The 120043-nt window shown below is 48.0% G+C and overlaps 5 protein-coding genes across 8 annotated transcripts; all 5 read left to right on the top strand.

The window, feature by feature from the left end:
• Nucleotides 1–429: 429 nt before the first annotated feature.
• On the top strand, nt 430–14229 carry LOC133349393 (ras-related protein Rab-7L1-like). The gene is made up of 5 exons (XM_061562781.1): nt 430–1015; nt 6616–6687; nt 7841–8022; nt 9451–9572; nt 10883–14229. Exons 1-5 carry the CDS (start codon nt 901–903, stop codon nt 10992–10994), a joined length of 603 nt encoding a protein of 200 aa, XP_061418765.1. The 5' UTR covers nt 430–900; the 3' UTR covers nt 10995–14229.
• Nucleotides 14230–17146: 2917 nt separating this feature from the next.
• Nucleotides 17147–24925, top strand: NFYB (nuclear transcription factor Y subunit beta). Of its 3 annotated transcripts, none has more exons than XM_061562780.1 (7): nt 17147–17282; nt 21378–21481; nt 21931–22070; nt 22450–22647; nt 23239–23323; nt 23784–23863; nt 23991–24925. In XM_061562780.1, exons 2-7 carry the CDS (start codon nt 21388–21390, stop codon nt 24021–24023), a joined length of 630 nt encoding a protein of 209 aa, XP_061418764.1. In that variant the 5' UTR covers nt 17147–17282; nt 21378–21387; the 3' UTR covers nt 24024–24925. The 3 variants fall into 3 exon arrangements, with proteins under 3 accessions (XP_061418764.1, XP_061418763.1, XP_061418762.1); XM_061562779.1 differs by having other exon boundaries at nt 22450–22650; XM_061562778.1 differs by lacking the exon at nt 17147–17282 and adding an exon at nt 17783–18383 and having other exon boundaries at nt 22450–22650.
• A 4790-nt stretch (nt 24926–29715) lies between these two features.
• On the top strand, nt 29716–52149 carry LOC133349390 (WD repeat domain phosphoinositide-interacting protein 4-like). Its single transcript, XM_061562777.1, has 11 exons — nt 29716–30056; nt 35998–36072; nt 36377–36481; nt 37216–37321; nt 38313–38407; nt 38997–39076; nt 40288–40410; nt 42040–42125; nt 43564–43665; nt 44620–44765; nt 45536–52149. The coding sequence occupies exons 1-11, from the start codon at nt 30011–30013 to the stop codon at nt 45643–45645; spliced, it is 1074 nt and encodes a 357-aa protein (XP_061418761.1). The 5' UTR covers nt 29716–30010; the 3' UTR covers nt 45646–52149.
• A 2216-nt stretch (nt 52150–54365) lies between these two features.
• Nucleotides 54366–67651, top strand: LOC133349389 (ankyrin repeat domain-containing protein 16-like). Of its 2 annotated transcripts, XM_061562775.1 has the most exons (7): nt 54366–54950; nt 56968–57191; nt 59550–59592; nt 60473–60581; nt 61408–61569; nt 62759–62837; nt 64235–67651. In XM_061562775.1, exons 1-7 carry the CDS (start codon nt 54505–54507, stop codon nt 64384–64386), a joined length of 1215 nt encoding a protein of 404 aa, XP_061418759.1. In that variant the 5' UTR covers nt 54366–54504; the 3' UTR covers nt 64387–67651. The 2 variants fall into 2 exon arrangements, with proteins under 2 accessions (XP_061418759.1, XP_061418760.1); XM_061562776.1 differs by lacking the exon at nt 61408–61569.
• A 1578-nt stretch (nt 67652–69229) lies between these two features.
• Nucleotides 69230–83620, top strand: LOC133349388 (rab GDP dissociation inhibitor alpha). Its single transcript, XM_061562774.1, has 11 exons — nt 69230–69446; nt 71893–72000; nt 73227–73326; nt 73843–73977; nt 74770–74968; nt 75634–75765; nt 76703–76802; nt 77351–77522; nt 80475–80619; nt 82141–82195; nt 82557–83620. Exons 1-11 carry the CDS (start codon nt 69402–69404, stop codon nt 82707–82709), a joined length of 1344 nt encoding a protein of 447 aa, XP_061418758.1. The 5' UTR covers nt 69230–69401; the 3' UTR covers nt 82710–83620.
• Nucleotides 83621–120043: the final 36423 nt, after the last annotated feature.

Below are 120043 nucleotides of genomic sequence, written 5' to 3'. Positions count from 1 at the left end.
GGGCTAATTTGAATGAGTGCGTGTATGAGTGTAAGTATATACTGCATGTGTATGTATGTATTGGGGAGCGCTAGTGCAGTGGTTAGCGCGCTGCATTTACGAACCTTGCGATCTGATTTCGATTCCCGCTCATTACCAACATCAGTGACGATTATCCGAACCGGTCCTGAGCCTTCGCCAGGTCCACTCCGCCTTAAATGAGTATACCTGGTGCGGTATGTTAACATCAGCGCTGGGGAGATAAAGGCGGCCGGGTGTGGTGCTGGCCACACCACCCTCTTGCGCATCGTGCTGTATTTCACAGGGTTCTTATGAACAACACTTGCCCCACAGCAGTCCGCTAAGGCAATACTGGGTGGATCTTTGTCTCTGTATTAATATATAAACCGAGGTGAACTTGAACACGTGATAGCCAGGTGGGCGCGTGCAGGTGAGCCCCAGTGCACTGTAGACAATGACCTGGCAAGCGATGCGCACTCGAGTCTGATCATCATCAGCAGGCTCGAACACACTGCCTGTGTGTGTGTGTGCGCGTCTTACATCCATTTGTAATTACTGTTGTTCTGTGTTAATTGTTGATCGTTGAGATAGACTGGAGGAGAATACGTCAGCTCATTCGCTTTCACTCGGGATAATAGGTGCACATTTTTTTTTTTTGGTGCGGGTGGCTGAAGAGCTGTAGGCTACCGCTAGCTGCTCCCGACGACCAATTAAGACAATTAAAGCAATTAAGACTGTCATTCTGGATGAGGAGTTGCCCATGCTGTGCGGGTCGTGGGGGTTATTATTATTCGACCATTCTTCATCACGGCTGGTCGGCTCCAGTTGGTGAAGTTGGTAGCAGGCGGGCAATACAGAGACGTGGGAGCATAGGCGGTGCAGTACAACCGCGTTGTGGTCATGGAGGAGCTCTTCAAGGTGGTGGTGGTGGGAGAGGTACAGGTGGGGAAGACCTCGTTTGTGCAGAGGTACAGCCGCAACGCCTTCACGGAGAATTACCGCATGACCATGGGAGGTGAGTGGAGCATCATCATCATCAGCATCGTCATCGTAGACATCATCATCGTCGACAGCATCATCAGCAGCAATATAGTCATCATCGTAGACATCATAATCGACATCATTAGCAGCAGCATCGTCATCACCATAGACATCATCATAATCCCTTTTCCGTCACATCAGCAGCAACATCATCATCAGCAATAGCATCATCATCAGCATTAGCATCGTCATCAGCAGCATCGCCATCGTAGACATCATCATCATCCCTTTTATATCACATCATCATCATCATCATCCCTTTTATATCACATCACCATCATCATCATCACGGTGTTCATATTGACATCCGCTCCTGTCCTGCATCACAATCAGCATCTCTTTCTCATCATCTCTTCTTATTCTCATCATCACCATCACCAGCTTCTAATTATCTTTAGTAGTATTGTTAATTATTATGTATGCTGTTTGATGATTGCGTGTAGACATTGCTTACAGTAGGATGTATCATTAATTAAACATGACAGACCCCCACGTGAGTGCGGAACGTTCCAGGAATAACAATACATTTGTTATTATTCAGTCCTTTTGTCAATGCACTCACTGCTGGATGAAGCCCCCCCCCCCCTCCCCACGCTCCGTCGGTCATGGAGGTTGTTTGACCATACTTCACCACGCTGGTCAGTAGGGCTCCTTGCTGACTTGGCGGCGCCGTGGTCGGGAATCGAGTTGAGTTGGCCGGATTCTGAACGCAACGCGCGAACCACTGCGCCACCGCTCTGTTCTACAGACCAGCGGCGGCTTATCGTAGGAGCAAAAGTAGCTACATATGTAGTAGTAGCTACTACATGTGTAGTAGCTACTACTACATATGTAGTAGCTACGGGCCCCGCAGTTTCAAGGGCCCCGCGCTAAATACTTTCAAGCATTATCAATTCCGGTGCAGTGATTCTGCACTTGCTCTATTACTATAGTACTATACTGCCTTCAACTTTTATGAACGACTGGGTGTTTAAGGTTAGCGATTTGTAGTATAATCTGGCCGTATAGCAAGTGAAAAAATAACATTACTTTACTGTGCAAGTTAAAACTTAGTGTTTAATATGTATGTGTTTTTTTTTTATTTAGGGCCCCTTTATAACATGTGCTACAGGCCCCGCATTAGCTAAATCCGTCACTGTTACAGACGAGTACATGTACGGCACTTCCTTTATCGCTCCCACTGCCAGACGAAGGCTACTTAACCTGTAAATAGATCATTATTTACTGTAGGACCCTCCTGATTATGTTTCTTGAGACTCTGTGAGACTTTTCTATTAATTTTAGCCGAGTATGTCCCTTCTGGTCAGAAAGCCGGAACATATTTCCACACCCGGCACACCACGTCCAGTATTGCTCTCACGTTGGCTAAGCTGCACGGCACCTGCTTACTCCAATCTACCAACGACCCGGAACATATACATTGAGAAATGAAGCTCTGTAAAATATTACGATTATCATCATTCATATTTGCGGGCTATTACCTATTCTACTGATTATCGGATTATTTCCTTCCCCTAGTGGGAAGTGGGAGGGGTGTGCGTCTTATCATCCGGTAGGTGTACGTGTGCCACCAGATTGGTATACCTTCATTGACACCGGGCACGAGTTCGGGGTGCGTCGGAGCGATGGGAGAAATAAAACGTGCACGCATTTGCCCAGTGGGTTAGTGGTGCGTGCATTATCCACAGTGACGTCTGCGTGGTGTTCATTGTGCCCTGTTCATCTCAATTAAAACGCAGACACTCGGGCTCCGTGTAGACGAGCAGATGGCCTCACGCGAGGGTCAGTGGAGCAGAGCGCTGAGTGATCGTGCGTGGCTTTGCTCGATTCAGACCGAAACGCAGCGACAGCTCACCGACCTGGTGATAATCATCGGTGTATTTTGGTATTCGCCTTCTTGCTGTCGCCCAAGGCTACAACGAGGGTGCAACGTGTTAGTCACATACGGTTAAAGTTTAATGTTGCTTTGTGCTTTTACCCAATTAGAATTTAGACCGTACATTCGTTGACTGAACAGAAGAGCCACCCAGCTAACCAGCTACCCTTTAAACTAGTCAATAAGCCACTGAGCTACCCAACTAACTAGCCGCACAGCTACCCTTTAAACTAGTAAATACGCCACTGAGCTACCCAACTAACCAGCCATCCAGCTACCCTTTAAACTAGTAAATACGCCACTGAGCTACCCAACTAACCAGCCATTCAGCTACCCTTTCAACTTGTCAATACGCCACTGAGCTACCCAACTAACCAGCCGCACAGCTACCCTTTCAACTAGCCAATACGCCATTGAGCTACCCAACTAACCAGCCACCCAGCTACCCTTACAACTAGCCAATACGCCACTGAGCTACCCAACTAACCAGCCATCCAGCTACCCTTTCAACTAGTCAATACGCCACTAAGCTACCCAACTAACCAGCCGCACAGCTACCCTTTCAACTAGCCAATAAGCCACTGAGCTACCCAACTAACCAGCCGCACAGCTACCCTTACAAATAGCCAATACGCCACTGAGCTACCCAACTAACCAGCCGCACAGCTACCCTTACAAATAGCCAATAAGCCACTGAGCTACCCAACTAACCAGCCACCCAGCTACCCTTACAACTAATCAATACGCCACTGAGCTACCCAACTAACCAGCCGCACAGCTACCCTTACAAATAGCCAATACGCCACTGAGCTACCCAACTAACCAGCCGCACAGCTACCCTTACAACTAGTCAATACGCCACTGAGCTACCCAACTAACCAGCCGCACAGCTACCCTTTCAACTAGCCAATACGCCACTGAGCTACCCAACTAACTAGCCGCACAGCTACCCTTACAACTAGCCAATACGCCACTGAGCTACCCAACTAACCAACCACCCAGCTACCCTTTCAACTAGCCAATACGCCACTGAGCTACCCAACTAACCAGCCACCCAGCTACCCTTACAACTAGCCAATACGCCACTGAGCTACCCAACTAACTAGCCGCACAGCTACCCTTTCAACTAGCCAATACGCCACTGAGCTACCCAACTAACCAGCCACCCAGCTACCCTTTCAACTAGCCAATACGCCACTGAGCTACCCAACTAACCAGCCATCCAGCTACCCTTTCAACTAGTCAATACGCCACTGAGCTACCCATCGAAACAGTCACCTCGGCACTCAGCTACCGAGGCATCGAGCCAAAGAGCCACCCAGCTTTTCAGCCATCCATGTCTCTATATATTGTATTTTAACGACTGAATACCGCATATAACCTCGTTTCGCAGTGCTGCATCATCGCATATCTCCTACCCGCCGACTATGAATCCTAGCTACGCTCTTGGCTATGTACGTGATGTATGTGTGTGTGGTTTATTTACATTTTATAGTGGGGAGCGGGTAGCGCCACTGCGCTAGGAACTCGGCGACTCGAGTTCGATTCTCGCTCACGGCCAACACCGGTGACGATGATCTGAATTGGTCCTGGGCGTGCCCTAGGCCGGCTCAGCCTCTAATGAGTACTTGCTGGTGTGTGAACATCGCTACTAGGGATACGAATGCGGCCCGGCGTGGTGCTGGCCATCCACCCCCTCGTGTGCCGTGCCGGCCTCCATAGGTGCTCGCTAACAGCACTTGCCACAACAGTCTGTTACAAGGCTATATGGGGGATCTTTGTGTTTTTCCCTTTTTATTCCAGGTTTTGAAGTATTTTGCTGATATAAATGCTCAAGTGAAAAAACCACTTCAATGGGCTCTCATTCGTGGCCGAGGTCGCTTCTGAAAAATAGCTCTACATCTCAGTGAGCCTTACCTGGTAGAGTACAGAAGAGTTTAGTTTCCGACTTAAACAGACAAACAAAAAACATAACGACGACTCAACCCTAGCTGGAGAGGCGAGATAATGTTACAGTCTGACGTCTCGAGTTTCCAGCCAGCCACGTGGGCCTGCCCGTCTGTCAATCATTCGTGTCGCACGTGCGCGCACGAGGCCAACGCGGCCACCCACGTGGCCACCACCCGGGCCGGCCGGCCGAGCGGGCGGTGATGGCGTGTTTAATAGAGCAGAGCGGTGGCCTCTCTCTCTCTCTCTCAAGGCCATTTGAACCCCAAAAACCCGCATCCCTCCCCCGGCCTCGCTTCCTCTCATTTCACAAGAGCCATGACTCGCACCTGCAAATTCCCCGTTCCGCTATCGTCGTGTGTATGGTGTGTACGCATGCTGAGATTCGTGCGCATCGTACGTGGCCAACCGTGCTAATCGGAGGTACGGGAGGGAAAGACACCAAACTACTAAGGGGCCGTCCATAAATGACGTCACGCACCTAGGGGGGGGGGGGTCAGACATTTGTGACGATGTGTGACGAGGGGGGGGTGAGAAATGTGACGTCACATCAAAATGCGCAACTTTAAATAAATATAGACAACACGTTCTACTTAATTAAATATACTTTTTAATAAATGTTTTCTCCTACAACATCAGAGTGCAGCGCCACATTAAGCACGCACTACAATGACAATAGTTTAAAGCGATTTGAATCGCGTTTTTTTTGGGGGGGGCAGAGCTTTGTGACGTCATATTTAAGTTATTAAAGTATGTATGTGTGTGTTCTAATAACCTAAAACAGTGGTTAATCATGCATTTGGAATCAATTCGGATATATTCGATTGAAAGAAAATCGATAATTTTGCAGCTTCCCATTGGCCGCTTCTAACTCCGCCCACAGAGACACCATAGGGAGAGGCGTGGTCTCGGGGCGATCTCAGGGACGCCTCAACCAATCACAAGCCGTTGTTCCCGGGTCATTTGCATTTTGCCCTCCCGATCCAAATGGCATCGACAGGTCCTCATCCAGCAGTGGATTAACAGAAAAGGGCTGTACATGTGCTTATGTGTGTCTATGTTGGTGTGTCTGTATATTGATTGCATCTGCCAGTCATCTCAGTCAACACATGGCACCCGGGTATATTCCGTGCCCTCCTGCCAGCAGCGAACCTTCAGCACTTCACGTTGCCTCAAAGTGCACATAGCCTGGCACAAGCGCCGTGGTGACGTCACCGCCACTTAGTGGCGAATGGCGGTTGTTGTTGTAAATACTGCCCTCACCTGTGCACCCTGCTGGCTTGACAGCAATTGCCCCAACAGCCTCGGTGGTGAGATGTTATCGATCTCGCCTGGCATACAGGAGGCCGTGGGTTCGATCCCAAGCCTGACGCCTGCTGCTGTATATTTGGATCCATACTCTAGATTATATATTTGGAGTTTGCGTGTTCTGCCCGTGGTCGCGTGGACGTATTTTTCTCCGGGTCCACTGGTTTTCCCCTCCACATTTTGAAACATGCATTTAGATAATTTGGCTGCAATACGTTTCCACGTGAAAGCCACTTCGTCGAGCCATCATTTGTGGCCAATTCGCTTCTGAAAAAGAGCTACATAGCTCAGTTAGACCATACCTGGTAAAAATGTAAACATCTACTGCCCACACCTCTGCACTCTGCTCGCCTTACAGAAATTGCCCCAAGAGCATGTGTCGGCTGCACGGGGTATCATTTGTGGTTGCGTCTGTCTGTCTTGTCCGTCTGTGTGCCTCGCAGTGGACTTCGCCTACAAAGTCCTCAAGTGGACAGACACGCAGACGATTAAACTGCACCTCTGGGACGTGGCAGGTAGCGCTCCGTGTGGATGCCGAGCTACCGTTGTGCACAACCACATGCGTTTGTCAGCTGTGATTGCATGCGTGTATCATTTTAAGATTAGCATCATGGGCGAACTATTTTGTTATTTTATTTATACAGTGTTTTACAATTAAGATAATACTCTTTGGTTCTTTCGGTTAAGTCACGTAGTTAGAAATAAAGTAAAACAAATGACGACGTTTCGATCGCACCACCGCTTTACCGAAATAACCAAAGAGTATGGATTCCTGCAGTCACGAAAACTTCAAATCAAAATTAAGATAATATACTAATTAATTATATGCATCCGCGATTTCTAATGTGATGGACAAAATTAACCCCTGCCCCCCCCCCCCCAAATATAGAGGTCAAACTCCGCCTGTGATTAGAATGGTATGGCGTGTTTGGGAATTTCAAGCCAGCTGGAACACAAACGGCAACGCTATCGAGTGAGTGTTTGAGTGGATGAGAGGTTAGGTAGCTGTCAGAGTAGACAGGTGAGAAGCCGAGCGAGCGAGTGAGTGCCCGACGGAGCGTGAGTAGATGGCTGAGTGAGTGAGTGAGCGAGCGTGCGAGCAAGTTATTGAAGTGAGCCCGAGTGATCGAGTGGATGAGTGAGAGTCTATTTGAGCGAGTCGATGAGTGAATCAGTGGGTCTATGAGTGAATGAGTGAGCGAGTGGGCGAGTAAGGAAATTATTGAATGGATGAGTGGATAAGTGAGACACTTGGCGTGTTAGTGTGTGAGCGAGTGAATGGGCGAGCAGCGAGTGGATGAATGTAGAGGCTGGGTGAATGAGTGGATGGCTGATTGGTGAAGTGAGTGAGTGAGCAAGCAAGCGAGTGACCGAATGGACGAGTGGATAAGTGAGACACTTGGCATGTGAGAGCGTGAGCGAGCGAGTGGGCAAGCAAGAAAATGAGTGAGTTGATGAACGTAGAGGCTGGGTGAATGAGTGGCTGGATGAGTGAGTGAGCACTCGAGTGGATGAGTGAGCGAGCGAGCGATGGTCGTATGAGCTATCGTCCGCCTGCTCGCCAATCGCCTGGACCTGTCGTGCCGCACGAACGAGAGAGCGACAGAGAGACGCAGCTACCAGGCCCCATACCTCACACCGTGCCCCCCCCCCCCCTTCGCACGGCAGGCCAGGAACGATACATGAGCGCCACGAAGCAGTTCTACCGCGGGGCCTCGGGCTGCGTGGTCATCTACGACCTCACGTCGCGTCATTCGTTCAACAGGGCGCTCCTCTGGAAGGAGAGCATCGACGCGCACGCCAGCCTGCCCGACGGCAGCCCCGTGCCGTGCCTGCTCCTGGCGAACAAGGTAACGGCGCGCACGCCGCCACCACGTCGAGGCAGCCCGCTGTGCCGACGCACGCGGAGCTCGCGAAACGAACGGCTACCATCGCTCAGAGCCCAATCCCTCCCAATAGGTGGGCTCACTTCGTTTGGCCGTACACAGAAAACTTGAGGCGTTGTGCGATTTAACCACGTGTGCACCTCGGCCGGCGTTTTGTGCTGTGATCCGCGTGTTTTTTTTTTCTCGGTGTAATTTCCAGCATGCATTTCTCTGTGATTTGTGTATTTTTGTGTGAGCTTTTCAGCTTTTGTTCCATTGTATTTGTCAGCGTTACTTGTGGGCAAATAGTTACATGGTTTTTCTTAAGATAAAATCCAACTTTCTGAAAGTAGGTTAGTCAGAAATCCATAAAGCCTGCATTATGGATTTCTGAAAGTACTCTGACTGCCCTTTTGTCAATCCACTGCTGGATGAAGGCCTCGCCAAGCCGTGTCGGTCGCGACACAGGTTGCTAAAGGAAAGGGGCCCAGGACCGGCTCAAATATCGCTGGACACCGATGTTAGCCGTGTCCGGGAATCGAACTCAACTTGCCGTGTTTAGCGCAATCCTCCACGCACCGCTCCACCAATCCATCCCAACGAGACCTTTTCCTTCAGCAAATCTGAGAGGGAGAATGTAATCTCCAGTTGTGACCTAATGCCTGTATTTCTGCAGTCGTCCATCTCATTTTGCCTATTCCTCTTCCGATTGGTACGCTTCTTGATGTAAAACCTCAGCGTTGATGTTCCGTCTTTATTAATGGGTTTGATAACTTCCATACATCTTTTAAGAAGCCCTTGGGCCACAAGGGCGGGAATTACTTTATTTTCAGCCTCCAATGAATCAAACGCCTTTTCATAACCTACAAAGGCCAGGCATAGCGGTATTTGATATTGATTTGTAGTTTCAAGAATCTGATTGATAGTGTGTATGTGGTCATTCGTAGGCCACGATTGTAATTTATTATACATCACTTTAAACGCATTTTTTCAAAACCCCAATTCTTTTATTCATATATTACATTTTCTTTCATGATATATCACGAAGTTATCAAGCATTGCTCATCCTAAGCTTAGTTGCTTTGTAATGTTTACAATGCATACGCAGTATATCATACATTATGCAGCTCTTTCTATTGCCAGACGACTCGAATCCTCGCAATTTAATTCCTCACCTTGTTTCAAATTGACTGTTGCCCTATTATTCAGCCTCAAATGAGTACCTGGTGCAGTGTGTGGTAAACATCGCCACTTGGCAGACAAAGGCGGCCGGGCGTGGTTCTGGCCACGCACCCCCCTCATGTCCCGTTTCGGCCTTCATAGGTGCTCGCTTACAGCGTTTCCCTCATCAGTCTGTTAAGGTTCCACGTTGTGTGGGGGGGGGGGGGGGTTACCTTTGTGTCCGACGATCAGAGTGACCTGTCGGAGCGGGAGGTGAGCGCCGCGGACATGGAGCGTGCGTGCCGTGAACACAAGTTCCTCGCGTGCAAGGAGATCTCCGTGAAGAAGAACAAGAACATTGGTGACGCAATGAGGTGCGAACACGTGCCCCCCCCCCGTACCCTCTGGGAAACGTCTTAGGCAGACAATGCTGGCTGCGAACCTCACTCTCACTTTGTCGCTAAGATACAAATTTAATATTTTACTGGGTAAGGCTCACTGAGCTATGCAGCTCTTTTTCAAAAGCGACCTGGCGAGCACAAATTGTAGCTCAACGAAGTGGGATTACTTGGAAATTCATAGCAGCCAAATACTCTAAACGGATGTTTCTAAATGCGGAGGGAAAAACCGGAGGATCTGGAGAAAAATCCACGCGACCACGGGGAGAACATGCAAACTCCAAACATGCAGGCCTCAGAGTCGGAATCGAACCCACGACCTCTTGTCTACCAGGCGAGGTAGTGAACATCTCGCCACCGTGGCGCCCGACAACTTTGCCGCCGCTATTGTCACATAACGCTTTCCAACTCGGATCGAAAGCGTTAAAAGCCACTTAACTTCTGGCTGGTGTTTTGACTGTGGGAAGTTGCGTGCAAATCGTATTCGCTAAATAAATAACAAAAATGTATAAAGTTATGATGCTGTTAGGGGCCAATGCCATTAAAAACTGGCCATATTGATTACCGTTGGTGGAAGTCTGCAGGAAAAGTATTGAATATAATAGGCTGTTTTTGGGCAATTGCCCTTCATGATAGCATATACACAGTGATTTAAAATGTTTAGGTGCAATACTGGCCCCATAGAGACCAAGCTTCACTGCAGGCGGGTGAATGGAGCTGCGTGGAATTCCCGATGCATTGTGTTTGGTTTGTCATCCTTCCCCCGAACCTCCGATTAGAACAGTTGGCTGGCTACGTACGGTGCGAAAGAAGTCGAACATCCCTCCATACAATCTCTTGAGTTTTGGTTTATTTGTACTTTTTGCACCAATGGCAACAAAGCAGCGCCGGCAAATAATTAGAGCAACGAGGGCTCGTAATTTTTTTTTTTTAAACGTTGTACTCAGATTGTAAATGTTGTGCATTTGCGCTCCAACACAACGGTGTGCTGTACTAGTAACCAATTAGCATGTTCTATTCATGTGACAAACCTTACTAATTAGCTGTGTTAGGTGGTGGGTTTAACGACACATATTAACGCGATCTAACCCAAAAAAAACTGTATTATGGATACAAAGGCATGTTTCCCTGACAGCGACCTGTCGGATTGTATACTATACCAATTGAATACTCATCTAAAGACAAATGCATGATTGCAAGCGTGACACAATGCACGCGTATGCATGATTTCTTTTTATTACTGCCTGGTTATTACAATGCCCATCCACCGTCTCTGTTGCCGGCAGGTGTCTGGTGGAGGCGATGATGGGATGGGTGGCCAAGAACTCCTCGCAGAGCTTGGAGCAGGACAATGTTCAGCTTAACGACGAGAAGGCCTCTTGGTCGTGCTGCAGATGAATGCACCGCGACGTCCTCGAACTTCTGGGTCCTAACTCAAACACTCACGCCATTGGCTGGCTCCCCGCTCCCTCCTGAGGACTTGCGCTCATCTCTTGTGTGCGTCACACCGGCTGCTGCTGTTGCTGCTGCCTGGTGCTGCACAACACCACTGCACACACACACACGACTCGCGAGTGAGAGCAAGTTCTAAGATGAGAGGGGGGCAGGCAGGTCGGAGGACTGGACGCTGGGATTTAAGAGGCGCACCGAGCGAGGAGCGTAACTGCTTTTTGTGTTTAGTTTGTTGTCCTTCCCCCGCACCTCCGATTAGCACGGTTGGCTACTTACGGTTCGAAAGAAGTTCAACACACACACGTGGTTGTCATTGAGCCCTGGTGCGAGGAATGAAACGGGGCCACCCCCTGTACGATCCAACCCCTTCCCCCATTCGCCCCTCATTATCGGCTCGGAAGGGAAGATCGTTGGAGATAGGGTGGTAGGGAACATCCAAGGACAAAGTCCATGTTGAATGTACTAAACCTTCTTTAACACTGCTCGAGCATTGGAACATGAGTGAAATAGATGTAACCAACGATGTAGATAATTAAGGCATTTGGCCACGCTTTACCATGGCTTGCTTTGGCTAGTGACAAAAACCAAACCGAATGTTCCTGCCTCTCTGCCTTACGTAACTTACACAATGTGTGAATCAGAACCAGGGGCAGACTTCTCGTTCTTGGCTACCAACACCAATACCCGCCATTCGCCACGAAGGCCCGGTGGACTTTGAGGCCACGTGAAGTGTCGAAGGCTCGCTGACAGGAGGTCACGGGTCAGAGCCGGGCACACACCAAGGGCGGCCGAATGAGGAACAGGAGGAGCCTGTGCTCCGCGATGACGTCATTGCGTCTGAACCGCGTAAATATAAATGTGTCACGTAAACAAAACACGCCAATTCGTTACTAGTTTAATGACAGAAGCCAATATGTAGCCTAAGGGCTATTTAAAAAAAAACAAAGGTCTGCGACTGGTAGAAAGGGGCCTCCACGGTGATTGGTCGGGAGGCAGACTTTGAAAGGGATTGGAGGAATAAGATTTGAACGGGAAACAGAGAAGATCCATTATAGGGGAAGGATAGGGATTGGCTAAGAAAAAACAAGATCAAGAAGGTTCTAGAAAGGGGGCCCCGAGGAGTACAAAGGGGAGAAAGCACGAGGAGTTGGGATGTTCGAAGGAAGTTACGAGCTGAAGACAAAACGAAGCCTCGGGCCCCATTTTGTGGCTGTGTTCCAACAAAGTCGCTCTCATTACATCGTCGTCAGAGTCGCTACACTCGTACAGCACACCGGTGTGTTAGAGAGTATACCCACAACATTTCCAATTTGAGTAAGACGTTTGGCCAGTAACTACAGCTAGCATCATCAGGCGACAGCCACATTTTGCTGTCGCCTGATGATGCTAGTTGTAATTACTGGCGAAAAGGCACGGTACTCGAATTGTAAATGATGTGGGTTTACTCTCCAACACACCGGTGTAGTGTACTAGTAACGAATTGGTATGTTTGTATTACGTGACAAATCTTACTAATTTGCTATGTCAGGTGGTGGCGGATTTAGCGACACATTTACGCGATCTAACCCCCACCCCAAAAAACACCTCTATTATGGATAATATTGGTCGCGAAAGCCCACGGCGCTTTAAACCGAAAAGCCTTTTCGGCCAACGTGATGACGTCACGCACCATGCAGACGCCTTTAACGATGGCGTCTTCTTGAGCGTGACTTCATGCCCAGGTGCAGGACCCATATCAGTCTCGGTTCGCCCCCGTACTCGGAGGACGCCGTTAAAATTAATTGCTTGCAAGGTTATGGGGAGAAAATACGAGTTTTTTAACGAAGTTGAGTTGTGCGACATTTGCCGAAATAAACAGCTTAGCTGATTGTGGTATGAGATATGCTTGGGATGTAGCCATCAGACTGTAATGTGTTTGTATAGCCAGTGGAAAAACGTGTTTGAAGTGGCCTGATTTATGTTTTAGTGTCCCGATGTGCAGTCTTCAGAATTTAAATATAATGATTGAGCAGCACGTTTAACATGAAGATGATAAGAGAATCATTGAACGTATTTAAATATAATTGCGTTATCATTTTGACGAACAAAAGATAAATGGTCGCCTCCTGTCGCGTGCGATAATTGTTAGAACATCAAACGACTCGATTCTAAGTCACGACTTCTTGCGTCTGAAAGCACTTCACAATTAATTTTAAAGAACATTTCTCAATAAGGTTCAGGTGCCAATAGCCATGCACGCTCGCTGCGGTGGTGAGATGTTATCTCCCTCGCCTGGCATGCAGGAGGTCATGGGTTCATCCCGACCCTGGCTGGCGCCTGCTGTATACTTGGAGTTTGCGTCTCTCTCTCTCCCCGTGGTCGCGTGGATTTTTCTCGGGGTCCTTCGGTTTTTCCCTCCGCATTTAGAATCAACATCACGCGTTCAGAGTATTTGGTTGCTATTAATGGCCACATAAGCCACTTTCGATTTAAAGCTTTCGTGACTGCAGGGATTCATCTTCTTGGTTCTTTCGGTAAAGTCACGTAGAAGGGAAATAATAAAATAATAAAAATAAAACATAATAAAATAATTCTCACGACAGTTTCGGCCACAACGCAAGCAGCCGTCCGGCTTATGTGTCATTTTTATTATTTTATTATTTCTCTTCTACGTGACTTTACCGAAAGAACCACGGAGATAAGCCACTTTGTTGAGCTCTCATCTGTGGTCAAGTCGCTTCTGAAAAAGAGCTACACAACTGAGTGGGCATTACCTGGTAAAATAAAAACAAATAATTGTTGTAATAGTTTCGTTCATAAATGGGGCCCCCTGATCAATTATCTCCCCTCTTCAAAGCCCAGCACCCGCGCCCCTCTGGTCTGTGTGCCCCGGTGCAGTTTCACCGCCGGCGCACGAATCGAGAGCTCCACCACCGCTCTCAGGGCTGGAGTCCCTCTCCCGATCACAACTGGGTTGTCCACATTCGTGCGCAGTGAAGGATGTAGCCAAGTGTTTGATTTTCCATAGGATGTGCTGATGTGGCGCGTTTAATTTTACCCGTCCAGCTGTTCTTTGTGCCTGTTAATAAACACGCTGGGTTAAAAAAAAGTCAACAGGGGTGTCCACATCCTTTATTACAGAATTAGAATAAGACAGCCGTTTGAACTGCTGACATGTTAACATATTCCTTTAATTCTTAGGGTTTTTATGAACACCAAAAATCTTCAGTGATCTGTAACAACACTAACGGAAGTATTCGAAACAATCGCAGCCAATATGCTGGCAAACACCTGGCACTCTGTCGAACCTCAACGGGACGTGTGACGCCATCGCCACGACCGACTCACGGAGGGTCAGGAGAGATGAGACTCATGCGATGAAATCATCTCACAACCAAAAGTATGTGTGTGTGTGTCCGTCATTTCATTCGTCGAATATGGATGGTTGCCCTCGTCTAAACACATTAAAACCTTTCCGATGTGTGTTTGGGTTCTACCGCACATCGTTTGGCATGTCTGACGTTTCGCTCCACGTGATGGGTACTTGTTCGGAGACTGAATAATTCCTTGAGAAGCTAAAACAATCATCATGGGACCTCATTTGCCAGTACCAAAATATAAGAATAGGTTTTTCCCCTTTTTTCTGGCAACAAAATTGAAACCTTTTTACAAGGAATCATGTCTGCATTAACCGCAATACGTGTGGTCAGAATGCAAACAAAAACACACTGATAATATATGCATTGTCTCTGGTGTGGACCAATCAGTTTCATGGACATTGCATATATTATCAGAGTATTTTTTGTTTACATTCTGACCACAAGTATTGTGGTTAATGCAGACATGGTTCCTTGTAAAAAGGTTTCAGTTTTGTTGCCAGAAAAAAAGGGGAAAAACGCATTATAAAGCTAAACCTATTCAATTCCTAAAGCTCCCCGGACCTGGAGCAAAACGTCGGACAGCATGCAGTACTACCCGAAAATACATCGCAGAGTTAAACAGCACAACTTCGAAATCTGCGGAGGAGTCGTCTGTACAAGCCGTAGGTAGACCAGTTGATTGATGATAACACACGGCGATTTGTGGACAACAAATCCTTGACAGGAAGGCTATTTCGAATGTATAATTAATGGACAAAGTTCAGATACAAGGCTGGAACTGGATCTCTACTGTTTTATCAGTGGCCAGTGATTTTGGAAGGGGAAAAAAAACAATTCCCTGAAGCAACAACATCGTGTTTGGGCTGAAGAAAGTGGCATTTCGCTTGGCATCTCTCCTCTCTGCAGAGTGCAAACAGCCCAAGGCAAACTCGACTCGAGTCAATTACTTCCGCTACATTGGGGCGCTGTCAAAGCATTGGGTGCTCGGGGCATTGCTGCAGGTATGTGGATGGGTTTCGGTTATCGGATTTCCAGTCCATGCTGGAAAATCACCCGGCGAGGTCCCGGCTATGATTACAATAAACATATCTGCCGCTGTGCCAGCTGGATAATGAACATACAGATGGTTCTAAACCAACTAAAACGAAACTTTGTATTTTACTAGGTAAGGCCCACTGAGCTGTATAGCTCTTTTTCAGAAGCGATCTGGCCACAAATGATAGCTCAACGAAGTGGCTTATCAAGTGGAAGTTTAAATTAGCCAAATGCTCTAAAAGCACGTTGATTTTAATTGTGAAGGGAAAAATCGGCGTCAGGGTTCGGGATTGAGCCCACAGCTCCTGCAAACCGGTCGTTAACATCTCACCACCGTGGCTACCCCTCAAGGTTGGCGTTAACCTTAAATTAAATCTCTTGCCACTACAGGCGGAAGGGCCTTCACGAGACGGAGCTCAAGAAAACCCCTCCGGAGGGTGCTTTGATCTACTCTTCCACGATGGCCACACTGATGTCTTCCAAGAGGAGGGGGGTAGAGGTGTGTGTGGCCACACGCGACCCACTGATCGACCGGTGTGGTGGTGTGATTTGAGCGTGTGGGAGATAACCCCTGGGCGGTGGGGAGCCAGAGGGCATTGGCACGGGGGGGAGGGGGGGGCAATCACTCGATCGGCGGCCGAAGAGGACGGGGGGAGTGGAGGGGGTGGAGGTCGGCCCCCACAATAAACTTGCCCATTCTATCTTCCGGTGACCCCCTGTATTGCAAGCCCAATGTGCTATTACACCATGGACACATGCTTTAGGACGGTGAGAGCATTCAATTATCTTAATTGGGAGTGGCTGTTATGGGGGAGAACGGAATATTTATGCAGGGGGTTTGTTTTTAGCAATGACATGATCCATAATTTCCCTTTTGAAGCGTACACTATATCCCATGAGTGGAAAACACATATCTCTCTAAGCTTTTAAATGTAGTTTCTGTCTGTGCGTATTTTATGCAGTTTTTTCCACATTTTTTGGTTTGCAATTTTCTGAATCTCTTTATTTCAAATGCACCTTGTGTCTGGCACCTCGAGATGTACTGCGTGGGGTATAAACAATACGTCGTGACAATAACGATCTTCCCGATTACAGCAACCTTAAAGCGCCTTCGTATCAAAAACTCCACAGCGTAAACACGTGTAGTCTCCAACTCTTATTACCCACTCTCTCTACTGGCCTATTTAAGTGACAAGTAGGGCCATTGCCCGAAACGTCGTCTGTTATATTTACTTTCAAGGCCACACACACAAACACGCGCGCGGCGTTGATGTTGCAGCTGCATCCCAAGCGCGAGGGGAGCGTGGAAGACCCCAGCCGGAAGTTGTCGGCTGAGCGGAAGTTGTGGGGGTGGGGAGTGAGTGAGGCGGGGGGGATGGCGGGGGAGGGGGGATGGGTTGGGGGTGGGGGGGAGGTGGGATGACAGGGAGGGGGGATGGGTTGGGGTGGGGGTAAGGTGGGATGACGGGGGAGGGGGGTTGGGTTGGGGTGAGGGTGGGGGGGATGGTGGCGGTGGGGGGTGGTGAGAGTGGGGAGGCAGAGGGGGATGGGAGGGGCATAGGGCGGTGGAGGCGGGGTAGGGAGCAGAGGGGGAAGGGAGGGGGTAGAGGAGGTGGCGGGGGAGGGGGCGGAGGGGAGGAGGGTGGAGGGGTGGGGGGCAGAGGAGGAAGAGGGTGGGGGCAGATCGGTTTGGGGGGGGAGGAGCCTCGCGTTCCGGATGTGACACCGCGCCGGACGTGACGTACGCGGGGCTCGCGCCGACTGGCTCGCCTCGCAGCCATCTTCACCAACCAGAGGCCATCTTGAGGCAGCCAACCGCCGGCCGCTGCCGCCGAATAAGGTTTGTCGCCTCTTGACCAATGATTGTCACCGCCCGCTGCCGCCCGAGATGCTGCTGCTGTTGCTGCTGTTGCCTCTGCCGGAGCTCGGCCTCGGAGGTGGAGGCGGCAGCAGCGGCGGTGGCAAGGGCCGCGATGCTTTGTGCGGGCGCGCTCCCCGCGTGTGCTGCCAGCAGAGACAAGGGGGGGGCAAGAGCTGAGCGAGGGGCTGGCGCTGTGGCCTTAGCGGCGGTGGTGGATGTGGTGGTGGTGATGGCAGTGTCTGTTGTTGTTATTGATGGTGGTGTGGATGTGGTGATGATTGTGGTGGTGGATGTGTTGATGGTGGTGGCGTTGGCGGGAGTGATGGTGGAGGTGATGGCACTGTTGGCTGTATTTTTGGTGCTGTTTGTGATTGATGGTGGAGGTGATGGCACTGTTGCCTGTATTTTTGGTGCTGTTTGTGATTGATGGTGGAGGTGATGGCAGTGTTGCCTGTATTTTTGGTGCTGTTTGTGATTGATGGTGGAGGTGATGGCAGTGTTGCCTGTATTTTTGGTGCTGTTTGTGATTGATGGTGGAGGTGATGGCAGTGTTGCCTGTATTTTTGGTGCTGTTTGTGATTGATGGTGGAGGTGATGGCAGTGTTGGCTGTATTTTTGGTGCCTTTGTGGTGGATGGTGGTGACGGCGGTAGCGATGATGGTTGTAGTGAGTTGGTGCAAGTTGTGGATGTTAGTCGTGGTTGGTGGTGGTAACGGTGATGTTTGCACGTGGTGGTGGTGATGATGAGAACAATGAAGCCACGGTGGTTATGGAGGAGTTGATGAGTGTTGGCGAAGGCGATGCATGTGGTGGTGGCTGTAGTGATTGGCGGTGATGATTGGTGAATGTGATGCAGACGATGGGGCTCGTCTGTCGTGGCAGTGATAATGGTTAAGAGATGGTGAATTGTTGTGTAGGTGACAAGTGATAATAGGGCTGGCAATTGCAATAATGATTAATGTGGTTGTGATAGTGTTGAAGCTCATTCAGACTACGTCTTTATGCCTGACTACTGAGACGAATTCACACTGAGAAGAGCTCTTTAGTGATGGTGATGGATGCACCTTGGCGATGATTACGGTAACAGGTCTCCCTGTACTTTTATATTCAATCGTGTCTTCCCTGTGCCAAACTTAAAGACGCAGACAAAACATTGGCCGATGTAAATGATCGGACTGATTTGAGCCTGGTTATACAACGTCTATAGCTCTAAATAATATCACTGTAGAGACTTAAGAATTGCGGGATTGAAGTAGCAGTATTGTCACTGGGGAGAGTGATCGATTTGATGTTTTCCCGCCACAAAGGAATTTCAAACTCGTGTATTTGCCAGCGTATACCCGTCCCCCCCTATCCCTTAAATTCCTCCCACATGCAATTATCCAAACACCCCAATGCAGCACTCTCCTGGGACTCGGCGATATTTATTTGGGTAAAACAAAGCATTTATATTCTTGATTCTTTCGGTAAAGTCACGTAGAAGGGAAATGATAAAATAATAAAATATAAAACAATAAAAATTGCCACGACGTTTCGACTGCACAGGAAGAAAAAATTCTTGTGTGGATTTCACACCTGATGATTATTGTGTTGCAGTCGAAACGTGAGAATTTTTATTTTATTATTTCCCTTTTACGATGACTTTACCGAAAGAACCACGAATATGAATCCCTGCAGTCACGAAAGCTTTAAATCAAAATTCAAAAGGGCATTGTTCACTGAATTAGAGCCCCCTTTGGTCTTGATGGTCGCTGAGGCTTGGCACATCGGACACAGATTGACTTGAGTATTTTGCATGTTCAAATTTTTTGTTGCTGACACGATTAGAACTATTAGTTTTATGAGTTACCTTCAGTAACAATGATCACGAATGCGTAATCCCCAACACTGGCTCATGGATGTAAACTTAACTATGTGTTACTTCCCACCCTCCTTTCAAAGTAAAAGGGGGGCTTGATAACGTGAAAGTAAGACTTGCCGTCTGCCCATAGACCTTGTGCAGCACTCGGTCAATACCTTCCAGATCAAGGCCTTTGGGGCCATCCATTTAGTACGTACGCATGGAGGGGGGAGGGTTAACCCCAATGCGTACGCTTGCGTATGGGGCGTCTACTGACAATGTACGTACGCATAGGAAACGGGTGGAGGGAGCCTCGATAATAATTATAATTTGTCTAAATTGGCCTTGAAATGAGCCACAGTTCAGTGTCTCCAGCTGTCAGACAACAAGTACTAACTAGCGGGAGAAGTAGGCCTGTGGGAGAGGTGTGTCACTTGTATGCCACCGTACCCCTTGACTGCAGCTATCACGCAGCTCGGCAAAATAAGTGGCCAATGTACGCAACTTCATTCTTTAATGCAGCCGGCGGTGGACTATCTGTTTGCTTAAACACGTTAATATTATTAATCCTTGATCGTTTCTGCGTAGATTAAATATCGTCAAACGTATGCACGCAGGTGGGGGGGGGGGGGAGTCAAGTTTTGACAGATTTTTGCGTACGTACTAAATGGATAGCCCCTTTCCACGTACATGTAGTTTTAGTTTCCTTACGTAGTTCACAATCATGCTGGACCTTGACTTGTGATAATAAAATTAAACATTTTGATAGCAGTGATATCCACTAGTTCCTATCTCAATAGGTTATTTTCCCTAAGTGAGGTCACCATAAAAGACCAGTTTCAAAATGTATGTAAATTGATTACATACTACTGTAATATGGTGAACCAGGTCTCTCCTGTATTTGAAAATAATGGCATTACAGTCCCACGTGATTGTGTAATTGACTCGCAATCCATTAATGATCAGAGCACTTTTTAAGATAACATCTGTGTATGAATTGTGTTTGTGTTATGGCCTTGGGTCGTGAACACGGTGCAACGATTCGAAGGGCTACAATTCGCACCCACGATCTTAACGCGCACAACAAAGCCAGTGACAACTGTTTAGGTGATTTGTTCCAGACACAAGTGGGACACCTGGCACTCTTGAGAGTGAGCCGACTTACTGTTGTGTGTGGGTCTGTGTTGTGAGCAATGGGGCTTGCCAGCCAGAGAACATGTCGCGTTTCTTCACGCAAGGCGCACACAGGACAAATCCCGATTATTAAAAGTTTAAACGTCTTGACGAGATATTCACCATATCTTCCAAGGGTAATTTAGCATGGTGCGCTATCCTGTTGCTGTTCAAGATTAGCACATGGGGGGTGGGGGATTTAAAATAGCCCTACTGACATTCATTTTGACTCGTATTACTGTCTTATTAACAGAACACTGACTGCCCCTTGCGTATAGAATAGTGAGCGAATGGTGGTGCAGTAGTTAAGACGCTGTATTGTGAAGCCAGCTATGCTTGCTGGCCATGAAAGATATCAGTGGTGAGGGATATCTGAACCTGTTGTGGGACTCCCATTCACTGATCAGCGTGATAAAGTATCGTCAAAATATCCACCACGACCAAAACGATGTCGGGAGGCCTCTTGAATTGACAACGTGAATCATACCTAATATTACACGACAACACAATTTTGCTTGCTGGCTCCTGTCTGGATTCCCGACTGGTGTGCAAGTGTGTGTGCAACACGCACAAACCCAGCTCATCCCATGCAGTTGAGTCGGGTTCGTGCATGCCAACGTCACGCCTCCGCCACCAATCCTGCACCCCGACCATGGATCTCGCGCAAATGTGCGGGATATGCTAGCATACTATCATAATATGCTTGATTAGAAAAATAGGTTGGCTGGCTGGAGGGATGGACTGTCATGTTCGAAGGACGTGCGAGCTGCAAGTTTAATGAGTAAAGAATGCGCTCCCCACGCCATGTGGGTCATGGCTTTTTATCATACTTCACGCTGATTAATGCGGGTTGGTTAATGGGGGACGACAGTATTGGTTCCGATGTCACTTGTCACTGATGTTAACCATGGTAGGAATTTTTGATAACTAAATTATTATATAACCAGCTATTAAATCTAACCCATTGATTACGTTATGAAACGGAGCATTGTTGTATTACTATTGAAATGATTTGTTCCGAGATAATATAAAAAGACGATTGAACTTTGTACTCTTTGTAGTTGTTTAGGGATGGATGCAGATGGCTCCACCACAGATGCTTCCCAGCTGGGGATCACGGGGGATTACATCGGAGGAGGACACTACGTGCTCCAGTCCAGCGATGGTGAATATGCCTGTGTCCTATTAACACTAAGTGGTTTGTGTGGAAACCACTGACAAATGGACCATGATGACCAACAATTCCTTTCGGGCAACAATGTAATGATTCAAATTAAATTGACTGCACTTTGCTTTATAGAAAGAAACAATGTTGTCATAAGCTTTTTATACTGTAATGCCTGCATTTAGAGTTGTCAGGATGCTGATATAAGTTAACGTACATTGATAATACGTGAGCCCTGATGGGAGATAAGTTTCCACTTGGCAAACAACACAGCTAAGCAATTGCCACATAATATGTCATTGCTATTGCAACGATCTATAAAGACGGTATAAAAAGGGATACATCTACTTTGAGATCAATTAAAGTGGTATTTTTAAAGGGAGGGAATTGTATAATACAGGGCAGAGAGAATATTAATTGCTTATTTTGGTGGTATTTTAATTAAAAAGGTGACGCTGAGGGTAGCCTGGCGAGTGGCGATCACGATGAGAGCTGTGGATCGAAAGACCCGTATCGCGAGCAGGACATCTACCTGCCGATAGCTAACGTGGCCCGGATCATGAAGACCTCCATCCCATCCTCTGGGAAGGTTTGTGCATATTTCCTAGATTCTACGTAACAACGACCACATAAATACACGTTTATTAACCAACTGACCAACGCATGAGCATTTTCCACAGTTACGCAGTGAAAGCATCACTCGTCTTTTCCACGTTATGAGGAATGTATTTATTAAGTCAAATTGTGATGCCATGAATTGTCATGATTGCGAGTCATTATTTGAAATTAGTTTTTTTCTCTTATTTGGCCTTGCTTCTTCGATGGTGTAAAAGTTGTATTTACATGCAATTATCACGAATGATCAAAATCTATACTTGCATGCATGGTTTGTTGCATGTTGTCATTATTGCTAAGAATCCGTTCTACTTGATAATTTGTCTCCTGACGGGGACTGCGTTTGGCTTCAGATTGCAAAGGACGCCAAGGAATGTGTGCAGGAGTGTGTGAGCGAGTTCATCAGCTTCATCACGTCGGAAGCGAGTGAACGCTGCCACCAGGAGAAACGCAAGACGATTAATGGGGAGGACATCCTCTTCGCCATGTCCACCCTCGGCTTCGATAGCTACGTCGAGCCGCTCAAGCAGTATCTTCAAAAGTACCGTGAGGTAGTGCTCTGGCAACTGTTACCTCAATATACACCCACAAGCATGCACATTTGCAATCATTCCTGGACTTTTGCATGCCATAGAAACGTTTGCACAAGTAATATAACTTTGTCCCGTATAATTTTATACTGGTGGAATGATGATATTACACTGAGATGGACAATGTTAGTCTCTTGTTTGCACATTTGTAGATGTTTGCAGCACACACATGATGACGTAGTAGTATGAACACATGCAACTCTTCAAGAACAGAATCATAGGCTTATTAAACGTTTTATGAAAATGCCTAAATATGCTACCAGAGGGAGGTGAAAAAGTAAGTGATATTTTGACGGCATTACATAATGATTTCATGTACTGCCTTTTGGTCAGTTTACTGCTTGATGTGAGCCATCTCACACCATGTGTGTCATTGGGGTTGTTTCACCATGCTGGTCAATGCGGGTTGGTGAAAATGTAAATGCAGTATGTAGAATGAATCGGGTTTTTTTCTCATGGACGATTTAAAATTCAAGGTGTTAAACGGACTCCAGACGAGTGCTAATTGTCTCTGTTAAATAACGCCTGGTATTGTCATGTGATTGTGTGCAGTCAATGAAGGGTGAGAAAGGAATCAATGCGACTGTGGTGACCACAACAGATGCCATACCCGAAGAGCTCACAGAGGAATCTTTCTGTAAGCCCAGTTCTTGTACTGAATACTGTGTGCACTGTACTAACTTTGGCCCCATTGTAAGATTTACACGACAGATTTAACGGCACATTCAAATTTTAACGGGATGTGTCGTTCTGTTCCATGAAGCCTGGCTGATTTTTTGGGGTTGGAGTTATGTAGCACATATTGGATGTCTGTTTCCTCCCAGGATATAGTAATCTTTCCCGTGTGTGTAAAATATTTGGGCATCTCTTTATCCTGAAACGTTAGAACTTTGATGTGAAAAAGTCTTGAGACATATTGTACATTCCAGATCAGCTGAATAAGATTTTAATAAAAAAAATGTATTATGGGGATTGGAATATTTGTTACAGTGATTATACATCAGCTATTGTTGACGTTTTGTGCTTAGCTTTTTCTCAGTATGTTGTTATATTCTTTTGTAATGTATGCACTTTGTAACCTGTAATTTTATTTTCAGCGGGTCCCCTTGCCACTAGCATAATTACCGCAGACGGACAGCAACAGAATGTGATGGTCTACACAACGGCGTACCAACAGGTGATGTCGAATGCGCATTTCGATACATCTTACGTCTTAAACAACCAGGTGATTACTTGCAGAAATGTTGCGAATATGGTACAACCGACTTAATAAATAATCTATGGTGCAAATGTTTTCCCAACAGATTCCGGGAGTACAGCCAATACAGTTTACTTGAGTCGGAGGCTGATGAGCCAGCACAGGGGGTGGTGTGGACCTGTGGTAGGAAATGTACCAGATGTTCTTGCTGCGTGTCCAAGAAAACTGGGCAAAATCCCATTTCAGGCTCGAATTGTACTTTTACAGCTGTTGGTATCACATTCACTGTGTTAAATTGAAACCATGTATATTTTTTTTAATGTACATTATTGATATTAACCATTCTCGTACTGCCAGTTTTTCTATGCAGAGGAAAACAATGTAAAGTTGTTGGAAAATTCAGCAGCTGTTTTATATTTTATTTACTGGAGCTGCACTGAAACCATTTCTTTTCACATCACAGTTAATGGTATCTTGATGAAAGTCACAACTTTTTGCATGAACATCACTGCTGATCGAGGTCACCATGTGTAAAAATTGTGGTTTATAATAACTTTAATATCAACCAGTTTATAATTAGTGTATTTTATCTTGTAGGTATGGGCTTCTAAAATGACATCAATTTATTATCGATGGTGCAAAACCTTTTATATACTGATACAATGAAATAATCTGTGCTCTTGGCTACAAAAGTGAAAAATAACTTTCTTAAATGTTATTGTCTGAAAAGTTTTCACACGTGCAAAAATCGAGAAAATATAAATGTAATTGAGCGTGCTGCTTTGCAACACGTGGTCATTGAAGTGTTACATCTAATTGAGTAGCTTGTTACAAGGGTACTTTTATTTGTTGCCAAGGTACCTTTTTATAGTCCTGAATTCTGCTATGCAGACCACTAGTATTTCTGAAATTATTTTTTTTAGTCATTTGTATAATTTCTCCGGTGTTAAAACCTGTAGCAAGTGTTTATATGTTTATTTTGTTCCAATCCTGGACATTCCTGTTCTATTTTTCTGTTATAATAAATGTTTGTTTACTTTGCTTGTCATATTTCAAACTTTGTATGCACTTCAACATTCTAAGTCCTTGATGTCCTAGTGTATCTGACTTGCAGTCATGACTAGCTTGTGGACTTGCCTACCTGGCAAGCCAGTCGTGTTTTGAAACGATACGTGAATAATTCGACCAAAATTCCTGTTGAAATGGAACTGGATTCATTAGGGGCACACTAGCTTATGGCCATTGGGGTCGAGTCTGTATGGTCGTTCTTGGATGTATGACAACCACGCAGGTTAGAAACTGCGCAACGCCGTGGGCAGCAGAGGGCAGAGCATACACATCCATTATACTGTACTTGATGGTCCTTGCCATTGACCTGCCTTCCCTGGCCAGATTTAAGTATGACCAAATGGCCCTTGTGGCCAACACGGACGGTGTGGGGAGGCTCTCGTCCAGTAGTGGATTGACCAAGGGCTGTCCACGTCGACTTAACCGTGCACTTGAAAAACAGGATTAGAACATGACAAACCCTCCTGCCATGGAACTTAATTCGTCTAGATTTAACAGATGAACTCGGAATCAGTCGTGTTGACCCGAGTTAATATGGGGCCAAACTCGTTAAACTTTAGGGATAAAAAATTATAATCCACGTTATGCTAATACAACACAAAGGCAGTGCAAATTGGAAAACAAAGTACACGACAGAGAAATACGTCAATGCAGATGGGATAGCCAACAAGTCAGACTACAGACGAGCAGTACACAGTGGAATGAATGAGAGTAGAATTATACATCAGCACAATCAGGAAGGGGCACAGGACAAAATAATCGATCCTTCAGTTTTGTTCGCGACGCTTGATTAATAAAACGCTGGCGTCGAGAAGTGTAAAGGTATTAGTATATACTCTACGTGGATAATATCTGCATTGTCTTTGAAACTGATTGGCTTACATCAGAGGAGAGCCTTCAGAGCATGTGTTGTTTGCATGTTCACCACAAGCACGTGTGGTTTATGCAGACGATTCCTTGCAAGAGGTTTTTATTTATTTCCAGAAAGGATAAAACCTATTCTTGGTTTAGTTTCATACTTTGATACTGAAAAAGGGGTCACAAAGTAATGTTTTTAAAGAGCCGCATGCTGGCTCATGAGCGAGCCCCAAAGCCGCTCGTGCCCCCCCCCCCTTGCCCATATATGGCTGTAACCACGCCCCCCTTGGGGCTATAACGATCTCTGATTGGCTCCGCGGCGCCACAAGTTTTGACGACCTCGGGGCTGCGGGGTTACCACGGCAACAGCGCGCGCCAGCCAGCGGGGAGGAGAGGGAGGGGCGAGAGAATGGGGGAGAGGGGGGAGAAGAGAGGGAGTGGGGGGGAGATAGGGAGGTGGGGGGGAGAGGGAGTGGGGGGAGAGAGGGAGTGGGGGGGAGAGGGAGTGGGGGGAGAGAGGGAGTGGGGGGGAGTGGGGGGGAGTGGGGGGAGAGAGGGAGTGGGGGGGAGAGGGAGTGGGGGGAGAGAGGGAGTGGGGGGAGAGAGGGAGTGGGGGGAGAGAGGGAGTGGGGGGGAGTGGGGGGGAGTGGGGGGAGAGAGGGAGTGGGGGGAGAGAGGGAGTGGGGGGAGTTCCGCCATGCGCGGCTGACCCACGCCGTGCCGGCCTTCAAGGAGCAGTGGGCGATGGAGGAGGCCGTGTGCTCCGTGGCAGATGACAGGGAGCTCTGCATGCTGTTATGAGCTACCCGTCGGAGGCCGTCGGACTGCGAGGGGGGCGGCGTACATAGCGAGAGAGTGAGCGCGAGAAAAGGAGCGAGAGAATGAGCGAGAGAGAGAGCGAGCGAGCGAGAGAGTGAGCGAGAGAGAGAGCGAGCGAGAGAGCGAGCGAGAGAGTGAGCGAGCGAGTGAGCGAGAGAGCGAGCGAGCGAGCGCAACATAAAGCCCCGGTTTAAAAAAAAAAAGAGAGGGAGTGTGGAGGGAGGGGGAAGAAGAGAGTAGAGTGGGGGGAGGGAGTAGGGGAGAGAGAGGAGGGGAGAAAGTGGAGTTGGGAGAGAGACAGGGGAGTGGGGGAGAGACAGGGGAGTGGGAAGAAGAGAGTGGAGTGGTGGGAGAGACAGGGGAGTGGGAAGAAGAGAGTGGAGTGGGGGGAGAGACAGGGGAGTGGGAAGAAGAGAGTGGAGTGGGGGGGGAGACAGGGGAGAAGAGAGTGGAGTGGGGGGAGAGACAGGGGAGTGGGGAGAAGAGAGTGGAGTGGGGGGAGAGAGCGGGGGACGGAGGGGGGAGAGGGAGTGGGGAGAAGAGAGTGGAGTGCCGACTACACCGAGCATCTTCTTGTTTCCACTGATCGTAAAAAAAGAGTGGAGGGGGGAGAAGTGGGGGGAGAGAGAGTGGAGTGAGTCGAGAAGATGGAGGGAGGAGGGAGAGCGAGAGAGGCTTTAACATATTCTGGCCTGGACCGTCTATGAAAAAGAGCTTCATAGCTCATCGGGTTCCTCCGAAGTAAACAAACATCATCATGATTCAGAGCTCCTTGTACGGGCAAAGGGCGGGCTACCCCGAGTGGATCCCGCGCTTGTTGGGAGTGGGTGGACCCATCCAGGTGATCGATTCATCTTCTGCTGGCCTCTCACTTCCCCTGACTTGATCACACCGGGGAACACAAAAACAAAATTAAAAGTTGAACTTGACACGAACGCGAGGAACGCCGCTCGCTCACGTGGACGGCGCTCGTGGTTATGCTGTTGAACGTGGTTGTGCTGTTGAACGTGGTTGTGCTGTTGAACGTGGTTGTGTTGTTGAATGTGGTTGTGTTGTTGAACGTGGTTGTGCTGTTGAACGTGGTTGTGTTGATTAATGTGGTTGTGTTGTTGAACGTGGTTGTGTTGATTAATGTGGTTGTGCTGTTGAACGTGGTTGTGTTGTTGAACGTGGTTGTGCTGTTGAACGTGGTTGTGTTGATTAATGTGGTTGTGTTGTTGAACGTAGTTGTGCTGTTGAACGTGGTTGTGTTGATTAATGTGGTTGTGTTGTTGAACGTAGTTGTGCTGTTGAACGTGGTTGTGTTGCTGAACGTGGTTGTGTTGATTAATGTGGTTGTGTTGTTGAACGTGGTTCTGCTGTTGAACGTGGTTGTGTTGCTGAACGTGGTTGTGTTGCTGAACGTGGTTGTTTTTGTGGTTGGGGGATGGCGGCAGGACCGCGTGTGCCTGGTTGAGCCTCCCAGAAATGCGCCGTGAGCTTGAGGAGGGAGAGAAGAGGAGGAGGGGTGGGGGGGGGAAGAGGAGGAGGGGTGGGGGGGGGAAGAGGAGGAGGGGTGGGGGGGGAAGAGGAGGAGGGGTGGGGGGGGAAGGGGAGGCGGGGTGGGGGGGTGAAGAGGAGGAGGGGTGGGGGGGGGAGAGGAAGAGGGGTGGGGGGGGGAAGAGGAGGAGGGGTGGGGGGGGGAAGAGGAGGAGGGGTGGGGGGGGGAAGAGGAGGAGGGGTGGGGGGGGAAGAGGAGGAGGGGTGGGGGGGGAAGAGGAGGAGGGGTGGGGGGGAAGAGGAGGAGGGGTGGGGGGGGAGGAGGAGGAGGGTGGGGGGGGAAGAGGAGGAGGGGTGGGGGGGGAAGAGGAGGAGGGGTGGGGGGGGAAGAGGAGGAGGGGTGGGGGGGGAGGAGGAGGAGGGGTGGGGGGGGGAAGAGGAGGAGGGGTGGGGGGGGAAGAGGAGGAGGGGTGGGGGGGGAAGAGGAGGAGGGGTGGGGGGGGAAGAGGAGGGGTGGGGGGGGGAAGAGGAGGAGGGGTGGGGGGGGAAGAGGAGGAGGGGTGGGGGGGGAGGAGGAGGAGGGGTGGGGGGGGAAGAGGAGGAGGGGTGGGGGGGGAAGAGGAGGAGGGGTGGGGGGGGAAGAGGAGGAGGGGTGGGGGGGGGAAAAGGAGGAGGGGTGGGGGGGGAGGAGGAGGAGGGGTGGGGGGGGAGGAGGAGGAGGGGTGGGGGGGGGGAAGAGGAGGAGGGGTGGGGGGGGGAAGAGGAGGAGGGGTGGGGGGGGGAGAGGAGGAGGGGTGGGGGGGGAAGAGGAGGAGGGGTGGGGGGGGAAGAGGAGGAGGGGTGGGGGGGGAGGAGGAGGAGGGGTGGGGGGGGAAGAGGAGGAGGGGTGGGGGGGGAAGGGGAGGCGGGGTGGGGGGGGAAAGGGAGGCGGGGTGGGGGGGGAAAGGGGAGGCGGGGTGGGGGGGGAAGGGGAGGCGGGGTGGGGGGGGAAGGGGAGGCGGGGGTGGGGGGGGAAGGGGAGGCGGGGTGGGGGGGAAGGGGAGGCGGGGTGGGGGGGGAAGGGGAGGCGGGGTGGGGGGGAAGGGGAGGCGGGGTGGGGGGGAAGGGGAGGCGGGGTGGGGGGGAAGGGGAGGCGGGGTGGGGGGGAAGGGGAGGCGGGGTGGGGGGGAAGGGGAGGCGGGGTGGGGGGGAAGGGGAGGCGGGGTGGGGGGGAAGGGGAGGCGGGGTGGGGGGGAAGGGAGGCGGGGTGGGGGGGGAAGGGGAGGCGGGGTGGGGGGGGAAGGGAGGCGGGGTGGGGGGGAAGGGGAGGCGGAGTGGGGGGGAAGAGGAGGAGGGGTGGGGGGAAGAGGAGGAGGGGTGGGGGGGGAAGAGGAGGAGGGGTGGGGGGAAGGGGTGGGGGGGGAAGAGGAGGAGGGGTGGGGGGGAAGAGGAGGAGGGGTGGGGGGGAAGAGGAGGAGGGGTGGGGGGGAAGAGGATGAGGGGTGAGGGGGAAGAGGAGGAGGGGTGGGGGGGAAGAGGATGAGGGGTGGGGGGGAAGAGGATGCGGGGTGGGGGGGAAGAGGAGGAGGGGTGGGGGGAAGAGGAGGGGCCTCTGCAAGTCTCGCGAGAGCACGGCCGGCGCGCCGCCTCTCGGTGTTGTTGTTGTGGTGGTGGCGGTGCGAGAGGAGGCGGCGGCAGCAGCGAAGCCCACGCGGGTCCGAGGCCATGGCGCCCGGGCACCGCTACCCGCACAGTAGCCGCGACCACTACGACTTCGTCTTCAGCAGCAGCAGCAACAACAACGACGACTACTGCCAGGAGACGAAGACAAAGGAGGAGAAGTTGAAGAGTGATATTAATAAGGAGGAGCAGGAGGAGCAGTAACGTCGTGACGGCGGCAGGCCCAGCTGGCGCGCTCTGACCATGCAGCAGCGTGCCGTGAACAGCCTGCGCTTCAACCAGGAGCAGAGTGAGCTGGGGGGCCGTGAGGGGGGGGCCGTGAGGGGGGGGCCGTGAGGGGGGGGGGCGTGAGGGAGGGAGGCGTGAAGGGGGGAGCCGTGAGTGGGGGGGGGGCGCCGTGAGGGAGGGGGGGGGCCGTGAGGGAGGGGGGGGCGCCGTGAGGGGGGGTCGTGAGGGGGGGGCATCGTGAGGGGGGGGGGGCATCGTGAGGGGGGAGGGGGCGTCGTGAGGGGGGCGTCGTGAGGGGGGGGCCGTGAGGGGGGGGCGCCGTGAGGGAGGGGGGGCCGTGAGGGGGGAGGGGGGGCCGTGAGGGGGGAGGGGGGGTCGTGAGGGGGGGGGCGACGTGAGGGGGGCGCCATAAAGGGGGGGGGGGGCGAGAGGGGGGGGGGGCATCTGTGGAGGGCACGAGTCGTGTGAGTGAACGGTGCCCGTGGCTTGGGGGCAATCGGAACAAAGCGGACGCGGGGCAGGATGTGTGAGCCAGAGCCGTGGAGTGTGAGGAGGAGGAGGGGGACAAATGTGAGGGACGTGATGGCTTTTCCTGGGAATCGGAGGGAGTTTGTGAGAGCGTGAAGCGAATGGCAAAGAAACGGGGCACTTGGCAGACGAGAGAGGGCCTTGTGGTGAGAGGGCACGGCCAAATACGAGGGTATGGCCCGGAGGCAGGAGGAGTGCAAGGACCTCTGATCGGACATAAGAGGGGCCATGGTTAGAGCCTGTAGCAGCGTGACTGCTTGGGTGAGGGCAGCTCTGTGGGGAAATTCCAGGTTGAGTTCAGTGCCGGAATGGGGGGCACGGGCCAGGAGTTGGGGGGGGGGGCGAAGGGAATCGAGGAGCCATGTAGGGGCTGGCTCCCTCTCCCCTGCCCCTGGGCTCTGAGGGCAAGGATGGAGCTTGGGGCAGGGTCCCCGTGGAGTCCGTGGTGGGCCAGCCCCGTGTCTGCGTGACCGACTGAAGCCTCTGTCTATTCTGTCTCACCTGCCTTGTCTGACAAGTCTTCATCGCTGTGCGACTTGAATAACTGTGTCTTACCAGGGCCGACGACAAACTCACCCCGACATCAGCTCCAATCTTGGCAGATCTCAGAAGCTAAGCAGGGCTGAGCCTGGGGTGGGATGCTTGGGTCATCGACCACAGCAGTGCAGCCGAATCTATTGTTTCTACTCTGTTTAACACGCAGTAGCTTTCGCGACAAATATCATCCATAATAGAGGTTGTTTATGGTTAGATCGCGTCGATGTATAAATGTGTCGTTCGTTAAAACCTGCCAACACCCGGCACAGACAACTAGTAAGGGTTGTCACGTAAACAGAACGTGGCAATTCGTCACTAGTACAGCACTAGTGTGTAGTGTATAGTGTAGTATACTAGTACAGCACTAGTGTAGTGTATAGTGTAGTATACTAGTACAGCACTAGTGTATAGTGTGGTATACTAGTACAGCACTAGTGTGTAGTGTATAGTGTAGTATACTAGTACAGCACTAGTGTAGTGTATAGTGTAGTATACTAGTACAGCACTAGTGTAGTGTATAGTGTAGTATACTAGTACAGCACTAGTGTAGTGTATAGTGTAGTATACTAGTACAGCACTAGTGTGTAGTGTATAGTGTAGTATACTAGTACAGCACTAGTGTAGTGTATAGTGTAGTATACTAGTACAACACTAGTGTATAGTGTAGTATACTAGTACAGCACTAGTGTATAGTGTAGTATACTAGTACAGCACTAGTGTATAGTGTAGTATACTAGTACAGCACTAGTGTGTAGTGTATAGTGTAGTATACTAGTACAACACTAGTGTAGTGTATAGTGTAGTATACTAGTACAGCACTAGTGTATAGTGTAGTATACTAGTACAGCACTAGTGTATAGTGTAGTATACTAGTACAGCACTAGTGTGTAGTGTACAGTGTAGTATACTAGTACAACACTAGTGTAGTGTATAGTGTAGTATACTAGTACAGCACTAGTGTGTCGTGTATAGTGTAGTATACTAGTACAGCACTAGTGTGTCGTGTATAGTGTAGTATACTAGTACAGCACTAGTGTGTCGTGTATAGTGTAGTATACTAGTACAGCACTAGTGTGTCGTGTATAGTGTAGTATACTAGTACATCACTAGTGTAGTGTATAGTGTAGTATACTAGTACAGCACTAGTGTATAGTGTAGTATACTAGTACAGCACTAGTGTATAGTGTAGTATACTAGTACAGCACTAGTGTGTAGTGTATAGTGTAGTATACTAGTACAGCACTAGTGTGTAGTGTATAGTGTAGTATACTAGTACAGCACTAGTGTAGTGTATATTGTAGTATACTAGTACAGCACTAGTGTAGTGTATAGTGTAGTATACTAGTACAGCACTAGTGTGTAGTGTATAGTGTAGTATACTAGTACAGCACTAGTGTGTAGTGTATAGTGTAGTATACTAGTACAGCACTAGTGTATAGTGTAGTATACTAGTACAGCACTAGTGTATAGTGTAGTATACTTGTACAGCACTAGTGTGTAGTGTATAGTGTAGTATACTAGTACAGCACCGGTGTGTTGGAGAGCCAAGCCACAACATTTACAATCTGAGTACGACGTTTCGCCAGGAATTACAACCAGCTTCATCAGGAACAGCCTGGTGGCGGGTTTTAACGACACATTTATATATTTACGCGATCTAACCCCAATACAACCTCTATTGTGTTTCTACACCACTTGTGTATCAATGTCCTCACGTCTATGCTGCCCGAGGCCAGGCTACATTGACCAGCGTAGTGAAGTATGGGCAAAATAAACCCTCACGACCTGAATGGCCGGGTAGGCGGCCTTCACCCATCAGTGGATTGGACAGAGAGGGGCCATGGGTGCTCTGTGTGTGTGTGCGGAGTGTGTGCCGTGTGTGTGTGTGGTGTGTGCCGTGTGTGTGTGTGGTGTGTGCCGTGTGTGTGTGGGTGTGTGCCGTGTGTGTGTGGGGTGTGTGTGGTGTGTGTGTGGTGTGTGCGGTGTGTGGTGTGTGTGTGTATGGGTGTGTGTGGTGTGTGTGTGCGCGGTGGTTTGTGTGCGCTGTGTGTGTGTGCCGTGTGTGTGTCACACACACACACATCCAGACACACACACACCGCACACACACTGTGTGTGCGGTGTGTGTGTGTCAGCCGTTATCGCCATCTGCCGATAACAAGGCTGCCCTACTCTTCATAAATTATGGCTGCTTAGGGCTGATTCACCCAGCCGGTTGACTGGCCTGGCCTGCTGTCTTGTTTGCGTGCCTTTCTGAATGTCTGCTTTGAAGTAGAACCGCTGGCGATTGCAACAAGAGGCAATTCTCAAGACATCCGATATCTGATACCATCTACCGCTCGTCCACTTAACGCGCGCTATTGTTACTAATGGCCACGTACAGTAGTCGTAGTAGTAATGCGTTCAGGGCAGTCTGTGGTGTGTGTTATATTTTTTATCACAATGTCCGACTTTGTTGTTCTCCCTCGGGCTTTTGCTGTGAATGGGAGGCATGTGCGCTCGTGTGTGACGACGCGCTCTGTGTTGACGCCGATGTTTTCGTGCCCATGAAGAATCGCAAGCGCGACACGATGTTTACGTGTGACGTTGTTAACACAGCCGTATTCGTGGCCCATGCTCTATTGCGATAGATACAAAGGACAAGGGTTCACGTTTGTCCAACACCAGAAAATTCACAGCTGTCATCCCAACCCTACCACCAGCAGACACGACAGATGTCACCTGTATTATGGATGATATTGGTCGCGAAAGTTTCCGTGTTAACCGAGGGATGTCGCATTGATGTTTCTGTGTCCGCGGTCTATATCAGTTTTGGTAAGCAGTACGGTAATATCATATTGTCAGGTCACTTCGCATCCTTTCAAGCCATTGACTCGCCTTGATGTGCAGCACTCATGTTGTGAAAGTGCCACGTGTTCTATTTAATTCCACGGGTGTAAGGTCTACGTTCGTAATACATACGCAGCAGTTTTCTTGCAATTTGTTCAGTGAACTTTTAATTAAGGGTTACATTCAATAGCCATGGCTGTCTTCCATACATTACTTCGTCATGGATTTGAACGAAACATTGGAATTCAGTTGGGGGGGGGGCGACTTCTGCTTTCTCCAGCTTGTAACGGAGCGTTTCAATATGAAACAACAGCTTATCAACAAGTGGGCTAACGCAGTGGTTAGCGCACTGCTCTGTGATCCCAGCTGCTTGAGGCTGTCAATGGAAAGTGTTAATCTGAACAAGTTCTGGGATCTCCATTCACCAACTCGCACTGATCAAAACAACTCCCGTGACTGACAGGGCGTGGGGAGGCCCTCATCCAGCGGTGGATTGTCAAAGGGCCTTCTTATTATTCGTTATAATTTAACTTTATTTTATTCATAATTCTGTATTAAATGTATTTTTGAAGAGCAACCTGTTAAAGACCGTTTCAGAAGAGTCACGTTTCACAACACGAGTTTGGGTAGTGGATAAAGTTTCCTGCGCTATTTGTGGACTTATTACCACACGCGAAATGGCAGCAAAATGGTCTTAATAAGCAGCCCACATGGACATTAGTCTAATCTTTTTTCAAGTTGCACCCGTAGAGGCATTCACATTTAACAAACAAAATCCAGGTCCCAACACACTCATGCCCTTTCTTTTGTCAGTCATATCTAAGGAGCTAAGTTAACTGCTGTGTAGATTTAACATGTAGGCTTTCGCGACCAGTATTATTCATAATAAAGGTTGTTGGGTTAGATCGCGTCATTTATAAATGTGTCGCAACCCTCCACCACCCGACACGGCCAATCAGTAAAAAATGTGTCACGTTGACAAAATACAAATATTTTACTACTTTAGCGCACTGGTGTATTAAAGAGTACATCTTCAAAATCTACAAGTTATCCGATTACCGAGGTTCGCAACAGAAGGTGTATATCAGATCAATTGCTTATGCGGTAAGTGTTATATTGGACAGACGGGCCGTAGCATCAGTGTAAGACTAAATGAACACCTAAGGAACATTACATTCTCCAAAACACAGCTGTCAGCAGTGGCAGAGCATGCTTGCCAACAAGGACATTCAATTCATTTTGATAACGTTGAAGTGTTATGCAGATCTAATTATTACTGGCCAAGGTTAGAGAATCAATTGAAATTGAGAAAAATTCAAATAATTTTAATCGCTGTGATAGCTTTAGACTCAGCGCAGCCTGGAAGCGTATTAAGTAATACACAACACACATTTCAATTCCTTACAGGTGAGTCACATGCTAAGTGGCTGATTACTGATCTATTACATAATTGCATCACCCCCATCTCTGCCTCTGATCTCGAATCCTGATGGGGTTCAACAATGATGATGTCCTGCTGCTTTATTTAAGACCGGAAGTAGGTGGATGGCTTCACTATTCTGGCACATCGCCCAAAGATGCTGGATGTAATTTCCAGCGAAACGTCGTACTACTCAAATTGTAAATGTTGTGGGATCCATTCTTCAACACACTGGTGCGCTAAAGTAGTGAAATATTTGTCATTAGTCAATGTGACACATTTTTTACTAATTGGCCATGTTGGGTGGTGGAGGGTTGTGACACATTTATAAATAACGCGATCTCGCCCAAAAACCTTTATTATGAATACTGTGTAGATGTTTGCGGTTGTGCTTTACAGCTTTGTGATGTGTTTCCGGGTTGTACCGTGCGCTGTTTGGCATGATACCTTTGCTCTACGTGCCGAGGGCTTCTTCAGGCACCCAAGCAGCCCTCAAAAACTGGAGCAAAACATCGGATATCACGCCGAAACAACATTTGGTACAACCCAACTGTGCCACACCGCTCTCACTCGTGGCCCATTGTCACAGCGATAGCAAGCCGACCCTTGGTCCTGTGCCATCTGCGACTTGTTAACAGATGCTTGTCTGAACACAAACGCATTTTCTTTTATATGCTGTCACTTCCAGGCTGTTTCTGCTGTGCCATGGAGAGTGGCTTGAGGATTTACAACGTGGAGCCTCTCATGGAGAAGGCTCACCTAGGTAAGGGAAGGTTTCCCCATCCCCTCACCTGACATTCAAATGTTCTCAGGTGCAGCGTTAATACAGGTAGGAACAACAGTTCCACACTGCCCACCAGGGATTATTTGTCTGGCTGTCTCGTGCATAGTCATGCCCTCGATTTGTATTTCATAGAGCGCTTCGGGCGGGCTCAGCACCATGTGACGCGACGCCCCACGCAGCTTGCACCGCGCGACACGGATCGCACGAATGCGCTATCCAACCAAGTTCCTACCTGCCCACTCCAAAGGAACGTGTTGTTTCCACCCCCCCCTCCTCTTTGCAGATGTCGATCAGGTGGGCAGTGTTGGGAGAGTGGAGATGCTGCATCGCTCCAACCTTCTCGCCTTGGTTGGTGGAGGCTCCTCGCCCAAATTTGCTGACAACTCTGGTAACAATCACTTTATTTGTTCTGGTATTTAGCCTTAGAATTCTATATTGGTAACAATTTGCATGCAGCTGAGTTGTGTATAGCCAATGGAAGGGTTCTTTAGCGGCCTCGTGGGCCACACTTGGCCTACGAACAGTTAGTCTGCTGACCTTTGGTCCACAGAGAGATATGGATCGTCACGAGATATGAAAAGATAACGATTTGCGATAAACGAGACCACAGTCAGCGAGTACGATGCAAGAAACAAGAGACTTCCAAGATAAGAGCACGATAGTGAAGGGAGAGGTGTGAGAGCTGGAGACAACGTGTGTACATACGTTTGACATCGTGGTGCCATGGCCCACTGAAAATATAGTTTAAAAACCCCAGGCTATTTGACAGAGCTTCCACGTGTTTTAAGTTATATGTTGCTTAATGGAACATATGTAAGTAAAGTCATTATGCTCAATGTATAAAATAGCTAATACATTATTTCACAAGTAAAGTGTTGTAGTATTTTTTTTTAATCAGAGCATTAATGTGACATTACACTCGTCACCAACATTGGCTTCGTTATTTTCTTTAAAACGGTCAGAACAGTGATGTATTACTGTGCGCTGGTGGAATGACTGATATACATTCACTGCCTCGGGCTAAGCTTGTATGGTAAACAGAACGGTCGCTATTATTGCTGCTGAAGCACAAGGAGGAGTGGGAGCTCTGGGTGCATGTCCATTGTCACGGTGCGCTCGCAGTTCTTGTGTGGGACGACGCGCGCGAGGGCCGGGACGCCCGGGATAAGTTGGTGTTGGACTTCACGTTCACGAGCGCCGTGCTGGCCGTCCGTATGCGCCACGACAAGTGGGTTACGCACCGGACACTCCTGCAGAAAAAGTACCGCCCCGCCCCCTGCCATCATCTACTTGACCTTTTGCGGAGCCATTTGCCCTTTTGTCCTGGAATTTGCCTTTGTTGTTTGGCCAATGTATGCTGCTACAGTGTTACATAAACGCTACGTGCAAAATGTTACTCAATACCGGCGGCGTGGCTGTCGAGTCGAGTGCATGCGGTACAACTGCTCCAGGGTCCACAGGCCTGAGGTGGCTAGGTGCCAATCTATGAAGGGGGGGGAGTAATTGGACACAGGGATCCCCATTAAATTTCTTACACGAGGGTCCATGCCAACCAAGCTAAGCTCCTGCTCAATAACCTCCTTAATGTCAATCCAGGCGTGACGCTAAACATTTTGATTTCACGAGTATGTTGTCAGTGGCGCAGGTGAAACAATCGTCAAAGGATGAAACACATCGTCAACATTCAACCGGTCTAGAGTGTAAATGGATTGTAATTGTACTGTTCTCATGTTGATAGGTTCTGTTTTAGCGAGTCAGGCTTTGCCAATGGCTACTTGAATGAACCCTGAGAAATGTGTCCTTTATAAAAAAAAAAATTTTATAACCCAGTACATGGGACCTCGCAGCATTATGATTGAGCATATTGACAGGTGAGGTCTGTAGGCGACAGTAGATGTTCTTTGACAGTTGAGGGCTGCCTCAGATGACCCATAATACATTCTGTTTGACTGTGCAGTTCATCCTCTGTGTTACTCATGGACACTGCCTTTTGAATTATATATGCCCTCTTGTCGATGTAGAGTCGCACTTGTAAATTGAAATATTGTAATATTTTGATGTTGCTGTTTAAATTAGTTTTACATCGTAATAAAATCAAATGGCATTGTATCAGATTATAGAAATACAATCCTTTTTAGGTTGTCAAGGCAGGATTTGCTCATTGCAGAGTGATCTATGTTCATGAACCATCATGAGGCATCAATGTCTCTTTCATTCAGGATCATTGTGGTTTTGCGGTACCGCATCTACGTCTTCACCTTCCCAGACAACCCACAAAAAATCTTTGAGTTCGACACACGAGACAATCCAGACGGTAAGAACGCAGGTCCCACTGGGGCCTATACTTCATAACACTGCTTTTTCTTACTGGTCACATGTTTCATTATTTTTCTTTGACTCAGGAAAGTATTTTTTTCTTTGACTAATGTGCTTCATTTAACTACTAGATTATAATTGATAATCTAGGAGTTAATAGTAATCTTTCGCAGAAAATAAAATTTGGCTTAACATTTTGCTGTTGTAACATATAATTGTTATTTTATATAAATATATTTTTCATTACAACATTAAATGAACAATACTGTCATTGGCGCGTGAACCGTGTTGCATAATTTTTTAATTGAGGTATCATACAAGTTCTATTACTATGTCCAAATTTTAGCTGGGCAATGCTAAACAAAACAACGTGGATAGAAAAGATAACTATAGGAAAGAGTCCAGCAGGCTATCATTATTATTGGAGTCCCTTTCCAACTCCACAAGATCGTGTAAATAAGAGGGGCTGTCAAGGCGTGGGCTTGAAGATCGATTCGGGTGAGGGGATGAGGCGATGGATGGGGACCAAATCTCCTAACGGTTGAGAAATCGCCTCACGTCATACCTCCTGTTGTCTTTATCTGCAGGTCTGTGCGAACTGTGCCCCAGCTTGGAAAAGCCCTTGCTCGTGTTTCCAGGTCACAAGTGTGGGAGCCTCCAGCTGGTGGTGAGGCCCTTCACTACATAGGGGACTTTGTGTAGCTACCTCCTCCAAAAGTGGGAAATCAAGGAGTCACCGAATTGTGATTGTGCGGAAGTGCAATCCATCACTCCCATCATTGTTACGTATAGTATGGGTCTCTATGAGTATGCGAGTCTCAACGTGTTTATTTTGTCTCTGTGAGGATAAGCCACCTAATTGTGACTACAGACTGCACGTGCAATCCATCTCTCATGGCACAAATCATTGCCGAATGCACACTTTTTCAGGAGTCACAAATGTAATATTTGTTATGCATCATCACAAATGAAATCTGTTTGAGAACATCCAGTTATAAGCTCATTCGGTTACTTTTCCAATGCCACACGAAAGAAAGATGGAAACAAGCAGAGATACATTTCTAGCACTGCCTCTGTCTATCTTCTTGGTTCTTTCGGTGACTTTACCGAAAGAACCAAGAAGATGAATCCCTGCAGTCACGAAAGCTTTAAATTGCCTCTGTCTAATTATTACTCTCATTCTCTTGGCAATCAGGCGTGTGTATTTTTATTTTAAACCAGGATATCCTTGCCATGACTCATCCTATCTTAGTAATGACTCGTGTCCTCCTCACAGTTTGCCGTGATTTGTTTGTTTATTTCCTGTTTGGTAGCCCGTGTCAAAAGCACCCAGCATGTACCCTATCTTGTCAAATCTCGGAAGCTTGGCAGTGTTGAGCCTGCATAGTGCTTGGATGGGCGATCGCCATGCATAACAGGTTGCTGTGGGACTACAATATCAGCAGGGGGCAGTGGCGGTAAACCCATTGTTGTACTGAACCTCCAATGGTCCAATGTCTATGTTGCTTCCCTTTACCAACCCTCACTGACCAACGTCGTGAAGTATGGTCACATAACCCTCAGTGTGGTCAGGACCGAATACAGCTGTGGCTTGAAGAGCTGCACACATATACTCAGCCTCTCTGTTCAGCTGTAGGCAATCATATCTATAATCATATCTTCATCCTGTGTCTCCACTTACAAAAATATATTTCTAGTCATCGCCCTGTTGTTTTTAACACACCAGTATTATCCAGCAGCGTTTGTGTGTGCAGATGCATAACGTAGGTCTGTTCATAAACGTTCTCACAACGCAATACTCCACGATGAAGCACGGTGAGTGCGTATACCATCTCGCCGCATGGTGATGCCCTCTGGTTTTGTCACTCGGCACGCTAGGACCTATCCAACACGAAGCCTGGCACGTCATCGGCGCCCTTCACCATTAACGCTCATCAGGGCGAGATCGCCTGCATCGCCCTCAACCAGCCAGGCAGCCTCGTGGCCTCTGCCTCCAAGAAGGTGAGGCCTCTCCCTCCATCGTCACGGCCGATCTCCAAACAACAATTTCAGTTAATTGCACTGATTGTTGAATCAGAATAACCCTGTCTTGACTGCACCCCACACCATGTGTACAGCACTGGGTATATCCACACACACTGTGTATTTACATACCCACGCATAACCTTACGTTAAATACGATAAACGATGAACACTGCATGAAAAACTTTAGTTTTGCCACTTTCGGCTAGTGTGAGATTGTATTTTGACCCCCATAGAATCCTGACCCCAAGGTCAAAATACCAAGTAAATTAAACACGTGACCTACTCCCCAGTGGCGGTTTAACCCCTGAGCGCGAGTGTTGGTCATGCTTTTTGTCTCGCAGCTGACATTGTTGGGAGTTTATTCATCTTGTGCTTTAATATATCAGTCTTGACAAAAGGCAATTTGAACAAGGTTATAAGCAACCTTGGGCAGATGCCCTGTAGTATATTCATCTCGGGGTAGTAAGGAAAGGGGCGCGAATACAAAGTCTACAAAGTCGAATACTATCTTGCACTGGTGTGGCTGGGCTCGGGCATGCGTCGGCAGCTGCAGGCACATGCTTGTCGGCGTGTCTACGGCTGTTGCAACACACGATAATTGTTTTAATGCCAGACAAGCACGCCAAAAGTAATTTAAGTAATTGCTTGCATAGTCGATTTGTTAACATACTTCGGCACACTGGGACAGTGCCGGTTGATGAAGAGGGGGGGGGGGCGGCACAGGACTGGTTCAAGCATCACTCGCTGTTGGTGTTAGTTGTGGCCAGGAATTCAACTCGGGTCACCGGGTTCATAGCGACGTGAGGTAGCTAACCTGTGGGCGTTTGTGAACTTAATTAAATTTGTATTTTTCAGAAATTATTAATTTGCTTTCAAGAACATAGTAACCTTTAGGGCTGTGTTTGTGTGCGAGCATGTGTGTGCATGTCTGTTTTGCGGAGCGGTAGTGTAGGAGTTGGCGTGCTGTGCTACGAACCCGGCGACCCGGGTTCGATTCCCACTCATGGCCAACACCAGTGACAATTATCTGAACCTGTCCTGGGCCTCCCGTAGTTCGGCTCGGCCTCAATGTAGTACTTATTGCAGTGTGAAAACATTGCCACGAGGGAGATGACAAAGGCGGCCGGGCGTGGTGCTAATTAGCACGGTTGGCTACGTATGGTGCGAAAGTAGTTCAACTTACAATACCCCCTTGTGTGCCGTGCCGGCCTTCATCGGTGCCCACGAGCAGCACTTTCTCCAAAAGTTTGTTATAGAATTTGTTGTTTGTATGTCTGTGGGGAGCTGTAGTGTAGTGGTTGGCACACTGCTGCTAGTGACCAAAGGTTGTTGCCCGTTCATATCCAACATCAGTGACGTTTATCTGATGGTGCTGGGCCTCGCCGAGGTTGATCGAGCCTCAATTGAGTGTCTGGTGCGATGTGTAAACGCTACGACTGGGGAGACGGAGGCAGCCGGGCGTGGTGCTCGCGACAACACCCTCTCGTGTTCCTTCATAGGTGCTGCTCTTTAACAGTGCCGCTTGCTCGTACAGCCTGTTGAGGCTATAACGGGGGATTTTTGTCTCATAATGTGTACACATGTGTGCGTTCATGCTCTTGGCAGGGGACTCTGATTCGCCTGTTTGACACTCAGAGCAAGGTGAAGCTCGTGGAGTTGAGGCGCGGTGCTGACCCAGCCACGCTCTACTGGTAGGTGGTATCCCGTGTGGCGCTTGTCTCGTGCTGGGCTGCCATCCCCCGTGGTACAGACCTGGCGTCAATTAACGATTGTAATTGTGTGATTCGTAATTAGTGGCAATCGCAATTTCATAGTACTTATAAATTCAGCTAACAATGCCGCTGCTGTAGCTGTAAAAAGAATTGACCCCAAGTCTTCTGCAACGCGCTGTCTGTAGTTGGATCCAATATAAGCGTATACGATAAAGTGAGATGTATTTAAAGTACTTCCTAATACAAGTAGGAATGCAACGACTAATGATTTTTACTGTTAAACCAAATGCTTTATGGTTTTTAAGCTGAACACTTTTTAAGAATAGTTTTCAACAAATAAATTGGCAAGCTTCTGTCTCAATGTCTTTATCTCCCTGTCATTGGCTTCCGCTGTCAATGAGTTTATGTGTTTGTGTTGCTCTCTGTCACTTTGTCTCTCGGTGTCTCTCTGTCCCTGTCTCCCTATGCCTGTCTGGTTGTCTCTCTCTGTAGATCTATTTTATCCCATCTTGGTGTCTGTCTTGCCTCTCGCTATCCCTGTGTCTTGCTCCCCCTTCCTGCTTTGCCGTCTCTCTCTTCTCGTGATGGGGTTGTTGTTCTTACCGCAGCTCCCTTCCCCCTCCCATGCTCACTTCGGTATCGGTGATCACGTGACTATAGCGGCCCGCAGTGCTCAAAACAACTGCTGTATTCAGTTTCATATTTTCCCCCTCCGATGCCATCAGATACATATGACCAAATTCAAAGGCGAAGTGAATGTGCAGTGTACTGGTAATAACTTTTATTATGTAGCCATTATATACTTTTCATAACAAAAATAATAAATACATTTGTAGTCATATTTATGAGTGTTACACATAGACTGTCATTGTAATCATGTTGTGTCGTGCATTAAAAGTAACAATGTACATTACGTAAAGTACTTCTGTATAGTATAGTGTTTACAGTCATTTGGCTAGGTTGATGCTGTGCCAATTTTTGAGTCTTATCAAAACCAAATCATAATTGACATGAGAATAATAATAACAACCAATTATTGCTGGAGTGCTTTTACAATGAAAGGAAAAATGGCAGACAGGTTCAGAATCATCATCAGAATCTTTATTTATCCTGGAGGAATCTTATGAGCTATGAAGTTATTTTCCCACAGATATCCTATTGGGTTGAGCGCACTCGTAGAGAGATGCTCCATTGCGAATGAATAAATAAATAAAGTTGTGCCTTGATTTTTTTCTTAATATTCCTTTTCTTTGGCCTGTGACCATGCAGATAACATTTCAAAATTGTCTGCAGTGTTGTCATTGTAGTTGGCTAGGTTTTTTTTCATGAAACTAGAGAACACGTACATTACCTCGCGCAGCGCAAGCGATGCTGCGGTGCGTTATGTTTTTTTTCTTTTCCCCTGTTCCTTTTGTAGCATCAACTTCAGCCACGATTCGTCCTTCCTGTGCGTGTCGAGCGACAAGGGCACGGTGCACGTGTTTGCTCTCAAAGACACGCACCTCAATCGCACCTCCACGTGAGTCCTTGCGTTCAAACCTTTCCGAACCCTCTTGTAAATTACGAGACTGCACAGATAAAAAATAAAATAAAAACTTGTATGCATGCAAAAGCAGCGATGGGCACGATCTTGACCATAGGATCGGTCATCTCATCATGTCTTGCTTGTCTCGTGATATGATCGTGCTCGATGTATATCACCGTTGCACAGCTTTGTGTGAGACCACCAACTCAAAAACGTGAAAATTATCACTGTATTATTTTATATAGCGACAGGACAAGGAGACCACTATATACTGATTTCATCTTTGTTAGGAATCGTCAATACAGTAAAGCCGTCAGTACCTACTGCTGCCTTGTGTCTCAGGGGCTTAATGTGGACAAGTGATCTCTGATCACTATGGAAACAATTTTAACACTGCCTAACGGTGACATTATTGTGTCTCGCTTTGTGAACACCATGTAATGATCTCAAGCATGCAGCCATCTCAGGAGGGTGGTTGCCGAGTTGGCAAGTGTTCTGTAGTGGCACGGCAGTAGTTGCACCCGCCCGTAATCCAGCACTACGGTGGTGAGGGTCGGTGGATCACACAAATGTTGTGAAACTCCGTTTCTGTGGGTGTCGAGGTGCCATGCCCTGGCTTGCCAGGAGAATGCGGTACAGCAAATACAGACTCCCCGGTTACATTTATATGGGATAAAGTGTTGCCCCCTCACACATTTGTTTTCTCCAGGTGCTCCGGTTTATTCCCACATGTGATGAACACTCATTATTCGGTCGATAACACTTGCATATCTATAGGATTGCAGAGCTTGACAGAATGTTTGACACCAGCTCACTAACTGGCTGCATGTCCCACTTGTCTGTGGTTCCTCACGCCTCTGAGTCGAGTTGGAATTTGTATAATCATTTTTTATAACCGCACCACAGCCGTGCTGTAGCTACACTGGAATGTTGTACTGTGCACCACAGTCTGGCACGAGTGGGCAAGGTGGGGCCGGTCATCGGGCAGTATGTGGACTCCCAGTGGAGCCTCGCTTCCTTCACGGTGCCGGCCGAGTGCTCCTGCGTGTGCGCGTTCGGACGCAATGCGGCCAAGAGCACCAACTCGGTGATCGGTGAGCTCCGTTATAATCCACACACACACACGCGCTTAGCCTCGATAACTGTGTTCTGTACCTATCGATGTTCCAGTTGGAGCGAGCTCTATGATTTAATCATGGTTTATAATTGTATTGTTAGCTTACTTATGACGATAGAATAATTGCTATCAGCAGGCCATCGTTAGTGCAATGAATCTAAACTTTGACAACAACCGCTATCCATAGCTGTTGTACATGCACAGCTATCTGTTAGTCTACTGCAGGAAGAGGGCTTCCCCATGCCTCTGGTTTGTGGGGTTTATTTGACCAAACTTCACCACACTGAGAATTTCAGATTTGTGAAAGTGAGGAGCATTTACATTAACAGCACAGCAATAGATGATGCTGCACTGCCTTCTGCTGTCTATGAGCGTGGATAGTGTTTTGATGGGTGACCACCATGCATAATAGTGTTGTGGGCTGTTGCAAGGCGGGGGGCTATGTCAGCTTATCGTGAGGATATAATCATTGCAATCGAGTCACTATAATTGGAGTGCTGAATCATAGCTTTGTCAACAACATCTGTCCAAAGATATTACGTAACCCGAGTGTGTATTTCACCAACGGCCGTCACCTGTTAAGATTCATCTACAAACTTCAAAATTATTCGAGGCACAAGGTTGAAAACTGTAAATAGCATTAGCATCTTGTGTTGCGAGGTTGCAGGCAGTTCTTTGTCGCATCAACGTTTGTTTCTAGTTTGCGACGTGCGTTGTGCCTTTCTCCTGCCACCCCACCACCCCCAGCTGCGTGTGTGGATGGCACGTTCCACAAGTACATGTTCACGCCGGAAGGGAGCTGCAATCGCGAAGCCTTTGACATCTACCTGGACATCGGGGACGACGATGACTTCTGAGCGTTCGGCCACCGCCGTGTCTACGAGGCCCGACTCGGCTGGGTGGGGATCGCGAGGGGCACCGGTGCCTATGCCACCAGCATCGGCCTCCCTTCTCAACGCTCCACCGCTATCATTGGGAGCTGTGTGGGGCTTGGCCAAAAATATATCTGCAACAAGAACCTTCGTCTCAGAAAATAAGATTGTCCACTGAGCTTCGGTAAAAAAATAATTTTCAAGTAGTTTTTTCTTGAGTCGAAACTAAAACATAGTCTTCCATTGAATGGTGTATTGCTCAGAGAAAGGTCTTGTTAAGTTATTAATACAGTGGATTTAATGATGCCTGGTGGTAGGTGTTTGAGAAAAGGAGGTGTAGTTGTCATTTCCATTGAGAGCCTCATTTGTCAACATGTCAGGGGAGGAACATTCACTCTTCTGCGCATAATCTGAAGCTGGTCGTGATTAGCTCGACGCATCAATAGCTGTAATATTTAGAGAAATAGCACAGTTGTGGTCTTAAATAGTTTTCTAGTTTAAAATGTCTGGAGAGTTTTAAGGGTCCGGCTTGTGTTTCATGTAGTAATATTCTGAAGATGGTCACGATTTCTTTCAACATGTAGCCTCTTGAAATCTTTATCATTTCTGTCGAGATTTACTGTTTGCATCTTTTTAAACTTAAAATTGACTAGAGCATGTGAAGTCTTGTTCACGGAGGACGTTTTAAGCCGCTCCAAAGTCTGCACCGCTGATATATTCAGGCAATATATCACTTTCTTTAATTGCCTTACGCAACAATCATTTCCAGTGCGATCAAAACTTTCATTCAGTTTCACAATGATATTTTGCATATTTTAAGGTGATAAATCATGCTAACAATGCACTACTTGTAGTCAGAACGTGCTTGAGAGCTGGGGTGAGTTGGACAGCGAAAGGGGAAGGGAGGAGAGGGTAGGCAGTCGATGAGAATTGACTGTATGAAACATTATTTTATAAGTTCATCAACGGGCTCATATGCCGGTGCAGCTCGTATAAGCTCCATTAATATCTATGCCTGACCTTGGACCTTTGAAGTTCCTGAGACCGATTCACTTTTATCTCCTCACCCGAAGAGAGGACTAGCAACGGCAGCACGATACTTGATGGCGCAGAGGTTAAAACGATCGTCGCAAGACACCGACTGCTCTCGGGCCTTTGTGGCCAGTACTCTTCCCCAGCTCATGTTGCGGTGGCCTGTTTTACACGATGTACCGTGTGGCATAGCTGAAGGACTACTGGCTGCACCGCGCCGCAGCGTCCCACGTGTTTCGCCTCACCGACGTCGTGACTTGATCCAGTACTCGCTGGCAACAATTCTGCAGCACTCTGCGGTTGCAACTGCTCGTGGAGAGATGGATTACTCGCCACTCGCGAGCCCGGTCCCGAGAGGGGGGGGGGTATCGCTTTTAGTGGCGTGGGTTGCCTGCTGCCACTTTCAGTGAAGGCCGGAGCTGTTGTCGCGTTTTATGCTTTTGCACACCGTGTGACGACGCCATTGCTAAATGTTTACAGCTGTAATGCGCGCCGACGTGACCTCCAGCGCGACTGGTGTTGACCTTGCGTTTGTACATTTCGGGCACTATGGTGACACGGCAGTGATGCTAACAAATACTACACGCTCAGTATTTTACATGTTTTTTTTTATATTAACACGTTTTACAGTAGCAGTACTGTACCGATAATATCAGTTTGAAAAGAAACGATTATTTTAAACGTGTAGGTAATGTGCAATGCTGACCTCTGTTTTGTAAGCTCACCGTGTTTAACCATGCCACGTTATTGCTAATGCCAATTGTGGGTGGTGGTCAGATGTATGCTTATCACGGTTTTTTTTTTATATTGCCTCACTACGTCTGCTTCGTTATGCGGATAACACCATTGCGTAAATCGTGTCTTCGTATAAATCATGCCGATACACTGTACGTGCTGATGTGGCGGATATTTCACGTGGCAACATCCAGGTAATGGCAGTGAAGTTACGAGCTGCATTCTCTATCTGCCTATTCTCTCAAGCGAGAAGCTGCTGTCGGAGGAAAGGCGACAGCTTCTTTTCCGACCACGACAACGGTTGAATCTGGGTTCCTTGTGTGACGGCGTAATCTATCGCAGCCGCATACACCTTTTGTGGTTGTCTTTTCTTTAAGCTTTTGGTTTTGTCTAAAACTGTCATCCCTGCTTGCACCCGAGCCCAGTCCTCGTGTCTCTCCGATGTGTTCTCACGTTGTACCGTGTGTCATTTGGCACGTGGTTCAACCCGAAAGCACATCGAAGCGATGGACAGCACAACCTCGAAAACAGTCTTTGCAGTGGTAGCACTCGCATTTTTTTGGTTTATATCCAGCGTGGTGAGCAAGTAGCAGTCTTTATAATTCCCTGTCTCATGCAGAAACAAGCTTGGATAATTAATTTTCTCAACAGCTTGATAATGTTTGCCATGCTACAGGTGGTGTACTTGTACGATCCACTTCTGGTTACGCATGGAGCCTAGCGACAGCTTGGCTTAATCGACCGATAATAACGATGGCATTACAAATTGGCACGCATTGCAAACTGTTCCGCTTGACAGCGTTGTTAGAATGAGTGTTCTATTGATGCTGCACAATTGCATAATTATTCTGGTATACTGTATGGGATTTAATGGGTTATTTATATGGTAGCTATACAAAGCAGTATTGTATGAGTTCAAAGTCGGTGTAATATCTTGATATTTTGCATGTTACAGAACATTCGTTTCAGTTTCATTTACAAGAATAACAGTGGCATAGCGAGGGTTGCGTTTGGCTCCTGGTGCAAGGAATTAATTGGGGCCCTCTTTTCAATATCGCCGCCTCTCCGTAGCTGGTGCCTCGCCCCCCCCCCCCCCCGGCCTTTGGATCCCGGTGAAGTTGCATCTCCTGCACCCTCCACAGCTGCTGTGCCACTGCGACCCGATTAAATATAGCTCAAACCTTTGGGTAGTCTTTTGAGCCCCTACAAAATTGCATTGAGGTGCACAGTTCATGATAATTAATAATTGTAATTTGCCTCTATTGGTTAATGTTTGCGTTCAGATAAAAAAGGCAGTGTGGTGAACAATCTGATTTTATATGATTTAATTCCCTGACGAAAGTATGTTAAAATGCAACTCGTCAAAATACAAAGCTGCCATTTCCGTTAGCCATTTGGAAAGAGTTCTAAATCTGCTGAACAGAGATGAGTTCCAAGGACTGGGGCCTCGAAACCAGTGTGCGTGTGCTTTGTGTGCGCTCTGTTTTTATATGCTAACGGCACGGATTATTCTGAAGCTTCACAGAAGTGCAAGACTCGACTTCACAGTTGTAGATGAAACGTATGCAGCAGCTGCACACATCTGTGGTGCATGCAGCGGCGGTGTGTAATAATCGTGTTGACTTCACGCTGCTCATGTTTACGTTTCCACGCTGAGTTAGTTTTTTTTATATTATACGTTTTTGAGTGAGTCATACTGACTGATGGAGAGTTGCTTTGTCGGACGTCAAAGCAATTTTGCACTCGAGTTCCCGGCATCTGTGCATAAATTCCGTGGGACAGCTCTCCATGCAAAAGGTGCTTATTTAGAATGGGAAGAAAGAAACTGGCGCAACCTTGTGTGTAAACGGCGAGCGGTGTTGCGAACTGATGTGTGAACAGAGTGCCGGGTTCGTTCGAGTCCTATGGTGGTGTGATTTGCCGATGACCCAATCGCCGGGAATGTGTCCAATTTCGTCAGATCTCGGAAGTTTCGCAGGGTTAAGCCTATTACCCTGTATAATGCTTGGGTGGGTGACCGCCATGCACAGATTGTCATAGGGCTTGTGAGGCTTTGTGGTGAACAGCAGAGGGCAGTGCAGGACAGCAAAATCTATCGCCCTTCGATGCGCCCCACCTTAAACCCACAAAGACCAGCAATGATGGAGTATGGTCGAATAACTCTGCAAGGCGCGCACAGGAGTGGGGGAGACCCTCCTCTCGCAGTGGATTGACAAGAAGGGGCTGTCCTCGTACCCGGCGCTGTGATGATGCGGTGGCGTTCAACGCATCGCCAGCGGTTCATCTCGACGCACTGCGCCGTCTCGAGTTTGTGCAGGATTCGTGAACATTGCACCTTCGGAGGGCTTCTCGCAAGCGACATTTCAAAGTCGCATACTGTAATACAAGAACGTGTATGGTCAGCATGAGCATTGGAGTGCGTATTTATCTTCCTCCGTTGTCAATGTTTGTTGTGTCTACAACAGCCACTGCCCGAAAACCGTTCATAAAGACTTGCAGCTAAGAACTGGACGATTATTAAAGTAGTCGATTTCTCTTCACCAGTTATCGGTGCGATTACTCTAATAATCAGATTACACGAGAATATCTTTTTGGTTCTTTTGGTAAAGTCACGTAGAAGGGAAATAATAAAATAATAAAAATAAAACAATAAAATACAATTCTCACGTCGGAAAGACCTGTTCTTCACCTGAGGACGGATGCTTGCGTTGTGGCCGAAACGTCGTGAGAATGGTATTTTATTATATTTTATTTTTATTCTTTTATTATTTCCCTTCTACATGACTTTACCGAAAGAACCAAGAAGATTAATCCCTGCAGTCACGAAAGCTTTAAATCGAAATACACGAGAATAGTTGTGGAGGGGGAAAACACGTTCCGCCTCACATTCCCACGTGTGCCGCTGGACGGGAGGTGGTGGTGGGGGGGTCGGGGCTTGGTGACACAATTGGCATCAGCCACGTCGCGCTGGCCGTGGCTTGTCAGGGGTTTCCCGGCTTCGGGGAGGCAGGGTGTAGGGACGGCTGTCATTTTTAAAGCCGACTGAGTAATCGAACACAAGTGGCTACTTTAAAAAGAAAAAGTTAATGAATCGACTTTATCCTCCCAGCTCCACATGCAACGTACAACTCTCCAGGTGTATGATACTGTATATAGCATAGTGTAGTTTAGACATTCGAAGGCTGGTCAAAACGATTTGAGAATAAAACATTTAGGTGTTGCACAGACTTCATTTTTAACGAAGGAATAACCAAACATCAATGCAAATGTTGATTACTTTCCAGGGTGTTTCAAAAAGATGGACCCAATTTCAAAGCAGTATATTTAACGATGGCAACATGTTACAATTACACACAAAGTTACAAACGGTTTAATGAGTTATCAAGTTTTACTAACCATTTTATAAATGCTCTGTGTGCCCTCCACCTGCTGTACGGACAACATCGAGACGATAGTTGAATTCGTCCCAAACGCGTCTCACGTTTTCCTCTGAGGTGCGTGGTCGCCCTGTGCTCTTCCCCTTACATCAACAGCCTGTTTCCTCAAATTGTCGGTACCAACGACGAACGCTCTTTAACATTGGCGGATCAATGCCAAAACGCCGTTGAAACGCACGCTGCACCGCAATTACGGATTCGGTATTACTGAACGGCAAAACGCAAAACGCCCATTGTGTTGTGGGGTCACCGTCTTGCGAATGACTGAGGCTAGGGGCTGTTTGTGCACTGGGAGAGGCATCTCTCGGTCATCATTTGAAACTCTATGCCCCGCCCTTTCAAGTGGTAAGAGTTTTATTCATGGGCGGTTCGTGGTTGCAGATATATAGCGATTTCAAATCGGGTCCATCACTTTGAAACACCCTGTATATAACGAGAATAAGCCTATCATTACATCATTGTATTTTTTTTGTCTTGTCAAACCTTATTGACAGCACCCTAGTCCACATGTGCAGCACTGTGTACGCGTATCCACGTGTTGTGTGTATGTATACCCACAGAAACATACATATTAAACAATAAACGGTACACACTGTGCCTTTTTGAATTTAAGTTTTGCAGGTTCAGGCTGGTGTGGGATAGTATTTGACCTCCGTAAACGTCTGACCCGTGGATCAGAGTACAAGACATTGAACTGCATCTCAACTAGTTCAAACTCCCCAGGAAGTGTTCGTCATTTGTCTTGTAAAACCTGTAATTATTTTGGGCGTCAATTCATCTTGTACCTTTAAAGCTGTATAGACACAATCTTATTTGAACAAGGCTCTCATAAACCTTGGGTCGACACCCTAACCGCTATCATAGTAATTTTTGGTTGGGACGCAAATTATTTGTGTACTACTATACAGTATAGTGATCTGACCCCAGGGGGTAATTTTTACACAAGGGAACATCTTAATATTTAATCTGTACATTGGTGTTCAAATAATTAAATAGTATTCTCATCCTGGGCTCCACATGATATGAATTTGGGTCAAAAGTCTCGCACCGGCAGTGCGGGGTTAGTTGTCGGTTCTGTGCCGCAACACGCTTTCATCTCCAGGTTACGACTGGAAACGGAGCCGGGAATCGAACTTGGCGCCTCCGGGCCTGCAGCCGTCCTGTGCGCGTATCCATTTGGTTTAATGTATGCCTCGTGTTACGGGAACGTCCGGTTGATGTGCATTTCACAGTACTTATGCAGGTCGTGCATGTGTCTTGCCCATGAATAAATGTGCATACCCTGTGTGCGGTGTCGTGGCAGTGGCGCCCTTGTAAACACATTCCTGCGGAGGGAGCTGATAGGAACGTCGGGTTGCTCGGCCAATGGCCAGGGTCAACGGCGGCGTGGTGTATTCCGCAAATATGGCCGACTGAGGGCGGGCACAAGCCGGCATGAGTAGGTTAAACGTTGAGTTTTATAAGGGCACCACGGGATGACCAGCCCCTCCCCACCCAGCCCCACCCCTCCCACCCAGCCCCTCCCTGCACGACGGACGGACGGACACAATAATCCCGTGGGCTGGTGTAATCAGGAGGTTCCTACCAGTATCATCTACAACTGGGTTCATCTGTTTCGGGCGGTACACGATCCTGGTGTGTGCTGACGGACAATGTGATGTGATATCACTATTGTTGCGTATGGCGAATCTATAAATGCCAATGTCGAGCTCTGCGAGCTTCGGGAGAGTTCGTGTGGAGGAGGAGGAGGCGCAGACGACAGTGGGTTTACTATTTGTTGGTCCGTCGTGTGTGTTGCATGGCCACAATTGCACGATGACTTGTCTTTAATGTCACTGATTTGTGTATCGTTACGTGCGGGGACACAAACAAACGCCACCAGTTAAAGAACCTTACTCTACATAATCAGCCTAGCAAAGGCGTCGGGTGCAATAAACAATTCCTCGCAGAAAAAAAATCAAACTCTCACCAAGCTAAATATAAACCACAAATATAATGTCATGTTGAGAAAGTGCTGGTGGAGTGATTGGCCCACCGCGCTCTGAATCCGGATACCAAACAAGTATAACCCGTAAAAACAAAGTTTTTCACTATAAATCCTTTATATGCGTGGCGGCTAGAGTCCTCTCGTCCTCTGGCTTGAGATGGCTGCCACCTATGGGTCAGATGATTGCATTGCACCATTAAGCAATTGGTAATTAAATATAATATTTTTGTCCTCAAAAGTGTAAAATTTTGTAAAAACATTTTCACGAACATTAATTGTCACGCACAACGAGTCTGTGTGGAAAATGTCAGCTCGATTGGATCACGGGGAGTGGGTTAAAAAACGACCGAAAGATTTGCACGGTCGTAAGCAAGCAAGCGAACTTAATATAAAGGATTTTTAAAAAATGAATTTCCAGTAACGGCTCACATCAGTGGCTTTCTGCGCCCCGAATCCCACCAACGTGCACTCATCATCGTGGTGAAGTATGGTCAACAGACCCCGATGATTGATACCGTATTGGAGGCCTCCATCTCGCGCTATGGGACCGTCCATAAATGACGTCACGCGCCTGGGGGGGGTGGGTTGAGAAATGTGACGTCACATCAAAATGCGCAACTTTAAATAAATATAGAATTGTTATAACAACACTAATTGTTATAACAACACTCCTACAACATCCGAGTGCAGCGCCACATTGAATACGCGATTAAAGCGATTTGAAGCAAGTTTCATTTTCAAAATGAAAATGTGGGTTTGGAGAGGGGGAGGGGCAGAGCTTTGTGACGTCATATTTGAGGGGGGGTCCAAAATCGCGTGACGTCATTTATGGACGGTCCCTACATTGACAAATGGAACACGTTACGTCGATGAAAATATTTCCCCCAGTCGCAGAGATCGGCGACCGAGCTGAGGCCATTATCGTTACGGTGGTGACACGGCCCAGCAGAGGTTCACAATTCGATATCCAGCGGTCGCCACGATTATTGGTACGGCGGGTGTCAATAACCATAATGCTACACACGGTGGACGTTAAAGACCCACTGATGTCATTCGCAAGGCTTGGTCATTGTGTGCCGGCGATGGGAGCCCAAATTCGGAAATTTCTCAATTTAGATTATACACACATCGGAAGACTAACCAGGGCATTTAGTTTAAACAAAATAGCCGTGAATTCGTTTAAGCACCCGGCGCCACGGAGGCGAGATGTTAACGACCTCGCCTGCTCTACAGGAGGAGGTGGGCTCGATCCCAACTCTGACGCCGATATATTTGCAGAGGTTCAAGTTTGTGGATTTACAACTGTAGTTGGAAATTTCGTGGATTTTCTCTCCCAACACACCGGTGTGCTGTAGAAGTAACGAATTGGCATGTTTTGCTTAAGTGTCAACCCTTACTAATTGGGTGTGGTGGGTTTAACGACATTTACGTTATTTAACCCCCAAAAAACGAAAACTGCGTGTTTAACCCTCTGATCTGACAACGCTGGTTGCGGAGCTGGCGATCCACGTGTTTCGTCATCACCGTGTGGACCGAGCGCAGTGGCTGTCACCAAAAACAACAACCACGGCAGCAGCCCCACACAGCACGTGTCTGTCCGTGCGTTCAGGGGCGTGAACACAACACACGCGACACACGGCAGAGGACGATCCCATGTCACCGGCAGAAGATGACGAATATTTCTTCAAACTGGCCCAAGAAAGTGACGACGCCGCAGCCGTGGCGCTGTCCATTCACCTGCAGCAGCTGCAGCAGCAGCGGCCACGAGAATTGTCCGACGGGACGCACGTGGCCACCAGCGGGGCCACCACCGTGGCCACCACCGGAGCAACGGAGGCCACCGCCACGGCCGGGCTGTCCCGGTTGGCCTCCCTGCGCAGGGGCTCTGCCCGCGACTCCCTGCTGCACTACGCGGGACGCCTGGGGCGGCCTCGCCTCCTCGCCCTGCTGCTCGCCCCGCCGCTCGGCGCCGACCCCGAGGCCGCGAACCGCGAGCACAAGAGGGCCCTGCACGAGGCCGCGGCGGGCGGGCACGGGCCCTGCGTGCGGCTGCTGCTGCGGCACGGGGCCAGGGTGGACAGCCTCAAGCGGGCGGACTGGTGGGTTGGGTTGGGGGGGTGGGGAGATGGTGGGTTGGGGGGGTGGGGAGATGGTGGATTGGGGGGGGGGATGGTGGGTTGGGGGGGTGGGGAGATGGTGGGTTGGGGGGGGAGATGGTGGGTTGGGGGGGTGGGGAGATGGTGGGTTGGGGGGGGGAGATGGTGGGTTGGGTTGGGGGGGTGGGGAGATGGTGGGTTGGGGGGGTGGGGAGATGGTGGGTTGGGTTGGGGGGTGGGGAGATGGTGGGTTGGGGGGTGGGGAGATGGTGGGTTGGGGGAGTGGGGAGATCGTGGGTTGGGGGGGGGTGGGGAGATGGTGGGTTGGGGGGGTGGGGAGATGGTGGGTTGGGTTGGGGGGGTGGGGTGGGGAGATGGTGGGTTGGGGGGGTGGGGAGATGGTGGTGGGTTGGGTTGGGGGGTGGGGAGATGGTGGGTTGGGGGGGTGGGGAGATGGTGGGTTGGGTTGGGTTGGGGGGGTGGGGAGATGGTGGGTTGGGGGAGTGGGGAGATCGTGGGTTGGGTTGGGGGGGTGGGGAGATGGTGGGTTGGTGGGGGTGGGGAGATGGTGGGTTGGGTTGGGGGGTGGGGAGATGGTGGGTTGGGGGGGTGGGGAGATGGTGGGTTGGGGGGGGTGGGGAGATGGTGGGTTGGGTTGGGTTGGGGGGTGGGGAGATGGTGGGTTGGGTTGGGGGGGTGGGGAGATGGTGGGTTGGGGGGGTGGGGAGATGGTGGGTTGGGGGGGTGGGGAGATGGTGGGTTGGGGGGGTGGGGAGATGTTGGGTTGGGGGGGTGGAGAGATGGTGGGTTGGGGGGTGGGAAGATGGTGGGTTGGGGGGTGGGGAGATGGTGGGTTAGCGGGGTGGGGAGATGTTGGGTTGGGGGGGTGGGGAGATGGTGGGTTGGGGGGGTGGGGAGATGTTGGGTTGGGGGGGTGGGGAGATGGCAGCCTCGGGTTGGAGTTCGGGATGGGGGATCTGGCAGACTTGGGGTACACACGCAGCTTGGGGGACACACGCAGGCCGTGTGGGCTCAACACGCGCCGAGATTTCACGTTACACGTGTCGTCATTGCCCCACTAGGGACGGCCACGCCAGGCCTACGCGTTGGAAAACGGCCCGCGAACGATGTGTTTATTTGCGTCATACCTCCAGTTTGGGTCGGTGATGCAAAGACGTGGGAGCATAGGAGTGCAGCACAACAACGGATTTTTACTGCAGTGCTCTCTGCAGCCCCACGACTTGACTCACGTCACATCGTCACCCTTGGCCCTCTCTGTAAACCCGAGCCGGTATCGGGCAGATGTCACAATCGTCATTTTGTATTTAGAGCGGAGAAATCCGATGAGCTGTGAAGCTCTCTTTTTTTCACAGTTGTCCAGAGGCTTCAGTTTGGTCATCGCAATTATCCAGTGGAAAATTGTGAGGACCCCTGTTGCAGGCCCGGTTCAGAGATGTACCGGTGGGAAAAGGGGTAATACAGATCCACTGAGAGCCATCTTCTAAACCAAAATTCCAATTTAATGTGTGAATACGCAGTCAAGTCAAGCCGGATTCGGATGTCACGTGAGGCTCGCGTTTAAAGGTACGGTATGGTTGGTTTCTGGCTCAGAATGGCAAATAACCAGTGGCAAAAAAACGCCCATACAGTGCTTGGATGTGCCAGTGGAAAATTATTAAACTTAATTTTTTAATTCACCAGGTAAGGCCTACTGACTTATATCGCTCATGTTTCAGAATCGACCTGGCCACAAATGATAGCTGAACTAAGTGGCTTATGTGTAAAGTTATAGCAGCCACATACTCTTAAACTCACGTTTCTAAATGTAAAGTAAAAAAAAAACAGAGGACCCGGAGGAAAAAGCCACGTGACCACGGGGAGAACATGCAAACTCAAATATACAGCAGGCATCAGGGTCCCGATCGAACGCACGACTTCCTGTATACCAGGCGAGGCAGTTAACATCTAGACACCGCGGCGAGATGTTAACTGCCTTGGCTTTTTTTGTTCCTTTCCCCAGGACGCCGCTGATGATGGCCTGCACCCGTGCCGGCTCGCTGGACGTGGTTCGCGAGCTGCTGGCGCACGGGGCCAGCCTGTCTGTGCGCAACAAGGACGGCTGGAGCGCGCTGCACGTGGCGTGCCGCACGGGCGATTCGGCGGTGGTGGGCGCTCTGCTGGACGCGTCGCCCGCAGCGTGGGACACGCGCAGCTCTGTGGGCCGCACTCCGCTCCACACCGCCGGTAGCCCGGCCTGGGCCTACACCCGATTCACCTGGCGCCGGTGGCGACGTCATGACCCATGCCCTTGTTTATCTCGGTTTAACGCGCCGCGGGCTTTCGCGACCAATATTATTCATAATAAAGGTTTTTGGGTTAGATCGCGTAAGTATGAATGTGTCGAAACCCTCCACTACCCGACACAGCCAATCAGTAAGGGATTTGTCGCGTAAACAAAACGCCAAATAGTTACTACTTCAGAGAGCGAATCCACAACATTTACAACCTAAGTACGACGTTTCGCTGGTAATTACATCCATCATCATCGGGCGATTTGCCAGAATAGTATTGATTTGCGTCATACTTCCACCACGCGGGGCAGTGTGGCAACATTGATACTTGCGCGATCTAACTCAAAACACTTTATTATGAACTTGTTTATCTCGTTACATCGTTGCCGAATTAAAGTGATGCAACTGCAGGAAATGTTGTAGGAAACTTGGTCGTGAGTAGTGTTATTTTTGTGCTTGTTTACCCAGGATAACCCTCACAAGATATTTTTTAAGGAGGGCCCTCCTCAGTTTTTCTCAGTGGGGGGGGCGGGGCGGGCGACATTGCAATGCGTAACCCCAATTGAGTAATTTGCAGATAATATTTCATCATTGGGATGTTTTGGCCAATAGCAGTTAACATTGTGTGCCAGTTTAGCTATGGGAGTAAACCCATACAGGACAGGCAAAAACACACAAACTGCACACTGAAAGGTACCCGAATCAGGAATTGAACCCAGGTCCCATTTGCTGCACGGCAGACGTGTTACCACTGTGCCACACTGCAGCCTAATTTTATAAAATAAACTGCGAACTTGGGCTCAGTATAAATTTGACAAGTTGACTCAACAAATGGCACATACCTGTCAACCCTTTAACAGTGCCTACATTAATACAGACCAATTCAGAACTTATTGGTCACCCCGTGCCCTTAGACATCTCAAAGTCCATCCTAAATAGTCCCATCACAAAGGAGAAACACAAACAAATAGACACATTTCTTTTTTACTCAATTGACCTGCACAAGAATATGGGTAAACTGCATGCGTTGACAGGTATGATATGATGAAGACATCTGTGTGAGAGACAACTGGAAAACAAGAAAGTCTGTGTACCTCGGGCAGGTTACGACGGCTGACTGAAATGAATATGTCGAAACAAAGAGACAGACATTAGTAGGTTTTGAGTGCTTTTGAAAATCTGAAATTGCCGGTATCAAAGTCTGGAAAAATAAGAATAGGTTTGAACCCTTTCTGGCAATAAAACTGTTTGCCTTTTGTGCTGTTCGCCTTTTGGCATTCTCTGGTCTGACACTGGTGAGACTAGGCCCTAAAGAAGGCTGTCTCTGGTGTAGACCAATCAGTTTCAAAGACAATGCCACACAATAATAATAATTATCAGAGCATGTTTTTGTTTGCATGTTCACCACAAGCACCGTGTGTGGTTAATGCAGTAACTTCCTTGCAAAAAAGGTTTCTATTTGGAGTTTGAACATCTTAACACACAACTCCTGTTTTATTGCCAGATAGGGTTAACACCAATTTTTATGATAATTGGTTTTTTACCCTTCTATCTGGCAACAAAACTGACACCTTTTTTTTACAAGGAGTCATGTTTGCATAGACAACAATACCTGCAGTCATAATGCAAACAAAAAACATAACTCTGATAATGTGCACTGTCCTTGAAGTTGATTGGTCCACACCCGATACAGCTTTCCTTAGAGCCTAGTCTCGGGTGTAGACCAATCAACTTCAAGGACAGTGCACATTATCAGAGTTATGTTTTTTGTTTGCATTATGACTGCAGGTATTGTGGTCTATGCAAACATGACTCCTTGTAAAAAAGGTGTCAGTTTTGTTGCCAGATAGAAGGGTAAAAAAACAATTATATTTTTTACTGGCAAATGAGGTTCCAATGGACCAATTGTTATGTTTTGTACCCCACCGTGCCCAGAGGGGGACCCCCATTCTCAATCGGTGCATTTTGCCAGTCAGAACAAATGGATTGAACGCTGACAGGCGTGGAGAGATGCACGCTTGGAATTGCACAGAACAACGGAAATATTAAGACGCACAGCGTGGAACGCATGAGAAACGCATTGTTAAGTCAGCGGGCGTGGGTAGGACACATCGCCTCTGGACGGGATAATGAGAGGTCGGATCGTGGCATCGCAGAACTGGTGGATGGCAACAGTGTGGGAAGGCCTTCATCCAGCAGTTGATAGACAATGACTGACAATGATTGTAGTGTACGGCGTACACATTCGAGAGTAAATTTGGAGGAAAAAAAGCTATTTCCACATCAATTGTTTTTCCCTCTTTGTTTGCAGCCATGCACGGCAACTTGGAAGTCACGCAGATGTTGCTGGACAGGTGAGTTGAGCCGAGCAGTCGGCTCCAGGCTGTGTGCGCCCACGCTGCACGATCCACATAGACCTGGCAGCCAGTGGAGGCATCCCAACGGTTGGGATGATGTGGCCTAATTTGACGATGCGCGCTCTTGGATGTTCAGTTGCATCATCCACGTCACTGACAGTGACACGAGTGAGATTGGTGGGGTGGGGGGGGGGCATTCCCCGCTTCTTGCACGGGTTTCCGGTCAAGGTTTGCGAGGCAGGGTAGTGCTGTGGTAACACTCCTGCCTCGGAGCCAGATGGACCTGGGTTCGATTCCTAACGCATGCGTCTCTCTGTGTGGAGCGTGCATGTTCTGTTCTCCCCCCGTTCTGCATGGGTTTCCCCAGGTTCTCTTGTTTTCTCCCATAGCTAAAAAAAACACCCCGTATTGCCCAAAACAACTCCAGTGCTGAAATATGATCTGCAAATACTCAGCTAGGATTGCAAGGTCTTGAGACTCGGTGGCTTTCCTCTGAATAAAACAAAGTCTTGGATAAGACTGCGGATGTATGGACCATACATATACAGCTTCACATTGGACGATAAACACATTCACAACAAGACTAGGCCATGTGCACCAGCGTCATCGTCCAGATTTGCAAAATTCTAAAAATTGCCAGCGAATTATTGGATTAACCAACAGCAACATCGCCCCCTCCTGACAGACTAATGCCCCCCTTTCAGGCCAGTGCTGCTTCACCTTGTGCCACACAGGGGACAGCCGCTTGGGTTCCCCTAAGCAAAAAAACCCCACCAACGCTGACCATTATAACGATTGAGACGGGAAGCAAGGTGTTTTTAGACGCTGGAGTCAAGCGACCGGCAAGTGATGTGAACCCTCGCGCGCGGGTCCGTAGGTGCGCGTTTGTGCCCGACGGCCGTGACAGCTGCGGCGTGACCCCGTTCGTGGACGCGGTGAGACATGGCCACCTGGACGTGGCTCGGCTGCTCCTGGAGAAGCACCAGGTGAGCTGATCCACCAGGTGAGCTGATCCACCAGGTGAGCTGATCCACCAGGTGAGCTGATTTGCCAGGTGAGCTCATCTACGAATCTCCGCTGTGCGTGCCAGAAACCCGCCCGTACTCTGGGTTCCGGTGTGGCTCCGCAAGGTGCTTTCTTTTTCCTAAATCGTTACGCTGTTCTCCTATAATGCGGTAGTAGTTGTGTTCCTGAAGAACAACGTGTTACGGAAAAATCACGTTTCATAATAAATAATACGGTAAAGCACAATCCGCGATAACATGTGAGATGCGTACGCAGGCTGGCACGGAAGATGCTGTAGCAGAACTACGTCTGAAGTACGTTGAAGTTCCCCATATCCACACTAGGTGGGGCACATACCCTGCGATCACAGTCCTGCAATGGGCCTAACTATTTGACTGGCAATCCGACCTGCCTCTTGCCGGATCTTGCCGAACACGGAACCCGCTTCAACGCCATTTTTTTACCCGCAACCAGACCCGCACCAGCCAACAGCAACAAAATCAATAATTTACGTACGTGTTTGGATGACGTTATAACTTTTCACGCAAAATGGAAGTGGAAAAATGCGCATTTCAAATCGTCTGAAATGTTGCTCCGCCCTGTTTACAGACACTTCTGTTGAGACAGAGTTAGAGGAGAGGTCTGGAATGAAAGAAAAGTTCACGGTCGCTTCATCGTGGGTGACCTTCCGTGACCCGCTATGAATGTGACCTGACCCAACCCACAGAGTGGGGCCTTACCTGGTAAAATAAACATAGATCTATAGACAGATTAGTGAATATTCGTTTTATCTCGTCGTTGAGGCAGTCGGCCGTGAACGCCACCGATGCCGTGGGCGCCCAGGCGCTGCACTTGGCCGCCGTCACCTGCCAACTCGACGCTCTCCGCTTCCTCGTGGAGGAGCTGGGCGTGGACGTGAACGTGCAAGACGCTCGCGCCTGCCTCAGCGCCGTGCACTATGCCGCCAAGGTGAGCGGGGAAGGTCGCTCCGTCGGCCCGGTCGCCCCATTGGCCTATGGGGCAGGGTCAGCACTCAAAATAACAGGAATCGTCATTTTTTTTCCCAATTGGACAATAAAAAACCTGAATACCTATTGTATTTATGTTGAACTTCTTTCGCACCATACGTAGCCGACTGTGGTAATCGGAGGTGCGGGCAAAGGACAACAAACTAAAGACGAAAAGCTGTTAGAAAGAAATGAGTTTTAAATCTATACGATTTAAAAGTGCATAGCTCCAATGGCTTCCTAATATCAGAAGGAAGAGCGTTCCAGACGGCTGCAGAAGCACATCTGAAAGCGCGCGATGCTGTGACTGTCTTTGTTCGATTGCTTGCCGATATCTCAAGAGCCGCAATGACACATGAATACGAGATGGCGGTCCTTAATCAATCATGTCACGAAGCGGTTCTTAAAGAGCTGCGTGGCCTAGGGTTTCTGCAATCGCAGTTTCTCGATTCACTGCGATCTTGGTTTTCACGACATTCGCACACCACCGATTAGCACGGTTGGTTACATACGGTGCGAAAGAAGTTCAACGCACATGCCGCTGACGGGGCGATGAAATCGGCTCGTGTCGCCGATTATGATGACATAGGGGAATTCTATGTGAAGTGCAAATGTCGGATGAGCACGTCTGTGAATTAAACCCTGGCCTGTCGAACGTGCTGCACAGGTGGCCAACCAACGGTAATATCTGCGTGCATACGCGTTTGGAGAGGTGGTGCAACAGTGACGTGCAACTTCCGGTCTTAAGCGTTGCAAGTAAAGCTCCTCGTTGGGGTGGGGGGGGGGTCATCCCGCGCCTTTGCCCGTCGGGGGGTAAATGAACGAGCACCGCTTGTGCGAAGGTGATGGTGGTTGAGCTATGGATAGACTACGGATAGATGGATCGACTCTCTCCCTCTGTTAAAGGAGGATATTCCTTCACTGCCTCAGAGGGGCTATAAACGGGGAGAGATGAACGCTGTACAATGTCCACCTGAGGAGCGTGACCGCTTTGGCGTGTGACCGAGTTAATTAGCGGCACGCTAAATTGCTGACGAGCGGGGGTGCAGTGTTTGCCGAAGCGGTGGAGGTGTCGTGTAATTTTCCGCGGTTGTCCCGCCCCCCCGCCCCCCGATTGTGTAACGCTCTGCGCGTCTTCTGCCGTGTTGCAGGAGGGACACGTAAGCGCCATAGAGACTCTGCGCTCCCTGGGGGCCGACCTGCACGCCACGGACGCCAAAGGCAGGACCGGTAAGCCAGCCACACAACACAGCAGCCGCTTACAAATTAACAAAGAGGAAGAAAATAAACCATACTCATGCATTGATTCCGTAACGCTTTTCCAACGTGCATTTGTCCTCGCAAGTGCGGTAATTGGTTGGCGGTAGTCAAGGTAGCGCCCGCGCCCAGGGCATAGGAAACGGTAGGCCCTGGAGAGCGAGGCTTGGCAAGTCAGGCCGGGACACCAGCGAGACAACGTGTGTGCTTTTAGCACTGATATGGGTCTAAGGGTCTTGGGCAATACCTAGAATAATATGCTTGCTTTCAAGACAGATAAGTCCCTGATAGTAAATGAAACTTTTTCCAAAAATTTTGTCCAAATTAGATCATCCCTGTGAGAGTAATCATGCGTCTTTGTTGCAGACAGACACACGGACAGAGCTAATGCATTCGTGCTTTCAAACAGTGAGTTTGAAATAATTATAAGGGGTTGCCTTGCCTTAATGATTGGTTTGTTTTTACCGCTTTCAGGTTAAGGCCCGAAAGCATGAAAGCATCAGCTCTGTCCGTTTGGCTGTCTGTTCATCTGTCCATCTGTAAAATCTGGTCACGACAGCCCTCGTAGAGATAATTCAATGGAGATTACATTTTAATTGAAAGTTGTGTTGTTATTCGAGGTTTGTCCTATTGAAAGCTGACCAGTCTAATCAAAGGATTGCTCAACACTTGGCGGCACAATTCAGAGCAAAAAGGATTGAGCGCAATTATCTAAACAACGTTTTGCCCTGACAACTTCCGTACTGCTTATGAAGTACTGCTGAGGGCAAACGCTATTTAGAAAGTGTTACAGAATCCACTCATTTGCATGATTTTTCTTGTTTAATTAATGCATGGTGCACTATATTCCGACATGAACCAGTTGGTGAGCACCTCTAAATCATACGTGCAAGAAGTCGATTAAAAAAAAATGTGTTTTTGCGAATTACAACCAGGAGAGAGGCACATAATGCAAGCAAATATCTTCAGCAAGGAAGACCTCTCTGCGCAAGGTCCGAGTGCAATGTAGAGAATGCAGTGTTCAACATGTATATATGTTTAACTTCTTTCGCACCCTACGTAGCCAACTGTACTAATTGGAGGTGCAGGGGAAGGACAACAAACTAAACACAAAATCGGAAGGAAGAGCGTTCCAGACGGCCGCAGAAGCGCATCAGAAAGCGTTTGATTCAGTAACCGTCTTTGTTTGATGGCCAGCCAAAATCCGCCGCGAGGATGACCAGAGTTTGCGTGATGGTTTATGCTCCTTGATGAGATCAGTAAAGTATTGCGGTTCATTTATGGCAAACACTTTGTGTGCAACGAGTGCGACCTCATCACGCCGCGACCTCACTGAAACTCTGCCGCCTGCCTCCCCGAATGGCGGCAAGCGCTGCACGTGGCGTGCGCGGCTCAGCGCGCGGAGTGCGTGCGCGCACTGCGCGCAGCCGGGCTGCTCAACGCGGAGGACGCGGAGGGGCGGACGCCTCTCTCCCTCGCGCAAAAACCTCCTGTCGTCAGCGCCATGGAGGAGCCCAGCTGAGGAGCGCCGCTCGCACGCCGCCAAGCAAGCGGTGTCCCCTTCTCGCTCTGCTGCGCGCGTGTACACCCGTGCGCGCGCATCGAAAGCCGCAGCGTTTTTGGGAGACTCGACGGGGGACACGCGGTGATGAACGAGACAGGACCCCCTGCGACCATCAGCGCCTCCCACTTTTACATCGCCAAGCCCGCTCGGTCACCATCCCAGTGCACACAGTGAGCCGATTGGCTCTTTCTCACGGTGGTCATAGGCCACACTCACTCCACTGACAACCTCACCCACTACTCAGATAGCCCCGCCCTTTGCCCATACCATCAGTCTCTGGATAAGACTATTATATTTTAAATCGGAACAAAATCGGCCCTCCATTTGTAGCATGTGCAGACCTTTGTCAATCCACTGCGGGTTGGGGGTCCCTCCCCACACCGTGTGGACTATACTTCACGTCGCCGGTCAGTGTGGGTTGGAGGAGGTGTGGAGCGCATACATGGGAAGCATGGTTAAGTACAACAATAGATGTTCGCAAGATAGCTCTGAAGCAGCATGTGACATGTTTTATGATTGGCGGTTGCCATTCAAGTGGTCAACCCTGCTTAGCCTCGAGATCTGATCAAATCGGATGCATTCAGAGGTGAAATGGTCATCGGTGTGGTACTAAAGTTTTTTTAGAGATTCCTTATTCATGAGATGGATGCCATTTAATTATTCTTCGTTGGGGAGAATCTATCGGTGTTAGAATTTTTTTTTTGTAAATATCAAATTTGAAATATATATTAACGTTGTATAATATAGGATAGAACAAGAATATGATTTAAGGTAGGGGAGCAGGGGTACAGTATGAGAAGTTTAAGTGGTAGACATTCGTGTCATTGTCTTGGATGTACAGGGGCAGACCTTTTATCAATGAACTGCTAGATGGACTCCGACACTGTGTAGGCCACGTGGGTTATTGGAGGCAGGGAGCATAGATGTAGGGGCATACAAGTACAATGCAACGACGGCTTTTTGAGGCACTACCTCTTGTAACAATTTCTGGATAAAATAAAGGCTGTGAGGGGAGTGCAGGCCTCAGGTGTCCATGTGAAATGGCAGGATTTAGGCTGGAAAATTACTGTGGATCACTTGTGGGGTTTTTTCGCCTGATACATCCATTTCATGCAGATGGATATTGGTTAGTAACGATTCATTCAAATGACCTGCCAATGTAACGGACAATTGGAGCAATGTATATTGTACAAGCTGGTAATTGAAAATAGTATTAGTGACGAGCGAGACGAATCGATTGTTGAAGGGAATCATTGTGACCCCGAATCGCGACGTGTCCAGTTTTAGGGGAGCTCTCGTTTACAAATTACATTTCTCTCCCATGGACTCCATAAGTGGACGCAAAAATAACACACGTGCTGCCTTTGTGTGAACACTGCTCAGTTATGTCTTGGAGTTATCACCAGTCTAAGTCTACCCGTTATTTTATCAAAGGCCTACTCAAGCCGTCTCCATCTTCCACGTTCTTGCGAGTCAACAATCTGCTTAATGTTTGTGGATGCATTTTAACAATGTAGGGTTAAGCTGTATGAACATTATCATACAATGACCTGAAGGAGATTGTAAAGATGGCTTGGTTTACTAGGGAAGCATACTGCTTCATAATATACCCGTTTCACAGTTCCCTGCTTTAAGATACAGCAATGGGAGCCGACATGCACCGTTTAATAATTAATGACCCATTCTCAATGATGTCAAAGATAATATTGTGGTGGCATTTTGGCATAAGAGGTCTCCATCCTATTTGGGTCTTAGAGTGCAAGAGCAGTTTGGCCAGATGGGCTGAAGCAGCGGGAGTGTGCGGAGGTGAAGTTGTTTATCAAGGAGATTGCTTTAATTTCAGAGGCAATTTGACCACCGCTGCTCAGACTGCTGCATAGCCAGATGTGCTCTTGAGGAGCGTGTGCTTTGAGACTGGCTGTGTCACCTTTAACAACGGCAATTTCACCACTCCCCTCGCCCACCACTAAGTGCAGCGTATTCTGCTTTCAAATGGCGAGCCCAATTAAGGCAGCCCAAAGGCCGTGCGGAGGTGCTGCACCCATTTTTAACCTTTTATCTTGTTCCACGGAACGTTTGTCCCACGAGGTGGACTCCGCTCGCCGAGTCTCTCTCCAGCCTTCGACCCATCGCCGTCCACAGTAACGCCGCCGCCGCCACCGCCGCCGCATGCTCTCACGTCCTTGTCGGTAACATTGTCGCCGCGTCTTCTTCGCCTTTTTGTCTCTTTCCCTCGACTGGCACTTTCAGAACTCTTTCCAACGTCGTCTTCCGATCAGCTGGTCACTTGTCCGAACCACCTCGGTCTATTCTCACTCAATTTCTCTCTTGGCCGTGCTCCTATCACCCAAAAAACCCCCTGCGTCTCACACGAATGTTTTCTATACTCTTTGGTTCTTTCGGTAAAATCACGTAGGTATAAAATAAATCACGACGTTTCGGGCGCAACACAAGCGTCCATCAGCAGGTGGGAAAGCATGGTCTGCTGCTGAGGCAGACTGTTTTAAAAGGTTTTATACCAAAGAGTATGGATTTCTGCAGTCACGAAAGGCAAATCACGATGTTTTCTACTTTCCTCACATATTCATCTCAGGCGTTCTCATCTCCCGTCACCCTCGTCACGTTCGCCAGCCGTTTCTTTCATGCTCAGCGGCCCGAGCCATATGAATGCTGAACTTATCACTGCCCTGTTCGCTATTCCCTGAAGGCGAATTGGCTTTGACTTCCTGCACACCACTCCACTCACTTTTCCTCCACTTTGTCCATTCTTCGTTTATTCTGCTCCTGATCTCCGTGTCGATCTCGTCATTATTTTTCCACTGTGGATCCCAAATCCATCAATTCTTTAAGGAGTGAGCAAGATCCGACACGAGGGAAGAGAATAGCGCCATAACCTTCAACAGACACACAGTAGCATGTGCAGAATGCACGCGACCTTTGTGAATTATGCAAAAAACCTGTTCGTGAAGAATTGCGCTGTGGTCATCTTAATTCAAATGTTGTGATGTAGGTGTGTGGTGTGGGTGTGTGCTGTAGTAGGTATGTGCTGTAGATATGTGCTGGCTGTCCAGTTTCATTTGCCGCTTTTCATCATTCTCATCTGAATATGCAACCAGCCCTCGGATCGAAGAAAGTTAGAAACAAACGAGGGGGTGATTGGTCATGGTTATCGCCAAACTACATCACTGTGTGAATTTCTATTGCAATAAAACCTCTGAAACATTCTCATTGCAAAACGTTTTCTTGGTGGCGGCGGGCGGGGGTTACACCCCACTCTGTTAGCTGTGTGTGTGTATTGCAAGACCAACGTTGTTGTACAATGCTGCAAAGTCACATCGCGGTTAACATGTAAGGCTGGAGTTCATGAATATCCAATACGTTAGCATCAAAGATTGTTCAGTGTTGAAAACGCTCACGACTTCAAAGTGTACATCTAATGTTGCATTTGTACCCCCTTTTACCACACCTTACTCCCAAAGAGTCAACAATGGAGAGCAAATTACCCAAAGGGCCAAATTTAGTGATATGCTTTTCGTAAAATCTGCATGGGCAAAAACAAAAATCAGCATTTGCTGAGATAGTACAGTAGTAACATTGTGGTCCTCTTTCCTATCTACACGTGTGTGTTGTTGTTTGAATGCCGTCTGTGTGCATGACTTTCACGTATGTTGGTGACCATAAAATGTAATGGGAGGAGGGGAGGGAGAGGAGGAGGGGAGGGTGAGGAGGGGAGGGTGAGGAGGGGAGGGTGAGGAGGGAGGGGAGGGAGGGGAGGGTGAGGAGGGGAGTGGAGGGAGGGGAGGGTGAGGAGGGAGGGGAGGGTGAGGAGGGAGGGGAGGGTGAGGAGGGGAGGGGAGGGTGAGGAGGGAGGGTGAGGAGGGAGGGTGAGGAGGGAGGGGAGAGAGGGGAGGGAGAGGAGGGGGGGGTGAGGAGGGGAGGGTGAGGAGGGGAGGGTGAGGAGGGGAGGGTGAGGAGGGAGGGGAGGGTGAGGAGGGGAGGGTGAGGAGGGGAGGGTGAGGAGGGAGGGGAGGGTGAGGAGGGGAGGGTGAGGAGGGGAGGGGAGGGTGAGGAGGGAGGGGAGGGGAGGGTGAGGAGGGAGGGGAGGGTGAGGAGGGAGGGTGAGGAGAGAGGGTGAGGAGAGAGGGAGGGAGAGGAGGGGGGGGGGGTGAGGAGGGGAGGGTGAGGAGGGGAGGGTGAGGAGGGGAGGGTGAGGAAGGAGGGGAGGGTGAGGAGGGAGGGGAGGGTGAGGAGGGGAGGGTGAGGAGGGAGGGGAGGGTGAGGAGGGGAGGGTGAGGAGGGGAGGGGAGGGTGAGGAGGGAGGGGAGGGTGAGGAGGGGAGGGGATGGTGAGGAGGGGAGGGGAGGGTGAGGAGGGAGGGTGAGGAGGGAGGGGAGAGAGGGGAGGGAGAGGAGGGGGGGGGGGTGAGGAGGGGAGGGTGAGGAGGGGAGGGTGAGGAAGGAGGGGAGGGTGAGGAGGGGAGGGGAGGGTGAGGAGGGAGGGGAGGGTGAGGAGGGGAGGGTGAGGAGGGAGGGGAGGGTGAGGGAGGGTGAGGAGGGAGGGGGAGGGTGAGGAGGGGAGGGGGAGGGTGAGGAGGGAGGGGGAGGGTGAGGAGGGAGGGGAGGGTGAGGAGGGGAGGGGGAGGGTGAGGAGGGAGGAGAGGGTGAGGAGGGTGAGGGGAGGGTGAGGAGGGAGGGGAGGGTGAGGAGGGGAGGGTGAGGAGGGAGGGAGAGGAGGGGGAGAAGGAGGGAGGTGAGGGGGGGGGAGAAGGAGGGAGGTGAGGGGGGGGGCGTGGAGGGTGCCCGCAGAGAGGGAGGAGCGCCAGGGAGGAGCTGGCAGGCGGCATTGCGGCTCCAGTCGGCGGCGGAGACTCGAGGCGCGGCGCTCCATCTCATCATCATCATAGTCGTCCTCCTCGTCCCGCTGCTCCCCGTTCCTCCTTCGTCGAGTCTGCTCCGATCCGCCAGTTTCGCAAAATGGATGAAGAATACGATGTGATTGTGCTTGGCACCGGCCTCACGGTAATGCTGTAGCTTATTCACGTTCAGCAAGGCTATGTACAAATTGGTTTGTAAATATAATAATTGCACATTTTGTCGAGGTAGATATTTTAGTTTTCTCTTCCGTTGATATCGAACGGCAGTGGTCGGTAGGCCGAAGGGAGACGCCGCCTGTCGGATAGATGTCCCTGCGAGGTCGCGGGCCGCGCGGCTCGGCGGGGCATTCAGGCGAGGCCGCAGGCTCCGCGGGAAGACGCACGGGCCTTCATGGCTGCCGGGCCGTTATCTTAAAGCAAAACAATAAATAACATCGCTAAATCAGCCGTGAGGGAGCTCCTTTTACGAACTAAAATGTGTAAATTTGAGCAAATTGCGTCGTGATTGTGCTGCGTTGTGGTTTGTCCGTGTGTCGAGGCGGTGACATTTGCGGTGTTGGAAGCGATGACGTGTCAGGTATTCAGAGCAGCCGAGTGACGACAACCGAAATCTTTTGCCTTCGATGTAATGTAATATTATTTAGTCTTTTAGATAAAATGTTTATCTGATGTCACAGTGCACTGTGTAGAGTGCGGATGCGTTGTCATTAATGGGTTTTTTTTTAATACCGCGTAGCAAATTTATAGGGCTACTTGATCGATTTGTGGAATTGAGTCTAGAAATCGGAGGCTTTAAGATGTAAACATTGTTCTCTGCAAAACACACAGTGGTGAAGTATCTTGTTTATTTCATTGCCAATTGCAAATGCATTCATTTGTTTATTATCTGGGCGTCACGATGTACCGTCACAAACCATAGGGGCTTAAAACATAGGGTACGTGTGACAAAATTCTGCTTTTGTTGTTTGAGGCGGCAAATCGGATGTAAATGCTGCTTTTGACACGGCGTAAATTGCCACTGGCTGTGTTGCACGCAATCGTGTTGCCCAAATCACGGGCAACATAACCCCGCCGTATCTCTAAATGTTCATGTGGAATGGTGATGGCGGATGCGAGAGACGTCGTGTGTGTTAGGTGTGGCTCCTCGTGTGCCACTTGCTGTTATTTACACAGTGGGGCTGCTGGTGAAGCAGCAGATGTTGAGGCTGCTGCGAAAATTTGGGTTGAGAATTCGCACTGGGAAAATGCACCCATCGTATTTTTTTTTAAATCACAATTTTTTGCCCTTACCTCGCCACACCCTGCCACACACATGTAACGCAGCGGGTTTTTTTTGTTATTGTTGCTTTGACTTTATTCGTTGATTTGTCTCGAATGCGGCTTCTGGAACAATGCTGAGGTGTGCGGCACTGCCTATTTGTGTTGTGCCCCCCCCTCCCTCCCTCCCAGGAGAGAGTCGCCACTGATGTCTTCTATTAGCTTGTGGGGGAAACGTCCGCATTGTACGAGCACACACCCCTGCGGACTGGGCAGCAGCTGCTGCCATTTTCATTTTTAACACTTTGAATAGTCCAGACGACAGGACACGGGATCATTATTCCGTGTTCTCCCCCACTCACCACCATTCATTTCTTGAAAAAAAATATTTGCCAAATGCGTTGGGATTTTTAAAATTTAGATTTAACACTGGTGCAAAAAGCTACCCCCTCACCATTTTTCCACCAAACGTCTGATATAATTGGTGAACTGGCAGAGAGATTGGTCATTGAGTGATACTGGAGAAGACATGCTTTCAGCAACATTTTCTTCTGGCATGCCTCCAAAATAAGCCTTTTATTATCATTTATATAGATGAAACAGATACTTTTTTTTTCCTGCAATCAATAATGGCATACAGCAGTGACAGATTAACACCATATATTGAGCCACCCCTCCAGACTGGGCTATGAAATCACGCACCGCGTGCCTCGTGCTAACTGTTTAAGGGCACAAACCCTGGAGGTTTTGGGGGATTTCCGTTGGGTGTAGCCGTAATGTACAGCACCCACCAGCTGCCGCACTTCTGTACAGTTACGTTTTGCATAATTGATATGCTTGTTTCACTTAATTTAATGCTTGCATTATTGGTGCATGAAAAGCAGATAAGGTGAAACACTGAAATGGGTGTTTTATAGCAGAAGACCCAAGTAATTTAAAAGCCAACTGAAAATGAGTTATGATGCAAGTGCAAACTGAAATAAAAACATTGCCTGTTTAATAAGGCATCCATTGTGTGCAAACTGGCAAAGCGGTTGTCCAGGTTTGGATTATTTTTGAGATACTGTAAGCCTGCAGCATTTGGTGCAGCTAATAATAGCCCAGTCAAATGTGTTAAGACATGTGTATATTATACCCAAGGAGAAGAACAATGAACAATACAGACATTCCTAGAAATGGGATTTGTTTTTAGGTGCGTGCACATGAAAATTATATTGGGTGCTTGTGTTGCCACTTCCTCCAAAGGCAACACTCAGCAGGAATATACAGAAACGCAAATTGCATTTGGATTTTTGTAGTCATGGCGATGCACTGACTGTTTCCATCATCTGCAGGAATGTATTCTGTCAGGCATCATGTCCGTCAACGGGAAGAAGGTTTTGCACATGGATCGCAATTCTTACTACGGTGGTGATAGCGCGTCCATCACGCCCTTGGAGGAGGTATGTTTGAATGTACATTTGTGAGCGGGGAATTATGCAGGCCCTGATTAGCCAGATGAATCCACTTGTACTTTGTGAAGTCAACAGTTGCTGTGTAAAAAATCTGCAGCACTGTATATGTAACAGCTGTGCTTCTGTGCATTCCCATCATCGTTATCACCATCAGCCATAATCGGTCCACTGCTGGATGTAGGTCTCCGTGAGCTATCACCACCTGCCACGGTCCTGAGTTGAAACAATTAATCTGTCCATTCTTTTAAATCTAAATGCCTCAACATAGCAAACACTGGCTTGGCTCGTTCTCTGCAGGTTGTTTTTTTTACTATCTCCCTTTGGTTTTTACGTGTGGTCCTTTGGCATTGAACCAAGGTTTGTGCTTAAATGTAGGAGATTGGCTGGCATATAAATAAGGGCTTCATGTATTTTTGTGAGGCAGAGTGAAGACACTACGGTCCCATGAACGTGTGCAAGATCACGTGCAGTCATGTTTTATGAGTGTTTATAACAATTCACAAATAATAAAATCAATTTCACACAAACAGCCCTTAGTTGCAAGCAGCCATTGGAATGCCATGAACCCAAGCACTTGAAAATAAAATGTCAAGTGGAATGTTTGGCAGTTGCAGCTCAGGCTTTGAATTCTCTGCAACACAACGCACGATGTTCACCAACTGCAGCCTTATATAACGAGTTGGAAGCTTCTGTCCATGAAAAAAAAACAAGCCAAATATTTTCTTGCCCTCACAAAAACACCGATGCTTAAGAGTATCCTTATACATCTCAGAATTAATATCTAATTTATTCAGTTTAACTTGGGAAGATGCTGAAAGCTTGAGGTTTTTTTTTACAAATCCCGAGTCTATTGTCCATGATGGCTGTGTTGGTATTTTAATTGAGTTAATGGTACTTACATTACTTGCAGAGTAGCATCCACGCCTGACTGTGGGAATCCCTTCGCTGACACCACTTAATTGGGTTGGAGATCACGTCCCATTGTCTCACTGCCACCGCTGCCATCTCTACTTTTGGGCCTGATAGCCACGAAACGCTTCGGCGATTTATAAATTACTGCGTCTTTGTGCAGCTTATGTGCTGCTCATGCTGTGTTCAAGTGGGGCCTGCTCTAGAGGAGGAGAAGCCCCTGTTTTGGTGGTGGCTGGCATATTTTAAGCATCGCTCTCTATAGAGTTGTTGCACACAGCCGGCACGCGTGCGCTCTTCCGCAGCTGTACAAGCGGTTCACCCTGCCTGCCGGACCCCCGGAGTCGATGGGCCGCGGACGTGACTGGAACGTCGACCTCATCCCAAAGTTCCTCATGGCTAATGGCACGTGCTGCAGCCATTGTGGGCACGTCACTCTGCAACCGTTGAACCCACCATCACTTCATACCACACTTGTTCGCTCGCTGAAATAGTTGGAGACGATTGCTCCGTTTACTGAATGGGGTGCAGTAAAATGGGTTTAACTACTTGTTTTTGTCAAGGTTCAAGGTGGGCATTGTCTGTTCTTTAGTTTCCCATGTTTATTCCCTGCTAGAATGTAACAAATATGCATAGGCCTTGGTTAATAATTGGCAGCATAGATAACCATTTGCTTGTAGAATATATCAGTATTGCTGTTTATCTGCCTTTCCTCCATGCGTGTAAATTTCCATTACACATTTGTCTAAATATTGATGCACACCCATTGGATATTCTTACGATCTCACACAACATATAATTTGAGACCCTCATCCAGCAGTGGATTGACAAAGAACTGTATTTGTACATGCACAACAGGAAGCTCTGTCGGGTGATTGTTGTTAACACTAGTGTGTGGTTGGATGTTCCCCTCTTCCACAGGCCAACTGGTGAAGATGCTGCTGTACACGGAGGTGACGCGCTACCTCGACTTCAAGGTGGTGGACGGAAGCTTTGTTTACAAGGGAGGCAAGATCTACAAGGTTCCATCCACAGAGACAGAGGCCCTCGCCTCCAGTGAGCAGCGTCCCCTCCTGCACTTGCACCATCATTTTATACTCTTGTTCGACTATATTAGCAAGGAAGAAGGATCATGCACGTGCATCGATTCAGTGATGCTTTCCAATAGGCGTTTGTCCTCGAAAGCATTTTTAAAAATTATGTTTATATTATGCAATCTTGTTTATGCAAATTGCATCTCACAACCTTAACGAACCACAGACAAGCGGAAAGGCAGCCAGGAAGCGAGCTGGTATCAAGAATTTCCAAAGGTCTTCATTCTTCTATATATTACCATGTTTTCAGATAATCATGAGTGTTTATACATATTGGCAATGATAACGTTACGTTTAAAGCCACGCAGCAATGATTTCACGGTGTGTGACGTGTGGCGTCACGAGATGACGTCAGTGTAATTATACCCTTTTAGCGCTGGTTTTGGCTCCAAAGTTTTGGGCACCCTTTTGATCAATTTCGCTGGTGTTTGTTTCCTATTGGATCACCTTTGAGAGTTATGCCCTCCTGTTACAGACAGCTAATGCATTAACTCTTTCAAGCTTCGTTGGAAATCATTAATAAAAATAGCTTTTGGCATGCCGTAAAGGACAGTTGTGGAATAGCATATTATCGCTTACGCGGCTGTGCTTATGTGTGTGCCCACTGGGGAGACAAAGACAGCCAGGCGTGGCGCTGGCCACCCATCCCCTCGTGCGCCGTGCTGGCCTTCATAGGTGCTAGCTAGCAGCACTTTCCCCAACAGTCTGTTAAGGCTATACTTGGGGGGTGTATTTGTCTTTATCCTGCGTGCAGACCTGATGGGCATGTTCGAGAAGCGCCGCTTCCGCAAGTTCTTGGTATTTGTGGCAGAGTTTGACGAGAAGGAGCCCAACTCCCACCAGGGCGTCGACCCGCAGACCACCACCATGCGTGATGTCTACAAGAAGTTTGACTTGGGACAAGATGTCATTGATTTCACGGGCCACGCGTTGGCACTCTACCGCACCGACGAGTGAGGGCCTCCAGTGCACGCATCAACAGCGGTTGCAGCCGAACGCATGCGATCAAGTTTTTCTTGTTGCCTATTCAGTGGTTATATAAACAGATTTTTCAGGATTGTGGCCCTTAATCAGAAATGACCTGCCACTTTTGTCCTCAACACTGCCTCATCACTGCCTTTTGGCACCTCCGATTAGCACGGCTGGCTACGTATGGCGCGAAAGAAGTTCAACATATATGCAGATAAAAATATGCCATAAAATATAAGAAACTGTAACGAGTGAAGGGCCATTGCTCAAACTATTATCCAACGATATATACAATTGAAGATTATACTGTAGTGTTTGTGAACGTGGTGAGTTTAATGCATGTTGATTTGTGGGGTACATAACTGTCCATGCAGTCTCCTATTATTTAAACTACTATGTTACATACTTTTAATAACTTTCGAATTTTAACATATCAGTTAACTACAAGCTTATTCTTTTAACACCATTTCAATGCTGTAATTGTGAAAGTACACAAACGTGCAATTACCGACACAATTTTGAGAATTCCAGTAAGGAGACGTGTGAGTGTTGCAATGACTTTTATGGTGATGAGTAAGTGCGCGGTGGCTGAACGTGCAAGTGCGAGCGGCGACAAATTTCACCGAGCAGAGTCGCCGTTGTGCCACAGTTACTTGGATCAGCCATGCTTGGAGACCATCAACCGCATCAAGCTGTACAGCGAGTCACTGGCACGCTACGGGAAGAGCCCTTACCTCTACCCTCTCTACGGTCTGGGGGAGCTTCCACAGGGCTTCGCCAGGTTTGTGTGACCCTTTGTTGCCGCACGTCGAACAACGACGATGTTCTTTTACCCAGGAAAGCCTGAGTCTCTCGAAATTCTTGCATTTGGGATGTTTGGCCAATTCCGTTTGAGTGTTAATGTTTGTGGGGGTAATTTGGAGAAAACTCGTGTATTTGAGGGATATCGCTGAAAATCAATGGAGAGAGCCAATTCATTGAATGACCTCTGCACTTGTTTTTAGAAAATTTAGTTCTGTTAAAGCTCTTTTTCTAGGTGAAAATACCTTCACAATCACAAATTTTACAACTTTTCAGAAACAACATTTAAGGAAAATTCATGGCCACACATGGGTTGTGTAGCTCTCTCCAACTTGTGTTTGTGTTTGGAAGTATTTAATTGGTAGTACGGCAGCGGGGACAGGTAACTCTCCGGGAATATTCATTTTCATATTTGCACATACTCTGATTAGAATCGTACATGTGGCCACTGCTTTGATCAGTTGGGCTTGGTTCTCCAAGGGGCAAGTCCATCATAGCAACACAACTTTATTCTATAGTTCTTTCATATTTGATAATCTTCACGAGAATTGTCACCCCCCCCACCACCGTTATGGACAGATGGACAGCTATTACATCAACGATTTCGACCTTGATTAGAAAGAATGAAAAAGTTATGCCTTTACATTTTTCGACTTGTCCTTGTAGTAGTGACCGCATTATCCGAGACTAATATGGAGTTGGCTTCGGGAAGGTTCACAAATTCAGCTGTGACGTTCCCACCTGATGACGGAGACTTGTGTTGCCTCCGAAACGTCGTGATTTATTATTTTATTTCTATTATTTTTTCTTTTTTTTCTTACGTGACTTTACCGAAAAAACCTAAGAGTATGAATCCTTGCAGTCACGAAAGCTTCAAATCTAGAATTATGGTTGTCTGAGGCTGTCCTCTGCCGCAGGCTGAGCGCCATCTACGGTGGAACGTACATGCTGAACAAGCCCGTGGAGGAGATTGTGATGGAGAATGGACGGGTGGTTGGTGTCAAGTCCGAGGGTCAGGTAAGGACCGGGCAATTTTGGTAGTTGTTCAAGTGACTCAGCATCTGAATTGTCTACACTCGGTATCATTTCCGTTGTGTTATAACGCAAACATACATCATAGGCTTGTGTTTTTGGGGGAATATAGTATTTCACGGCCATTGTTTTAAATGGCTTTTGCTAGAAACGTGAGCCTATGTTTTCTTGTTATAAGGCAGTGTTTATTGATAAAGGTGATGCGTTGTTGTATGCTTTCTATTCTATTTCGGATTTCTATAGTCCCCTTTCCAGTGTTTTGTGCCTATAAGCAATCGGAATCATTACTTGGACTGGAGGAATCCGATGAGCTCTGTAGCTCGTTTTCACATGTCCAGTATACACCACTGCCAGTTCTTCCCATTTTTTTGTTCACTTGTAATAATGTTGGTTAACCAAATCCTCGGCTGACTTTAACTGACCACAAGCCTTTGTTATCACATCGACCGCTTCTCAGCCAGGCGGTGTTAACGCCGTTTGTTCGAGGGAAACCATCGTGAGAATGATGTGTGCCGCCGCTGTGTTGTGCGCAGGTGGCGCGGTGTAAGCAGGTGATCTGCGATGCCAGCTACGCGGCCGACTACGTGAAGAAGTCGGGCCAGGTGGTGCGTGTTATTTGCATCCTGAGCCATCCCATCAAGGACACCAACGATGCAAACTCCTGCCAGATCATCATTCCTCAGACGCAGGTCAACCGCAAGTCAGGTGAGCACGCGCACGTATGTTCTCACCGAGGTGAGCGCGGAAAAAATAACAGCTGGGTAACAGAGGCGCGCACAGTCTTTCCTTTGCATCAGTTAAGTTGTTCATTTTCCAACAGCGACAAGAGTGTGTACACTCTAATTGAGTTTATAATCCACTTGTGCACAAACTGTATCCAAGAAGGTAAAGAGAGATTGCCTGATCAGTGCAAAGTGTTACCAGTCATCCCCTTGTGGTTTCTGATGTAGTTGTCTGTGCTGTTAAATTAATACAGCAAAATGAGACTATTTACTTTTTTGGTTAATGTGCAGTTGACATGATTTAGATGATTGTGTGGAAGGAGTTTGACCAGCTTCTGCAGTTAAAGCAATCGAAGGAGCGGTTAAATTAAATTGCAGAGGAGATTGCATAAGTGCTTCTGACTGGTGGCTTACTTGGGTCCCAAAGACATAATTGAAAATGGTATTATTTTAACGGTAACACTGTCTCCCGATGTGTCATCTGTTGACTGCGATCTGTTGGTTATTTGCATATGCTATATTAAGATAAGTATAGTTTACTCCTCCACTTTTACCAACCTTGTCACCCTTATCAAATCACAACAACCGGAGCGGAACCGGAGGTGGTTGGATGGGTGTCGCGCTTAGGTCGACAATCGTGCAGCAACTCGAATTAACGCAAGTTTTGTGAAATTTCACGAGCCTTCTACATTTCTATCATCCCAATCATTTTTCAGAATATCCTCAAGTTGGAACACGCAGCATTGTTTCGCAATTTTCAAATTGTTGCCGCATGCAGATAGATTACTCCTGCTTCAATCTCGCCTAAATAATTACGTATTTTTTTAAATTGTTCTTCACTCAGGGATTTGCAATTATCATGCTGTTGCAGAGTAAAGGTGCATTAAGTGAAATTGACACGATAAGATTGCTTTCTCAACAGCATTGCAGAAAGAACAAATACCCAAATAGGTTTTTAAAAGCAAAGCCCACAATTCTCGCAGTGTATTAAAATGTAATGAGGTACACCTTCACCTACACTGGAGGTGTCACTGTTCATAGACCATGGTGCCACACTGAAGATGTGTTGTGCATCCTCAAAGCATTTTAATGGAGGTGGTATGGTTTTCTTGTGCAGTTACATAAATGGCCTTGGCATTTCTTTTGGCACAAGTACAAGAGATGATGAATTTTTACAAGCCTTAGATTTTCCATCTCCATACATAAAAAAGGCAAAGTTGTGAATGTGTGTGTCTGTTCAAAATGTTTAGCGTACTTCCCAACATGCAACAAACTGGAAATTTGCCATGTGAGTACTTTCCAGACTGTACACCGTGCAAAAATTAAAAAAATACACTTTAGGGTTTTTTTGCATATATTTTTTGCACATCAATTGAGCTGTGACGTCAAATCTGTCACGTGACCCGCGCATGTGGAAGCGTACCGCATTGTAGTGTAGTGGTTAGCGCGCTGCGCTATGAACCCGGCGACCCAAGTTCGATTCCCGCTCACGGCCAACACTGGTGACGATTATTTGAACTGGTCCTGGGCCTCCCCTATGTCGACTCAGCCTCAAACGAGTAACAGGTGTGGTGTGTGAACATCGCCACTGGGGAGACAAAGGCTGCCGGGTGTGGTGAATTCAAGTCCTGGGCAAAGCCGGATTGTAAAGCTAGTCATAATCAACGTTTTTGGGTTAGATCGCGTTACTTATAAATGTGTCGTAACCCTCCACCACCCGACACGAATTGCCCAATGATGCTGGATGCAATTACCAGCGAAACGTTGTACTCAAAAATTGTAAATGTTGTGGTTTCACGCTTCAACACACCGGTGGGCTAAAGCAGTGAACTATTTGTCTTTTGTCAACGTGACACTTTTTTGCTGATCGGCCGTGTCGGATGGTGGAGGGTTACGACACATTTATAAGTAACGCGATCTAACCTAAAAACGTTGATTATGAATAATATTGGTCGCGAAAGCCTACGTGTTAAACTGTAAAGCTAGTATATTATAAAATCATTACTCGGTTTTTGCTGTAGTTGGACATGCAAATGCTTTGTACACACGTTCTTAATTTGATTTATGGACATTTAAAATAGCTGCATAGAGCCGTGCTGAGATGAAGGATGATTTCACTGAATATATTTAATTAACAAATGACAGTATTTAATTAGTGCTAATCTTCATAAAAAGTACAAGTATACAAAGTGAATGTCACTTCCAAAGAGCATTAAAAAGAAAAAGGTCTATAAAAAGTATATTAATGAATTATGCAAGCATTTGTCATCCCTCATGTATTTCGGCAAATAAACTACATAATTGAGTTCCGAGAGAAGTTGAGAAGACTAAATGGTTGTCCTTTACTATTAAGTTACTCCAAATGTACTTATTCCAGGAACCATGTTGGTAACATATAACTACAACCAATCTTTGTGCTCCAAAAACAATTTATTTACTAGATGTTACTTAATATTTATTAATCTTTTTTTTTCATGGGTTGGAGCAGTGGCCCGGTGGTGAGCACACTGCGCTATGAACCCAGGCCACCTGAGTTGGATTTCTGGCCATGACTTAACGTCGGTGGTGATACGCTTACTTGTTCTCGTCTCCCCACTTAAACTCGCACTGACCAGCTTGAAGCATGCTTAAATGACCACCATGACAGCATGGAGAGGCCTTCATCTAGCATTGTGTATTTTGTGTTTTGTCTACTTATTGGAATATCTGTTGTCTTGTACTTGTACCCATAGAAAGGGGATTTGTGGTATTAGTGAACTCTAAACTGGCAAAATCATCATCCTGTCGGTCTGAAAGTGCTTCTGCAGGTGTGCTTTAGAAATGTTTGTGGGTTTTGTCTCGCACAAGATGGTTGAACCAGTGAACGACAAATAGGATCGTCGCTGCATTAACGACGCGTTTTCTCCCCTCTGCCACCTTCCCCCCCCCCCCCCAGACATCTACGTGTGCATGATCTCGTTCGCGCACAACGTCGCGGCGCAGGGGAAGTACATCGCCATCGTCAGCACCACCGTGGAGACGGAAGACCCCGAAGCCGAGGTGTTGCCGGCCCTGCAGCTGCTAGAGCCCATCGATCAGAAGTGAGCAGCAAGCAGAGCTGCCTGGGGAGACGCAGTGCTTCAAGCGGGGTCAACTGTGGCAACCCAATCGGGTCCACCTGTTGTTTAGATTTTTTTTTTGTTTACCCCCATTTTGCTAGCAAGGTGCCATATCCCTGGCTCGCCTGGAGAAGGTAGTTCCTTTAAGTGGACTAATTGCCATCTGTTTTTCATCTGTACGGGGATGGTGTTGCCCCCTCACGCAAGGCGTGGGCTTTCTCCGGACGCTCCAGTTTCCTCCCATTTGTAAGCACGTGAATTGGCTGAAAACATCTGAAAATAAAACCCAATGCAGAGAACCCTTATGAAAACGAGCTCCGACTACTCGGTGTGGCTTTTTGGAAAAATAAAACAATATTGGTGTAATTTCATGGGACAAAGAATCCAATCGGATCTCTCACAGCGACATTGCATCCCATCATGTTAAAGTCGATGTAACGCCTGCTTCTGAGATCATTTTAAGTGAACTCTGGTCCACATAGTAGGGAGCAGCACTTCTCTTCTGCTCTGCATATGATCGTAATAATTGTCACATTTGCCATTCTCATGTTTACATTTTCAGAACTGGAATATATCCATGGTGCAAAAGCAAATTCATTAGTTTTTTAGTGTGCAGACATCGGTGATCATGCTGAGACTATAAACTCGCAACAAAACTTGCCAACCCGGCCTCATCACAGATGATTGTCTGGATCTGAACCCAGGATCTCAATACTGCCAGCTCAGCTTGCTGACCTCCGAGTCACCAGGCCACCTAGCACCTGCCCTTTTTAAAAACTCAAGTTCTGTTTCCATGGTGCCAAAAAAATCAATAGAACCCACTGTGGGTGGTGTCCGTAAGCAAAACTATGGCTTTTAAATCCTTTAAATTGACTCTCAAAGTCCAAGTGGGTACTCTTTTGACTTTGACAAGTGAACATCGATGTTTGCCAAATTGTCGCCGCAATAGAAGTGGCTCTTTAGTTCTCGTCAAGTATTCTAGTTGGGGTACTGCCACAAACCTGGAGGGCATGACTAGCTTCTCAGTCAACTTGCACTGAGTGACCACACTGCTCTTGCACTATAATTATAATTCATAAGCTTGCAAATTTGTTTAAATATAATTGTCAGACGTTTTAAAGGGGATTAATTTTGCAATGCCATTAAGTGCCAGACTAAGTGGTTTTATTCTAACACCCAAGCATGCTGGATTTGTGCAAGTAAACACCTTAATTATTATTATAATTTACTATAACCTTTACATGTCATTTTTAAAGCAATTAGTCTGGTAGCTTCATTATCAGTAGAGAACTACATTGGAATTTCTGACCACTTCTCCCTAATTTACATTGGGAGAGACACATATACGAGCAGATGGTATTCAAACTTCCGCACAGATGGGTTCATGAACCTGCCGCAGCGAAGAGGATGGGAACCACATCCATTGTTATGTTTATTCAAGTAGGTGTCCACTTTGTGCGGTTTAAGTATTAATTTAAGCTTTTTGAACCTCTCACTTTGCAGGTTTGTCACTGTTTGTGACATGTACGAACCCACCGATCTTGGACTCGAAAGCCAGGTAATGGTGCATTGCTTGTTCGTCATAGAAATGCTGCAGTCATGACTGGAAGAATGTTACTGTTGAAGCTTACATACTGTTCTACCAATCAAAACATCTCTCCAGAACATTTCATTAACTTGGCATCATTACAGCAATGTGGAATCTTCCTTTTGAGAGCAAATGTTCACTTCCTTTGCTCAAAGCCTCCTTCTGATCTTCCTGTAAAAATCTGTTTAAAAAATCTCTTCTCTTTGCTCAAAAGAAAATCATGTCTCGCCTATTTGCAACGGCGAGTTGAGAGGCAGTCGTGTCTGCACCTTGGATCAACTATTGTACAACGTAACATTTCGATTTGTAATGTCTCATTCCACTTGTTCAGATTTTCATCTCGCGTTCCTACGACGCCACCACTCACTTTGAGACTACGTGCAACGACATCAAGGACATATACAAGCGCGTGACGGGCGCGGATTTCGACTTTGAAGAAGTCAAGCGCAAGAAGAACGACATATTTGGGGAAGAGGAGCAGTAATAAACCCTATCAAGCTTCTTTCACTTTTTCCCTAAACTCTTCCCTTCCCACTCCCCTCCTTACACCCAACACTCCCACGAGTTGGGCTGTCGGTACAGCCTAGCCAATAAACCACACCAATTCACACCTCTTCACCAGTGACGTACGTAAGTCTCCATGTTGCAACTGTATGAAGTCCTGTAGGAAATTCAGCTAGAACGACGCTCGTGACATTCTTTTTTTGGGACAAGAGTTAACGGTGCAATTTGCATGTAATTATATTTGTGTTAACGTACCCTACTTGCGAATTTACAACTGCAGGTGGTCCAAGTGAATTGTACAGAACCTAATTCAAATGTTTCACTACAGCTACCCCAAGTTATAAAAGAATGGCTGATAATTGACACGCTTAGATTGGCTTCCCAGAGAAGCTGGCGGCAGCAGATGTGATTTTCCACGCAGAGGTTTGACACTGATAACGGTCCAAAACATGAAGTAACCATGAATCTGTTTGGAGTAAAACAGTACAGTATTAAGAGTAACAAATTCCTTTTGAAGTTGAGTTTTGATTGCACTTTCTAAGTTGAAAAGCACTCATTTTAACGAACATTCCTGCTAAAGTAGGCAAGTTTACATGGTGTGGAAAAAAGTGAACCACAAACGGTTGTAATTTATTCGGCAACTGCCCTGCTGCTTTAAAGAAGCGGACTGGACCACATTTTAGACTGTAGCGTGATAACTGCCTGGTGTTGTAGCCGTTGTGCAATGATATAGTAACGTAGTTAATCTTTAACGAGTTATTACAGTTATGATCCTCAAGTTGAACAATGTATCACAGTAGTATCGATAGTATGGTCATCTTTATCATGTTCTGATGAGGAATTAAACATTGGCATCATGGTTGTAAATCTAAATAAAGAACTGAAGGATGACATGTCATGAGTTTGGATTGCGTTTTATCCACACACACGTACCAACGAAAATATCTTTATTCCAACAACAAATGCAAAACATGGAAGGATTAACGTTTTAACAAAAAATTCAACTTTTCTGTAAAACTTGGTTTACATTTTATATCTGTAAAACTCTGTTGGCTTTGACAAATGGGTTTTCTTTAAATTTCGATTTAAAGCTTTCGTGACTGCAGGGATTCATCTTCTTGGTTCTTTCGGTAAAGTCACGTAGAAGGGAAGTAATAAAAGAATAAAAATAAAACATAATAAAACAATTCTCACGACGTTTCGGCCACAACGCAAGCAGCCGTCCTGAGGACGGCTGAGGACGGCTGCTTGCGTTGTGGCCGAAACGTCGTGAGAATTGTTTTATTATGTTTTATTTTTATTATTTTATTACTTCCCTTCTACGTGACTTTACCGAAAGAACCAAGAAGATGGGTTTTCTTTAATATAAATACGGTAAGCAATTTTAACATGCAGATTAATTCAAATCGATTATAAAGATTTGTATTTTGTGATTCAACGTTGCTAAGAAATGTAAAATTATGCAATTGAAAACCACGTGCTTTAAAGAGATGCCATCAAGCCCAAGAAAATAAACTAAGCTAATGTCTGGTTAACACATCACTACATGTGGAACTCTTTAACACATTGAACAGATACAACATTTCAGTCAAAGTATGTTGTAAACAGTATATTCTCTTTGAAAATAATCAAATGTTTAACTAAAAATTATCATTTGCATTGGAGAATATAACATGCAGACAAGTCTTTCATGTCTCCATGAAAATAGAATATTTATTACACAGCTCATTGGCCGCACGGCCTCTTGGGAGTGCCTAATTTTAGCAGCATTCAATAGAAGCGAAACTGGATAAATTTTGACATTCATTGCGGCTCATGAGGAGTCCTGACTTGCTTGATACAATGCTCATCTGCCAGATGTTACAGGCAAGGAACCTTGTCAAATGATGTCTGTTGTGAATATTAAATTCATGAGGTATAAATACATGCTGTTGACATAGGTGAGGTGGTGGGAGATAGATCCCACAATTCTTGCTCTAGACTTATACCACCACTGCGTGCTGAAACTGTATCTGAATATAACGAACCATTGTTATTGGATTCACCGGAGTTTGATGACCCGGATGATTCGCAATTTGGACTTGAGGTAACACGTGTGCCCTCTCTAGAGATGTTTTTATCTTGTGTCACATCGTTGACTTTATTCCTTTTTGAATATGAAACCTGGTTTGCCATAGAGAAACTGCAAGCATGTGACTTTACAACACTTTTTTGATTTGCGTGCTTAACTCTTTTTACAGGTATTTCTTTTTGTCTCCAGCTAGGGTGACCCTTTTTACTTTCACACTTTATTTCACCGACAGGATTTTTCTTTTTTAACTGTATAAGGCGAAGAGGATACCCCTCGTCATCAGAATCGTCATCCGAATTGTCTTCTAAGCACAAATGATTGATAAGTGTCCTAGTAGGTTGCGCCTGTGAACTCAATCTCTTGACAGCTCTCGGAAACACCTGTTCTTTCAGTTCCATTGTAACTTTCTCATCTGTAACTGGATCCACTTTCTCCACTTTATTACCATACACTACCTGAGGCATGCATCTGGCTGGTTGCTCGGTGGACAAAGCACGGTTGGTTTGGGCAAAGCCGTGTTGAAATGCCAAGTTTTTCTGGTTTGCTGCTACGCTTTTGATTTCCTCGTGGAGCTCACTCATGTGTGCTTCGAAGTGTGCCTGCCCACCCAGCAGACGACTCTGGAATTCGTGAAAGTTATTTTGGTGATTCTGAAAGTTTCCATTTATCATTACCTGTTGGTTTAGGACTTCTCCCAGAATCTCATTGTGCTTGACAACTTTGGTTTCAAGTCCCTGCAGCAGATTGTTCATCTGTGATATTCCGGAGTACAACAGTTCTCTCTTCTCCCGCTCTCTCGTCAGCTCAGGTTTGAAGTTCGTTTATCTGACAATCAGGAATGCAAGCAAACGAGCACTTAAATTGTGAAAATTAAACATTTGAAAAGAGTAAAGTAATTTCTGAAGATAATCACAGAAGCATATGACCGACCATCCCAAGAATTAGAAAAGCATGCGGCTTGGAAAAGTGGCAGTGATTTGGTGGCCGAGGTGTATCGTGCACTGCACAATGAATGTACAAACCTACTTTTTATTCCTAACATCAGTTTTGAGAGATATCTAACCAGCCCCTCGGTTTACCAACTTGTGATGACGATAAATATGAAGTATGATCAATCTCCACATACAGCAACTTCACAAATTTTGTCAAAAAGGTTGTAAATTATTCTTTACAAAAGCATCGTGCTGTTTAAACTCCTCAGCAAGGTGACCCTCAGGCAAATGCATGTGACATGAATTGGACACAAGGGGGTAAAAAGGGCAGTTTTTCATGTATCCTAAATTTGCACTAGCAGACCAAGATTATAGCCATTTTCGCTTTTGGGATTTCATTTTAGACATACATTTTTTTGTGTACGATCTTTATAACCTATTTTTACCAAAGCAAAATTCTTAATAAAACAATTAAGAGCTAATAATTTAAGTGAGTTTTCTGAATTCACAAATATACAAGCACATAAACTGGATGCTCAAAGCCAGGCTGGATAACAGCAGATGGCGCTGTTCTGGCATGTAACGACAAGGCTCTATAAAATAATTTATGCAGGGTTTTTTATTTGGATTATACAGTAATGTCATGAAGCTTTGCATTGTCATTATTTAATGTCTTTAAGACAATGATTCTGGCTATTAACTTTTTTTTTTACCCTCAAATGTACAATCACCTTGGTGTACAAACGCGTTCTTGAATGTTATTATTTAAAATGGCAACATTGTGACGAAATTATCCTGATGCAAATTTGGATATGGAATGCCGGTGACATTTTCAGTGGACGAAGGTCTTTCCATGTTGTTGGTCATAGGAATTTGCTTGACGAAACTTGACCACACTGGTCAGTACAAATTGGTGGAGAGGGTGCCATGACCAATACTGATATTCTTCATTGATGTTATCCATGGCTGGGAATCAAACAGATAACCAGGTTTATACTATGTTCCACTGCTCCCCCACAGTGGATATCAAGTATGAATTTTATTTTCATATAAAAACATGTATTTTTACCTTTTGTTCCATGTTGCTTATAACCAACAAAATGTGCTCCAAGTTTTCCCTAGAAGCAAAGAAGATGAGTTCAAATAAAATTTGGGAATTGTATTTGCAGTGGTGCACAAGCAGACAAAATACTCATCATTGTAATTTTCACATTACCTTATAGCAAAATACATTGCAGGCTAAGTTTTGAGGAAATGCTAATGGGTAAGTTTCTGTTCATCCAATGAGCTTTTTTCAAACAAATATTTTTGCTGCACTTATGGAAACAGGCATCTGTGAATGAGTCACACAGTAATCTTCCGAAAGTGTTCCATTAATCCTGTTAAAAGGCTATGATAAAAGGATAAAAGTTCACCCACATCCATGTGGACGAGGGAAGTTTCACTCGCATAGAATTGTGGGTGAGCTAATTTGCATACAGGAAACATTAAAAATATATTTTTAAACTCCAGAATGGCCATACTACTTTCGTGTTCAAATTAGAAACTACAAAATGTCTGCAAAATGTCAGCTGGGCTGTGAAGGCAAGTGAAACCATAAGGATTGCTCAAGGTGAGAAAATGCTTTGCATAACTTAATGGCTAAAACCCTTAAACATCACCATGGTACCAATGCCACAGGTTAATGGCATGTTGCTATATGAACACAGATCATGGCAAAAGTGCATTATTATATATACCTTACTCTTTGGTTATTTCGGTTAAGTCACGTAGAAAATAAATAAATTAAATAATATAATACGACGTTTCGAATGCAACACAAGCAATCATCATCAGGTAGAACTAAATTTGAGAGACAAAACACAGACACGGAGACAGACACAGAGAGAGAGACACAACATAGGCACATAGTGATCCAATGCCTCTGTGTCGTGGTCTTAAATAGGGAAAGAGGGGGGGGGGGCAGAGAGAGAGGTGGGTCTGCTGGAGCAGAGAAATTAGCATGTCAATGAGAGAGCTGTGTGGAAATCCACCCCGCGGTGGCAGGGGGAGAGAAAGACCCAGCAAGACTGGTAAATTCCTGCAGTCACGAAAGCTTCAAATCAAGTATATATATATATACCTTCTCTCATTTTCTTTTGAAATCATCTTTAAATACTCCAGCTGTTCAACATAGTTGGAAGATTGTTTTGGCAGCTGCCCCTGTGCCTGGTAAATGGACGCAATTTCCTTGCCTTCTGCACCGTGGAAAAGTGCAAAGGACTTGTATTTGTCATGGTACTTGAAAGGCTCTGACTGAAAAGTACAAACACAAAAGCTATTCAGACCATGTACTGCAATTCATTGTTTTTCTGCATTAGTATACACCTGCAATAATACAGATTTACCATTAAAGTCACAGCAGTTCATAGCTGCTGAGGATAATGATTTACACTAGAATTTTTTTTTTTTATCTGATAAAACCAAATAAACAAAATACACATTTGCCTTGCTATGAACAGGCGATTGGAATATTGGCAACCTTAAATTATAAGACTACCGACTTAAATGCCAAATATGGACATCTTTTACCTAGCAGAATAGAGCTTCAACTTGATACCAAAATTGACTGCTAATTGGCCTACCTGTAGTCCTGGATAAATTTATTCCCAAGGCAGCGATTGCATATTTTTAGCTCAGATCCCAGGGCCACGGGGCAAAATATGTCTATGCCACGACCTTGCAGTCAGTAACACGGGAGTTATGAACATGTTCTCAGAAAGAATGATTGATTTAAAGTGAAGAAATCTGATTACTATGTTATTTGCTATGCTGCATTTGTGGGGGAAAAATGTGCTCGGCTCTTGCCATATGAAATAATCTAATCGGTTCTGCATATTTTTTGTATATGCATAATCCTGTATAACCCCACCATTCGTGATTGACTGTCACAAAATTTGCCGGTTTAAATACAAGTCATTGCAGGAAACCATACATTTATTAATCACCATTATACATTTGTTATCACTGTCATCAAATATTACACTGCCCTGTGGTATCTTACAGAAGGCCAGTGCTTACACTGTGCATTTCCTGTGCTATTTGTTAGCATGGACATGTGTCCCCAAAGCATTAGTTGGAGCTGCCTGTTAAAGTGGCATAATCAGTCATGCGTGTAACACATTTACTAACCAATTTAATTCTGATGCACCAGAAATAATATGCACATGCATATAAACTTGATTGTGCGACAGCAACAACATCTATTGCAAAATGTGCACTTCATAATATGCAATTGTAGCACAGACTTTAATTAAACTGCCATCTGTTTACAGATGCACTTCAGTATTAAAAGGTTGTACAAAAGACAAATCTATTGACATCACCTGTGACTGTACAATGGAAGAGGCAAAAAGCCTGTGGGTAAGTAATGCAGACAAAAACAACACTATAATTGCACACTATGATTGCAAACTAGTGTCGCAAACCAAAATTACCTTCACAAAGTATATATCCTTCACTAAAAAGTCCTCTGTAGGATTAATTTAGTAAATGGATACCAAGCATATGCCACCAAGCGAGATTGTATATTGGTATATAACGGTTCAGAGATACTAATAGCCAAGTAAGCAGAGTATTCATGTTCCATTGCGACCACAAATTTTAGCAATTTTACTTCCAGGTACATCAAAATGTCATTTTTTTTGTAACAGATCATTTGCTTTCATTTTTTTTTACTTATTATGCAAATAAATTCATTTCTGGATAATTCCCATTAACATTAACTACATTACACTGCCTTTCAACAGAAATAATAATGATCACGCAGGCATATGATGCCTTAATTCCCTCGCGAGACTGCCAGAGATAAACATGAATACTTTTACAGCTTTCAGCAACCCGGAGCAATTTTAACTATTTGCTCACCTCCATCTGTGATGGCAGACAGTACATATTGCTGGCCTGAGCTTCCACCATGCTCTGGGAATTGAAGAGAAGTTGGGAGTCCCCCTGGCTCGAGTAATTGCTTGGAGGCTCATGCCTCAGGCTCAGAGCGAGTCTGCTGGAGTTGGATGAATGTGAGGGACACACATAATAGGAAACGTGAAGCCTTGTCAATTTTACTAACATCCACACCGTGATTTTATGACTTGTCAAGGTACAGGAATCACAAATTCAAGAACTGATTCTTTTTTTTCTAATTATCTGTTGTGATGTCTAATTCGTTTAGTCTGATCTGCAGTCGATCCTATTTCATGAGCCATATATTAAAACTTGCATGTGGACAAACACAATGCACTGAACAAAAACTCGGCACATTCAACAATAACATTGTCCCGAGATTTAAAAAATTGCATGTCTTGGGCAATGGATATGTAGAGAAATGCACTGTGAGATATTGAGGACTTCGTGGATTAAAACAAATACTTTTTTTAATATTATGATATTATGTACATTATAGCTTCTCAAACACAAGTTTTGATGCATGCTCATTAGTATAAAATCAATTGAATTCGAGTTAAACAGCTAAAATGAGTGATCATGACAAACACACCGTAGGTGAACTGTACTTTTGTTAAAATAACGTAACTGTAGTCAATGTATTTGATTAGATGCTGTAATGTATATACGTATATTTTTCATTTTCATGTTTTCTGTTATCGAGGAATATAAATGGCCCATTAAAGTTCTAAATGTTTCCTCCAGTTTTAACTTCTAAAGGAACTGTGTAATTGGACCATTATTGCCTGGAGTTCTGTTTCATGGTTTATTATTGCCGCAAATATTTCCAACCACATCACGTGGGTTTGAACAATATTTCAGAGGGATTTGAAGGGCCACAAATCAAAGCTTGGACTGGCAGACCTCTAAAGACTCTAGAAATAAATATGATTGTAATGCATGTTATGGCTGCTCTCGGATAATTCACAATCAATCATTTAAAATGGTAAAAATACAAGCAATTCCTTCAATCTCACCCAACCTGACAGCCCATCCAATTTCAACCCATTTGCACTAGATGTATTATTGATCATAACGGAGAAATCAATAATAAATACCTTTCAAAACTCCAGTGCAGCTGCAATTTTACACAGGGATGTTAACTTTATATTTTAGCCTGATGTCATACTGGTTTGAGCCGAGGGAGCTTATATAGCAGTTGCCATATATTAAAATATATTCGTGGAAATTATACAAAATTGCACGAATGTCTAATCAAAATCGTACTTTGTTTTTATCAACTCAGCCCTTTGATATTTCTGACATAGTAGTATGGTCTTAAAAGTATGTGTAATTGTTTTCCTTTAAACCCATACCACCATCAACAGTAAATATGGGTTTACAGTGGAGAAACATATATTGTGACCTCCGTAGAGGCTATAATAAATTAACATTCATGGGATCTATATTATTAGAGTATGTTTTTTGTTGGCATTTTGACCACAATTATTTTGATGAATACTGACATGATTCCTTGTAAAAGGTTTCAGTTTGGTGTTTTAACAACCTAACACCTGTTTTGTTGCCAGATAAAAGGGGAAAACCCTCTTCTCATATTTTGGTACTGGCAAAGGAGGTCCTATGATATATCTATGGAAACATATTTAATTTATACCTACTAAAATATATTAAGATGCCTCTTTGAACATGACATGCAGCATATATAAAGATCATAATACGCCATGGTCATTCGACTGCTAGACAAGAGCCTAACGTTTCTATATACTGTAAATCCATAACTAAAAAAACTCATTCACATTCTGATAGCAGTACTTACCACATTTGATAATTCTGTATTTGTCGACAGAGTATTTATATTTAATTGGCACTCACAATTGTGTCAGATTAGATTATGATGTACCTACATGTGTTAAAGTATACACGTTTTTTTCCAGATACTGTGCTTGAAAATGGTTTGGAGATGGTGTCCCATGTGGGGTGGAGGGGGAAAAGTCTCTCTTTCAAAGCAAATTTCACCCCCACCCTGGAAGCTCAGTCTATCATCATAGAGACTGTTTACTTAGCGACTGCATAGATCGCCACCCCTGTCCCCCTTAAAGATATACGATGGGCTCACCGCTGCCTATTTTGTCACGTCTTGAATTGTTACACAATTGTGCATGCACATATATATCTTCACACGTTTTTTTTATTTAAAAAAATATCATGGCAAAATTAATAGGTTTCCCTTGACACCATACTGTCATGGCAGGATAATGCATTACGAGGTGAAGATTCCCTCCTAGATAAAAAAAACATAGGTAGTCAGCGTGAATGATTGTTTAAAATAATCACGAAGAAATGGTCATTAGTCTTCATTTAATCAGTGAGTGAAAATAATTGGTAATTAGGAAGTGATCATTTTGGTAATGTACATGCTATACCGCGCCATAATAATGTATATTAGGTTTACGCTTACCTTGGATTAAGGCTGTATAAATCACTTGCATTGCAGGTGTGAGTGTTCATTTTGACTGGTAAGTTCCCACACCTACAGAGGTGAATGCACAATAAATACAGTATTGTATAAAAGGACAAACATGCACTCAAAAAGCAAGACTTGCAGAATAACGAATTCTTATGGACTCCATATGAATGTAGGCAACTACCCAAGCTTTTGGCAGCCAAACCGAGGCAGCCTAATAAGACGAACTGACAACCGTTCAATTCCTGAGGATGTGCGGAATGCTCCTTTAGCCTCCACTGTGAATCACCTTCACCCTTGGCCCCAAAAGTGAAAGCGCATGACTCAGTTCAGCGTCTTGGGCCAGCAGCAGATGGGGCAATGATCAATAATTCATTCGGCAGACTGGGTGGTCAGGGGTAAGAGCAATGTAGCACCTACTCGGGTGTGTGTGCCCTCTACTAATGAACAGCAGTGCCATCAGTGCCACCCCCCCCCCCCCCCCATTGAGGCTACTCTGGGTGAATGGGGGAAAACTATTGTTGAAGCTAGAGGGTCAATGTTGAATGATATTAATGATCATTGCACCTCATCACTTCCATCGACCGGATAATACAGCAGCTGCAGTTGACACTTGGCCTTAAAGTGTTTTCTGCGCTTATAGCAGGGGTGAGAAACGATTTCCTTACTCACTGATGACCAGGACTTCCACACACCTTTCGCGGGTCCGCACATTAAAACACACCTCACTCACTTCTGACATTACAAGGGTCTCTTTCTCAATGAGGGAAGTGATTGAGCGCACTAAGCTTATAAGTAGTTTTGTTACCTAATGGAAAAGATTCCCCCTCTAGTACTTGATTATTGCGGCCAAGATGATTGCAGTGATGGTTAAATATGATTTGCGGGGTATTTCTGAGTGGGAGGCCTCAAGTCGCTGCATGCCCTTATGAGATGAAGTCACAAATCATCAGATAATGAGCCAAGAATGGCTGTGTGTCCCGCACGTGACGTTACTCCACGTCGGCCAGCCCCCCTCATCAATAATCATGAACAGGTGACGTCCTCCACATGGACCCTCCCTCATTAATACTCATTAGCCGACGACGTCACTCCACATGGGGGGGCGAGGCGTCTCCTCCCCCCCCCACCCCTCAGCGTCAACTTACAACCCTCACTACAAAGGCAGAACCCTCACGTCACGCTATTGAGACATAGAAGTAAAAAGGATGTCCTGATCAACAAGGGATTATAACCTTTAAATGAATTAAGTTTGTGTCACCACGACCTTACAAATTGCACACGAATTGATGCAATTAATATCAAGTTGCAAGTTTCAGATTTACTGCAATACACCCATCCTTGGACGGGCAAAAGGCTAGTCAGAAGATATTGTCCGTGGGCTACAGTTTCCAAACTCCCAGGTCTGGCAGTTTCGTAATTACAAACTGGAATGTGGAATTTCTACCACTAGTTCAATGCTCATTAAGAGCAGGAAATCACTTTCGACTTCCTCACGATGAGCACGCTGGGCTTGTAGTTCAAGGGGTCACCTCTTCAATTCGATCTCCCGGCGTGGCGGTTGAAACGGTGCAGGTTTCTTAAATCCCTCTGCCTGTCCGTCATCCAGCAACATAAAAGGGTACAACCACAGTTGTTAGGTCGAAGTCGATTTGACAACAATTCGCGTGTGGTGGGGTAATGGGTGGGTAACGCCCCACCTCTTTCGAGACGTCTGGCCACCGTGGAAGAGTAGACCAAAACACGATCCAGTGAAGGGGGACTCTCTTGAGATCCTCCGAGTGAAGACTTTTCTGCTAGCGTTGGGAGAGCGAACAATTATGGTTGGCACCTTGACCTTCAGCACCTTTGCGTTGAGGGTATAACTATGGGTCTCTCCCTGAAGTATCCCCTTTATTTGGGTCCAAGAATCGCTACTGGGGAAGGAGGTGCGAGAAATGTGGATATGCTAAAGGGAGGATGGATGCCATGAAAAAATATGAATAGGCTTTATACTTTCTGGAAATAAAACAGGTGTTAAGATTTTCAACTAACAAATAGATACCTGTGGTAAGGCACCCAAGTCTGGTGTAGGCCAATTAGTTTTAAAGACAATGCATATATCACTCATCACGAATGCTGTGGACCCATCTTCTTTGTCTGAGGGAGAGGCCATTCCCAAGTCACTCTGAAGATCTGACACTTTGTGCAGACACAGACACGCAAAACAATCCAGCAGTGGATTGACAATAGGACTGCACATGCGAATCATGGTCTACAGTATTAGCCTGTTATACACCTTGTGTGTTCAGTGATATATATACACACACATACCCAGTTACTCTTGCATGTATCAGGTCTCTTGGGAGTTCTCACCTGTTTAACAAAATGAAATGGGTTTAGAAAAATCGGTACAAAAATAACGAAACAAGACGATTCAAATAAACAATTTTATGCAATCGCCGCTGTGAATTGCGATAAATTAACAGAATCAAGCGTTAGGCCATGTGCAATATTTGAGGGAAGTTACAAAACATGTTAAGTGTTTATCTTTATAAAAAAAAAACTCGCGTATGATCTGAAACTGGCAATAAGAAATAACTTGATAAGTTTAAAAAAACTTATTGCGACGTCTGTACGTTTTGAAACACCGGATTATAAGACCTTCCGGAAAGAACGACAGGGCCCACACACAAACCCACCGGATTTGAAGTGACACAACCTAACATTTACAGTTTTACACCATTTGAACTTCCTTTGCCAGTAGCAAAATATGATAATTGTTTTTTTACCCTTTTATCTGGCAACAAAACTGACATCTTTTTTACAAGGAGTCATTTTTGCATTGACCACAATACCTGCGGTCAGAATGCAAACTCTGATAATGTATGCACTGTCCTTGAAGTTGATTGTTAACCTAACATTTGCTTACTCTTTGGTTCTTTCGGTAAAGTCACTTACTGTAGGTAGAAAAATAAAATAAACCACGCAACACAAGCGTCAATCATCAGGTGCGCCCGAAACGTCGTGCTTTATTGTATTTTTCTACCTACGTTCATTTTAAGAAATAACCAAAGAGTATGGATTTCTGCAGTCACGAAAGCTTCAAATAAAGGCTTAAACTTTGCCGTGAAAATTCTGTACACGACGGAATAAATTGCGAGTTCCACTAATCCGGATAATATCCTGCGGCCTAACACTGACGCGGCTTAAATACCACAAACTTCTTCTTGGTTCTTTCGGTAAAGTTTATTATTTTCGTTTTATTATTTCCCTTCTACTTGACTTTACCGAAATAACCAAGAAGATGAATCCCTGCAGTGCACGAAAGCTTTAAATCGAAAATTAAATACCACAACTTGCTGAGCGGAAAACATAAACAGCATGTTTTTTTAAACTTAAAACTTTCGTGACTGCAGGAATTCATATTCTATGGTTCTTTCGGTAAAGTAGATAGATCGATCGCAACAAAAGCAATCGTCATCAGGATGACGATCGAAACGTCTATTTTTATTCATTTCATTTGTATTATTTGTTTCTATCTATGTGACTTTACCGCAAGGACTATAGAATATAGCATTTTTGTCATCACATTTTAATTATCACCAGTGCTGGAAAAAATATATGCGATACCTTCTTAAAATACGAGCGATTAAACAACTATTTTGAAGCCAACAAAAACAACATCTTGATAGTTGTAATGTACTGGCGAAACGTACTCACAGACTGTAAATGTTGTGGATTTGCTCTCCAACACACCGGTGGTGCTGTACTCGTAACGAATTGGCATGTTTTGTTTACGTGACAAACTTACCAATTGGCTGTCGGGTGGTGGCTTAACGACACATTTATATATTTACACGATCTAACACAATTTTTTTTATATTTTATAGATTAAAATTTCCCCTCACGGCATCGACTAAGAAAAGCGCGCGCTTTTCTTAGTCGCTCACCGCCCACGTGCCCCACGGCAACGCGCCGTGACGTCATCCGGGCTCCGCATGACGTCATCGCGCGATTTCGCTCTAATGACGTCACGTCACCCTTGTTCGACCACGCTCGGCCGGCAAAACAACAACAATAACAACAACAACAGCAGCAGCACGTTTAGGAAAACAATTCAGGTGCTGTGGCAAAGTGGGCAGGATGAAGATGGTACATAAACTACTCTTAGGTTCTTTCGGTAAAGTCACGTAGGAAAAAAATATTTAATAAAATAATAATAAATGAAAATAACTCAATTAAATCACGACGTTTCGGATAAAAATACTGTAGCTAGTTATTTTTACTGGAGCAGTTACACCTGATGACGGAGGCTTGTGTTGCTTCCGAAACGTGATTTAATTGAGTTATTTTCATTTATTATTATTTTATTTTATTATAATTTTTTACCTACGTGATTTTACCGAAAGACCATAAGAGTATGAATCCTTGCAGTCACGAAAGCTTGAAATCTAGAATTAAGGTACATAAACTATTGGAACGATGCAATGCTTATTCGTGTGTGTGTGCGGAATGAACCGGGCAGGTGTCTCAAGCGGTAAGAGCGCCGGGCAGGACACAAACGCAAAAAGTTGCGAGTTCAAATCCTGTTTTGGGGGGGAGTTTGGCTCAGCCCATCATCCCTCCAAGGCCGATACAACTAGTAACCACTTCGCGAGGAAACGAAGTCATTCCCCCACCATAGGAATGTGGAGTTCCTCCCCCCCCCCCCCCCAATTGTCTCAGGGTGGTCAACGGGAGGTGAGTGAGCACCAACTTCGACTTGTACTGATTGGCGCACGCCTCTCGTCCGGCGACTTGGAGTTGGGATCGGTGGGTCACGAAGAGATGGGAGGTGTCACGTGGTTGAACGCGCATGCTTGTGCGTGAAAGACAGAGGGACCTGCTCCCTGCTCTCAGTGGCGTTGCAACGATTTGATCAGCTCGGGGGAGTGCGGCATTTGTTAAGGTAGCGTGCCGATATGTTGATGTGTATCGCACGGTCGTTCCCTAGGCTATTCCGCATATCGCGGCTCAATCGTTACGATCTAATCACAAGCGTTACGATCTAATCACAAGCGTTACGATCTAATCACAAGCGTTACGATCTAATCACAAGCGTTACGATCACGGTCTCGCACGTTTAACGCTGTATGGGGTGCGCCGTCTTCGCCAAATGCAGCCACGACTAAGTGAAAGCATTTTCGCATACTAACGGATTTAAACGGCGTCTTAAATAAGCGTTCCTCTTCTTTTACAGTGCTGTTGAAAATATTTTTCACGGTGGTTGTCAAGGCCCCCCCCCCCCCCAACTCGTAACTTTGGCCACCAGGAGGTTGTGGCGAGGTGGTGGGGGGGGGGGGGGCAAGGCCCCCCTGGTTGCTCCACGCTCCGTACGCCACGTGCCCTGCTCGAGGCGCAGGGGCCGCCCGTGTTGTGCTGCCATGAACGCCCCAGACAGAATTTGGGCGAATCTCCAATTAACGATGCTGCTCTCTCTCTCTCTCTTTCTATCTCTGGATATTGCATTATTGATGCACGAGACGTTTCCGTGCAAGGAAAAAAACCACAAGAGTCGCCTTGGCGTGAGACGTATTAACAACAATAACCGTAAATTTTTCATTAATCTGGCAGGATAAATCGGTCTGAGCGCACTTAGCATTGTGAAGGTGACACATCTTGAGTGGTAATGAGTCTGCTTGAGAGCTCGCTCGCAGATTTGGTTTTAATGCCCCCCCCTCCCAACCCCTTCTTGTATCCCTCCCTCCCTACCTCGTGAACTACAGCATGGAGAGCAGTTGTAAACACGTGGGGTCACTTTCACAGTGCGGATAATAACAGGTTATTTGAAATTCCTAATCACCGCTCTCTGGCCTTTTTTATTGTTATTATTTTTGCTCAATTGTCTTAGGTGTCAAGGATAATTAAGGCTCCGAACAATGAGGAAGATGCAGACCGCCGCGGTGGCCGGCTCCGATGTCCAGCGCTTGAGAGATCGTGCGGTGATTACTTAGCGTCTGTGTTGCGTCTGCGCTGAGTAATGCGTCCCACTGCACGAGTAACTCATCGCGTTATGTAATTTTTTTACAAGTCACCAAACGCATTTTGAATGCATAATGGGCCTGCTGTGTTAAGTGGATGAATGTCGTTCGACAATGCGAGACGCGGATCCTGAATTGTAAACCGAATTGAGAGCACGATCATGAATATGGTAATTACGCAACCAAGGTGCTGTGCATCACAAAAGTGGTTTATCATCATCAGCCTGGATGAAGGCCTCTCCCAAACCATCATCGTCATCATCTCTCACAGTCTCGTGATCCAGCAATCCATCTCGCTCCTTTCCCCGAGCTAACTTCATCGCTTCATCTCTGTGATGCACGGCTCTGTCGTGCACGCCCTCATCCTTTGGCTGTCGCTCCGTCGCCAGCCTCGACCAGTTCCAGCGACGCGCCCTGCCCGAGAACCCACCCACCTACCTTTCCTGTTCACATTCTTGACATTCGCTTTTTCCCGCACAGTGATACATCTGCGATGTTTTCGCATGGATTCATCGTCTCGCGACATCATGCTGGTAACACAATTCGAATAAATTATGGTTGAAAATAGACCCCAAATAAAATATATATTAAACAACTATATATATACCCGATGCTGGTGATAAATCACGTGAATCAGGATTATCAGGCCAGACAACAACAGTAGCGAGTTCCCGAGCGCACGGGATAAGCGCGGCTGATAATGACATTGGTCAGAGGGATATTTTCCTCTTCTAATATTTGCACCGTCGCCCCTTACGGCTGTGCCGCTGCTCGTTCTGACATTTGGAGGGGGGAGGGATATTAGCCTCGGTGGTTCAGAGGGCCCCTGCTGGGGAATTGGGAGCGGAAGCCAGGCAGCCAGCCCCGTGATGATGCCTCGCCCGAATTGGGATGCCTCGTGGCCCCACCGCGCTGGGCCGGGCGCGACGCGTCGAGTCTCCGTTGCCGCCTGGGACTCCTCGGGGCGCAGGTTCGGTGCCCACGACGCCCCCACCAGCACCACGGGCACCACCGGCGCCCGCCCGCCTCGCCTCGCCTTTCGCGCGATCTCTCTCGTCGCACTCGGAGTTCGTATCTCGTTAGCTGCCGCTGGGTGGGTGGCCACTGTGTACCGGCCGGATGCCATGGTGCTTGCGAGGCTACGTAGAGGGCCGGCACCTCGAAGGTGACGCCACACCACCTCCACCGGGCCTCACCGACCCACGTGGCGAAGTCTGGTCACGTCACTCTCAAAACCCCGCAAAGCTATACGAAAGGGGCCCTCATCTCACAGTGGATTGATGGATATAGCCGTGCATGTACAAGTAAAAGCATGCCAGCAGAGTTAATATTTGATGCGCGGTATTACACGAGGCTTGCCGCTGTGCACCCGTTCTAAATTATGAGCTTTGAAGTTTGGCGCAACTACACAGGGAAATGAATGAATACATTCACCAACCCCAGAGGAGAAGATCCGTGTATGTGGGATACATTGTACACAGGATTGCAATTACTATACCTTCAAGGCTTAACACGAGGCTTTCTAGACCGGGGGCTTTCAACTGTCACCGCCAGATATTGGAATGTACTTTATACCCTCGATTCCTAACCACACGATGACAAAATGGAACTCCCCTTCACCCCCCACCCCACCACCCTCTCACCACCCCCCACCTCAACCTCCAGGGGCCGCTGTAACGTAACAGTGCGCGCAGCCACGCTGTGAGCGAACAGCAAATACCGTGACGTCGTCGCGTGACGTCACAATGGCAAAGAAGACGCCGAGTTAAAGTTGGGAGAGCGCGCGGGACGTGGTGTCACGGTGCACGGGACGTTGCGGTTCTTCTTCTTCTCCTGTCGCGTGGCTGATGTAGATGCAGAGCAACAGATTACGATTTCACATTCAGGTGGTCAAGCCGGACAGCCGCAGCCGCGGCAGCGGAGTCGTGTCGCTGCGATGTCTCCTTCGTATTGGCGGACTGGGGTAATGCGTCGTTACACGTGGAAGGGTCTGTTCTGGATGACCCACAGTCGCGTTTTGGGTTTTGCGTTTTTTTGTTCTCGCCCGAGTGTTCTCGCTCGCATTGTTGGCTATCGGTTCAGAGCACTTATTGGTAACTTTCTCAGCCTTCGTTGGTTTGGCGGCCCCGTCAATAAAGACCGCAGGACCCCCACACCACCCCGCACCACCCATCCCCCGCACTCGTGGCACGCAATTAAACATCCCTGCCGCTCGCTGTCGTTTCGCGTAGCGATGCGTTTTGTCGTCGAACCGCGGTGCCGACACCCCCCTCCCCCCGCCGTGCGCTCAGTTTAAATAAAAAATATCCCCTGCACGGTATCCAAGCCGCAGCCTGCGTCCCTCCATCAAACGGCATCCTTCTTAATTTGAAGCTTTCGTGACTGCAGGAATCCATACTCTTTGGTTATTTCGGTAAAGCCACGTAGGTAGAAAAATAAAATATTATGTTATTATCATTTTATTTTTCTACCTACGTGGCTTTACCGAAAGAACCAAAGAGTAGAGGCATTCTCCCCCCCCCCCCCCACCCCCGTGGGTTTTTAGCACCGCCCCGTTCGGAGGCCCCCGCTGCTCTCGGCGCTAATCCACCGCTGCCCGCGGGTTTGGGTGATTTCCCATCACCGACGGATTGGTCCTCTGCCTCCCGTCGCCGCGGGGGGCCTTGTGTGTGAAGCTCGCCCGCTGCTGTAACTCGCGCCGCGTGCCACGTGCCGATCGATGGCGGTCGCTGCCGCGGCGCTGGGGGTCCAGGCCGCCAGCGAGAAACCGCCGCAAGTCGGAGCCGCCGCGGTCCCCAGAGATGTTGATCGCGATCGCTTTCCCTTTGTGGACGAGGGCTCTCGCCGCCTCGACGTTCGATCCGCCCATCGGCTTTGGCGCGTTTATTAGTGGCACATTTTGATTTTCTGTTCGCGTTGGTGGGGGAGGGAGCGGGGGTGCGGTTGCATTTACAATTGCCTGAAGTGTCTTTATCATCACCACCATTATCACCATCATCATCATCTGTGTTTAGTTTGTTGTCCTTCCCCCGCACCTCCGATTAGCGCGGTTGGCTGCCCACGGTGCCAAAGATGTTCAACGTGCATCCGTGAATTATCATCGTCGGCCGTGATCAATCTACCGCCGGATGATGATGAAGACCTCCGCTCAAGACGCCGCTGTTCCTCACGACGTCGAGACGTAATGATGTTACCTAGCCACCTGCACCCGAGCTGATTTCATCGCTTCAGTGCAGGTTGCTAAAAGTGCCCAAATAATTCCGCTGGCCAGCCATTCCACGTGGGACCCTCCTGAAAAAAAAGAGTGCAAAAATCTTTCCTGGTTGAATGTTTTTGTTATGTAATGATAACAACGACTGGCTCAGAGGAGTCACGTTTACCGCTCCACTTTGTATTTGTCGCCTGAAATGGAGCCCTCTCTCGTTAAATTCGCCCCCCTCGCGATCCATTGCATTCTCACGATCCACGATCGCTAATCGATTAAGTTAATCGATTATGTTTTTAAATAACAACCATCGTGGCGATTGTCTCCTGTGGCTGCGGCAGGGGCTGTCGACCCGATGACCTACAGCGTCTACGACTCAATTCTCTCGATTCCCACGCGGTGTCGTCACTCGCCACACGCGCGTGTCGCGAGGTCGGTCATTGTTTTTAATCGATTAGTTTCTGCGTCGGTACACGCCTAACCAATACCGTCGGTGTCTTGATTTTACCATCGGTAAATCAAACAAAAAACGGGGGGCCTCATGTCATATCTAGCATTTTAATGGTTACTTAACAAAAAAATTTGACGGATTCATTATAAATGTGAACAAGTGTTATGAAACGTCAGGCCTCTCTGCGCAATCGTGTACAGTATAGATTTCTGCGACTGAATTATTAATGCCCTCTCCGTGGAGGTATGTTTCTTGTCCTGTCTCTCAGTCAATATTTTCCCTTTGATTATTTATGTATTATTTTTTTGCAGAGAGTTAAATAATGCATCGAGCACCCAGTCACTTCACACGCGGTTTTGCTAATTTAGGAATAATGTTTTTGAGAAAGTATAATTGTTTTAGTCCAACACCTCCCCTCCCTCCGCCCTCTTAATTTTCTTGTTGCTCACACGCAAAAAACAAATACTGATATATAATTTTTTACATTTCAGCATTGATTATGAGAGTGGAGATTTCTTCCCATAACATGTCTTCTCCGGATGCTTAAACGTTCCGGAAAGTAAGACGCACCCCAACACTCGCGCTCGTTATAAAATCATGTTTAATAAATCTGGTCCTACCACACACGCAAGCACACACGGGTTACAGTAAAATACAAGGGAGGTGGGGAGGGGAAAGGGGCGGTGCGTCTTATAATCCGGAGATATGCGGCCGACGTAGCTGTCCGCGGGATGCACGGTGCAGGCTGCCGCTGGGCACCGTTGCATCAATTCTAGATGTGAAGCTTTCGTGACTGCAAGGATTCATACTCTTAGGTTTTTTTTCGGTAAAGTCACGTAGGTAAAAAATTAAATTAAAATTAATAAAAGTAATAATAGAAATAAGATAATAAATCACGACGTTTCGGAGGCAACACAAGTCTCCGTCATCAGGTGGGACCGTCACAGCTGAATTTACTGTATCAAGTGATACTTGTGTTGCCTCCGAAACGTCGTGATTTATTATTTTATTTCTATTATTACTTTTATTTATTTTAATTTTATTTTTTACCTACGTGACTTTATCGAAAAAAACCTAAGAGTATGAACCGTTGCATCACTTTCACTCAAATTATTGTGTCCCCCTCTCCCCGCAGAGGAGTTCGACTCCCTGTACAGGAGTAAAAAAAAAACTCCTAGCAGTGGCACCGCGAGGTTTGTGAGAATCCTGGGCACAAGGAATGAAATGAGCTCCACCACCCCTCCTCCTCTTCACAGCCCGCTGGGCCCTGCCAGCCTGCGAGGCCGCCGATGCAGTTGAAGCTCCAGGGTGCGCTCGGTGACGTTGGGGAGGACGGCGGCGTGGGGTTTTGTTGATGTTGTTGCTGCTGTTGCTGCTGCTTTATCTTTCGAGCCATTGTTCCCGGCGCACCGTCTGTCGTCATCGTAGCTTTGATTTGAATCCGCATTCAAATCTCTCGCAGCAGCAGCAACAATCCAAAACACAAAGGCAATCGTCACCGTCAACCGCGTCCTCCCCTCCCCACCACGTGCCCACCAGCGGGGGGAGAATGTGGGCAGCGTTGGCCTGGCCGATGGATGCACTCTTTGTTTTTTTTTTGCCGAAGAGACAAAGATTCCCCCCGTATAGCATCGAGCACACTTTTAGGGTCAGGTGCTGCTAGCGAGCAGCGCCATGCATGAAAGCCGGCGCGGTACATGAGGGGGCTGGGTGGCCAGCACCACGCCCGGCCGCCTTCGTCTCCCCAGTGGCGGCGTTTACACATCGCACCAGGTACTCATTTTGAGGCTGATCCCAACAGAAAACCGCATAGACAAAGATCCCCCGTATAGCCTTAACATACTGTTGGTGCAAGTGCTGTTAGCGAGCACCTATGAAGGCCGGAACGGCACACGAGGGGGTTGGATGGCCAGCACCACGCGCGATAGATAACCACACACACACACACGTCACGTCCCATTGGCACGCAACGTTGACGAGGGTTAGATGGGCCATCTCCGGGCCTTGCGAGGTGCGTGTTAAATCAAATAAACGGCTGCAGATTCTGTGAGCGGCCACACGACCGAATCCCCCACGCCCCCAGCCACTCCCCAATCTCTCGTGAGATCAATGGGACTCGAGGTGACCGGCACGACCGGACGGTGGGGGAGAGGTGCGGTCCGGGCCACGCGGAGCCGACGCGACGGACGCAATTAATCGTCGGGGACCCCGTTCCACCGTAGAAGATGAGCGGGCGCTTGTGGGCTTTTGACACGAAATGGGATGACCCCTTTCAGCGGCGCTGCCCCGGCGCCTCGTTAGCGCCGTCTCGGCTGAAGGATGAAATCTTGGCCTCGTTATTAATGGATCAGCTCAATTTCCATTCGCTCTCTCACTCTCTCTCACTCCCGTGTTGGCAAAAATTAAACCGCGTGCGTGCGACGCCAATTGGGAAAGATGCGATGTTCCAAATCGACGCCACAATTCGTTACATCCGCTGCTGGATGAATTGGAGGAATATCTACCCGCCCCGTGTCGAGCATGGGGGTGTTATTGACCATACTTCACCATGCTGGTCAATGTAGATGGGTGAAAGTGGGGAAGGGGGGTTGGGTGGGGGTACCAGGATTGGTTCAGATGTCACTCGCCACTGATGTTAGCCGTGCCCGGGAATCGATTAGAAGTCGTCAGGTTAACAGCGCATCGTACAAAAGCACTGCACCACCGCTACACTGCATGCCATTTTTTAGATCTTGATTTTTTTTAAGTCAGCGGCGGTGAAGAGCCCTACTTCCCCGTGGCTTGTAGCTTTCCCGCACAGGCAAAAATCTACGAATTGCCAACCTCCAAAACGCGTTCGCCACCGACAAATAAACCCGAGCGTGCCGAGCCAAGCGTGACTTGGGGGCTTCTTGTCTTCCTCGCGAAGGGAATTCCAGACAATGTCGGAGTCCCGGAGGGAGTGAGGTGGGTGGGGTGGGGGGGGTGGTGCAGCCGCTCAGGAACGGCAAACGTTGGCAATTACATCACGCGGGGAATCCAGCGCTCAGATGGAGGGGTGGATTATATCGCGGTGCAGCCGTTCGCACTGGGCCCCTTGTGGCACGCATCGTCGTCATTATTATTGTTGTTATTGCAGAACATTTGTTCGTATTAAAGAGCGACTGACTGCCCGCTTCCCCCCCAACCCACACCACCGCCATCGATTCGCGCGGAATTCCCGGACGACGTCTCGCTTCAGTCAAACCCGACGATTGACAGCGAGGAAGATGTTGACGACGACGGCGACGATATTGATTGGGGACGGTAATGTGACGTTGTGGACGAGGATGTTCCGCTCCGTTTTTGAATTCCCCACCACCCCCTCCCAGTCGCCTGTGCCTCGGTCAAGACTCGCGGTTCTCCGAACGCTGTCTCACCCACGCGTGCACACAGGGGCCACGCTCATTATTTCCTGTAGTGGTGGGGGGCCTGGGGGGGAGGGTGGGGGAGTGGGTGAGTAGGCGAGGGGGGGGCGTCAGTGTAGAGGTTAGCGCGCTGCGCTACGAACCAGAGCTACCCGAGTTTGACCATTATTTGAACCGGTCCTGGGCCTTTAGGACGTTGGCGTCTGCGTGTGTGTGCATCACACACCGGCCTCAAATGAGTACGTGGTGCGGTGCGTAAACGACGTCGCCACTAGCGATACAAAGGCGGCCGGGCGTGGTGCTTGCGACCCACCCCCTCGTGTGCCGTGCCGGCCTTCACAGGTGTCACTCGCTAACAGCACTTGCCCCAACAGTCTGTTCAGGCTATACGGGGGATCTTTGTCTTTGGGGTGGGGGGGGATAGGGAATTTTTGCTGAGCGGCTCAGGAAAGCAGTGGCCACGTGCGCGGCGCGTGACGAAGTCTTCTCTCGAGGGGCGCCGCCCTCCACTCCACCTTTGTCGTCAGTCGCCGTCGATCGGTGCAAAAAAAAACCGGCACGAATCTTGCAATGATCTCGACTTTGTCTTTTTTGTTGTTGTTCATAAATCGTCGCGCAAAATTAAGATTGGCAAATTCAGTCGAAATCTCTGGCTAGACCCCGGCATCGCTGAAGTATGATTTATAATTTGTTTAGCGAGCGCGTGGCCGAGCTGCGTTATTTGCAATCGGTGTTAAGTTTTGGGGTTAAGTAGCCTCGGCTTGGTACATGGGCGAGAGAGAGAGAGAGATCGTCCATCTTCATAACGCACGGGCGGGGGAGTTGTGTCTGCTGGCGCGTAAAACGACTGAGAAATGTGCGCACAGAGCACAGAGAGAGCGAGAGAAAAGGGGGGGGGGTTGTGGTGACGGCTTTGCCCGCTGCAGTGGCGGTGCAAATTTGGAATTTCCAGCCACAGTTGATGGCTTAGCAGCATTGGGGCTTGCCGGGCACCCGGGGAGATCGGGAACCCCCAGCGGCGCGCAACAAATGGCATTGCCTCACCCACCGCATTCGTCATTCGCCAATGCCTCTTGCCTTCTCGCGCTGGGCTCGGTAAACAAAAACAATCAGACGAGCCGCAATGCGCTGCGTGGTGAGTGCGAGACGGTGACGGTCCTTGACAAAGAACGTCACGAAGCGGTCCTTAAAGAGCCGCAGTTTTGCCGACCCCTGCTCTAGCGGAACGCCGCTGCGGTGCAGTCGCCGCACGCTGAAGCCTTGCGGGTCCACAGACGTGGATTTTAGAGCCTGGTGCGCCAGTTGAAACGATAGGGGCAAGTTTCTTAAATTCGCCTCCAGCACCCCCCCTCCCTCCCTCTCTCCCGACTTTGTCCACCCAGCTGTATAAATGGGAATGCCATGGTTAAGTAGATTAGCAGTGGAACCACAGATAAGTGGCGAGGCAGCGACTGGTGCGAAATCTCCCCCCCAAGCTCTACGGGCCTCTGTATATTAAGGTGTTATCGGCCAAGATGTGTGAACGGCAGTGTAGAAGCGGAGGCCAACATCCCTTCTAGGGGGCCACTCTGGAGCAGAGGCCCTTCCGCCAGCAGCGGCGTGAGCAAGACACTAAAGGCCTTGCACATTTGTTCATGCCTGAAAAAAAAAGATGTCGTACGCTGACGTTTCAGGTCATGGCCCTTTTTCAGAATGAATTCAAAACTGTGAATATTAGGGTTGAGGCACGCGTCTCGCATCAACCAATAGCACGGGTTTCACGAGAACTTAATTTCCCAATTAATATTTACTCGGTCGCTGGTAGACTGAAGTAGGTAGCACATCTGACTCGAAAACCACAGCCTTTGTGAGATGTACAGTGGATGTGGTGGGCCGAATGCGACTATATTTGCTGGTTCGCCAACCCACACAGACCACGCTAAAATTAAGCTCTGGGTGTCATTAATTTGAAGGCCGTAACTCTTTAGCAGAACGGCGAATGAAACATCAGAGGGGAGACTTGTCCTGCAGTGGCTCGTGTCCAGGGATTCATCTCATCCGGGGTCTCTCTGGTCTGGCAATCCAGGAAATCTGGCCTACGAGTCGCGTGCCACGTGCTCACTCCAGGGCACCAAGCGACCCAGAACACATTCAGCGAGAAATTAATCTCGTCTAATGTCTATAAAACGTCGCGTAATTATCCGCTGTCGGTCCCAAGCGCGTGAGCGCAGACGCGTCCGCGAACGTGCCGCGTGCTCGATTGCGTCTCGACGTCGTGGGCGTCTGCGGAGAGAGGAGACAATTAGCAGCCGCAGGCTGAGCCACGCATGGCGTGCCGTGCGGTCGTCGCGGAAAACGTGAAGAACGTTCATCTTGCCACGGCAGGTTGTGACAAACAAACAGCGAGCATCTTGTGATCCCGCATCATAACATTGACGAAGCGGCGTAAGCGTTAATTGCCGGTGTAAACGTTCGAAACGCCGCATTGCGCGCAAAACTTTTGACGTCCGAATGGCTGCAGCGGCTGCTGCATTCGGTGCGTTTCGTGAGACTGGAAATCCACGCGCTGCCTAATGTAGCGTGCTCTCATTTACCGTTTCCCATTAAGTTGTTATGGCAGATGCTTTATTATTGCGCTGGAAATTAAAACGATTCCGTAAGTTGTTCGTGTAAACGCGCGCGCGTGTTGATGTGTGCTCGCGGGGAGCGGGAGTGCAGCGGTTTGTGCGCGGCGTTGCGCTACGAACCCGGCGGCCCGAGTTTGATTCCCGCTCAGACGGGATGGAGCTCTGCTTGTTTTTACTTTCATCGTAAATTAAAAAAACAGATCTTCAAAATATCAAAAACGAATTCAGCGATATCAGAGAAATTAACATCTTGACTTCAAGCTTTCGTGACTGCAGGAATTCACATTCTTTGGGTCTTTCGGTAAAGTCACGTAGATAGGTTCAAAGAAAATAACAAAAAAGTACGACGTTTTGATCGCAACACGACCGCTTGTGTTGCGATCGAAACGTCGTAGTTTTTTGTTATTTTATTTTAACCTATCTACGTGACTTTACTGAAAGACCCGAATAATATCCATTGAATTTTCCAACTTATCATGGCTTGGTGGGGGATGGAGGGGGGGACGTCGTATACCGAGGCGGTAATGTCCAGCATGCAGGGGGGCTGTGATGGATGGTGGAGGTTGTGTACACGATCTGCAGGAAATTGCAATACCTTGGCTCGCCAGGAGAAGGCAGTGGTAAAGCGAGTGGACTAATCTCCATCTGTTTCCATCTGTACGGAGAGTGTTGCCTCCTCGCGTGCCAACACTCTCTACCGCCTGTAATAATTCATGATTCAGAATTTATTTATCCAAGAAAGCCTCACTGAGTCTCAATGCTCATTTTCAGGAAGGTCCTACCAAGTTGTTGCAGTCAGGGCCACTGCCGCTGCCGTGTGTGACCCTAATTGAGTAATTTGCAGTGAAGTTTTCAGCACTGGAATGTTTTGGACAACACAAATAAAATGTCATATTTATTTATCTATTATATTTATTATTATCCAAGGGAGAAACCCGGAGTGGCTGGAGGAATCCATACAAAACAGGGGGGGTGGGGTGGGAGGGGGGGAGAGAATACGAACTCGACACACACAGAGGCACCGGCATCTTGCTGCGAGGCGCAAGTGCAACTACTGCGCCAGCAATGAACTGACGAGGCAGATTTAGATTTTATTTATTTCAGCAGGAAGAGCGCCAATGAGCCGTGTGCCACTATTTCATGCCTTTCCTGACAGTGTGTGTATATATTTTTTATTTTTATTTTACCCAGTGCACTTCCCGCCCACCCCCACCCCATCTTCCACCCTTTGCGCCACTTAACTCCATGACTGAGACCATGGGAGACGGCTGCAAGCCGTGAATTTGATGGCATCGGTTTGAGTCAATCCGGTGGTTTCAGATATTGTAAGGAATGGGCCCCTAAGGGATGTGCTTGAATCATCCAACATCTCCCCGCCCGCCCACCTTCCCTATCGCACACAATTGTACGACTCACTGTCACGGCTGTTGGTGTGCATCCTCCCGATAGCTGATGCGAATGTAACCATTGGGTGTGGACTTTTACAATTAGTTTTAATAAATAGATACATATGTATGGGCTGTGTGTGTTTAATTGTTTTTTTTTCTCAAAACCGTCCTGGGATCGATTTCACGGCCCAACTGGTGAACACTGAACCGGAGTGAGTTACAATTTTTTTGTGTGACGTCCAGCGCACTGGACTTGCAGTCCAGAGGTCGTCGTGTTCCATCCGATCTGCAGGCGCGGAAGTCGAAATAATTGGCCAATTCTTAAATGGCTTCCGTCGATGTCCCAGCCGCCGGGTACAGTGCGCACATATGAAACATCGTAAGTATTTTGCGTTAACCTCATTTACGCGCGGATGTGCAAGTGACGCTTCGAGTAAGGGGGCCCAGAGGGCATGACCTGAAAGCACCCACCACCCTACGTGGCCCTCGCTGGCAATATGGTGGTCAGCGTTTGCTGTTCCAGAGAGCGTGTGGGCACCCTGTGAGGCCAGGCTTCCTCCCAAATTCACCACCACCACTACCCACACGACCGCTACGTGCAGTAGTAGCAGTGGCACCGCCACCGCTGCAAGTACCACTGTCACCAGCACTACCATCACGACCACCAGCACCACGGGCATCCAGCAAACAAAGATAACGAGCTGCCGTGTAAACTTAAACCGAATGTTGGGGCAAGTGCTGTTAGTGAGCACAGCACACGAGAGGGTGGCTCATGGAAAAGTTCAAATGCGCACCACTGTTATATGAGCAGGAATCGTAGCGCAGCGCGCTAACCACTGTGCCACCGCTCCCCACAAGTACCAGCACCACTAGAACTGCCAACAGCAGCAGGACCACTACCAGCACCACTATCGCCAGCACCGCCATCACTGTCACAACCGTCATAGCCACCTCTACCATAATAAACATCATCGCTATCTTCAACACCACCGCCGCTGCTGCCACTACCACCACCACCACCAGAATCAGTATCAGCACCACAACTTCCGCCACCAGCACCACCACCACCACCAGGGCCAGTGGCGCCAGAACCACCACCCACAACACAGTGGCAGCAGCAGCAGGACTAACCAGCACCACCACCACAACCACCCACACCACAGTAGCAGCAGCAGCACCAACCACCACCACCACCCACACCACAGTAGTAGCAGCAGCAGCACCAACCACCACCACGACTACAACGGTTTAGTCAGTTGCCCGTCACTAATGATGATGGCCGCTTCTGTGAAAAAAAATATCTGGAAGCGTAAATGTCAAGAAATGCAAGCTATGCAAATCCACTCGGGGCAGGCGATTTTTCTAAATGTAAATGTCACTCGGTGGAGGAGAGAGATGCGACTTGATCCGTGTGTCACGTGGACGCGCGTCCGCCCGAGAGCCGCACAAACGGCACAGGACACAAACACACGTGCGACGATTATTTGAACCGGTCCTGGGCCTCCCCTAGGTCGACTCAGCCTCAAATGAGTACCTGGTGCGATGTGTAAACATCGCCGCTAGGGAGACAAAGGCGGTCGGGCGTGGTGCTGGCCACCCACCCCCTCGTGTACCGTTCCGGCCTTCATAGGTGCTCGCTAACAGCACTTGCCCCTACAGTCTGTGAAGGCTATACGGGGGATCTTTATCTTTGTGTGGATGAGTGTGTATGTGGGTAAGTGTGCGTGTGGGTGAGTGTGTGGGTGAGAGACTGTGTGTGTGGGTGAGTGTGTGGACGAGTCTGTGTGTGGATGAGTGTGTGTGTGGATGAGTGTGTGTGTGGATGAGTGTGTGGGTGGGTGAGTGTGTGGGTGAGTGTGTGTGGATGAGTGTGTATGTGGGTGAGTGTGTGTATGGGTGAGTGTGTGGATTGATGGGTAAGTGTGCGTGTGGGTGAGTTTGTGGGTGAGAGAGTGTGTGTGTGGGTGAGTGAGTGAGTGTGTTTGTGGGTGAATGTGTGTGTGGGTGGGTGAGTGTGTGGTTGGGTGTGTGGGTGTGTGTGTGTGTGGGTGAGTGTGTGGGTGAGTGAGTGAGTGTGTGGTTGGGGGGGAGCGGTAGTATAGCGGTTAGCGCGCTGCGCTATGAACTTGGCGACCCGGGTTCGATTCCCGCTCACGGCCAACACCCAGTGACGATTATCTGAATCGGTCCACGGCCTCCCTCCAGATCGACTCAGCCTCGCCACTGGGGATACAAAAGCGGCCGGGCGTGGTGCTGGCCTCCCACCTCCCTCGTGTGCCGTGGTGGCTTTCATAAGTGCTACTCGCTAACAGCACTTGCCCCAACAGTACGTTAAGGCTACACAGGGAATCTTTGCATTTGTGTGCGCCCGTGGGCATGCGCGCGTGCGGCCCTCAAAAATTTGAATTTCGCGAGATGGGACCAAGTGGATTGCGGCGGAATGGAAATCAATTCAACACCGGGGATGTGAAATTCATGTCCGTCCGTGGTTACGGCTCTCCCGTAGACCACGAGCAAGGGGTTATATCGGTCTCCGTGTGTGAATTTCTGCCCCAAATAAATTGGAACTCGCGAGCCCCTTTCACTTTGCCGTTGATTTTTTTTCATGGAAAATCTACGGAGGCTTCTTACTCGTGTGGCCAGTGACTTTATGATGAAAGTGCTTTCACCATCTGCTCTTCCGTCCGCAGGGTTTGGGATGTGGGCCAGTGGGGGTGGGGGGGGGGGGCTAAGCCCTCCTGCTGAAGACACAGCCCCCCCCCCCTATTATAAATTATTGTATTCAAGTCAGTAAATGTAGGTATGGTACAGTCTTACTTGACACACACGAGTATGTATGTTGCCCCGTACGTAGCCAACCGTGCTAATCGAAGGTGCGTGGGAAGGACAACAAACTAAACACGAAAAGCAGTTCTTAATGAGATAAGTTTGCAATTAAGATGGTTTAAATATGCAGAGCTCCAGTTTCTTCCTAGTATCGGAAGGAAGAACGTTCCAGACGGCCGCAGAAGCGCATCTGAAAGCGCCCGATCGTTTCGCTCTACCACCAGCACGGTGAGCGCTTCTTCGGAAGTTCCGTTCTTGGGAGTTCAGTTCCTGAATAAGCTCCAAGCACGTGGCGTGAACCGTCGGACGTCCTGATCGGAGTGTGCTAAACAGTGTGATTGAGGTGAGCGTGAGCGCTGTGAGGGCAGAGCGTTCAATAGTGAGTGTGGTGAGCGTAGTGAGTGCAGTGTGTGACTGCGGTGAGTGTGGTGAGTGGAATGTGCCTAACAGTGTGAGTGTGGTGAGCGTGAGCGCAGTGAGGGCGGTTTGTTTAACACATTCCTGCGGAGGGAGCTGGTAGGAACGTTGGGTTGATCGGTCAATGGCCAGGGTCAACGGCGGCGTGGTGTATTCCGCAAATATGCCCGCCTGTGAGGGCGTGAGAAGGTTAAAAGTTGAGTTTTATAAGGGCACCACGGGATGGCCAGCCCCTCCCCACCCAGCCCCACCCCTCCCACCCCCCACCCAGCCCCACCCTCCCCACCCTCCCCACCCAGCCCCTCCCCACCCTCCCTCCCCACCCAGCCCCTCCCCACCCTCCCCTCCCCTCCCCACCCAGCCCCACCCCTACCACCCCCCACCCAGCCCTACCCTCCCCACCCTCCCCTCTCCACCCAGCCCCACCCTCCCCACCCAGCCCCTCCCCACCCTCCCCTCCCCACCCAGCCCCTCCCTGCACGACGGACGGACGGACACAATAATCCCCTGTGGGCTGGTGGAACCAGTGGGTTCCTACCAGTAACAGTAAGCGTGGTGAGCGGAGTGAGTGCGCTGCGGTGAGCAGCGAGTGTGCACAGAAGCACCGATGATGTGCGTAGGTTGCCCATGCAGTAAAATCAATGGGCAGTGCTAACCCCTTAGAGGGCTCTTATTTTTAATGTCAGCTCCACGAAAAAACTGTCCCAAAAATATATTCTCTCAACCCAGCACAATCTTTTTTTTTTTTTATAAAAAAAGTGTAGAGAATAACGTTTTTTTGGAGACTCGCGAACATACTTATCTCCATCTGTCCGATGTGTTTTCGTAAGTGTACCGCGCGTCGTTCGGCGCAATGTCCGACGTTTGGTGGCGGGAGCATCTTCGAAATCTGAAGTGAGCGTTATCGGCTCGCTGAGAACAGGCGGCATTGGCAGCGGCTCCCTCTCCTTTGTAAGAAGCTTCTCAAAACTTGGCGAAGTTTCCACCTCCTCCCCTCCACCTCATCGTCCTCCTCCCCTCTCCTCCCCCTCGTCCTCCGGGGCCGTACATAAATGACGTCACACGATTTTGGACGATTTTGACCCCCCCCCCTAGTCACACGGCGTCACAAAAAGTCAGACCCCCCTCAAATGTGACGTCACAAAGCTCTGCACCCCCCCCCCCCAAAAAAAAATAAAACATGCTTCAAATCGCTTTAAACTATTGTCATTGTAGTGCGTATTTAATGTGGCGCTGCACTCTGATGTTGTAGGAGAAAACATTTATCAAAATAGTATATATAATTAAGTATAACGTGTTGTCTATATTCATTTAAAGTTGCGCATTTTGATGTGTCGTCACATTTCTCAACCCCCCCCCCTCGTCACACATCGTCACAAATATCTGCCCCCCCCCCAGGTGCGTGACGTCATTTATGGACGGCCCCTCCTCCCCTCTTTGTCTTTTTCCCTCTCGTACCGCAGCCCCGTACCACGCAGTCCGTTACGGCGCCTCGAGGCGGTCTGGCTCCTGGACATTTCGCACGCAGCTGCGCCTTACGCAATCGGCCGCTGGTTGTCATTGCCGGGTTTGCGATCGCGACCCAATGTGCCACCCCACTCCCCTCCCACTGCGCATCAGGCGACAGCTTTTAGACGCAGCCAAACGCTCGCGGTCTCGCCCGCGCGCGATCTGCGGGGGCAGCAATTACGTGTAATTGAGTCGTGTGGCAAAGCCCCGGAATTTGTTCACTCTTGCAACAACAACAAAAAATGCTACTCGAGCTCTCACGAGCGTGCGCGCACACACACAGATAGACACACACAGACACACACACACACAGATACACACACAGACACACACACAGACACACACACACACAGACACACACACAGACAAACACAGACACACACACAGACACACACAGACACAACAACCGCCACAATTCGCCACTAAGTGGCGGTGACGTCACCACGACGCTTGTGCCAGGCCAGGTGCACCTTGAGGCCACGTGAAGTGTCGAACGCCCGCTGGCAGGTCACGGAGCAGACCCAGGTGCCACGGGTTGACTGACTGAGATGGCCGAGATGACTGGCTGATGTACCACCTGTGCCCCCTACTGTGCCAATTTCGCCACAGACACACACAGACACAGACATACACAGACAAACACAGACACACACAGATGCGTTGTTTGATTCTCTGGTTTTTATTAAAATAAATATTTCGTTGTTTGCTCACACGATCAGGACAGCAGCCTATACAGCACCATGAACACAAAGATTCGACTCGCGGCCGATGATTTCCGCCCGATTCACGCCGATTGCGACAGCCCTCGCCTCTCTCAAACAGGTCACCGCCTGCTATAGCTTGGACGACGACGTCCCCCCCACCCCACCGGTCCCTTGCCCACTCATCGGCTCGCTTTGACTCCGCGCTCCCTGGCCGCTTGCCGGAGCGCTCCACAGATGCCACGTGGTAACGACCCCTTCGCTCTTTAATTCTGCGCTAAGGAAGTGGCTCCTTGATCACGGGCGCGCGTGGTTTTTATTTATTTATTCATGAGAACGATGTCGTTAGCCCGGCGTCCACCTTTCCTCCGTCGTCGCCCACCATTTGATGTTGATTGTCTACAGAATTCGTTGAGCGTTGTGCGTATGGGGGGCCATGCACACGGTGGTGATGCCGATCTGCACGGAGGCTTCATTTCTCACGGAATATGTTTCCGTTGCCCTCCAAAAGGACAACTCTTGAAGCTGAGGGAGGGTGGCGGCACAGAACGGGCGATACAACATTTAATTCAGAAAACTATAAACTATTTGTAATTCTACCAGATACGGCCCACTGAGACTATGCGGCTCTTCTTCAGCAGCGACCTGCCCACAAATGGCAGCTCAACAAAGTGGCTTATCACGTGGACATTGTTAGCGACCAAAAGCTCTAGATGCATGTTGTTTCTAAATGTGAAGGGGAAACCCGGAGGACCCGGAGACAAATCTACGCTTCCAGAGCTCTGCCCCGAGACAGCTCCCGATAAAAATGAAGCCTTGATGCTGCCGATGAAATTCCCGCAATCGGTGTCCCCGCGTGGTGATCAACAACAACAACAACAAGAGTGGCGGTCTGGCTCGCAATTTGTGGAATTGGAGACGAGGATGTTTGCGATGCATGGCTACTACCCCTGCCCTGCTCATAATTCAATCTCCCGTGTGTGTTTAATGGAGCGTCTGCTGCCGCTTAGCATCGAACGCTGCCCTCGATTTGCGCCGTCGTGTGTTTCCCTCGTCAATTTGTTTGAGGGTTGCCTCCTGAAACGTCGCCACGCCGCGGAGCCGCGACGGCTGCGAGGTCACAGAACCGGGGGAGGGGGGCGCCGTGAGGTCACAACGATGAAGACGAACGCCACCGCGCTTGATGATCACTCGGAAACCGGCACCAGCGCCGCTCCTCATCCTCGAAGCCCCCCGTCGCCATCCCTGGACGAATCGAGCCGCACCGATCGATTTGTTGACGGTCAGAGCGAGCCTGACTCTGCCGACGAGAGGCACGGAATGTCGACACGGCTCCTGGGTGCAGTTGTACGCCGACAAAGCACGCGCTCTCAGGGATGTGTGCGGCCGATGGGAATCTCCATGACCTCTCAAATTTAGCTCGAGGCTCTCACTCAACCCTGAGGGGGGGGGAAGGTGGAAGGGGGAGGTGCCCATTACGTTCCGGAGTCACGGCGACTGCGCTGCTGGGCGTTGATGGCCGGCGACCGACCGCGACGCTTCACGTCTCGAACGTCGCGAGGCGAACGCCGCCGCCGCCGTCACCCGCGCGCGCCGCTCGTTAGCGCCCCTCTCGCTGCCCCGAGGCTGCGAGTTGGGGCGGCCGTCCGTGCGCTGAACCCGCGCCTGAACCAGAGGTCGCAACCGGGTACCCGATACCCGTACCCTACCCGATACCCGGCTACCCGTACACGGCCGGGTACGGGTACCCTTTTGCGGCCGGGTACGGGTACGGGTAGACCTTGAGTCACTGGTGAGTAACCGTTTGTCACTCATTTCCCAACGTCTTGTCTCTTCTCACAATTCAAGATCCTAGAATCAACTCACCCGCGCCTGCAACATGGCTTCATCCCAGAGGTCGCAATCGGGTACCCATACCCTACCCGATACCCGGTCGGGTACGGGTAGGGTACGGGTACGGCCGGGTACGGGTACCCATTTGTGACCCTGGTTCGGCCGGGTACGGGTAAGGAATCAAAACCCGTTTGCGACCTCTGGCCTGAACCCCCCCCCCGTCTCCTCGAGAGATCCGCCTGGCTGCCCGCGCCGCTGATCAGACAGCGCCGAAAAACTCCGACAGCCATTTCGGGATTAAAAAAAAATATTTTTCAAGGGGAGGCCAAATGTTTATTGACGAGAAATGTGACGGAGTTTTAGCAAAAAAATATTTAAAAAAAAATTGTTCGTGGACTCCATTCGGTGGAGAGGGGGTGGGGGTGAAAATCGCCTTGGGCAGTGACGTAGCGTAGTTGGCTTGGGACCCGGCGCAGCCGACTGTTCAGTTCCACCGTCTCCCCCGTTAGCCGCAGCGCAGTTGCACCGCCTGCACACTCCTCGACGGCTCGGGAAGGCGCTCTCACAAGACGCGCGCCTCGGTTACACAAGAGCCGTCGTTCAATGGGCCGATGAGTCTCCGACACGACATGTTTTGGACGTGGGGATGAATTTATTAATTCGTCTGTTGATGTATTTATCTATCTACGTTTGGATCAGAGAACATCCCTCGCGATGGAGCTTGGGTAGTTAATTAAAGAGGAGAATAATAATAATAACGCCGGAGTGATTGTTCTGGCAGCCTGGTTAATCGGGCCCTGGTGAATCCGGGCGAGTCCAGACACGCGGCGGTGGTGTTGGTGGTGGCGGTGGTGGTGGCAGTGGTGGTGGTGGAGTCCAAAGGGGATTGTTTCCTCTCAGTGTGATAGTGGGCGGCCGATTTAAACCCTCGCGCCCGCATCAGCTGCAGAGTGGGCGAGAGGAGATGGGGCGTGCGTAGTCATAATAATTATACGATTATTATAATGAATAAAGAATACACAGCGCTATATCAATTCACTTCTAGACGAGGGCCTCCCTTCTCCTGGCTACGTATGGTGCGAAAGAAGTGCAACTTTCGTACATACGTACGTGCGGGGCGTGGGGGTTAATTTGCCATACTTCACCACGATGGTCAGTGCGGGTTTTGGGTCGAGGCAGGAAACAGTCGGCGTAGCGTATTGCAGTACAACTCTGGATATTGATGCACTGCCCTCTGCTGCCAAACCGCGCAGCCACGCAGCCGACAGTACCAGGTGCACGCATGGTGGTCGCCCGTCCAAGCAACATCCTCGAGTCAGTTTGACACGTGGTGGTAGTAGTCGTAGCAACCTTTCGCGACCAATATTATCCACGACCGAGGTTTTTTGGGTCAGATTGCGTAAATATAAACGCGTCATATTGTTGGTTCTTTCGGTAAAGTCACGTAGAAGTGAAATAATAAAATAATAAAAATATATTTTTATTTTATTAAAGTCACGTAGAAGGGAAATAATAATAACCGAAAGGACCAAGAATATGAATCCCTGCAGTCACGAAAGCTTTACTACTGACACAGCCAGTTGGTAAGCTTTGTCACGAATCAAAATATGCCAATTCGTAACGAGGAGAGCACAGCATGGGTTTACTCTCCCACACACCGGTGTGCTGTACTAGTAACGAACTGTAATGTTTTGTTGACGTGACAACCTTACTAATTGGTTGTGTCGGTTGGTGGCGGGTTTAACGACACATTTATATTGATGCGATCTATCCCAAAAAAAATGATCTCTTGTTATAGATCGTAAAGCTCGGTCACTGTAAGCTTCTAAGACCTCGGCGAGATGGGTTGCATGCTGGACGATTTACCTCCTTGGCCGAAGTAGAGACGCCTCGCGCAACAACGAATGCATCGTGAGCACCGCTCAACGAATGCTTGGCCTTCCAGCGCTAATCAGACGTCTTCTGAACCCAGCTCAGCTCCGTTTGGTTCTGGCTCGGCTCGACAAATAAGCCAACGGGAAACGGCCCGGGGCCGCGACCAGCCGCCGGACTGTCGCGGCCCAGATATGCCAGTGGAAAAGGAGCGCGCGGTTTAGTATGTTTAACATGTTTAGCATGTTTAGCGAAGGCTGGCAGAACAAGCGAGCACAGCGACTGGTTTTGCGGTGCGGGAGCGACGGAGCGGCGGTGGCTGTGGGTGTTTTTTTCTTCTTCGAACGTCCTCGGTTTGTCAAAACTTACCCGCTGGGATTTCTGCTTTTTCATAATCCTGACAGCCTTTTTAAAGCGAATTAAAAAATAAATTTGCGGCGCGCTACCGTCGGGCAGATAACGCTCTTACAAGTGCGTGACCTCCTCGGGGATTATGAATCGGCGATTTTTGCCACGTGTACAGGCGGCAACACCGCTCGCTGCGCGTTCAAGCCAAGGAGCTGTCCGCGGCCACCGCGTGAGGTTTGGTCCTCCTCGAGGAAGCGCCGTGGGGGCTCCGTGGGCCTCACCGTCCATCGTGGACGCGTGTGAACAAGAGCTGCGTAGCTCGTCGCTATTTCTCCAGGATAAATGAGGATTGTGATTCTGAAATAACGTCTGCGAGTTGTCGCGGTTGTGCCGTACGGCTGTCCGACGGTGGCGAGATGTTAACTCCCTCGCCTGGTATACAGAAGGTCGTGGGTACGATCCCCACCGTGACGCCTGTTTCTTCGGGGGAAAGAGTCGGGGCTCAACGTGTGGCGAATCCGCGATTAGGAACAATGGAGCTACATAAGACCCATAGGCATGCACAGGGTTCCGTGGACTTACATCGGGGACCAGGGCTGAATTACAGCCAGGTCGGTGACCCAGATAGCGTCTCCACGCTGGCACACCACATCCAGTTTACCTCTCCCTATGGTTGTGGCAACTAAAACTAAACTATTTTTAATTTCAACAGGTAAGGCTAGCTGATCTATGTAGCTCTTTTCCAGAAGATACCTGAGCCACAAATGATTGCTCAACGAAGTTGCTTTTCACGTGGACATTTGTCGCGAGCAAGTTATCTAAACGCGTGACGTTGATTCTAAATGTGGAGGGAAAAAACGGAGGACCCGGAGAAAAATCCACGCGACCACGGGGAGAACATGCACACTTCAAATATACAGCAGGTGTCAGGGTCGGGATCGAACCCACGACCTCCTGTATACCAGGCGAGGTAGTTAACATCTCCTAGCCACCGTGGCACCCAACGACCCAGGAAATATTCGTTGAAGAAAAAAGCCGTGGTGGTAACAAATTGAACTTCAAATCCTGGAAATTGGCCCGAGATGAGCGGCAAACCTCGCGCAGAGCCTCACGAATGACTTCCGGAGTTGCGTTATTTTCCTGAATTTTTTTGGTTTTTATTTCGCGACGATGAACATTACGCCAAGGGAGGGAAATAGCAGACAATAGCTCTTTTTTTTTATAAAATTCCGGAGCATCCCTCGAGGCCCTGTGTATTTTGTTGTTTTTTAAATGCTGCCTCCCTTTAACAGAATTTCCATATCTCGCTGTTCAATCACACACTCGTCTTTGTTCTTTTTTACAATAACCACTCTTGCCTT

Source organism: Lethenteron reissneri, chromosome 30 (genome assembly GCF_015708825.2).
Source record: "Lethenteron reissneri isolate LAM-NWPU_2019-01 chromosome 30, ASM1570882v1, whole genome shotgun sequence".
Taxonomy (NCBI): domain Eukaryota; kingdom Metazoa; phylum Chordata; class Hyperoartia; order Petromyzontiformes; family Petromyzontidae; genus Lethenteron; species Lethenteron reissneri.
The sequence above is the reverse complement of the archived record's forward strand: the minus strand, read 5'-3'. Positions and strand labels throughout refer to the sequence as shown.

What these genes read in the sequence shown, in the direction of transcription:
- LOC133349393 (XM_061562781.1), top strand. Translation starts at nt 901, where the DNA reads ATGGAGGAGCTCTTCAAGGTGGTGGTGGTGGGAGAGGTACAGGTGGGG. An exon ending in TTACCGCATGACCATGGGAG is followed by an intron (nt 1,016 to 6,615) that starts GTGAGTGGAGCA and finishes TGTGCCTCGCAG; the next exon opens with TGGACTTCGCCTACAAAGTC. An exon ending in GCCTGCTCCTGGCGAACAAG is followed by an intron (nt 8,023 to 9,450) that starts GTAACGGCGCGC and finishes TCCGACGATCAG; the next exon opens with AGTGACCTGTCGGAGCGGGA.
- NFYB (XM_061562779.1), top strand. Translation starts at nt 21,388, where the DNA reads ATGGATGCAGATGGCTCCACCACAGATGCTTCCCAGCTGGGGATCACG. An exon ending in CGTGCTCCAGTCCAGCGATG is followed by an intron (nt 21,482 to 21,930) that starts GTGAATATGCCT and finishes TTAATTAAAAAG; the next exon opens with GTGACGCTGAGGGTAGCCTG. An exon ending in GCTCACAGAGGAATCTTTCT is followed by an intron (nt 23,324 to 23,783) that starts GTAAGCCCAGTT and finishes TTTTATTTTCAG; the next exon opens with CGGGTCCCCTTGCCACTAGC.
- LOC133349390 (XM_061562777.1), top strand. Translation starts at nt 30,011, where the DNA reads ATGCAGCAGCGTGCCGTGAACAGCCTGCGCTTCAACCAGGAGCAGA. An exon ending in CAAATTTGCTGACAACTCTG is followed by an intron (nt 36,482 to 37,215) that starts GTAACAATCACT and finishes GTGCGCTCGCAG; the next exon opens with TTCTTGTGTGGGACGACGCG. An exon ending in GAGCACCAACTCGGTGATCG is followed by an intron (nt 44,766 to 45,535) that starts GTGAGCTCCGTT and finishes CACCACCCCCAG; the next exon opens with CTGCGTGTGTGGATGGCACG.
- LOC133349389 (XM_061562775.1), top strand. Translation starts at nt 54,505, where the DNA reads ATGTCACCGGCAGAAGATGACGAATATTTCTTCAAACTGGCCCAAGAA. An exon ending in CACTCCGCTCCACACCGCCG is followed by an intron (nt 57,192 to 59,549) that starts GTAGCCCGGCCT and finishes CTTTGTTTGCAG; the next exon opens with CCATGCACGGCAACTTGGAA. An exon ending in GGACGCCAAAGGCAGGACCG is followed by an intron (nt 62,838 to 64,234) that starts GTAAGCCAGCCA and finishes AATGGCGGCAAG; the next exon opens with CGCTGCACGTGGCGTGCGCG.
- LOC133349388 (XM_061562774.1), top strand. Translation starts at nt 69,402, where the DNA reads ATGGATGAAGAATACGATGTGATTGTGCTTGGCACCGGCCTCACG. An exon ending in GTGTCAAGTCCGAGGGTCAG is followed by an intron (nt 76,803 to 77,350) that starts GTAAGGACCGGG and finishes TGTTGTGCGCAG; the next exon opens with GTGGCGCGGTGTAAGCAGGT. An exon ending in GCAGGTCAACCGCAAGTCAG is followed by an intron (nt 77,523 to 80,474) that starts GTGAGCACGCGC and finishes CCCCCCCCCCAG; the next exon opens with ACATCTACGTGTGCATGATC.